General features: G+C 44.4%; 1 protein-coding gene across 1 annotated transcript; it reads right to left on the bottom strand.

Moving 5' to 3' along the window:
* Positions 1-243: 243 nt before the first annotated feature.
* Positions 244-95430, bottom strand: LOC142200948 (macrophage mannose receptor 1-like). Its single transcript, XM_075271701.1, has 26 exons — positions 95352-95430; positions 88037-88219; positions 86823-86971; positions 86661-86744; positions 85493-85608; positions 83899-84047; positions 81644-81837; positions 80873-81000; positions 75503-75574; positions 62637-62727; positions 61720-61858; positions 48210-48242; positions 43727-43890; positions 39666-39733; positions 38237-38340; positions 37476-37618; positions 36635-36749; positions 33506-33645; positions 25246-25348; positions 23645-23871; positions 18019-18184; positions 13890-14039; positions 13554-13670; positions 6469-6678; positions 4745-4779; positions 244-682 (listed from the first exon to the last, which is right to left on the bottom strand). The coding sequence occupies exons 1-26, from the start codon at positions 95407-95409 to the stop codon at positions 659-661; spliced, it is 3162 nt and encodes a 1053-aa protein (XP_075127802.1). The 5' UTR covers positions 95410-95430; the 3' UTR covers positions 244-658.
* Positions 95431-121896: the final 26466 nt, after the last annotated feature.

Genomic DNA, 121896 nt, shown 5'->3' with positions numbered 1-121896 from the left:
TACTATGTCACCGCAGGTGGATATATATTTTTAATAATTTCTCTTCATTAGGGTCAACGGAATGCTGGCGCCTGCACTGATCAGCTGTACATGGTGGCTTCCAGCAACTATACTATATACACAATGAGGCTGGAAGTGGCCGGGCGCCGTTACTGCTGCTCATCTCCCATTGAAGTCAATGGGTGCTGAGCTACAGTGATGACACCCAGTTATTGTACAGGGCACAGCCCCGTGTTGTGTATAGTAAGGGAGTCAGAAGCAGTCCTGTACAGCTGATCGGTGCGGGGGCCAGCTGTCAGAAAGGCCATAAAATCCAAAACCCTGTAGACTCCTTTTGACTCCGCTGTCTCATGTTTATTTAGTAACAGTGCACCGGTGTTATTTAACCCTTGCAGATGGAAATTGTCCATGAGCTTGTTACAGCCCAGACATTATTGTACAGATATGGTTGGTTTTATTATAAATCCATCATTTCAGAGATCATTTTGGCCAAAGTTTTCCACTAAGATGGCTTCATCATGTGTGATATCTGCATGGCTGCTCTCCATGTATATTCTAATGGTGACATCATTTTCTGGTTGCGACGTGTTCCGTTTTCTCTTATATATGAAGACGACTCCAGCAATAACCAGAATACTAAGAACAACTACGGCAGTGGTCAGGCCATGTGAGGACCTTTCTTCTGTAAAGACAAATATAGTTATTACAGTCACAGATCCTACAGACAGAGGTGACAGTAAATGAGTAATAAGCCATCACTGTCAGTAGTCGGTCACTTCTGGTCACTACTGTCACTACATCCCTCTATTACATCACACACTGAGGCTACAGTCAGACGACCGAGGTGAAAAACAACTGCAAAAAACCTCAATTTTAAAGACATTTTGTACACAAGGGGAACCCATTCTCATTGATCCCTTAAATTACAGTGGGGGGATGTGTGTAAATGGACAAAAATGGAACATGAACTATACTTTGATGGTCCGTGACAGTGTACCGTCAAAATTACAGTCATGTAAATAGCCCCCATTCAATTAATCTGAAGGTATAAAAATCCCACCGAAGCGCAGAAAACCCCTTATAATGTCCTTTATAATATCACAAATAATAAACTTCACTGATGGGTGCGAACTCACCACTTATTAGGGGCTAACTTCACTAAAGGTGAGAGTAACAAAACTAAAATATAACTTTTATTTCAACTATTAAAACACCCTAGGGGTGAAATAAATAAATAAATAAATACAAAATGGTGCCCTAAAAAAGAGAGAGCCCTGCAAAAATTACCTAGGGGCAGGATATGCCCAACTAATACACAATAGTTTGCAGGGCTATGTAACTGAATAGGTTTAATGTATAAATCCCACAATAACAATGTGATGTATACTAGGCACCAACTGGTTCCTGGTTCAGTCTTACATAGAGTACAGACCTGCAACCCCAACCCCTCCATGACAAAAACGACTCCTTCCCCGATCTACTGATGACATCACAGTTAGGGGCGAGTCAGATCATCAAGGAAACGATGACACTGCCCAGATAGACCAATCAGAGTACTACAGGTAACTAAACAAACAGCGATCATGGTATATTGACATAAATAAGTGGGCAAGAACAAGACGCCATATACACCATTCCTTTCTTTTTTTTTCTCTGACGGTTGATCAATTCACATAGGTCATAAAAGTAGAGACCCTCCTAAAATTTACTGCCTGTCAAGACGTATGAGCAGGCCTTACAGTACATTTTGCTTGCCTCTAAAACCAAGACGGAGTTCTCACAATGGGGCTAAGATGACTATGGACCAGTGCGTCACCTAAGTTTCTAGATCTCCTATATGTGACAGAAGGGTGACCATGTCCTTAAAGGGGTTGTTCCATCATGAGGATCCTATCTATACTGCTTGTTAATGTGGATTTAAGACTTTTCCTAAATACACTGCTTCAGCAAAACTGCTTTGTTTGTCCACTATCTTACTTTATTCAATTCTTTGTGGCCACAGCCCTGACTTAGCTGCTCATGAGTCAAGTGATGTGTCTGCTGCTCTCAGGGGGGAGGGAGGAGGGGCTAAGTGCACGGGAGCGAGCCTGTGTATCTAGCTATTCCTGTGTCTACACCACGTGACCTAGCTCCCTGCTCTCAGATAGGGGAGAGGAGCTGCTTTCATTTCTTCTGTTCTCCCAGTTATCAGGTTAGCTAATACAATTGTGTTCATTATGGCAGAGACAGGCAGTCTCTGTATGTAACACAGAATGGAGTTGCTGCTGCCCGTACTTCATAGTCCAATGTGGGTGGGCGGAGCTATACATGAATTTGGGGGCGGAGCTAAACGGCAGGTTGCCTGTGAAACCCCACCCACCAAATGATGCAAGAAACCAGGAAGAAAGAAGATTTTACAGCAGTAAAGACTGATGAGTATGTGAGGTGGGAATACCCCTTTAATATCTGGATCGAGATTGAGAATATTCCAATACGTCCCCAAAATCTCTTTAATGTCCCAAGATCTCGAATCAAAAGTACCAATTAACCATTTGGTGTTCTGGTTGGGGGGGGCCTTTGCCTTGGAATTAATAAATCAGCTCTATTTTGTAATGATGCATATTCATAGGCCTCGTTTTTGTCATGGATGGGATGATGGATTTGATGGGATGATGGGATGATGGATTTTACTACCATGATATTATTTTGTTTCTCTGGACATGTTCTCTACTAGGGGTATCAGCTTTATTGATCCTGAGCAGCTCAATATACAGTCCTATGAAAAAGTTTGGGCACCCCTATTAATCTTAATCATTTTTAGTTCTAAATATTTTGGTGTTTGCAGCAGCCATTTCAGTTTGATATATCTAATAACTGATGGACACAGTAATATTTCAGGATTGAAATGAGGTTTATTGTACTAACAGAAAATGTGCAATATGCATTAAACCAAAATTTGACCGGTGCAAAAGTATGGGCACCTCAACAGAAAAGTGACATTAATATTTAGTAGATCCTCCTTTTGCAAAGATAACAGCCTCTAGTCGCTTCCTGTAGCTTTTAATCAGTTCCTGAATCCTGGATGAAGGTATTTTGGACCATTTCTTTCTACAAAACAATTCAAGTTCAGTTAAGTTAGATGGTCGCCGAACATGGACAGCCCGCTCTCAAATGATCTGAAAACAAAGATTGTTCAACATAGTTGTTCAGGGGAAGGATACAAAACGTTGTCTCAGAGATTTAACCTGTCAGTTTCCACTGTGAGGAATATAGTAAGGAAATGGAAGACCACAGGGACAGTTCTTGTTAAGCCCAGAAGTGGCAGGCCAAGAAAAATATCAGAAAGGCAGAGAAGAAGAATGGTGAGAACAGTCAAGGACAATCCACAGACCACCTCCAAAGAGCTGCAGCATCATATTGCTGCAGATGGTGTCACTGTGCATCAGTCAGCAACACAGCGCACTTTACACAAGGAGAAGCTGTATGGGAGAGTGATGAGAAAGAAGCCGTTTCTGCACGTACGCCACAAATAGAGTTGCCTGAGGTATGAAAAAGCACATTTGGACAAGGCAGCTTCATTTTGGAAACAAAGATTGAGTTGTTTGGTTATAAAAAAAAAAGGCGTTATGCATGGCGTCCAAAAAGAAACAGCATTCCAAGAAAAACACATGCTACCCACTGTAAAATTTGGTGGAGGTTCCATCATGCTTTGGGGCTGTGTGGCCAATGCCGGCACTGAGAATCTTGGTAAAGTTGAGGGTCACATGGATTCCACTCAGTATCAGCAGATTCTTGAGAATAATGTTCAAGAATCAGTGACGAAGTTGAAGTTACGCCGGGGATGGATATTTCAGCAAGACAATGATCCAAAACACCGCTCCAAATCCTCAGGCATTCATGCAGAGGAACAATTACAATGTTCTGGAATGGCCATCCCAGTCCCCAGACCTGAATATCATTGAACATCTGTGGGATGATTTGAAGCGGGCTGTCCATGCTCGGCGACCATCTAACTTAACTGAACTTGAATTGTTTGTCCAAAATACCTTTATCCAGGATCCAGGAACTGATTAAAAGCTACAGGAAGCGACTAGAGGCTGTTATCTTTGCAAAAGGAGGATCTACTAAATATTAATGTCACTTTTCTGTTGAGGTGCCCATACTTTTGCACTGGTCAAATTTTGGTTTAATGCATATTGCACATTTTCTGTTAGTACAATAAACCTCATTTCAATCCTGAAATATTACTGTGTCCATCAGTTATTAGATATATCAAACTGAAATGGCTGTTATAAACACCAAAATATTTAGAACTAAAAATGATTAAGATTAATAGGGGTGCCCAAACTTTTTCATAGGACTGTATATGAGCGGAACGCAGCGTAGAGATACTATTTATTAGGAGCCATATCATTTTGGTGCAGACACGATCAGCAGCCATTGCTACAGCAATTATATTGGTGACTATTTACTCTCTCTTTTTTAGGGAACTATTTTATAGCATATTTATTTCAGTCCTAGGGTATCACGATAATAACGGTGGATCCTGCCAGGCACGACATCTGCAAGGAGTTTGTATGTTCTCCCCGTGTTTGCGTGGATTTCCTCCCATTCTACAAAGACATACTGATAGGGAAAAATGTACATTGTGATCCCTATATGGGGCTCACAATCTACATAAAAAAAAAATACAAAAAAAAAAAATACAAAAAATAAATAAATAAATAATAATAATAATAATAGCGGGGGATAAGTTATACTGTACCTGTGTCTCTAGTAGCTTTTCTGGGGGCAGCGGAGCTGAAAACACATCAGACAAGGTTAAAAATCAGATTTTTATGTATTTTATATGTAGAAATGAGATGGTTTTGTATTTCATTGTGTTTCATTATTTGTAAGATTGTATGGTAGTGACGGTATCATGGCTCTCTGTTATTTCATTGCTCTGCTGCAAGTACCAAAATATGACATTACTTCTGATCTGTGGGCTAGCTTGCACACTACATATACAATGCAGTCTTTTCAGATCCCCGAGTATAATGATCAGAGGGCTAGTAGAGGTGAGTGAACATAATAAACTGTTACTTACCTCTCCTGGCTCCGGAAGGCTTTGTGCCTACTTGGTGACTTCCCAGACGTCATTTGGGCCGGACTTGCGTTCTTATGTGTCGTGGCTCACACCCGGCTCAAGTGACAACCGGTCCATAATTGAAGATGGCCGACATCAGTGGGAAGTGCGCCGGAGCCAAGGAGAGGTAAGTAACACTATATTTTATATTTGTATCCTCCCCTGGGTTTCCGATTATTATATTTTGGGGTCTGAAAAGACCACAGAGTATAATAATTGTTCATACATGATCCACAATACTGTGTGAAGGGGCCACTATGAGGCATAATACTGTGTGCAGGGGCCACTATGGAGTATAATACTGTACTGTGTAATACTGTGGGGCTAATAAAATAGTGGAAAGAAAAGCTTTTAAAAAATATAATAAAAAAATATAATAAATAAAAGTTCTAAATGCCTCCTTTCCCTAGAATACATATAAAAGTATAAAATTACTGTGAAACACAAACACATTATGGCGGGTTCACACCAGCGCCCGATCTCCGTTTTGCAGGTTTCCGTTTCCTGCCTGAGAAACTGGACAGGAGACGGAAGCCAGCAGGCAGTTTTCAAACACATTCATATAAAAAACGGTTTTGCTGCAAAGAGCAAAGACGCTCACGGGCGCTCACCGGTGGTCTGAATGCCGGGTTTCCGTCTCCTGTCGGCAAAAGATGGAAACCTCAAAACGGAGATCGGGCGCTGGTGTGAACTCGCCCCTTAGGTATCCCTGTGTCTGACAGTGCCCGGTCTACTGAATATAGGGGATCTGCAGTGCTCCTGTTCTGTCAGGAAGGGGTTAATAGGAGCACTGCAGATCCCCTATATTCAGCCAGGCTGAATTCCAAGTGGGGGAAAAACCCCGATCCTCAAGCTCAGGGAAGGGGCAGACAACCAAAACACCCCCTCCCCATCACCCAGCAACTACTGCACCCAAAAACTCCGACCATTTTAATTTTTGAAATTTTCCAGTAGCTGCTGCATTTCCCCCCCTCGGCTTATACTCGAGTTAATAAGTTTTCCCAGTTTTTTGTGGTAAAATTAGAGGCCTCGGCTTATATTTGGGTCGGCTTATACTCGAGTATATACGGTAATTAACATATTGGGTTTACTCAGGAATGGTGGGAGCTAGAGATAAATTTCCAACTGAGCCAGAATCAGTGGAGCCTTGGAGATGGTGGATGAGGTGAGAAGTCCTCTAGAAATGACAGCGTCCACAGCTTTATAGGCTAAGATTAGATGGATATTCTATGCCATTCCAGCTAGGAACCTATTCCCATATCCTAAAATTACAATGATCCCAATGCCGGTGATAATCCTGTGTGATTTGTGCTTATTTTTACCTTAACAAATAATAGACGCAGGTTTATGATGTGACTTACTTTTTAAGGCCTTACATATGTACCCTCTGCTTACACTGCACATATCGATACACCATGTTCCTTTTTTGGCATCCATCTTCACACACTTTGGAGATTTTAAAATGTTTGGGTCTGTGCGCCTTTCCTTATCACTTATTCTTTTTTCATTGGATTCCTCACTGTCCCAGTCTACAAAGTCCACGGGGGTGTTGTCAGACCAAAGCCAATTGTCTACAAAACACAAAGATTTCCTTCATTTTAAAAAAAAATCACTTTATACAGTACGTTATAACATGCAATGTATTGTTAATCATCTGTGGCATTTTTTTAAATTTTTGATTTTTACTCCCCCCCTTACTCCTATAACTCTTCTATTATTCCATGCACAGAGCTATATGAGGGATTAATGTTTGCTGGACAAATTGTACTTTGTAATGGTGCCATTTAGTATTCTGTACTGGGAAGCTGGAAAGAAATTCCAAATGGGGGGGAATTGGAGAAAAACTGCAAATTTCGCATGGGCTTTGTTTTTACAGGGTTCACTGTGCAGCCAAAATGACTAGAGATGAGCGAGTAGTGTTCGATCGAGTAGGTGTTTGATCGAATACTACGGTATTCGATCGAACACTACTCGGTCGAACACTACTAGCTGTTCGAAGTTTAATGTTCGATGCAGAACCAGCGTTGATTGGCAGAATGCTATACATTCTGCCAATCAACGCTGGTTCTTCTCTTACCTTTAGATGTCTTCTCTGTGCGGCGTCCCCGCGGCGTCTTCCGTCTGTAATTCACTCTGCCTAGGCATCTGGCCTAGGCAGAGCCGACTGCGCATGCGCGATCATGCACGCGCATGCGCAGTCGGCTCTGCTCAGGTGTCGGACCTGAGCAGCATTGAGCGCAGTATACACAGCAATCGAGAAGGCAGGGAAGGGAATAAACCTTCCCTGCCATCTCTCTGGGAACTCCGGCTGAAGTTCCAGCCGGCTCCCAGTATCAGCAGCTGCACGATCTCCGTGCAGCTCTTGTGTTCTGACTGGACGTACCAGCATGTCCTGTCAGAAATAGGCAACCACTTCCCGGAGGTTTATAGTCTTTGGGTGGTCCAGAAGTGGTTAACCAGCAGTGACCAGCTAGGTGGCATTATTACACACATGTACAAAATGAGTCTAAAGCTGGGAGTGGTACCTCAACTGTGGAAAACATCTTGCGTGGTACCAGTCCCAAAGAAACCCAACCCGATGGGCTACAATGACTACCAAACTGTAGCACTGTCATCCTACCTGATGAAGGTCCTAGAGAGACTGGTCCTGACACACCTACGCCCCCTAGTGAGCTCCGCTCTGGACCCCCTCCAGTTTGCCTATTGGCCAGGCATTGGGGTGGATGACGCCATTATCCACCTTCTTCATAGAGCTCTTTCTCACCTGGAGAAACCCGGGAACACTGTGAGAATAATGTTCTTTGATTTCTCCAGTGGTTCAACACCATTCAGCAAGGGCTACTGAGGGAGAAGCTGAACCTTGGTGGTGTGGACCACCACCTGTCCAACTGGATACTAGACTACCTGACAAACCGCCCTCAGTATGTGAGCCCAAGACAGTGTGTCTGACACTGTAATCTGTAGTACGGGGGCACCACAAGGTCCAGTTCTTGCCCCATTTCTCTTCACACTGTACACTGCTGACTTTAAGCACAACTCATCCAGCTGTTACTTACAGAAGTCCTCCGATGACTCTGCTATAGTCGGCCTTATCACTTATGATGACGATAGGGAATACAGAGACTTAAACCGGGATTTTGTTGAATGGTGCCAGCAGAACCAGCTCAGGATTATTGCTGGGAAGACCAAGGAGATGGTGGTGGACTTTAGAAAATGGAGAGGTGCTCCGACCCCAGTGGAGATCCAAGGAACATGTATTGAGATAGTCAGGACCTATAAGTATCTAGGCGTGATCCTCAACAATAAACTAGACTGGGCTGATCACCTGGAGGCGCTGCACAAAAAGGGCCACAGCAGACTCTACCTGCTTAGGAGGCTGAGGGCCTTCGGAGTCCAGGGGACACTTCTTACGGCCTTCTTCAACTCTGTGGTTGCCTCAGCCATCTTTTTCGGTGTGTCCTGCTGGGGGAGCAGTATATCAACCAGGGACAGAAATAGACTTGACAGGCTGATCAGGAGGGCCAGCTCTGTCCTGGGGAGCCCCCTGGACCCAGTACAGGTGGTGGGTGACAGAAGGATACTGTCTGTGGTGACCTCCATGCGGGAGAACAAATCCCACCCCATGTATGGGACCCTGATGGGACTTGGCAGCACTGTAAGTAACCATCTGCTTCACCCCAAGTGTGAGAAGGAGCTATCGCAAGTCCTTCCTTCCAACCACGACCAGGCTGTATAATCTACATCAGACCAAACGAAGATCACTCCGCACAGAGAACTAATGATTATGACGATGACCTTGAGGTCTTCCTCTTTCTCTTCCGTTTTTCCTTAGCTGCTATGGACTCCTAGTATATCTTCTCTTCTCAGCTTGTGTGTGTCTACGTCTGTAATATACTACTGTGTATTATCCTGTATCTGTATTACTATGCTGCTGTAACATGCTGAAATTTCCCCAATGTGGGACTATTAAAGGATTATCTTATCTTATCTTAAGATATGTAAAATGAGTTGCAAACAGTCTATCCTGACATAATATATAGGTGATCAATATATAGTATAAAGTACTAAACCACTATTTATCCACGGTTCCAAATGGCTCAAATTTTAGATGGTATCCGTATCTAATGTAGTATGTATATCTGGGGACTATGTAAGGAAGCAAAATGTAACAAAATGAGGGGTATGTGTATTATTTAAGAGTAGAATGTCTGAGGATGAATACACTTAAAATGTAACTTTTATCAATTAATTTAAAACAAAAGTTGAAAACTCTCATTAAAACCAAGAGATAGCACACACAACTGAGCATTATTCAGTCTCAGCCCGGACAGCTGTAATGTGTAGCCAAAAAACTGGGCCTGCCGCTCGCACTGATAAAGGCTAAGCCGCGCCCATCACCCCCACGTCATCAGGAGAGCGTCCACTCATGGATCGCTACATCACCGATAGCGCGGAGCATAGCCACGACTAGTACCCACGTCTCCCAGCAACAGACAACGCTCACCGGCGTTGTAAACCGAATCGGGTAGATCATCGCGGCTAAGGTAAGTGTCATGCATAGGAGACAAATCATGATCACATGGAAGAGATAACGCCAATGAAAAGAAAGAACCCTAACCGGGCCTACAGGATACGGAGAGGTGTATTGTTGGAGTCAGATGCCGTAATAGACATACTAGCCTTATTAGGAGCACGTAAGTAACCAGAGGAGACCACCAATGTGGCGAAATACCCTGGGGGGCTATACACCTACATTTTGACAATCCCAAAAGGACAATATGAAGTTGAGAATTAAATCATTTCATAAAAAAGATGCAAATAAAATAAATTCATTAAGGCCTCATGGGTGTACAGTGTCCAAAATGAGGGTCCAGCCGGCTTCTTTTTGAAGCATCTTGTGTGCTTCTTGGACAGTGTCCTACACTAAGCTACAATTTCCAGAAGGGAGACATATAAGACATAGACAAACATATAACAGTGCTGGGCCACACACACAGCTGCAGCACATGTAACGATAGAGATTTGAGGCTATAGCACCCGACGGCCCAAACCAGCCTCCTTAAATGGAGGGAAGGTGGGACTGATCAGCCAGCCCAGGTGCTCAAGCCAGATGCCGATAGGCTGACACCAATGTCAGTCTGCAGGCTGACCACGCCATCGGCTATGCAAGGGGATTAATCCCATGCATGCTGGACTGAACAGTTACAGTGGAAGAGGCTGCGACCCTGATATCATGGCCACACCTGCTGCACAGTCCTAACACAGGGTGACATCACAAGAACCAGGGGTGTAAGTACCGTAGTAGCAGCTGCCACAGGGCCTGGGACATTAGGGGCCCAGCGACAGCCGCTACTGCTGCATTTTTTTTTCTTAATAGGCCGTTACCGTCTGAAGTTACTCCAGCCGGTATTGAGCCCTATTTACTTACCGATCCTGGCAGGAGATGGGATTGGTAAGTGACGCCTTGGGCCCCACACAAACACTATTATTGTACTCGGGAAGGAGGGGGGGGTTCTTTTCAGACCCCCAAGTATAATGATCGGAGGCCCGGTAGAGGTGAGGGAACATAAACAGAGTTGCTTACCTCTCCAGGTTCCAGACAGGCTTCGGGCCTACTTGTGTGACATCACATGATCGGGGCCTGTGTCCTAGGTCATGTGAAGTCCTGGACGTCATTGAAGATGGCCGACACCACCAAGAAGTGCAGCAGAGCAAGGTATAGGTAAGTAACAGTGGTTTTTTATGTTGGTATCCCCCCTCAGTCTCCAATTTATACTCTGGGGTCTGAAAAGACCCCAGAGTATAATAATTGTTTATGGGTGTTCACAGTGGGCATAATACTGTGTACAGGGGCCACTACAAGGCATAATACTATGTGCAGGGGCCACTATGGGGCATAATAGTGCGTGTAGGGGCCACTATGGAGCATAATAGTGTGTGCAGGGGCCACTATGGGGCATAATACTGTGTGCAGGGGCCACTATGGGGCATAATAGCGCGTGCAGGAATATAGGGGGGAGGAGGGGTCGGTCGAGGTCTTCGGTGTTGGTTGGGAGGGGGGGCCAATATCAAAAGTCTGCCACAGGACCCCGCCATTCCTAGTTATGCCACTGGCCCCAACATACTAAAAGCCCTGCCTGGGGTAGATCTAAGGCAAACTTTGGTGGTGGTGGCACTGGCTGACATGTTTCCACTGCTGCAGGCTTTAGCGGCAGCAGCTACATGTGGTAATCTCCCAGATGGGAAATTTTTTGTGCAATACCAAATGACAAATCGTTGGCAAGGTATAATAGGTGTTTATGCACTCACATGAAATAGGGTATGAGAAGGTGATAGGCAGAGTGCTGCAATCGTGTGATATCTCCCCCAGGTTTTTAAATTATATGTGGTCCAGTGCAGGTCTTGAATAGGCCTCAGCTCCAGGTGTGAGTCCTTGTCTCATTACTGGGCCAGAAAAAGGCTGCAGATTCTGTGCTCCAAGGCAGATCCAGGGAGTGAAAGGAGGTGAGTGGGTCTGTCCTGTAACCCTGAGACAAAGTTGTGCTTGTTTTGTTCGTGCGGCTGATAGTAAGCCACATGTATAGTTAGGTTAACATTTCTGTTCAGTTAGTTGCTCAGACAAGCAGAGATTTTTGTTTTTGCCTGAAGTTAAGGCTGTATTTTATTTTGCTCATTTTGTGCCTGAAGTCAAGGTTTATAAATTGTCCTGTATTTTTTTTTTCTAAATAAATCGGTTTGCTGCATATTTTGTGTCCCTGTCTTCGACTGTTCGGATCCGCACCACTACCTTCCCCACATGGGTTACCAGCTCATTTGATAAAATGGAATTGGTAGTGGCACCAAGTGAGCAAGTTCATTCTAATCCTTCTCTTCACAATTGTCTTTGTAGGCAAACCACATCCACAACAGATTGCTGTTTACTGGATACGCCTTCCTTTATTGATGGTTACCAAAGTTGGTGGGGAAGAGGAAGATGAGGAGAAACAGATGAAGATAATCTGTTTCTCCTCATCTTCCTCCTCCCCAAAAAATGTTAGTAACCATCAATAAAGGAAGGTGTATCCAGTAAACAGCAATCTGTCCCCAGTCATACGGCGTGTCTGCAACTTTAACTCCAACTCAAGTTACTGGCTGTCCAGTCGCTACCATGCCGCTTAGTGTGCCACAAATTTTTCATCAAATTAGAGCATAGTAAGGAGATAATAAAACAAACAACTCCCCCCCCCCATTACTTCTTCCAATACCAAAGCAATATTGGTGTGGCCATCTGCTGCCATAAAGGCAAAACACAAAAGCAAGAAGTTTTCCCCCCAAAAGGGTAATTTTTGGAGTGTATCAAATGTTTTATAGTCTGAGTTTGTATCCTCTGCTTACCATTTGTTTTCCCATAGACATACATGTCATATTCACTTTAACATAAGTTTTGCTATGTTTGCTTAGAGAGCTAGAAATTGTCAGGGCTCCTAGAACCAATCTAACCAGTGTTAAAGGGATTCTATCACTAAATTAAAATTTTTTCTAATGACCACGTCGGAATAGCTTTAAGAAAGCCTATTTGCCTCCTACTTTTAGACGTGGTCTCCAGCCCGCCGTTCCGTAGAAATGCCGGTTTTAACCGGTATGTAAATGAGTTCTCCGCAGCAATGAGGGCGGGCCCCAGCGCTGAAACGCCGATGAGCGCGTCCCCATTGCTGCCCGAGAGCTCTTTCCAGTGCCGCCTCCATCTTGAGCAGCAGCTCCGCCTCTTCTGTCTTCTGATGTGGTCCAACTTCCGACGCCTGCGCAGTAGGCTTCTGTATTGAACTACAATTCCCAATACAGGAGCGGCCGGCAACCATTTTTGGGTGGCCGCTTTTGCAGTTCAATACAGGGTCGGCCATTTTTGGGAGGCCGCTATATGCTCTTGTATTGAACTACAAGAGCTCTTGTAGTTCAATACAGGAGCCTACTGCGCAGGCGTCGGAAGTTGGACCGCATCAGAAGACAGAAGAGGCGGAGTTGCTGCTCAAGATGGAAGCGGTGCTGGAAAGAGCTCTCGGGCAGCAATGGGGACGCGCTCATCGGCGTTTCAGCACTGGGGCCCGCCCTCATTGCTGCGGATAACTCATTTGCATACCGGTTAAAACCGGTATTTCTACGGAACGGCGGGCCGGAGGCCACGTCTAAAGGTAGGAGACGAATAGCCTTTCTTAAGGCTATTCCGATGTGGTCATTAGAAAAAATGTTAGTTTAGCGGTAGAATCCCTTTGAGGTTTGTACTGAACTTGCTTGACCCGAAACGAATCTGGGATCTGAGCCACCCAAAACTAAATGAACCTTGAGAAGTTCTGTCATCTTTAACTATGGATGCAAAATGGCTGTGAAAATAATGAACTACTCATCAATTTTTCACGGCCATGTTTTTTCAGTGGTCATGTGAGTATAGCCTAGTTTTCTGATACTATACCATTCTCTTCCTTGTAAAGTCCGATCCAAAATGTTTCCTGCTGGCTGCTGAGTAGCTCAGTATGTCCGAGGAGGAAATCCAATTCAGTGGAATCTTCAACTGAGGTTAAACTGCCACCTAGAAAATTGTCATAGTGAATAATTCTGTTTGCTTGGAATCCATTCCTCTAGGTAATGGCACAACAACCTTTTAGAAAACCTTATTCTATGGTTGAATATGATTTTGGTTTGATTTTTAGTTAAATAATCTATTTTAATTCTCTCTTCGTCAATCAAAATGCCCACTATATAGTTATATTCGCGCAAGTTACAGATATAGAATATGTGTAGGACTTACCATAACGAACACATTTTAAGATTGCCCTGTACCACGATGTGGCGGATGATGATTCAAAAATATAACAATGGTTACGGAAGGAAATCCAGGCCTTTGAAGTTACGTTTGGGCAAGTTCCAGGTGTTTCAGGTGGGACAGTGGGAAGGAGAACTTTAAGACCAAAAGTTAGAAGACAAAATTGCTGTACAGTCAGATATAATAGATTAGGTATAATAGATATACATATATACATATACTTAATGGTCCCAATGCATTTAAAATTAATAAATAACCAACTGTGAAAATAATTGTCCTATTTTCTATAGATACTACTAATATTATAAATGGGAAAGTTTGTGTGTTTGGATGTTTGTTACTCTATCACGCAAAAACGGCTGAATAGATTTGGCTGAAATTTTGCACTTACATAGATAGGAACCCCAAATAAAATATAGGCTACTTTTTATCCCGGTAAATGACGTCACTACATGACACTTAAGCATGAGTCATCACAGGCCCTTCAGCCGTCCCATAGGATCACGCTGTGTGGTGGGCGGAGCTACATGCTAATTTGGGGCACAGCTAAACAGGAGGGAGCCAGACAGTGTGAAAACTTAAGAAAATGGAGTCTCATAGAAGATCAGGAGACTACAGAACATACAGGCTGTGTGTGGCCAAGAGGAGTATATCGGCTGTAGAGTTTCAGTGAGTACGACGGGGAATCTGTTGTTCTGCCTCGAATGGGGAAGAATTGTTGTACATTTCAGGAACATCCGTTCAGCCGTGTCTAACACATAAGCTTCTCAGACACTCCCACACAAGACAAGCCCTGTATTCAAAATTAGCAGATGTAACAGAGCTGAGACGGCGCGCTAGCAGTTTGTGTGCGTAACACAGGGGCATGTGGTCTTCGGACTGTGCTGGGGGATGGGGAAGGACGAACTGTGTCAAATTTCACCAGCAGCCATTTAGCCGTGTCTAACACAGACACTGCTAGGACACTCAAACAAGACAACCCCTGTGATCCAAATTGCCTGATGTAGCTGAGCTGAGGCAGCACAGTGCCACAGCTAACTCTGCACTCCATACGGATGTGCATACAGCACTGGGGCTGCTGCGCATATGCACAGATGTAGCAGAGCCGACACGTGGACGCAGGCGGATCACCGCCAACCACATTTGGCTAATTCTAAGCGGCTCATCACCAACAACAACCCGCAGACTAAGTCGCGGGCAGAAGTTACCGTAGTTGTTTATATACAGCTCCTATGCAGACCTGTGTCTCCATTGTAACGGACTACATGTAGCCGTGTAAAATCTAATTTTGCTATTATACTCTCTTTCTCCATCGTTTTTCTAATAATAATAAACTGAATAGATTTCGTCTTGTATCCTGTGCTGCAGAGTGTTTGTGGCGGAGAGGGATAGGACTGAGCCATGTGTTTCAGGCCTGTCTGATATCAAGGCTCCTTGATCCTTTTCTTCTGAAGTCTTGGCTAACACATCGCTATGTCCTCTGTAGGTGGAGTCTACAGATCTGGACACAGTGGTGGCGATTTATGAAATAAAATGCACCAGAACTCTGGTGTAGATTGTGCCAAAAAACTATCTAAAATCCCTTGGGCCACATTTATCAAGTGTTTTGACACTTTTTAAACCTTTTTACAAATCATATTCTCCGTGAAGAAGTGAGCATGACCTATTTTGCTACAGCATGCACCAAATATTTAGCGCATATTTCTGGCATACAATAAGCCAACTAATAAGAGGTGTACAGTTAGACAGTGTGAGAATGCCAGATTTATCAATTTACTTTTAAAAAATAGTATCCCCAGTATTCTAGCTGTGGTCTCAACAGCTCTATACAGCTGGTTCATAATCTATCTTTTCCTATTGGCTATACCTCTAGCTGTACAGCCGAGCATCCTACTTGTTTTCCCTGCTGCCTGTCTGTATTGTACAATACTATTGAATCTGTCTGATATCAGAACCCCTAGATCCTTCTCTTCTGAAGTCTTGGCTAACACATCTATGTTAGCTAACATATATTCATGTCTTTTGTAGGTAGCGTCTCCAGATCTGGACAAAATGTTTCAGATATGGTCTCACTAGTGCTCTATAGCAGGATTACGATCTCTCTCCCTTCTCGTTATACACTCACCGGCCACTTTATTAGGTACACCATGCTAGTAACGGGTTGGACCCCCTTTTGCCTTCAGAACTGCCTCAATTCTTCGTGGCATAGATACAACAAGGTGCTGGAAGCATTCCTCAGAGATTTTGGTCCATATTGACATGATGGCATCACACAGTTGCCGCAGATTTGTCGGCTGCACATCCATGATGCGAATCTCCCGTTCCACCACATCCCAAAGATGCTCTATTGGATTGAGATCTGGTGACTGTGGAGGCCATTGGAGTACAGTGAACTCATTGTCATGTTCAAGAAACCAGTCTGAGATGATTCCAGCTTTATGACATGGCATTGCATTATCCTGCTGAAAGTAGCCATCAGATGTTGGGTACATTGTGGTCATAAAGGGATGGACATGGTCAGCAACAATACTCAGGTAGGCTTTGGCGTTGCAACGATGCTCAATTGGTACCAAGGGGCCCAAAGAGTGCCAAGAAAATATTCCCCACACCATGACACCACCACCACCAGCCTGAACCGTTACCGATACAAGGCAGGATGGATCCATGCTTTCATGATGTTGACGCCAAATTCTGACCCTACCATCCGAATGTCGCAGCAGAAATCGAGACTCATCAGACCAGGCAACGTTTTTCCAATCTTCAATTGTCCAATTTCGATGAGCTTGTGCAAATTGTAACCTCAGTTTCCTGTTCTTAGCTGAAAGGAGTGGCACCCGGTGTGGTCTTCTGCTGCTGTAGCCCATCTGCCTCAAAGTTCGACGTACTGTGCGTTCAGAGATGCTCTTCTGGCTACCTTGGTTGTAACGGGTGGCTATTTGAGTCACTGTTGCCTTTCTATCAGCTCGAACCAGTCTGGCCATTCTCCTCTGACCTCAACAACGCATTTCCGCCCACAGAACTGCCGCTCACTGGATGTTTTTTCTTTTTCGGACCATTCTCTGTAAACCCTAGAGATGGTTGTGCGTGAAAATCCCAGTAGATCAGCAGTTTCTGAAATACTCAGACCAGCCCTTCTGGCACCAACAACCATGCCACGTTCAAAGGCACTCAAATCACCTTTCTTCCCCATACTGATGCTCGGTTTGAACTGCAGGAGATTGTCTTGACCATGTCTACATGCCTAAATGCACTGAGTTGCCGCCATGTGATTGGCTGATTAGAAATTAAGTGTTAACGAGCAGTTGGACAGGTGTACCTAATAAAGTGGCCGGTGAGTGTATCTCTATACAGCTGAACATACTACTGGTTATATCTCTAGCTATACAACTGAGAATCCTACTGCCTGGCTGTACTGTGCATTCAATTTGAGATTGTAAGATATCGGGACCCCTAGATCCTGGCTATCACAGAACTGATAAAATGATTTGGACACACTGAACTGCAGTTTCTATTGTTTGAACCATTCATCCAGTAAGGCTGTGAGCGCAATCTGCTCTAAGTATTACCGTATTGAAGTCCAAATTGTTAAAGACATATCATCATATACTAGGGATGGGCACAAATTACACTCATTGGATAAGAAACTGGAGAGAGGTCACACCCCCATGAGGGGGGGGGGGGTGTGAGTTCTCTGAACAAAAGGTGAGTTGTAAAAAGGCTGCAGGTAGGACCGCATGGTCTCAAAATCCAAAATGGAGTCTGTGAGCACATGGAGGTTGTGAGACGTGTCTGGAATCTCAAATGGAGGTTACACAAGCTGACATCCCCCACAAGGCTAAATATTTTTTTCTATGTTACAAACCCCTCCCGGAGTATTAAGCCTATTACCCACTTTTGTGTCATATGATTCTATGTTTCTATGATATACCATACATCTCCTATATGGAAAAATCCCTCTAAAGCAGCACTAGTGGTGGCCGCAGTGAACGAAAAGAAATAACATAGCTCCAACCTCTATGAAGATATATTGGGTAAATGATGAGGTCAGAATGTTTGACCTATATGTGATACATGAAATGATACATAGACTTCATTCAGACAGTGATCATCTTACCACTTGTATGTTTGCAGATGGAGGAATACCTCTCATTACAGGACGACGTCTTCCATTGTCCATCCGTATCCACATATACACAGAAAGTGCCCATTCTTGGCTCCCCAGCGGCCCATCTAGTGTAGAGTAGTCTCCGATTATCAACCCACTTGTATGCATTTACAGTCTGAAAGAATTAGAATTTTATACATCCTTTCGAGATCATTACAATGTGTAAAAATTATATCCAGAATACAAATCTCTGTAACGCATTGCAAATCTCAAACCTGGAAAATTAGTTCTATCATCTTGTATGTGGCTCAGTCATGAGAATGTGCTGCTTTATTTATAGGGAACCCATCACATTGACAATGTCATCTAATCTGCAGGCAGCATGTTATAGAACAGGAGGAGCTGAGCAGATTGATATATAGAGGGAAAAAACTAATCAGCATAGCCTTATATCACTGTAAATACAATTATATCTGACAATCACTGAGTAGGACCGTCCACTGGATGAGGAAGGGGCTTAATAATAAGTGACAAGTTATACTGAATCCTTTCTCACAAAACTACTCATTGATCTGCTCAGCTCTTCCTGCTCTATAACATGATGCCTGCCCACTGAGAAGCATTTTTAGCAAGATTCCCTATAAAGAACTTGTCCACCCATCAAAAACAAAACTAAACATGGCCAAGAGTGACATAAAATACTACCGTATTTTCCGGACTATAAGCCGCACATAAAAACCTACGATTTCCTCAGAAATCGTAAGTGCGGCTTATAGTCCGGTGCGGCTTATATATGGATGGAAGCGGCGGCAAAGACTGCGTGCCGCTTCCATACATACATAAAAGGCACCGTAAGGGTGCATTCACACTACCGAACGCCGGCGTGTATCACAGCCGTACACGCCGGCGTTACAGCAGGGCTGCCGGACACTTCCTATTCATTTCTATGGGAGCCGGCATGCGAGCGCTCCCTATAGAAATGAATGGAAAAAAGCAGTCCATTCATTTCTATAGGGAGCGCTCGCATGCCTGCTCCCATAGAAATGAATAGGAAGTGTCCGGCAGCCCTGCTGTGACACCGCCGTCCTGAAAGAGAACGTGAAACTTACCCAACGGTGCAGGGCGGGCGGGCGGGCATTCTGGCCTCCTCTGCCTCCGATGTTCCGTCCTTCTCCTCCGGCGCTCGCTGATAATGGCCGGGGCGCATGCGCATAATGCTTCTACTGCGCATGTGCCCTGGCCATTATCAGCTTGCGAGCGCCGGAGGAGGACAGAACATCGGAGGAAGAGGAGGCCTGAATGCCCGCCCACCCTGCACCGCTCGGTAAGTTTCACGTTCTCTTTCAGGACGGCGGTGTCACAGCAGGGCTGCCGGACACTTCCTATTCATTTCTATGGGAGCAGGCATGCGAGCGCTCCCCATAGAAATGAATGGACTGCTTTTTTCCATTCATTTCTATAGGGAGCGCTCGCATGCCGGCTCCCATAGAAATGAATAGGAAGTGTCCGGCAGCCCTGCTGTAACGGGGGGGTGGTGGTGGGGGGGGGTGTAGTAGTTTAACCTAACGTTTACGGTTGGGCTCTATCAGCATGATTTTGCTGATAGAGCCCCTCCTCGCCTGCCGAGCGCTTCCAATAGAAGCGGCTGGCACGCGGGGGGTTAAGCGGCCGCTGGCAAAGTCTGCCTGCCGCCGCTTTCAATAAGATATAATGCGCACCGGACTGCGGCTTATAGTCCGGTGCGCCTTATATATGAACCGAGACGGACTATAAGGCGCTCATGGGCAATGCGGCTTATAGTCCAGTGCGCCTTATAGTCCGTAAAATACGGTATAAAAAAAAATAAAATAATAGTAGTAAACCATGCAATAATCATCTTCCCGATCCTGCACAGCTGCTTTCGGGGCCACCCACCAGTCTCTTGATTTTTGCCTTCAGTGATCGTCCTATCACAGACATGCAGATCACGACTGTAGCCAATCACTGTCCCCTGAACTCAATGCTATAGAGAAAAATTCTCAAAGGAACAAGTGCGATGGGAGTAATAGTTAGGGTTGGGCGATCAGGTTCGGAAAAGATTGGTTTCCAATCGGCGATTGAGAAAATTTCACGATCGCGATCGGAATTCCGATCCCGATCTTTTCGGGCGGGATCGAGATCGGGGCTTAATTCCCACAATGCTTGGCTACTGGCCAATCATTGTAGTAAAAGCTTAGCACCCATAGAGATGAATGGAAGCGTCCGGCCGCTTACCCCCCTGTGTCCCGGTTGCGTGCATTCATTCCTATGGATTTACCGCAGCCTGCAACTCTTCTGCTTCGTCCCTGTTTTACTGTATACTCAGCTGAATATACGGTAAAACAGGGACGAAGCAGAAGAGTGGCAGGCTGCGGTAAATCACTGTGTGCTGCGCTGCTGTGGGGACGACGAGGCAAGTTCACTAGTAGATAGATACTACTGTACATTGACTTGTCTATCTACTAGTGAATCACTACACAGTGTGGGGTCCAAAAATTGAATCAATTTTTGGACTACATGCTGTGTAGTGAATAAGTTTGTTTTTAAAATCCAATCTCCGATTATTTAAAAAATCCCATTGATTTGCATTGGGATCGGAATTGGGATCGGGTTCGAATGGAAAACTATCCTGAAATTTCAAGATCGGCTCAATCCTAGTAATAGTTCTCTTCACTAAAGACCACTGTGGTCAGCCTGAAAAATGACCCTTACTGGATGAACCAGATAAAAGGAATTTAATTTATTGGTAAAAAATAAAGGATAATTATAATAAAAAGTACTGAGAACGTGTTTCGGGTTTAAACCCCTTTCTCAAATCAAGTGTACATACAAGCATAGAGACAGGCAGACATTTATAGATCCCTTCCCCAGGAATGGGAGGGAATATTATTTCCTTATTAAAACTTCATGTTGTTCATGAAGTACTAAAAAATAAAATATGAGAAATAAATATATAACCAAGTCTATAAAGCTACATAACTGTGGGATGTTACATATAATATATATACATATATATGCAATACACTCGTTGTCCTGGTGCATGCGTAATGTGTAAACCCAACCTAACACTGGGAATTGACTGAGAATGAGAAATCCTATGAATAATCATTCACCTTATAATTAGAACATTCAAAATTCCCTGATAACTGCAGCCTGGTGGGGGCCACAATCTTCATACAGGCGGGGGCCCATGGTGTTGACTGGTCACCACTACAGCTAGTGACTGACTGCAGAGGTCACACATTGAGCTGTCGGCACTGGAGGCCAGTATACAGAAATCGGTAAGGGCCCAGGAAGCAGAAGCTGAGGACCAATGGGGAGTCAGTACTTCTTTAATAATATTATACAATTCTAAGCTATTTTTACATGTTTGAGTGGCAATATATAGTAACAGTGTGCCTTATGTACGAGAGCCAAAATTACAATGGACTCCTGATTACGGGTTAGCTGTATGTATGAGCCTATCAGATGGGGTAGCCGGAGTCATCCAGAGCGGGAACCTTCTCTCATAGTTATTGTCCTTATGTATGGTCTGTAGACTTTAGCGTTGTTGCATCTTGCTTGTTTACACATCTCTAAATTTCTATTCTAATTTTAATAAAAATTAATCTCTCTATATTATAAAAATGAGTTTCTGTCTGTCTGTCTGTCTGTCTGTCTGTGCTCTATGCGCGACCAAACGACTGGACCGTTCTTCACCAAATTTGGTACAGAGATACTTCAGGTATCCGGGACTGTTTAAAATGAGACTCCAACTCGCTTGGACGTACCTTTCCAGAGATACAGCTTTCCCAACACCCTGACCTCTCCCCTTAGCCAATACAAACCTGCAAGTCTTTCACTCATATTCCAACTGCAATACACACGGTCACTCCACATGCACAACCCAACACTGATATCCAAACTGAGATACACGCATCAGAGGATTAGATACACAGATCAGCACACAGTATCATACGCCAAAGGATTAGATACACGCGTCTGCACACAGTCCCACACACCAGAGGATTAAATACGCGCTTCTGCACACAGTTCCACACACTGAAGGATTAGATAGGTGCGTCTGCACATGGTTCCACATGTCGTAGGATTAGATATTGCCAACTGCACACAGTACCACATGCCGTAGTATTAGATATGCGCATCTGCACACAGTTTCACACGCCGGAGGATTAGATACGCGCGTCTGCATACAGTACCATACGCCAGGGGATTGGATACATGCGTCTACACACAGTATCACATGCCAGAGGATTGGATACGTGCATCTGCACACAGTTCCACACATTAGAGGATTAGATAAGCACGTCTGAACACAGTACCACATGCCGTAGGATTAGATACACGCGTCTACACACAGTTCTACACGTCAGAGGATTAGATACACGCGTCTGCACACAGTTGTACATGCCATAGGATTAGATACACGCGTCTACACACAGTTCCACACACTATAGGATTAGATACACGCCTCTTCACACAGTACTACACGACCGAGGATTCGATATGCGCGTCAGCACAGTTCCACACGCTGAAGGATTAGATACGCGTGTTTGCACACGGGGTAAGATTAGATACGCACCTCTTCACAATACCACACAGGGGAGTATTAGCTACGCACATCTGTACACAGTTCAACACGCCAGAGGATTAGATACGCATGTCTTCACATAGTACCACCGCCAGAGGATTAGATACGCGCATCTACATACAGTACCACACGGGGAAGGATTAGATACACGCATCTGCACACATTACCACATGCCATAGGATTAGATACGCGCGTCTGCACACAGTTCCTTATGCCAGAGGATTAGAAACGCGCATCTGCACACAGTTGTACACGCCATAGGATTAGATACACGCATCTACACACAGTTCCACACACTGTAGGATTAGATACGCGCCTCTTAAAACAATACCACACAGGGGAGGATTAGATACGTGTGTCTGCACAAAGTACCACACGGGGGAGGATTAGATACACACATCTACACACAGTTCAACATGCCAGAGGATTAGATATGCATGTCTTCACATAGTACCATCGCCAGAGGATTAGATGCACGCGTCTACACACAGTATCACATGGGGGAGGATTAGATACGTGCATTTGCACACAGCACCACATGCCAGAGGATTGGATACACGCATCTGCACATAGTTCCACACGCCAGAGGATTAGATACACGCCTCTTCACACAATACCACACAGGGAGGATTAGACACGTGACTCTGCACACAGTACCACAAGCCGTAGGATTAGATACATGCATCAGCACACAGTACCATATGCTGGAGGATTAGATAGATGGCTCTGCACAGAATACCACACATTAGAGTTTTACTCCAGGTGTGCATAGCAACCCAGTCATTTTTCTTCACTGGTGTATGTCAGCTTTAAAGAAGCCGGGCACTGTGGATGACACTGTTACACAAGGTCACATACACACAGGTTTACTCCAGGTATCCATAACAACTGATCACAGGTTTTTCACTGACATCCAAAATGAGACACACATAATCACATGACGCTTATGGACATACACACAGACAACATACAAAATACACCAGTGCAAAATTGCCTACTGCTAGTAAAAAATAAAAATATTCCCACCTCATTCATATACAGGCCAATCCAAAAAGGCTCCTTATGTTTAGCCAAGGGGAGTTTTAGGAAAGACGTGGTGTACTCGTCTGAGATGCTGACTAGCTGTGAATTATCCTTCAGACACTCCTGACGGGCCTCATCCCAGGTCCTTTTGGTTGTGTCAAACTTGTAGGTGGCGTCTTCATATTTATAGTGGTCTGAGGGATCCGTGGGGTTAACTGGTAGACTCGGATCTAAAGAAGAAATGAAAATAAATGACTTACTGTACATGTAGTGGAAGACGACAGACTATTACTAGAGATGAGCGAACACTAAAATGTCTGAGGTTCGAAATCCGATTCGAACAGCCGCACACTGTTCGACTGTTCGAACGGATTTCGAACCCCATTATAGTCTATGGGGGGAAATGCTTGTTTCAGGGGTAGGCAAAATTCGATAAAATTATACTTACCTAGTCCAACGCTGGTTCTGCATCGAACCTTAAACTTCGAACAGTAGTGTTCGATCGAATACCGTAGTATTCAATTGAACACCTACTCGATCGAACACTACTCGCTCATCTCTAACTACTACCTTGAGGGTAGATTCTCAAATGGAATTTTTTAGAAAAAAAGCACTGCAGTTTTTCATTCAGTTTTTTGAACCCAAGGCAGAGAGAGATACCGAAGGAAGGAGAAATATAAGATGTTCCTCTGTATTTTCCATTTCTTGTGAAGTCTCTTCTGGCTTTGGCTCAAAAACAGTGATATGATTTTCCAAAAATTTCAGTGTGTGAATAAGGTGAGGTTCACATCTGCGTTAGAGACTTCACAGATTCCACCTAAAACCGGCTAAGAGAAAAGTCCTGCACGGAGCATCAGTAAATTTCAATATAAAACCAGCAGAAACCTGATGGACACCCGGCGATCCACATTATAATCTACAGTCTGGGGTCTACAGGTAACCAATTTTTAGGAGACAGTTTGGAGAGATCAATGCGAGTGTGAACCTAACATAATCCTTAGACTAACACTAAAATCCCATCCACTTTGCAGGGACTGTAAAATATTGCGTTTTTTTTGCAGCGGTGTTTCCGCTGTGGCCAAACCATGGTGTTAACGCCACATGGTGCCCCGGCTAAAAAGTGCTTGTGTTTACATTGCTTTTCACTGCAATTTTCATTTTTCTAAATCTCATTCATTTTGCTGGGACTGTAAATGACAACATGTTTTTCTGCTGTACTGATAAGTCAAAAAAGCTGCATTTACGTAAAGTTTGGCGGCAGTTATGAAGTGACGGGGGCCACAGTTGGTCTATAACTGTTTTGTGTAGCTTCTGATTTACCAATTCCATAGCCAAGTTTAGAAAATTCTATCAGCCAGTCCTGTACTCTCATAAACACATTTGCTACAATAGAAGGTATCCATAAGAGTAGGCCACAGGGGGCAGCAGCGAGGTGATACCTGCAAAAGCACCAATGTACTTGCATTGTGTTCCCCAGTGTGACCTGCCCTAATAGATGACGTCTCTCTGATGGAATTCATCACTGCTGATCTCTGACTATGGAGAAAAGTCTCCCCAATTAGAGCCCCAGATAAAAGAAATGTCTCCGCCATAACTGATCTTACCCTTAGATTTCTGGCAGATGTATCCTCTCTCCAGACTACAATCCTGCACAATCCAGGTACCGGCACTCAGTAAATTTCCACGTTGCAAAGCCACACAATAATGCTTAAAAAGATGAAATTAGTAAAATAAATAAATACAAAGATGACTTTAGAAAGATGATACAATCTCATGAACAGTGCTGTGTTAAAGTTTTTCAGGTTTAGAAAAATACTGCAGAGTAAGAATGCTTACAGAAATAGAAGGGTTAATAGTATGGACTAGATTAACTCCTATGGCAATATATTTGCTGTGAAATTCACATTAAAAATCCATTGAAAAACTCAGGACAATGCATATGATTTAGAAAACTGTAGGTGAACATGGTGGGTGCCCAGGTAACCCCTCCCCTGCCTCCTGCTTGTAAGATCAAACAGGAAGAAAACGATCACAACCAGTGGCGTAACTAGGAATGGCGGGGCCCCGTGGCGAACTTTTGACATGCCCCCCCCCCCCCCCCCGTCGTACCACCCGCACTCCACAGTCCACCCTACACCTCACATTACCCCCTTTCACCCAGTACCTTATACCTCTCCATCTTCCTGCACTGCACGGGATACAAAGACACGCCTACTTAGTCACGTGACCGTCTGATGTCAGACAGGTCCTTCTGAGCATATTAGTCAGCCTTTAACTAGGATAAGAGCCAGTGGTGATTGGGGGAAAATTTAACAAACAAAACACTTCAGGGGCATAGCAGGACATACGGCAAGCCGTCCGGGACCGTAGAACGGCAGACTAAAATTGGGACTATCCCACGGAATCCAGTACTGTTGGGAGCTATGCTGATGTGACATGGGATGAAGTAGATGACTGAGTCAACCATTCTATACCCGCTGGGCTAGTGTTCAAGACACAACTGCTAGCTGACACTGGGAGTTCAGGCCTCTGTAAGTGATCCCTGCAGCCACGCCTCCCTACTCTGCTGCGACCCGTGCCAGAAACATTTAGGCTTCGGCCACTTCCCGGTGCAGGGTCTGTCACTTGTCTGCCTGACATACTGTTAGATCAATGAGTTAAATGAAAAGGAAATTAATACAGGGCAAAACGGCCTGTAATTTTCTCCCTAAAACCCACAATGGCGAATAAGTCACTTACTTCACTTATTCTCTACTACTTTCCTTAGCGCTTGTTGACGCCTCTCCCTGCACTAAGTAAAATGGAAAAAGCCTGAATGAAAGATTGCGGAGGGCTATGACATCACAGGGCTGACTGGCTGCTGATTGGCTGCACGCATGGCATTGTGGGTGATCCCACATTCCCAGAGTTCCTTGCCCATGTCCTAACATGTACATAAGCCATTTTAGGAAAAAATGGGATTCATTACCACAAAGCATGAGGAAATTTGGATTCAATGCGAATTGAATATTTCCTGAAATTTGGATTGAATTCCAGTTTGTTAGTTTTGATTCGCTCATCTGTAGTTGCTGCTGCAGTTTTTCACACAGTACTTTTTTGCTGCTGCCCACTATGTGGGGCTTTAGCCTGAAGGTTTCTATTACACAGATTCCCTTCCTCCAGTATGAAGGATCTCGCCTCGCCAAAGCCACTTTGACCCAGCCTCTGGCCTACCTGGCCTTGCCACAGGCAAAACTGTGATCACCTTCTTACCTTTACCATCCTCTCTCACCCTGGGAGAGGGACCGGGTCTTATAGGATAATATGAGACAAGCTTTCTAAAGTTTTAGATTTTTATTAACCCAAGGGGGTCGATACTAGGCAACCAACATACATAGAGATATATGCTAGCGGATACAAGCTTATGTGGTTACAGAAAGGTATGTTACAGTGCAGTAAGATAAAAAGAATAAAAGATTAGAAACAGAATTATAATACCCAGTTGGGTCTCCAGAGTTCACCTCATGAAATCCAGGGCACAGTCCTTTATAGTCCATAAGTAGTTAGAGTCCATAAGTAATCCTTAGGTGGTAAGAGTTTGACTCCCCATTAGCAGAACAGTCCATGGTGCATGGTATCTCCATAGGCAATAGAGTCCTTAGTCCAAGGGATTAGCTTCCACAGCATCACAGCACTTCGTGACACATCCCAGCAGTCCAGGAAGAACAACAAGAACCTCGGGTCTTGTCATGTGTGATAATATCTCTCCACTCAGCCCCCTCCCACGATGAGGTCAGCAAGGTGGGCAGCTTCCCCCCCCCCACCTTGTACCAGTATCACCATATACGGTCATAACTCTTTGAAAGTCTCCTATGGAGTCAGCTTGTCTGCTAAAAGGTGATAGCTGATCCCAGACACCCCCTGCTAAGACTAACGAAGTTAGTAATCATGACAATGCTGTGCCCAGGTTGAGACAATAGGATGAGCCAAGCCACCTCCAGGGAGGAATTAGGCTTGGAAAATTGGACACTATCTCTGTCATCTTGCTAATCAGGTCGAGTAAATTAACAGGGCAAAAGGGAAAATATATCTGAGAAGGCAGTGAAAAAAAACATAACTCTGGGCCATTCATCACACCTCCCCCTTTTAGAGCGTGCTGGGAGGAAGGAGGACCCTACATTCCTCCTCCTCACACACCTCCGCAGCCTCACCGCAACGAGACAGACCTTCGGCATTGCCATGGGCCTGGCCGGGCTTGTGGCGGCTGTCATAGTTATATTGCTGGACCTCTGCTAGCAGGAGGTTCACCTGGGCCTCCCGGGGGACTCCCCTCCCCTACAATGAGCAAGTAAGTCAACACGGCCGTCCTCCTCCCCCTCCTCTAGCAGACTGCACACCGGAAAGGCACTGGCTTCACAGTCATGATGATCTGTCATCATGTTGACATGGAAGACCTGGCGCCTGTTCCGGTCCAGATCAATCGTGACCAGATAGCTGATGCTGTTGACTTGTTGGTGCACGACCTATGGACCAGCCCACTTTGCCTGAAGCTTGTCAGGGGGCTCTGGGGCTAGCAGCCATGTCTTCTGCCCCGGCTGGTAAGTTTTCTCGTGGGCATTCTGATCATACCAGCGCTTCTGGTCGGCCTGGGCCTGGACCATGTTGTCATGCACCAGCTGCGCCATAGTCTGCATTTGGTCGCGGAATCGCAGGACGTACTCCATGACTGGCACACCTGGGATGACTGAGTCTCCTTCCCACGACTCTAGCAGACTGCACACAGGAAAGGCACTGGCTTCCTGGAACAACTTCCCTTGCTCCCAGAACACGTGTTCCTTGTCCGTTTTCACGGGTGGTCGAGCGGCACGCTCCTTCTATGCATCCAGACTGGGGTCAGCCTCGATCACGTCCCTGACCTCCTGATTGGAGCTAGACAGAAGTGACAAGTATGTTTCATACCTGCCGGACTCATACGGCCCTAGGGTGGTAGGGCTAGCCACAGCGGTCTCAGTACCATCTTCGGGTGGTGGAAGGAGTGGCCCTGGACCTGGGGTACCTTCCACCTCTTTAGTCCGCTGGCTGCGGGTGACCACCACAACGTCTGCAGTCGGTCCCAGAACCGGAGTGTCCCTGAGACCTCCATGACTCGCCCAGCCATCTGGTACATCAACAACTGTTACAGGACACACATCAAGAATGACTTTGGCATTGACAGCATTATCATTAGCATTGAAAGTCTCCTATGGAGTCAGCTTGTCTGCTAAAAGGTGCTAGCAAGGCTCTCAGTCCACGGATCCCAGACACCCCCTGCTAAAACTAACGAAGTTAGCACAATCATGACAATGCTGTGCCCAGATTGAGACAAAGGGATGAGCCAATCCACCTCCAGGGAGGAATTAGACTTGGACAATTGGACACTAGCTCTGGCATCTTGCTAATCGGGTCGAGTAAATTAACAGGGCAAAAGGGAAAATATATCTGAGAAGGCAGTGAAAAAAAACATAACTCTGGGCCATTCATCACATCCAGTTTATAGGCACAGGCTTACTCTGCCCACAGGTATATTCCACCTATTCAGCCAGAAATAGTCCCCTCCATTGTTAATTAATATTGATGTGTGTGTGTGTGTATATATATATATATATATATATATATATATATATATATATATATATATATATATATATATACACATACACACACATCAATATTATATATATATATATATATATATATATATATATATATATATATATATATATATATATATATATATATTAGAGGGAGGACCCGGCTTCGCATGGGTACAGTCCTATGAAAAAGTTTGGACACCCCTATTAATCTTAATCATTTTTTATTCTAAATATTTTGGTGTTTATAACAGCCATTTCAGTTTGATATATCTAATAACTGATGGACACAGTAATATTTCAGGATTGAAATGAGGTTTATTGTACTAACAGAAAATGTGCAATATGCATTAAACCAAAATTTGACCGGTGCAAAAGTATGGGCACCCTTATCATTTTATTGATTTGAATTCCCCTAACTACTTTTTACTGACTTACTGAAGCATAAAATTGGTTTTGTAACCTCAGTGAGCTTTGAACTTCATAGCCAGATGTATCCAATCATAAGAAAAGGTATTTAAGGTGGCCAATTGCAAGTTGATCTCCTATTTGAATCTCCTCTGAAGAGTGGCATCATGGGCTACTCAAAACAACTCTCAAATGATCTGAAAACAAAGATTGTTCAACATAGTTGTTCAGGGGAAGGATACAAAAAGTTGTCTCAGAGATTTAACCTGTCAGTTTCCACTGTGAGGAACATAGTAAGGAAATGGAAGACCACAGGGACAGTTCTTGTTAAGCCTAGAAGTGGCAGGCCAAGAAAAATATCAGAAAGGCAGAGAAGAATGGTGAGAACAGTCAAGGACAATCCACAGACCACCTCCAAAGAGCTGCAGCATCATCTTGCTGCAGATGGTGTCACTGTGCATCAGTCAACTATACAGCGCACTTTGCACAAATAGAAGCTGTATGGGAGAGTGATGAGAAAGAAGCCGTTTCTGCACGTACGCCACAAATAGAGTTGCCTGAGGTATGAAAAAGCACATTTGGACAAGGCAGCTTCATTTTGGAAACAAAAATTGAGTTGTTTGGTTATAAAAAAAAGGCGTTATGCATGGCGTCCAAAAAGAAACAGCATTCCAAGAAAAACACATGCTACCCACTGTAAAATTTGGTGGAGGTTCCATCATGCTTTGGGGCTGTGTGACCAATGCCGGCATTGGGAATCTTGTTAAAGTTGAGAGTCGCATGGATTCCACTCAGTATCAGCAGATTCTTGAGAATAATGTTCAAGAATCAGTGACGAAGTTGAAGTTACGCCGGGGATGGATATTTCAGCAAGACAATGATCCAAAACACCGCTCCAAATCCTCAGGCATTCATGCAGAGGAACAATTACAATGTTCTGGAATGGCCATCCCAGTCCCCAGACCTGAATATCATTGAACATCTGTGGGATGATTTGAAGCGGGCTGTCCATGCTCGGCGACCATCTAACTTAACTGAACTTGAATTGTTTGTCCAAAATACCTTTATCCAGGATCCAGGAACTGATTAAAAGCTACAGGAAGCGACTAGAGGCTGTTATCTTTGCAAAAGGAGGATCTACTAAATATTAATGTCACTTTTCTGTTGAGGTGCCCATACTTTTGCACCGGTCAAATTTTGGTTTAATGCATATTGCACATTTTCTGTTAGTACAATAAACCTCATTTCAATCCTGAAATATTACTGTGTCCATCAGTTATTAGATATATCAAACTGAAATGGCTGTTATAAACACCAAAATATTTAGAACTAAAAATGATTAAGATTAATAGGGGTGCCCAAACTTTTTCATAGGACTGTATATTACATTTTATGTTTGTGTAGTGGCCCCATAAGAATTGTCTAATTTTGCACTGGTGTATTTTGTTTGTGTGTATGTCCATGAGCGTCATGTGATTATGTGTATCTCATTTTGGATATCAGTGAAAAACCTGTGATCAGTTTTTATGGATACCTGGAGTAAAGCTGTATCTAATCCTTCCCCGTGTAGTACTGTGTTTAGACGCAAGTATCTAATTCTTGTTGGTGTGGTACTGTGTGCAGATGCACGTATCTAATCCTCTGGCATGTGGTACTGTGTGCAGATGTGTGCATCTAATCCTCCCCCGTGTGGTATTGTGTGAAGAGGCACGTATCTAATCCTCCGGTAAGTGAAACTGTGTGCAGACGTGCATATATAATCTTACAGCATGTGGTACTGTGTGCAGACGCGCGTATCTAATCCTCTGGCGTGTGGTACTGTGTGCTGACGCGCATATCTAATCCTCCCCCGTGTGGTACTGTGTGCTGAGATGCGTATCTAATTCTCTGGCATGTGGTACTGTGTGCAGAGGCATGTATCTAATCCTCCCCTGTGTGGTATTGTGTGAAGAGGTGCGTATCTAATCCTACGGCGTGTGGAACTGTGTGTAGACGTGCTTATTTAATCCTCTGGTGTGTGGAACTGTGTGCAGAAGCGCGTATCCAATCCTCTGGCATGTGGTACTGTGTGTAGACATGCGTTTCTAATCCTCTGGCGTGTGGTACTGTGTGCAGCTTTGCGTATCTAATCCTCCCCGTGTGGTACTGTGTGTAGATGTGCGTATCTAATCCTCTGGCGGTGATACTATGTGAAGACATGCGTATCTAATCCTCCAGCGTGTTGAACTGTGTGCAGACAAGCATATCTAATCCTCTGGTGTGAGTAGATCGGAGAAAAAAAACACAGATATGTTTGCGCTCCTGTTGGGTCACTAGTAAATTATTCAAAACAGTAGCTCCGTCCAACCCTCCCAGTTAGACTGGAAGATAACTGTCGTCCCAATTCTGGGGAGTCCACAGTCCAATAATGAGACGTATTAGTCTGAAATGAGGGTCGCAAACACCCCTGGTGAACCGACTGGCAAACTGAGGCTGTGGGTAGTCGGTGGTGCAGAGCTGAAGAATACACTGGGACACAGTGAAGAACAAACCGGGTGGCGCTTTCCTCAATGGCATAAACACAGATGATAGATGCAAGACACTTTATTGGATAACGTGTTTCGGGGTTTGGTGTCATAAGAACGCACCCCTTCGTCAGATCTCCGGATATGTGGTGCAGCAGAGTCCTATGTAGAAAGCACAATATACTTTTGGCGCCAAGAAAAGCAGCCTATATAGCGTTGGTATTGTGCACCGCTATACAGGCTGCTTTTCTTGGCGCCAAAAGTATATTGTGCTTTCTACATAGGACTCTGCTGCACCACATATCCGGAGATCTGACGAAGGGGTGCGTTCTTATTACGCCCAACCCTGAAACACATTATCCAATACAGTGTCTTGCATCTATCATCTGTGTTTGTGCCATTGAGGAGAGTGCCACCCAGTTTTTTCTTCACTGTGCCCCAGTGTATTCTTCAGCTCTAATCCTCTGGTGTGTGATACTGTGTGCAGATGCGCGTATCTAATCCTCCCCCGTGTGGTACTGTGTGCTGAGATGTGTATCTAATTCTCTGGCATGTGGTACTGTGTGCAGAGGCATGTATCTAATCCTCCAAAGTGTGGTACTGTATGCAGACAAATGTATCTAATCCTCCCCTGTGTAGTATTGTGTGAAGAGGCGCGTATCTAATCCTACAGCGTGTGGAACTGTGTTTAGATGCATGTATCTAATCCTACAGTATGTGGTACTGTGTGCAGACGTGCATATCTTATGCTCTGGTGTGTGGAACTGTGTGCAGACGCATGTATCCAATCCATTGGCATGTGGTACTGTGTGCAGACGCATGTATCCAATCCCCCGGCGTGTGGTACTTTGTGCAGACGCGTGTATCTAATCCTTCGGCATGTGGAACTGTGCGCAGCAGCGCGTATTTAATCCTCTGGTTTGTGGGACTGTGTGCAGACGTGTGTATCTAATCCTCTGGCGTGTGATACTGTGTGCTGATCTGTGTATCTAATCCTCTGATGCATGTATCTCAGTTTGGATATCAGTGTTGGGTTGTGTATGTGGAGTGACCGTGTGTATTGCAGTTGGAATATGAGTGAAAGACTTGCAGGTTTGTATTGGCTAAGGGGGGGGGGCATTGTGTTTGGAATGCTGTATCTCAGCAACGGTACGTCCAAGCGAGTTGGAGTCTCGTCTTAAACCTTCCCGGATACCTGCAGTATCTCTGTACCAAATTTGGTGAAGATCCGTCCAGTCGTTTGGTTCGCATTAGAGAACAGACAGACAGACAGACAGAAATTCATTTTTATAATATAGAGAGATAGAGAGATAATTACTTACACGTAAATATGTAGTCTTCACCTTCTCTGGATACCCTTTGGCCCAGTTTGTATAATACAATACACTCTGATCTGTCCAGAGATACTTGTATTGTTCATACTTGTCGTATAATCCAATCCAGACATCGACCGTAATGTTTATTAAATGAGACATCAGAAAAGCTGTAATAGAACATATGATATGTATGTATTATATATGTATCACCACGTAGGGAAATACATTGCAGTCGATCCAATGCAGAGGGGCAGAAGGGGAAGGAGGTTGTAATTCACAGTAAATGAAACCCAAATAAAAGGAATCCAGATAGTGAAATCTATAACTTTTATTCTAATTTCTTTTTATTTGCTGATTGCTTATTATTTTTATTCTGTTTCTGGTTCATGACTACGGGGGCGGCCATCTTGCCTGAGCTTCCTTCTCCTCTGCTTACAGCATTTAGTGATATGCTTTATGGCACTCTCATGGCCATAGGCAGAAATGGACTCGAGCCGACTCCTTAAGGTCTATGGGAGAGTTTTCTAGTTTTCATGTTCTGTGCAGGGAGAAGGAGGAGATAAGATGTGACATCATCTATTGTCAGCAATGGATGTAAAGAATAAAGATGGCTCTGTGATCTTATCTATAGAGGTGATGTCTTCTATTGTAATACTGTTGTAATTGTAATGTAAATGAAGTGACTGCTGCAAAGAATTGGCTGTGTCATCTATTATTAGGCTAAAGTGAAAATTGAAAGAAAATAGTGACATAAAAAATGTAAAAAAATAAATAAATATAAAATTACAAATTTGTTCAAACTAAAATTGACATATGTCCTTAAAGGATTAAGTGGAGACAAAAAATATACGAGTATATTCCCTGTACTGGATAAGCTTACAAATAATATATAGGCCGGTGCCATGACACTGACATTCTTAGTTTGTAGAATGGGCGCTGCAAGTCTTCAGGCTCCGCCTCTTTCGTACTCTCTGTGATGTCACTGACTCTGCTCTACTCCTGCTGCAGGTACATGGAATAGAGTTGGGCTGGTCACATGACCTAGAATCAGCACATCAGTAGGTAAAGCAGAGCTCTACTTCTGAGCGCTAATGCACATGCCCGAGCGCCATTTTCTTGTGGACAGTGGAAGAAAGAGCACAAGAAAATGGCGCTCGGGCATGCGCAGTAGCCTTTTTAAAGGTTATTTAGGCACATGAATATCAAAAAACACGTTATTCAAATGATAGAGCCCCTTTAAGAGTAATTGTGCCTATACTCAGCTTTGGGAGTATATAGTGCCTAGTGTGTTACTGTAGGAGGAATAGATGTAACTTCCTAATAATAAAAATAATCGGGCACTGGGGATCGTTGATCTATTGTCACGACCTGATTGTTTGTATGTGTTTCTGTTGGGGATTTGATCCGGGCGTCTGTGATCTGCTGGTGGTTTCCTTACCATTGAGCCATCTCTGTATACATAGCTTTGCGGCCTGCAGTGTATACTTGAGGTTCTTGGGATCGAACCTCAGGTGTTGGTCATTTCCATCAACCTATCGGACGGGTCTGGGGCCTGTATAAGGAAGAGGGCTGGCTCCACTAGTTGCTGGTTTTTGTGGTTCCAACCTAAAATTTGTGGCCCTGGGAGGAGGAGTGTTTTGCTTGTACTTCAACTGACTAGGAAGTGGTGTGAGTGTGGCCTTGTGTGTGAGTCTGACTTGTCCCTCCACACTTCTACTCTACCCTGTCCTTCAGTTCTGTTTGCCTGGCACTATCTGGTTGAGGTTTGGGTTCCAGTTTATTTTGCCCCAGTCCTGTGTTAACCCTTTCCACTGTTCCTCTCCTCATTCTCTTGTTTTGTATTGTGTTGTGCTGCGTGTCTGTTGTCCTGCACATCCCATCCGGTTTGTTTTGTCTGCAGCTGCACCTTGGTTTCTGTAGGGGTCACCACCTTAGAATCCCCAGTCCCTAGCTCTCTTGTAGCTCTTGCCCTATCTGTCGGCTAGGCCGTCGTGTTAGAGAGCCAGGAGTTTTCGGGGGCCAAGGTTAGCTTGTGTACAGCTGACCACCACCCGCAGGCAGGGCCTAGCTAGCTGCTGTAGCGTTAGGGAAAGTCTCCTTCCCCTGTTTCCTTAGCGGTGCAGTCTGCAGTCGGGATTCTGGGTCTGAACTTAGACACGAACGTGACATCTATAGAGTAACATGTTTATCCAGTCCAGTGAATGCGCTGCTAAGCTTTATATTTCCCCACATCATCTCTTTAAAGGGATCCTATCATTAAAACTCTTTTTTTCTGCCTACCACGTAGGAATAGCCTTAAAGGCTATTCCTCTCCTACCTTTAGATGTCTTCTTCGCGCTGCCATTCGGTATATAATCCGGTTTTCGTCGGTATGCAAATGAGTTCTTTTGCAGCACTGGGGGCGGGCCCCAGCGCACAAACAGCACTGGGGGCGTCCCCAATGCTGCCAGAGAACTTTCCAGTGCCACCTCCATCTTCTACAGGAATGGGTGTTCTTCGTGTCTTCTTCCAGCGGTGGCTTCAAACTTCTAGGCATAGGGCAAAGCCAACTGCGCACGCCTGCTAGCTACAAGAAAATGGCCACTTACACAGAACTAAGCTGTCACTATACAAAACTGAAGACAACTGTTGTGTATAGTATGCGTGTCGAAAATGGCCCCAAATACCTGATGGGTGCAGACATTAGCTATCGACCCCCACTGATATTTATGGCCCTTGTACATGAACTAAGGCCTCCATCCCCCATTGACTTTAACCACTTCCAGACCGCCCATAGACTATAAACGTCCGGAAGGTGGTTGCCTAGTTCTGACCGGATGTACTGGTACGTCCAGTCAGAACACAGCAGCTGCATGGAGATTGTGCAGCTACTGAAGCTGGGAGCCGGCTGTAACTTCAGCCGGAGCTCCCAGAGAGATGGCAGGGAAGGTTTTATTTCCTTCCCTGCCATCTCAATCGCTGTGTATACAGCGCTCAATGAGCGACAGAGCAATGGAGACAGAGATTCACAAGGGGACAAACACCATTTGATTAAGGTGACCCTCACCCATCTCTCTGTGAAGCTGTGGTGATAAGCTGGGTCTGGTGATGTTCCCTTTCAAAAAAACAAAACAAACTGTACAAAATACAGTAAATAGAAGTCTATCCATTACTTACATTGTACCAAATCATCATTTATAGTCACCAGATTTCCTCCCAAGTACTGACACGCATGTTTGGCGTTATTCCAGCGAACCCCTTCATCTTTTCCTGTTCTAAATATCCTGTAACACTTAAATAGAGAATATTAGAATACGATTATGACATAAAGACGATAATACAAATAAATATCACAATAAATCCATTAAGTAACATTTCAGAAATAAGGCTTTGGTTACATTGTATGACATATACAAAAAGTCCCCAGTATACCCATCATCTATTATCGGACATTTGGAATCGTCCTCTTTATAGGGTTTTCCCATTGTGAACATAAATGTCTGATAGTTGGGGATCCTATTTCTGAGACCTTCACCTAAGACCATGACCTGGTGTATCCTGATGTCTCCCGCTTGTTGTGACTGGAGAGGGGGGCACATACTTCTATGGGAATTTAGTAAAATAATTGAGCAAACATGTTTGGAGGTGCCCGTGTGGTTTATAGGAAGGGTCACATGACTGTAGGTGGGCGAATGAAGAGAGGTGAAGTTAGAGGACATGTAAGGTTTCCTGGGAAGTGTCAAGAGTTAAGAGTCACCAATACCACCTAGTTATAGGGACTTTGTTATAGAGGGTGCAATGGCTGCGGGCTCACCTGTGCCCCGGCTGCTAAGGAGGATAAAAGGTGAGAGGCTTTCCCTTAGGGCTCAGTATTTCGCCTCTGCCAACAGAACAGAGTCCGACCGCACATCACTACTCACTGTAGCTTATATTTAGGGCTGGATATACAAGTTACTATTGTAGTCCTGTATGTTCTATATTCTATATCCTGCAGTAATATTAACATTGATGAAATTACCTTTGGTCCAAATGGCATCCAGTCTTCTGGACATCCACCTTCTGGGGCAGGAAGAGTTGGGGCAAATGTGGCATTAATGGTACTGTTTGATCTTTCACAGATAAATGCATTATGAACGCCACAATGTCTGTAAATCCATAATCCTATAGAAACAGAACAATGGAAAGTAACAGCATGTCAGTGATGGGCAGGAAAGAGGAACCCTGACTGCTGGGGGTGGTGGGAGAACAACAACTAAGAGATTCAGACACCTCTGCTGGTCTTGGGGGCTTATTGTCAAGCCTTTTTGGTAACTGCAGTGCAAAAGTTTTAGGCAGGTGTTGGGAAAGTCAGGTCCTAATGCTTTTGGCTAGCACCCTGGCCCATTCATTTCTATGGCCTCAAACATACATCCATGTGTTATCCACATCCATGTATTATCTCAGCCCATGTATGTGGCAAAACTTAAGACAGGTCCTAAACCAGTCTGTGTTTGTGGGCTGGGCTCACTGACGAGAGAAGTGAATGGGGTCATAGAGAACAGGCAGCCAACAGATGTCATCCATGTTCCCTCTATGTAGTTCAACCATGAACGTTCATGTACATGTAGTCTCAGGAGTCAGTTTTGTTACTTTTTATTTTGGAACAATTTTAATATAAAATCTGCCCCCCTAGTGTGCAGGAAGTGAGGGATAAACCAACTCCCCTTTCTCTCATACCAAGCAAATCTGTACTCCTGATATAATTTCATACAGAAATGTCATTATAAACTTAATCCATACCCAATGGTAGTCGCATCTCCGTGCAAGACTCATCATCATAATAGTGATAGTCCGGCTGATTTGGCTCCCAGGCAACAAAGTCAACTGGAGAACCGTCCATCCATCTAATAATAAAGAAATGGCGTCATCAAGATTATAGTGTAGTGAAGAGCTATCGGTGCCGGTACGGCTTTCTAGTGGTGTATTACACCACATGTGTCCCAGATGGTGAAAGGTCCCCTTTAAGAGAATGATCAGACGAAATACTTAAAAAGGGTGTATGACATCACTAGGCCAAACGCTACGAGGAGGCTCAATAGAGGTGAGGGAAGGTGAGTAGAAAAGGTTTTTATTTTTTTTTCACCTCCCCTGGGCCACTACCTATGATATGGGGACTGAAGAGACCTCAGAGTATAATAATTTACCATAATGAATCCCCAATTGTTCGGTTTAGTTAAAAAACAAACAATTTTGGATATTAGGGTCGAACCCGGCTTGTGAGAGCGTCTCGCTCATCTCTAGCACTGATATGTCAGTATGTACTGGCCAGGCTGGTAGTTTACCAGTCAGATGTGGCCTATTGTGCTTTTGTTTTTAAAGGGATTCTACCATTAAAACTTTTTTATGGGCGATCACATGTCGGAATAGCTTTTAGAAAGGCTATTCGTCTCTTACTTTTAGACGTGGTCTCCGCCGCGCCGTTCCTCAGAAATACAGTTTTTTACCGATCTGCAAATGAGTTCTCTGGCAGCGATGGGGGCGGGCTCCAGTGCTCAAACAGCGATGAGGGCGTCCCCACCGCTGCCAGAGAAGTGTCTCCAAGCGCCGCTTCCTTCGTCCGCCGCGTCATCTTCAATGTCTTCTTCCGGTGCAGGCTCGTAACCGAGCAGAGCAGACTGCACAGGCCACGGGAAAATGGCCACTAATAATATTGTACAAGCGGCCATTTTCCCGTGACCTGTGCACCTGCGCACTCTGCTCGACGTTACAAGCCTGCGCCAGAAGACATTGAAGATGACACGGCGGATGAAGGAGGCGGCGCTTGGAGACACTTCTCTGGCAGCAGTGGGGACGCCCTCATCGCTGTTTGAGCACTGGAGCCCGCCCCCATCGCTGCCATAGAAATCAATTGCATACCGGTAAAAACCGGTATTTCTAAGGAACGGCGTAGCGGAGACCACGTCTAAAGGTAAGAGACGAATAGTCTTTCTAAAGGCTATTCCGACGTGTGATCGCCAAAAAAAAAAGTTTTAATGGTAGAATCCCTTTAAGTACTTGCAGCCATGATCATATGGGGCTGTAATGTATGGCAAAACATTGCAGCACCAAAAAAATTGCTCCACCATCAGATTGGATGTCACTTTGGTCCTCACACTTTCCAACGTACGTCAAGTATACAAAAAAAAAATCTATAATCAGTTTACTGTCACTTTCTCCATCAAGCACCTACTTTAATTTTTTATCCGGTCTGAAACGTTGTAGGCCGATGAAATAATATTTCCATTTTCTTTTTGAAACCTAAAAATGGAAAATAAAAAATCAAAGGGATTAAGGCTCTGTTCACATTAGAATCATATCTGTTTTTAATTCATCTTTTAAAGACTGGCCTATTTTGGACCATGTGGACCATGGAATTATTTTTCTCATTTTCAAAAAACACATTCTAAGAGTAACAACTTTTTTTTACTGTTACATTTAGTGAGGTGTAGTTTTTTTTTTCGTATCATTTTAGGGTACATCAGAGGCGCAGCTAGCAGGGGGACACCGGCCCCAGGCCCAGTGATTTTGTAGGGCCCACTCGGGGGCCACTGCTAGTGCGCACAAAAATTTCAACTGTATCGACATCTACAGGAAACCGATGCACTTGAAATACATGGTAGAACAGAAACCTATTAGCTTCCTGTTCCGCCATCTTTTAACCTGTACTTACAGAGCAGTGATGGGGTGAGCAGGATCTCCTCCTGCACAGCCTGTGCACAGGGCCGCCATCAGGAATTTTGGGGCCCCATACAGCCTAAGTGTCCGCCATTTTTAAACTACTGATGAGCCGGTCCCGATGAGCTGAAATCGGGACTGGCAAGTGCTGGGGCGGGCAAGTGCCGGGGGGCCCCCAGAGGCTCTGTGGACCCCGGCACTTGCCCGACTATGCCCTGCGCTGACGCCGGCCCTGAATGACTGCTGAGGGCGCAAGGGGGCCGGCACACGGTGGCGGGCCAAAACCGGGCCCCCTCCATTTTTCAATTTTGCCGGGCCCCTGACGCCAGTACCAGTAATACTGGCCTATCGGCGGCCCTGCCTGTGCACATCTATTTACTTGCAGGTAGTACCATAGAATAGGGAATTGAGGTTCCAGTAGGAAAGTAGAAGATGCGCAGAGGCTGTGGAGGCCCCGATCACCCCATCACTGCTGTGTAAATACAGTATAACTATATAGGGCAAGAGAATATGGAATGGTATGTGGGGAAGGGGGACTATTGCTGTAATAGTGACCTAATTACCCCCCCCCCCAGGATATAGTCCCCCTCCCCCACATACCATTCCATATTCTCTAGCATTATTTATGTGGGGAAAGGAAATATTACCTGTGGGGGCAACTACATTAACTACCAATAAGTAGAAAAACAACATTTATTTATATTCAATAGTTGGTAGAACCTCCACGAGCGGCAATTACAGCCTCAAACCTTCGGGGCTTTCCAGAAGTCCTTGTATGACGGATAGTGGTATTTTATTCCATTCGGCTTGGAAGACAAGTACATTCTTTCACCAATTTTGGACGACTGCAGTTTCGGGGGTCTGCCGACTCGGGGCACATTCCACTTCTTAATCACATAGGCCACTATCGATTTTGGGTAATTCAGTTCACTTGCCATGTCCCTTAAGGATGGACCATTTCTGTGGTACCCGACAATTACCCTTTTCTTGAAATCTGACAACTCTGCACTTCATGGCATCTTGCATGCGACTAATGCCAATGATGTTTCCTACACAATATTTTACGGTGGAAGGCGTGACGTACATCACAACCGCAGATATCTTCATTTGCATTTGCATGGGTGTCCAAATACTTATTGGTAAACAGTGTATTACAAACCCTATTACAAAAAAGGACCTGAGACTTCACCAGTGACATATGCGAGTGATGTCTCGGGTCCTTTCTCTTTTTTTTTTTTTTGCAGATTGAGAGCCCCATATAGGGATCACAATGTACTTTTTTTTTTTTCCCTATCAGTATGTCTTTGTAGAATGGGAGGAAATCCACGCAAACACGGGGAAAACATACAAACTCCTTGCAGATGTTGTTCCTGGGGGGATTTGAACCCAGGACTCCAGCACTGAAAGGCTGCAGTGCTAACCACTGAGCCACCATGTTGCCCCCTTCTCGGGTCCTTTCTTGTGACCGCTGAGGCATTATTGATTTAAAGGGTTTGCCCAGGTAAAATTGGACATCCCCTTTAACTTTTAAATCAGCAGGTGGCAGTGAAAAAAAAGCATACTCACCTGTCCCTGGTGTTCCGGGGTCCTCCTGCGCTTCCCGATTCCTCTGCGCCAGTGGCTTCTCTCGGTCTTCTTCAGGCGTTCTGCTGAAGCTGCTGATTGGCCTCAGCAGTAACATGACCGTTGAGGCCAATCAGCAGGCTTCTGAAATATACACATGATGTCATATCGCATGCCATTCGCTAATTGGCCTCAGTGGTCAACAGCGTCAGCGGAACTCCAGAAGAGACCCGTTCAGCAGAAGGACCGGAATGCGCCAGAAGGACACCGGAGCATTGGGGACTGGTGAGTATGAATTTTAAAAAAAATTTCAATGCCTATGGCTGATTTAAAAGTTAAAAGGGTTGTCCATTCTTGTCTGAACAATATAGGGGCGTATAGGAATATTATTGGGGGGGACACACAGGGGGAATTATTTATTGAGGGGCATTATTCATTTAAAGGGTTGTACTGTCATAAATTGTAAAGCAGGGAGCGTTATAATGTACAATCACCCCTTTACCTGCACTGGGCTGTCTGTCACCTTTGCTTATATGCAGAGCGGCTGCAGAAAGATATCACAACAGCAGAACCATGGCAGCCCAACACCATACTGTATACTGTAGAGAGTGGTGATTGGCTGCACCAGCTCCGTATAGAAAGAATGATGGTAGACCCAGGGATAGAGGGGAGGGTGCAGGTAAGTGTCAGGGCATTTTTATTTATATCCCTGGCCGGATGCCTGCATTAATATTTCTGATCCTGAACAATCCCACAGGAGGTATTAATTAAGGGGCATAAAGGGGCATTGTTAGTTTAAAGGGGTTGTCCCATCACAAGGATCCTATCTATACTGCTTGTTAATGTGGATTTAAGACTTTTCCTAAATACACTGCTTCAGCAAAACTGCTTTGTTTGTCCACTATCTTAATTTATTCAATTCATTCTTGACACAGCCCTTGGCTTATCTGCTCAAAAGTCCAGTGATGTAGCTGCCTGCTCTCCGGGGGGAGGAGGGGCTAAGTGCACGGGAGCGAGCCTGTGTTTCTAGCTATTCCTGTGTCTTTGTCCTGTGACCTAGCTTCCTGCTCTCAGATAAAGGAGGGGGGAAATGAGTGCTGCTTTCTTATATAGAACAGTCTAAATCCTAGTGGGCTAAAGGACCTGGTGCCTCTGCTCACTAGGATTTAGCCGACTCTATATAGAACAAGCTAAATCCAAGTGTTATAGGACCTTTGATGACATCACACGTCCTTCAGTCGTCCCATAGGATCACGCTATGTGGTGGGCAGAGCTACACACTAATTTGGGGGGCGGAGCTAAACTGGAGGTAGTCGAACAGTATGGCTTTGCATATGAAACCCTGCCCACCAATGACGCAAGAAACCAGGAAGAAAGAAGGTTTTACAGCAACAAAGACTGGTGAGTATGCGACGTGGGAATACCCCTTTAAGATATATTTGGGGGTATCATTCGTTGTCGGGATTTTTATATAATGTATTTTATAATTGGGGGTTTCAGCAGGATGGGGACTTTGTATAAGCAAGGAAAATGTGGGTCAGGTGTCTGGAAAGTGATGAGGAGCCAAAGATGTCTGTGCTGCAAACTTTAGTGTATGTTCACACGGTGGAAACCTTTTCCATCGTGTGAACTCTCCGCGCGGCTAGCCATGACGGGATGCTGATGCAGTGCACCGGCATCCCATCGAGGCATCCTGCTCCTGATTAGGCCCGAATGAAGGGGCTTAATCGGGAGTGAGTCTCGAGATATCCAAGGTGTTACCACTTAACTCTTTGGAGCAAGGCCAATGCCCTAGTTACTCATTTGCAAATAGACAAACACAGCAATATCTCAATGGAGGCAGCAATTCACAAGAGGGAAACATTGTCTGATTCAGGTGACCCTAACCTATCTATCGGCGGTCCTGAGGCGATGTGTTGGGTTTTTCTGACAGACTCTCTTTAAAATATTATACAATTAAAAATGACTGTGGACCCCGTAGCATAAAATAAGAATATTTGTATTCACACTTACGTATCTCCAGAGGAATCTCCGCTCAGAGTCACTGTTAATGGTGACAAGATGAGAAGATTTGTGTTTGCAAAATTCTTGAGCTTTCTCCATCGGCATTTCATCTTCGCTAACATAGTATTGGCTGTCATTGTAGATCAGCCAACCATCACTTGTAAATTCATATTCTATGATATAAAGGAGATACAAATATATTATTAGAATATGTAAGTGGGAAGGAATGACACAAATACCTCTTATATATGTAACAGGGATCATGGCGGCACAGGGAGCAATGTATTGTGGTACGTGTTGTGTATTCTACCATTTTTCAATGCATCTTTTTCTTACTAGCCATGGGCAAAGGCCAAAGTGTCAGCCGTAGACAGAAGGACTGATTAAGGGTATAAGGGTATTTGCCCCTCAAACATATTGCCCTAGAAAGAAAAACATGCATTGTGGAATTTCCATTTTATTTTTCTTCCCATGGTCTTGTAGATACGTCCCCACTGCACACACCTACCTCTCCTTCTTTTTACAGGGTATTTGGGCTGGGGTCTGCAATTATCTAGGGGGTCAACTATGAGCACTGATATGTATCATTGGTTCTGTGCAGGGTTTGCACTTACTTAAAAGTTCTGTTTAAGTTTATCTGTTACTAGCAGGAGGACCCGGCTTCGCATGGGTATATTTAATTTTTTATTTGTGTAGTGGCCCCATAAGAATTGTCCAGTTTTGCACTAGTGTATTTTGTATATTGTTTGTGTGTGTCCATAAGCGTCATGTGATCATGTGTATCTCATTTCGGATATCGGTGAAAAACCTGCAATCAGTTGTTATGGAGACCTGGAGTAAAGCTGTGTGTATGTGACCTTGTGTAACAGTGTCATCCACAGCACCCTGCCCCTTTAAGGCTGACAAAGTAGTGAAGAAAAATGGCTGGGTTGCTATGAAAACCTGGAGTAAAACTCTAATATGTGGTACTCTCTGCAGAGCCGTGTATCTAATCCTCCAGCGTGTGGTACTGTGTGCTGATACACATATCTATTCCACTGGCATGTGGTACTGTGTGGAGTGGTGATATCTAATCCTCACCTGTGTGGTATTGTGTGCATTGGTGCATATCTAATCCTCTAGCATGTGGTACTGTGTGCAGTTGCGCATATCTAATCCTGTAGCGTGTGAATTTGTGTGAAGACGCATGTATCTAATCCTCTGGCGCTTGGTACTGTGTGAATACGTGCGTATCTAATCCTCTGGCTTGTGGTACTGTGTGCAGACATGCGTATTTAATCCTCCGGCGTGTGGTACTGTGTGCAGACGCATGTATCTAATCCTCAGGCGTGTGCTGACATGCGTATCTAATCCACTGGCATGTGTTACTGTGTGCAGACGCGTATATCTAAACCTCCCCGTTTGGTATTGTGTGCAGTAGTGTGTATCTAAACCTCTGCCATCTGGTATTGTGTGCAATAGCGCGTATCTAATCCTTCATTGTGTGGTATTGTGTAAAGACGTTCATATCTAATCCTCCAGCATGTGGAACTGTGCGCAGACGCGCGTATCTAATCCTGCGGCATGTGGAACTGTCTATAGACGCACATATCTAATCCTCTGGTGTGTGGCACCGTGTGAAGACTCGCGTAGCTAATCCTCTGGCATGTGGAATTGTGCGTAGATGCGCATATCTAGTCCTGTGGTGTGTGTAACTGTGTGCATTGGCGTGTATCCAATCCTCCGGTGTGTGGTATTGTGTGCTGTGCAGCGTATCTAATCCTGCGGTGTGTGGAACTGTGGGCAGACTTGTGTATCTAATCCTCTGGCATGTGGTACTGTGTGCAGACATGCGCATCTAATACCTTGGAGTGTGGTACTGTGTGAAGACGCGCATATCTAATCCTCTGGCATGTGATACTGTGTGCTGACCTGTGTATCTAATCCTCTGGCGTGTGGAACTGTGTGAATACGTGCATATCTAATCCTTTGGCATGTGGAACTGTGTGCAGATGCGTGTATCTAATCCTCTGGCGTGTGATACTGTGTGCTGACCTGTGTATCTAATTCTCCAGCATGTGGTACTTTGTGCAAAAACGCACATCTAATCCTATGCATGTGGAACTGTGTGTAGATGTGTGTATCTAATCCTTTGGCATGTGGAACTGTGTGCAGACGTGCATATCTAATCCTCTTGCATGTGGAACTGTGTGTAGACACGCGTATCTAATCCTTTCGCATGTGGAACTTTGTGCAGATGCATGTATCTAATCCTCTGGCGTGTGATACTATGCGCTGAGCTGTGTTTCTAATCCTCCAGCGTGTTGTACTTTGTGAAGATGCGCATATCTAATCCTCTGGCATGCGGAATTATGTGCAGACGTGCATATCTAATCCTCTGGCATGTGGAACTGTGTGCAAACACGTGTATCTAATCCTTTGGCATGTGGAACTGTGTGCAGACGTGCATATCTAATCCTCTGGCATGTGATACTGTGTGTTGACACATGTATCTAATCCTTCAGCATGTGGTACTTTGAGCAGACGTGCTTAGCTAATCCTCTGGCACGTGGAACTGTGTGCAGACGCGCATATCTAATCCTCTGGCATGTGGAACTGTGTGCAGACACGTGTATCTAATCCTTCGGTTTGTGGAACTGAGTGCAGACGCGCATATTTAATCCTCTGGTGTGTGGAACTGTGTGCAGACATGCGTATCTAATCCTCTGGCATGTGATACTAGGTGCTTACCGGTGTATCTAATCCTCTGGCATTTGGTACTGTGTGCTGAGCCGCGTATCTAATCCTCTGATGTGTGTATCTCAGTTAGGATATCAGTGCGGGATTGTACATGTGGAGTGATCGTGTGTATTGCAGTTGGAATATAAGTGAAAGAATTGCAGGTTTGTATTGACTAATGGGGCTAGTGTTCTGAGAATACTGTATCTCAGGAACGGTAATTCCGAGAGAGTTGATGCCTCATCTTAAACCTTACCAAACACCTGAAGTAGCTGTGTGCCAAATTTGGGGAAGATTGGTCCAGTTGTTTGGTCGCACATAAAGAACAGACTGACACAGGCAGAAACTCATTTTTATATTATAGAAAGATTATATATGAACCATTGGGGGCACTGGTGAGTGGGTATAAGGATGGTCTGTAACACATGAGAACAGCAGTATTATAAATGGCACATGGTAGGTGATAGTCCTGTTATAGAATTAACATTAGGGATCTAGAGTCTTTGAAGGAGCCCATGTGTGTAATTGTACAGACTGTAAAAAGACAATGAGACATTTTATATTTCTATAAAGAATGGGTTTAGATAATCTAGGACTCAATTTGGATATCAGTGTTGGATTGTACATGTGGAGTGGCTGTGTGTATTGCAGTTGGAATATGAGTGAAAGATTTGCAGGTTTGTATTGGCTAATGGTGGGGTCAGGGTGTTGGGAAAGCTGTATCTCTGGAACGGTACGCCCATGTGAGTTGGGGCCTCTTCTTAAACCTTTCTGGACACCTGAAGTATCTGTGTGCCAAATTTGCTGAAGATTGGTCCAGTCGTTTGGTCACGCATAGAGAACAGACAGACAGACAAGAATTCATTTTTATAATATAGAGAGATAAATTTAGAGATCTGGGGTTATTAGTTTAGAGGATCTGGTCTGGGGTCTGTACTAATTTAGGGGTCTGGGCTGTTTTTGTGTTTTACATATTGCTGCAGTGATTCGTTGACCAAGTTACAGATCCTTCATACATTACAATGTTTGGAGGGATCCAGGAAAATAGAACAACAGACAATAGGACAAAAATAGAACATGGCCTATATTTTGATAGTTCATTACAATGGCCTGTCAAATAATGGTCATGTGAATAACCCCCAGTCACTGACATTGAATTTAATGCTGCTGTATGACATCCATTAAAAAAAATGGACACCACCCGGGCTTTAATCACTGTGTGAATGTCACCTTGGTCTAAAGAAACAAAACACAGAAAATAAATGCTGCATTTTAAAATACAAGCAAAGTGAATAAGATTTTATTGTGGGGAAAAAAGAGCTTCCGAAAACCTGCATTTTCAAAATGCTTGTGTTTTTGAAAAATGCATCTTATTAATTTTAGCTGTGGAATTGTGAGTGTTTTCCCTAAGAAATTTATATTTTCCACATATATTGCAAGAAAAGTAGCAGAGAAAAATTTAGCAAAAACTCAATGAAAAATACTGCGGAAAATTGGAATGTTATTTTTGTGCTGTTTTTTTTTTTTTTTTTTGCTTTGTTTTGTTTTTAGCTATGCAGGGATTTAGTCTTATGGTTTGTTTCACTCAATGGCTTTTTTTGTGGAAGTTTTCCATTTGGGATGGGAACTTTAGATGAAGAACATACTTTTATCCTTCCTACTGCATCTACTGCTGGCTTGGTTCAAAAAACCTGAATCAAAAACTGAAGTTTTTTTTTTTTTTTTTTTAATTGCTGTGTGTGAATCTACCCTTACAGAATGAGAAATAACTTACCAAAGGGTTTTGGTTCTTCCTTTAATTCTGCTCCTAAAAATAACAAGAAAGACAAAATTAGATTCACTGTAACATCCTTGCCCGTCCGAGACATATCCAGCTGTGATTTCTTCTTTTGGGTTCTTCATGGTCTATCTGAACACTATCCTATTCCCTCACCTTGGTAATTGATTTTCTACCACACCCATCTCCATCACCTTGGTTTCCATCTGCTCCTCAAATAGTTATTTTAGCCTTGCCTATGTGATTGACAGTCTATCTTCCTATCAAGTCTGGGGTAGGTTCTTCCTCCCTATTTATTCTTGACTTACATTCACATTGGTGCTAGCTAATGCCTCATGCTTGCTGGCTTTACAATTGCTGATTTGTCACCTGTATTCTTATTTTTGTCCTCTGGCTTTACCTTGGACTATTCTCTTAGATTACGATTCTGTACTGTGTTTGCTCAACTGTTTCTGAACCCTTGGCTAGCTGACCTCCCTTTGTTGTGGTTTGTCTTGTCTGCGTTCTAGGTAAGGTTTTGCTGCCCAGTTGTCTCCAGTCACTTAGGACGGGACAGGGAAGCAGGAAGGGACTGAGTGGAGGGGTTCAAAATAGGGCTCACTGTCTTGTCATGCCCCTCCCCCCCCAGGGTTCACCAACACCTACTGGATAATTGCTCCTCTAGCAATTACCTTATATTTACCTGTAATTTTACTTTCTTTGAATTGGAAGGCAGCACAAAAGGGTTTTTATCACCACCTTCAACTTCTCCTAGGACCGGCCCGCCATGGTAGCAATGAGACAGTTAATTATTGTAACTAATGTCATAAGAACCCCCACTTTCTACTAAGTTTTTGTGTTTTAATGAATGAGTCCTTTTAGTTGAGTTATATTGGGTGGGTATGCTGTGCTGCCTTCAGACTGAAGGAAAATAAAATTCCAGGTAAACACAATTTTCTTATTCATCCTGTGGCACAGAAGGGGCCTAACTAGCTACCTAAGAGGGGGAGATCATCACTTGGAAACCGTATTCAGTAATGCTGTTCAAAAGGCTGGACCTTCAGAGTGAATGTCCAGGCCATAATACTTGATGAAGGTAGAGGAAGAACTCGAAGAAGCAGCATTACAAATATCCAGAATAGATACTTGTGCGCTTTCAGCCCATGAAGTTGCTGTGGAACGTATAGAATGTGTCCTTGGTGAGGCAGGCAAAGAGAGATCTGCTAATCTATAAGCCTTCAGGATAATAAATTTGATCCATTTGGCCAGTGTGCCTTTAGAGAATTTTATCTCCTTCTGAGCGCCTGAATAGAGTACAAATAAGTTTTCCTATTTTCTTTGGTTCTATACAGATAGGTCAGAATAGCTTTTAAACATCTTGGTTGTGAAAACGTATCTGTCCTTCTGTCTCAGGATGAGGATAGAAAACTGGTAAAAAGGATTCTTCATTAAAATTTTGAAAAGTAAGAATGTCAGGTATGAAACCTGGCAGAATTCTCCGGAGGACCCATTCGGCAAAAATCTCAAATATGGGTTTCTAGAGAATAAGGCCTATAATTCTCTATAAGCCTGTAATGGCTACTAGGAAAACCACTTTACAGGCTAATGGGAGTAGAGAAAACAAAAAACTGGGATGGAATGGGAGCGCCACTGGATGGAATCCAAGGAAACCAAAACTTAAATAAATTAATATTCGTTTATTGGTTCCAAAAAGACAGGCTATGCGTTTTGACCAGCGTCTTCTTCAGACCACTATATAACAAGAACAATAAAACTCACTGCTTACAATTGCAATAAAAACATAAAATACACAACAAGAATAAAATGATTTAAAAAAAAAAGTACAAATGAATCCAAAATTAAAAGGATAGGACTGATAGGTAACCTAAGTTACATACTGACATAAGTGTTTCATAATCATATAAAATCAATGTCAGTGACAAGAGTTGGTTTGATTTCATAGCCACAATTGTAGTAAACATGGTATATACAGTATTGGCACCCCTGCAATTCTGTCAGATAATACTCATTTTCTTCCAGAAAATGATTGCAATCAGAAATTCTTTGGTATTATTATCTTCATTTAATTTGTCTTCAATGGAAAACCACAAAAAGAATTGTCAAAAAGCCAAATTGGATATAATTTCACACCAAACATAAAAAGGGGGTGGACAAAAGTATTGGTACTGTTTGAAAAATCTCTAATTTGTGTAATTAACAGCACCTGTTACTTACCTGAGGCACCTAACAGGTGGTGGCAATAACTAAATCACACTTGCAGCCAGTTGAAATGGATTAAAGTTGACTCAACCTCTGTCCTGTGTCCTTGTGTGACCACATTGAGCATGGAGAAAAGAAAGAAGACCAAAGAACTGTCTGAGGACTTGAGAAGCAAAATTGTGAGGAAGCATGAGCAATCTCAAGGCTACAAGTCCATCTCCAAAAACCTGAATGTTCCTGTGCCTACCGTGCGCAGTGTCATCAAGAAGTTTAAAGCCCATGGCACTGTGGCTAACCTCCCTAAATGTGGATGCAAAAGAAAAATTGACAAGAGAGTGTGATGGTTGCAGAAATGCACTTTCTTTTGCAGGCTGCTCTATGCAGTCTGCAAAAGAAATGATGATTTTTTTGCAATGCATTAGCATTGTAATGCATTGCATTAGTGATCAGACCCCCTGGGGTTCAAGACCCATAGGGGGTCTAATAAATGCAAAAAATAAAATAAAATAAAAAAATATAAAGAATAAAAAATTCAAATCTCCCCCTTTCCCTAGAACACAAATAAAAGTAGTTAAATACTGTGAAACACATACATATTAGGTATCCTTTGTCCGAAAACGCCCGCTCTACAAATCTATAAAAATATTTTTCCTGTATGGTAAACACTAGAGATGAGCGAACACTAAAATGTTCGAGGTTCGAAATTCGATTCGAACAGCCGCTCAATGTTCGTGTGTTCGAACGGGTTTCGAACCCCATTATAGTCTATGGGGAACAGATACTCGTTAAGGGGGAAACCCAAATCCGTGTCTGGAGGGTCACCAAGTCCACTATGACACCCCAGGAAATGATGCCAACACCTCTGGAATGACACTGGGACAGCAGGGGAAGCATGTCTGGGGGCATCTAACACACCAAAGACCCTCTATTACCCCAACATCACAGCCTAACAACTACACACTTTACACACTCAATACCACCTCTCTGACAGTAGGAAAACACCTTGAAACATGTGTATTTGGCACTTGCAGTGAGGAGAGCTTGTCACCAGCAGTGAATTTGGCCCTTGTAGTAAGTTGAGGTTGGCACCAACATTTGTTTTGAAAATCAGGGTGGATTGAGCCTCTAACCAGCAGAGTTTGGGCAAATTCATGGTGGAGGGAGCCTCTAAAAACCCCAGTTTGGACCAATTCATGGTGGAGGGAGACTCTAAAAACCCCAGTTTGGACCAATTCATGGTGGAGGGAGCCTCTAAAAACCCCAGTTTGGACCAATTCATGGTGGAGGGAGCCTCTAACCAGCCCAGTTTGGGCAAATTCATGGTGGAGGGAGCCTCTAACCAGCCCAGTTTGGACCAATTAATGGTGGAGGGAGCCTCTAACCAGCCCAGTTTGGACCAATTAATGGTGGAGGGAGCCTCTAACCACCCCAGTTTGGACCAATTCATGGTGGAGGGAGCCTCTAACCAGCCCAGTTTGGACCAATTCATGGTGGAGGGAGCCTCTAAAAAACCCAGTTTGGACCAATTCATGGTGGAGGGAGCCTCTAAACAGCCCAGTTTGGGCAAATTCATGGTGGAGGGAGCCTCTAACCACCCCAGTTTGGACCAATTCATGGTGGAGGGAGCCTCTAAACAGCCAAGTTTGGACCAATTCATGGTGAAGGGAGCCTCTAAAAACCCGTTTGGACCAATTCATGGTGGAGGGAGCCTCTAACCAGCCCAGTTTGGGCAAATTCATGGTGGAGGGAGCCTCTAAACAGCCCAGTTTGGGCAAATTCATGGTGGAGGGAGCCTCTAACCAGCCCAGTTTGGACCAATTTATGGTGGAGGGAGCCTCTAACCAGCCCAGTTTGGGCAAATTCATGGTGGAGGGAGCCTCTAAACAGCCCAGTTTGGGCAAATTCATGGTGGAGGGAGCCTCTAACCAGCCCAGTTTGGACCAATTAATGGTGGAGGGAGCCTCTAAACAGCCAAGTTTTGGGAAATTCATGGTGGAGGGAGCCTCTAACCAGCCCAGTTTGGACCAATTAATGGTGGAGGGAGCCTCTAAACAGCCAAGTTTGGACCAATTCATGGTGGAGGGAGCCTCTAACCAGCCCAATTTGGACCAATTAATGGTGGAGGGAGCCTCTAAACAGCCAAGTTTTGGGAAATTCATGGTGGAGGGAGCCTCTAACCAGCCCAGTGTGGGCAAATTCATGGTGGAGGGAGCCTCTAACCAGCCCAGTTTGGGCAAATTCATGGTGGAGGGAGCCTCTAAACAGCCCAGTTTGGGCAAATTCATGGTGGAGGGAGCCTCTAACCAGCCCAGTTTGGACCAATTCATGGTGGAGGGAGCCTCTAACCAGCCCAGTTTGGACCAATTCATGGTGGAGGGAGCCTCTAACCAGCCCAGTTTGGACCAATTCATGGTGGAGGGAGCCTCTAACCAGCCCAGTTTGGACCAATTCATGGTGGAGGGAGCCTCTAACCAGCCCAGTTTGGACCAATTCATGGTGGAGGGAGCCTCTAAACAGCCCAGTTTGGGCAAATTCATGGTGGAGGGAGCCTCTAAAAAACCCAGTTTGGACCAATTCATGGTGGAGGGAACCTCTAATTAGCCCAGTTTGGACCAATTAATTGTGGAGGGAGCCTCTAACCAGCCCAGTTTGGACCAATTAATGGTGGAGGGAGCCTCTAACCACCCCAGTTTGGACCAATTAATGGTGGAGGGAGCCTCTAACCACCCCAGTTTGGGCAAATTCATGGTGGAGGGAGCCTCTAACCAGCCCAGTTTGGACCAATTAATGGTGGAGGGAGCCTCTAAACAGCCAAGTTTTGGGAAATTCATGGTGGAGGGAGCCTCTAACCAGCCCAGTTTGGACCAATTCATGGTGGAGGGAGCCTCTAAACAGCCAAGTTTTGGGAAATTCATGGTGGAGGGAGCCTCTAACCAGCCCAGTTTGGACCAATTCATGGTGGAGGGAGCCTCTAAACAGCCCAGTTTGGGCAAATTCATGGTGGAGGGAGCCTCTAAACAGCCCAGTTTGGGCAAATTCATGGTGGAGGGAGCCTCTAACCAGCCCAGTTTGGACCAATTAATGGTGGAGGGAGCCTCTAAACAGCCAAGTTTTGGGAAATTCATGGTGGAGGGAGCCTCTAACCAGCCCAGTTTGGACCAATTAATGGTGGAGGGAGCCTCTAACCACCCCAGTTTGGACCAATTCATGGTGGAGGGAGCCTCTAAACAGCCAAGTTTGGACCAATTCATGGTGGAGGGAGCCTCTAAAAACCCCAGTTTGGACCAATTCATGGTGGAGGGAGCCTCTAACCAGCCCAGTTTGGGCAAATTCATGGTGGAGGGAGCCTCTAAAAAACCCAGTTTGGACCAATTCATGGTGGAGGGAGCCTCTAATTAGCCCAGTTTGGACCAATTAATTGTGGAGGGAGCCTCTAACCAGCCCAGTTTGGACCAATTAATGGTGGAGGGAGCCTCTAACCACCCCAGTTTGGACCAATTAATGGTGGAGGGAGCCTCTAACCTGCCCAGTTTGGACCAATTAATGGTGGAGGGAGCCTCTAACCACCCCAGTTTGGACCAATTCATGGTGGAGGGAGCCTCTAACCAGCCCAGTTTGGACCAATTCATGGTGGAGGGAGCCTCTAATTAGCCCAGTTTGGACCAATTAATTGTGGAGGGAGCCTCTAACCAGCCCAGTTTGGACCAATTAATGGTGGAGGGAGCCTCTAACCACCCCAGTTTGGGCAAATTCATGGTGGAGGGAGCCTCTAACCAGCCCAGTTTGGACCAATTAATGGTGGAGGGAGCCTCTAAACAGCCAAGTTTTGGGAAATTCATGGTGGAGGGAGCCTCTAACCAGCCCAGTTTGGACCAATTCATGGTGGAGGGAGCCTCTAAACAGCCCAGTTTGGGCAAATTCATGGTGGAGGGAGCCTCTAACCAGCAGAGTTGGTGGAAATCAGGGTGGAGGGAGCCTCTAACCAGCAGAGTTGGGGGAAATCAGGGTGGAGGGAGCCTAGTATTAGCAGAATTGTGCAACGCTTATGGTGGATGAGTATGAGGATGCGGAGGAATTGGAGAGGTTGAGTACAGACATGGAGTTTCATGTTGGGGTGCTTTACACAGGTGGGCACAAAAATGACGGCTCTACTCAGTGGTGGTTCATTTTTATCAAAGTGAGCCGGTCGGCACTCTCAGCTGACAGACGGGTGCGCTTGTCAGTGATGATGCCACCGGCTGCACTGAACACCCTCTCAGATAGGACGCTGGCGGCAGGACAGGACAGCACCTCCAAGGCATATAGGGCAAGTTCAAGCCACAGGTCCAACTTCGACACCCAATACGTGTAGGGCGCAGAGGGGTCGGAGAGGACAGGGCTGTGGTCGGAAAGGTATTCCCGCAACATGCGCCTATACTTCTCACGCCTGGTGACACTAGGACCCTCCGTGGCGGCACTTTGGCGAGGGGGTGCCATCAAGGTGTCCCAGACCTTAGACAGTGTGCCCCTCGTTTGTGTGGACCGGTGAGAACTTGGTTGCCTACTGGAGGAACTGCCCTCCCTGCCGCCAACGTCACATGCTGGAAACATCTCCATCATATTCTGCACCAATTGCCTGTGGCAAGCATTGATGCGATTGGCCCTCCCCTCTACCGGAATAAAAGACGAGATGTTGTTTTTATACCGGGGGTCAAGGATAGCAAAGATCCAGTACTGGTTGTCCTCCATGATTTTGACAATACGCTTGTCGGTTGTAAAGCACCCCAACATGAACTCAGCCATGTCTGCCACAGTGTTAGTTGGCATGACTCCTCTGGCCCCACCGGAAAGTTCAATCTCCATTTCCTCCTCATCCTCCATGTCTACCCATCCGCGCTGCAACAATGGGACGATTCGAAGTTGCCCGGAAGCCTCCTGTATCACCATAACATCATCGGACAACTCTTCTTCCTCCTCCTCCTCCTCCTCCATTAAACGCAGTGAAGCGGACAGATGTGTGGACCTACTCTCCAGCTGTGACGGATCGGATGCTATCCCTAACTCCTCTGTGTGATCTGAGTTATCCCTGATGTCAATCAGGGATTCTCTCAGAACACACAAGAGCGGGATTGTAAGGCTCACCATCGCATCCTCAGAGCTCACCCTCCTTGTGGACTCCTCAAAGACCCGTAGGATGTCACAAAGGTCTCTCATCCATGGCCACTCATGGATGTGAAACTGAGGCAGCTGACTTTGTGGCACCCTAGGGTTTTGTAGCTGGTATTCCATCAAAGGTCTCTGCTGCTCAACCACTCTATTCAACATCTGAAACGTTGAGTTCCAGCGTGTGGGGACGTCGCACAAAAGCCGGTGTTGTGGCACATGCAGGCGTTGCTGGAGAGATTTTAAGCTAGCAGCGGCTACTGTCGACTTGCGAAAGTGGGCGCACATGCGCCGCACTTTCACCAGTAGCTCTGGAACATTGGGGTAGCTCTTTAGGAAACGTTGCACCACTAGGTTGAAGACGTGGGCCAGGCATGGAACATGTTGGAGTCCGGCAAGCTCCAGAGCTGCTACCAGGTTCCGGCCGTTATCACAAACGACCATGCCTGGGCCCAGGTGCAGCGGCTCAAACCATATTGCCGTCTCATCGAGGAGGGCATCCCTCACCTCGGAGGCAGTGTGCTGTCTGTCCCCCAAGCTGATCAGCTTCAGCACAGCCTGCTGACGTCTACCAACGCCAGTGCTGCAACGTTTCCAACTCGTAGCTGGGGTCAATCTAACAGCGGAGGAGGAGGCGGTGGCGGAGGAGGAGGCGGTGGCGGAGGAGGAGGCGGTAGAGGAGGAGGAGGAGGGGGGTGTTCTTCTCGTGTCCCTGCCAGGAATGTTAGGCGGGGAGACGAGGTACACCGGGCCAGTTTGGGAAGCAGTCCCAGCCTCAACTACATTCACCCAGTGTGCCGTCAGTGAAATGTAGCGTCCCTGTCCGCATGCACTTGTCCACGCGTCGGTGGTCAAGTGGACCTTTGTGCAAAGCGCGGAACTAAGGGCCCGCCTGATGTTGAGTGACACGTGCTGGTGCAAGGCGGGGACGGCACACCGGGAGAAGTAGTGACGGCTAGGGACGGCATAGCGAGGTGCCGCAGTTGCCATCAGGTCCAGGAAGGCGGGAGTTTCAACAAGCCGGAACGCCAACATCTCCTGGGCCAGCAGTTTAGCGATGTTGGCGTTCAAGGCTTGCGCGTGTGGGTGGTTAGCAGTGTATTTCTGCCGCCGCTCCAATGTCTGAGAGATGGTGGGTTGTTGTAAAGAAACGCCTGATGGTGCCTTTGATGGTGCAGGAGAAGGAGATAAGACAGGACCAGGGGAGGATGAGGTAGAAGTCAACAAAGTGGCGGAGGCAGATGAAGTGGTGTCCTGGCTCGTCCTCTGGAGTGCATCGCCAGCACAGTCAGCAGTGGCAGTGGCAGAGGCAGAGGCAGAGGCAGTGGCAGTGGCGTGAACGGCAGGCGGCCTTTGTCCTGCCGTTGCTGCCTGCCACTGATTCCAGTGCTTGGATTCCAAATGACGGCGCATTGAAGTGGTGGACAGGTTGCTCTTCTCAGAGCCCCTAATCAATTTCGAGAGGCAAATTGTGCAGACAACACTATATCTGTCCTCGGCGCATTCCTTGAAAAAACTCCACACCTTCGAGAAACGTGCCCTCGAGGTGGGAGTTTTTCGGGGCTGGGTACGAACTGAAACATCTTGGGAGATTCCGGGTGTGGCCTGGCTTCGCCTAAGCTGCTGACCTCTGCCTCTGCCTCTAGCTACCCTTTTTGGTGCTGCACCTGCCTCAACATCCACACTACTTTCCCCGCTTGACATCCCCCCTGTCCAGGTCGGGTCAGTGTCCTCATCATCCACCACTTCCTCTTCCAACTCCTGTCTCATCTCCTCCTCCCGCACAATGCGCCGGTCAACTGGATGCCCTGACGGCAACTGCGTCACATCATCGTCGATGAGGGTGGGTTGCTGGTCATCCACCACCAAATCGAACGGAGATGGAGGAGACTCTAGTGTTTGAGCATCTGGACACAGATGCTCCTCTGTTAGGTTCGTGGAATCGTGACGTGGAGAGGCAGGTTGAGGGACAATGAAAGGAGCGGAGAACAGCTCTGGGGAGCAGGGACAGTTTGGGTTATTGTTCTGTAAAGCTTCGGAATTTTGGGAGGAAGGAAGACAAGACTGTTGGGTAATAGGAGGAGAGGAGGCAGAGTCTGACTGGCTGCTGGACAATGTGCTGTAAGCGTTCTCTGACAGCCATTGCAAGACCTGTTCCTGGTTCTCGGGCCTACTAAGGTTTGTACCCTGCAGTTTAGTTAATGTGGCAAGCAACCCTGGCACTGTGGAGTGGCGCAATGCTTGCTGCCCCACAGGAGTAGGCACGGGACGCCCTGTGGCTTCACTGCTACCTTGCTCCCCAGAACCATTCCCCCGACCTCGCCCACGGCCTCGTCCACGTCCCTTTCCGGGAGCCTTGCGCATTTTGAATTCCTAGTTAGAAATTGGCACTGTATACCAGTAGTAAAAATTGTGGGTGCACGTAACCCCAATATATTCTTTGAATTCCCAGTCAGAAACTGGCACTATATGGCAGTAGCAAGAAATGAGGGTATTTGTATTCCCAATATACTCTTTGAATTCCCAGTCAGACAATGGCACTGTATACCAGTAGTAAAAATTGTGGGTGCACGTAACCCCAATATATTCTTTGAATTACCAGTCAGAAACTGGCACTATATGGCAGTAGCAAGAAATGAGGGTATTTATAACCCCAATATATTCTTTGAATTCCCAGTCAGACAATGGCACTGTATACCAGTAGTAAAAATTGTGGGTGCACGTAACCCCAATATATTCTTTGAATTCCCAGTCAGAAACTGGCACTATATGGCAGTAGCAAGAAATGAGGGTATTTGTATTCCCAATATACTCTTTGAATTCCCAGTCAGACAATGGCACTGTATACCAGTAGTAAAAATTGTGGGTGCACGTAACCCCAATATATTCTTTGAATTACCAGTCAGAAACTGGCACTATATGGCAGTAGCAAGAAATGAGGGTATTTGTATTCCCAATATATTCTTTGAATTCCCAGTCAGACAATGGCACTGTATACCAGTAGTAAAAATTGTGGGTGCACGTAACCCCAATATATTCTTTGAATTCCCAGTCAGAAACTGGCACTATATGGCAGTAGCAAGAAATGAGGGTATTTGTATTCCCAATATACTCTTTGAATTCCCAGTCAGACAATGGCACTGTATACCAGTAGTAAAAATTGTGGGTGCACGTAACCCCAATATATTCTTTGAATTACCAGTCAGAAACTGGCACTATATGGCAGTAGCAAGAAATGAGGGTATTTATAACCCCAATATATTCTTTGAATTCCCAGTCAGACAATGGCACTGTATACCAGTAGTAAAAATTGTGGGTGCACGTAACCCCAATATATTCTTTGAATTCCCAGTCAGAAACTGGCACTATATGGCAGTAGCAAGAAATGAGGGTATTTGTATTCCCAATATACTCTTTGAATTCCCAGTCAGACAATGGCACTGTATACCAGTAGTAAAAATTGTGGGTGCACGTAACCCCAATATATTCTTTGAATTACCAGTCAGAAACTGGCACTATATGGCAGTAGCAAGAAATGAGGGTATTTATAACCCCAATATATTCTTTGAATTCCCAGTCAGACAATGGCACTGTATACCAGTAGTAAAAATTGTGGGTGCACGTAACCCCAATATATTCTTTGAATTCCCAGTCAGAAACTGGCACTATATGGCAGTAGCAAGAAATGAGGGTATTTGTATTCCCAATATACTCTTTGAATTCCCAGTCAGACAATGGCACTGTATACCAGTAGTAAAAATTGTGGGTGCACGTAACCCCAATATATTCTTTGAATTACCAGTCAGAAACTGGCACTATAAGGCAGTAGCAAGAAATGAGGGTATTTATAACCCCAATATATTCTTTGAATTCCCAGTCAGACAATGGCACTGTATACCAGTAGTAAAAATTGTGGGTGCACGTAACCCCAATATATTCTTTGAATTCCCAGTCAGAAACTGGCACTATATGGCAGTAGCAAGAAATGAGGGTATTTGTATTCCCAATATACTCTTTGAATTCCCAGTCAGACAATGGCACTGTATACCAGTAGTAAAAATTGTGGGTGCACGTAACCCCAATATATTCTTTGAATTCCCAGTCAGAAACTGGCACTATATGGCAGTAGCAAGAAATGAGGGTATTTGTATTCCCAATATATTCTTTGAATTCCCAGTCAGACAATGGCACTGTATACCAGTAGTAAAAATTGTGGGTGCACGTAACCCCAATATATTCTTTGAATTACCAGTCAGAAACTGGCACTATATGGCAGTAGCAAGAAATGAGGGTATTTGTATTCCCAATATACTCTTTGAATTCCCAGTCAGACAATGGCACTGTATACCAGTAGTAAAAATTGTGGGTGCACGTAACCCCAATATATTCTTTGAATTACCAGTCAGAAACTGGCACTATATGGCAGTAGCAAGAAATGAGGGTATTTATAACCCCAATATATTCTTTGAATTCCCAGTCAGACAATGGCACTGTATACCAGTAGTAAAAATTGTGGGTGCACGTAACCCCAATATATTCTTTGAATTCCCAGTCAGAAACTGGCACTATATGGCAGTAGCAAGAAATGAGGGTATTTGTATTCCCAATATACTCTTTGAATTCCCAGTCAGACAATGGCACTGTATACCAGTAGTAAAAATTGTGGGTGCACGTAACCCCAATATATTCTTTGAATTACCAGTCAGAAACTGGCACTATATGGCAGTAGCAAGAAATGAGGGTATTTGTATTCCCAATATATTCTTTGAATTCCCAGTCAGACAATGGCACTGTATACCAGTAGTAAAAATTGTGGGTGTATATAGCCCCAATTCTATTGCTAGGGGACTTGCAGGGTATTTCTGGGGTGAAGGTGGGGGGGCACACCGTTGGAACGGGTATCGGGGTATATATCGGGTATACGGGAATACACTGACAGTGTATTCCATTCAGGATCCTGGGAAAGCTGGGTTGCGGCGATTGAGCCCGTCAGTGCCACGTTACACTGACAAGCTTCTCCCTGGAATTTAGCTCTTACAAGAGCTGTTGGTTGTCTTCTCCTTCCTATCCTAGCCTGTCCCTGCCTACCCAGAATCTAAGCCCTAGCTAGCTGGACGGAAACCTCCGTCCTCGGTGAATTGCAAGCTCAGAATGACGCGAAGCTGGGCGGCGCTGTTCTTTTAAATTAGAGGTCACATGTTTTCGGCAGCCAATGGGTTTTGCCTACTTTTTTCAACGTCACCGGTGTCGTAGTTCCTGTCCCACCTACCCAGCGCTGTTATTGGAGCAAAAAAGGCGCCAGGGAAGGTGGGAGGGGAATCGAGTAATGGCGCACTTTACCACGCGGTGTTCGATTCGATTCGAACATGCCGAACAGCCTAATATCCGATCGAACATGAGTTCGATAGAACACTGTTCGCTCATCTCTAGTAAACACCGTAGCAGGAAAAAGAGTTGAAAGTGCCAAAACGCCATTTTTTTTCAGTGTATTCTTTCTGATAAAAATTGGAATAAAAAGTGATCAAAGCAATAGCATTTCCCCAAAATGGTAGAACTGAAAAGTACACCCGCCCCCACAAAAAAGACGCCTTATGCATCCCCGTACACGGACGTATAAAAACAAAAAGTTATGGCTGTCAGAATATGGCGACTTTTAGAAAAAATATTTTTTTTAACAGTTTTGGATTAAAATGGGGTTAAAATGTAAAAAAACCCCATAAATTAGGTATCCCGGGAATCGTACCAAAACATAGAATAAAGGCCATTTTGGTTGCACAGTGAACGCCGTAAAACCGAAGCCCGTAAGAAAGACGCAGACATCCATTTTTTTTTTCAAATCCACCCCATTCTGAATTTTTTTCCATCTTCCCAGTACATTGAACAGAATAATTAATTGCGGAATCATGAACAAAAATTTGTCCCGCAAAGATTAAAACCTCATATGGCTGTGGGAGCGGAGAAATAAAAAAAAGTTATGGGATTTGGAAGGGGGAGAGTCAAAAACGAAAATCAAAAAATGCCTTCGACGGGAAGGGGTTAGACAAGAGTATTGGTATAATGTACTATAGGTGTCAATCATGAGTATGGGGGTTTCAGTATGCCATGTGATTACACTAGGGCTTGTATCTATAAGAGGAAATTCTCTTTACTTTTGATATGTTTGTACCTTTTTTTAGTTTGCAAAACCATTCTTTAAAATAATCACAGGGCCAATTACTCCACATCAATGTATAACCATTCGCTGACCCACAAAACTGTGTGTTGTCGTAGCGAGGTTTCCAAAATTGCCAGTTTTCATAATTCATCTAAATAAAAAAAGGAAAATATCAGCACAATTACCACACAATCACATTAGTTTTTATACTTCACTACATGGTTAATGCATTGACATTGTGTTGACATATTCTGTAGTTTTAATTGGTCCCATATTGGGCTACATACAATGTTGTGTTCCAATTATTTGAACATTGACAATAAACAAATTTCAAATTATCATATGTGAAAATGCCCAAACTGTTAAAATATGGAAATAATTATCCCTAAGGTAAATTCCATAGTCGGAACAATAATCAAAATAGCCAAATCAGTTTTTTCACTGTTAGGCTCAGGATGCTCAGTTCCACTTACAACGTCACAAGCGTACTGCGCATTGCTAAAAATAGCGCTGAAGCCTGCGCAGGAGGGAAGAACTACTATGCAGGCGCGGGATTTGAAGCCATCACACCGGAAGAAGAGGACGCTATAGGCGTGGAAGAGCCAGGACCAGAGGGTGTTGCTGCAAGAAGAAAGAAGAGGTAGGCGTGCCAGAAGATGACGTCGGATCGTGCATGACCGCCCACCGTGCACGTTCAGGTATGATTTACCTATATGTTTTTATAGTTTTATTTTAAAACGGGACGGGGGGTTAAAATAAAACTAGCGGTGCCTGAATAGCCTTTTTAAAGGCTATTTAAAGGCTATTTAAGGCTATTTAAAGGCCTTTTTAAAGGCTATTCACGCATATGTTGGGCTCATACAGCAAAATTTTGTTGATCGAGCCCCTTTAATAAAAATGAGAATTAAAAAAAAAAAGACATTACTTACAGGTGAGCCATCTGACCATACAAAGCCTTCATCCTCACTATTCGCCACTAGGCCAACCCAGATTTGTTGATAATAAGACGACCTATATTGACTATAAAAAAAAGGAGATATACAGATGAATATACTGCAATGCACTTAGATATATCCTGCATGTGTTTCTAAATTAAAAACTTTTATGCAACATTTTTGCATGTATAACGGTATATTTACATAGATTTGTGGATTTTTTTTTCCTGTTTGGCTGTACAATCCTCTGATTGCTCACATAATATAATGCGTTACTGATGCAGTGTATTACCCGCAGTCAGCGTTTTATTGACAGGCAACCTATGAGGTCCTGCCTATGAGGTCCTGGGCTAGTTCACACGGGGACATGGACGCTGATTTTGACAGTGGATTTCACGGCCAAATCAGCGTCCATACAATGTATCCCTATGTGAACTCCTCGCTTTTTTTTTTCTGCTAGCTCGCTAGCAGAAAAAGAAGCGACATGACCTATCTTTCGGGCGGAAGCCGCTCGCGATGAGCCGTGGCTTCCGCCCAGCCGCAGCGCCCTCCATGTCGGCTCATTCATTTGAGCCAACAGCGGAGGTAAAAGCCGCGACCGTGATGGTCGCGGCGGGAGCAGTTCACATAGTGTGGACATTGTATGGACGCTGATTTGGCCGCGAAATCCGCTGTCAAAATCAGCGTCCATGTCCCCGTGTGAACTAGCCCTAAGGCTCCTGCTGCCATAACAACCTATCAATCATATACAGGACTAGGGTTGAGCGATCGTGTTTGGAAAAGATCGGATTCCGATCGGCGATCGAGAAAATTTCACGATCGCGATCGGAATTCCGAACACAATCTTTTTAGGTGGGATCGAGATTGGTGACGATTTCCCACAATGCTTTGCTTAGCCTTCACACTGAGTATACGCTCCGCTCATTCTGAGCAGAGTGTATACTCAGTGTGAAGGCTTCGCTGTGGTTCCATAGGAATGAATGGAAGCAGCCGGCACACAGCCTTAACCCCCTGCAACACCGGCTGAATCCATTGATTCTAATGGGAGACTAAACTAACATCTCTAGTAGCTACTTACCTGCAGAGATGGCTGCTCCGGTGCCGGTGTTCTCGCCTCGCTGCCCCTTGCCTTCCAGGTTAGTGTTTAAAGAGCTAGGAAGGCAGAGCTTGAGGCTTAGAGTGTGGGCGGGTACAGAGCGGGGAGACGTGACGTCTGCCCTCCCAGTACCCGCCCACACTCTCCTAGCCTGGGAGGCAGGGGGAAGCGAGGTGAAGAAGAACACCGGGCACCGGAGCAGCCATCTCTGCAGGTAAGTGGACACCATGGGGGACTAAGTAGCCAGAAGATTAAAAAATAATCCTCTGGCTACTTAGTGATTCACTACACAGCGTGGATTCTAACAATTAAAGCCTTCAATTGTTAGATTCCATGCTGTATAGTGAATAGGATTGTTTTTAAAATCCAATCTCCGATTAATAAAAAAAAATTCCATTGACTTGCATTGGGATAGAGATCGGGTTCGAATGAAAAATGATCAGAAATTGGGTTTAAAAATCGATCCTGAAAAGTCAAGATCAGCTCAACCCTATACAGGACCTATTAGTCAAATAGACGTGGTAAACACAACATATGCTGGGATGCTGGAAAAAATTCAAGATGAGGTGGAATTGGAGAAAAACTGTGCTTGTGTGAGTTTCTTAGTCTTTGTTTTTACAGGGTTCACTGTGCAGCCAAACTCCTGTCACCTGTATTCTATGCATTGGTGCAATTTCGGGGTAACCAAATTTTTATAGTTTTATTTACATTTTAACCCCTTTTCATAGATCTAAAACTTTGACAAAAAATTTTTTTCTTACAGTCCCCATATTCTGACACTCATAACTTTTTATATGTCTGTGTATGGAGATACATAGGGTTCCTTTTTTGCAGGGTCGGGTGTACTTTTTAGCTATAACATTTTGGGGAATTGCTATTGCTTTGATCACTTTTTATTCAAATTTTTATCAGTGGCAAAACAGCAAAGTAAGCAGTGTTTCGGCACTTCTGATTTTTTTTTTCTCTTCGGCGTTCACTATATGGGAAAAATATTTTATATATTGGTAGACCGGATGTTTTCAGACACAGGAATACCTAATGTGTATGTGTTTCAAGTACTTTTACATATAGGCAAATACACATTGAAAAAATGTAAGAATAGGCTAAAGGTCTAAGATAGACCTGAAATGTGTCAGTTTTCTACTGCGGTTTTTAGTTCACTTTTTGCCTTTTCTTCACCTTTTTGGCTGTTTTTAAATGCTTCTGAATTAAAGGTTAAATTTTAACAAGATGCCTGAGTGATGCGGGTCTTCCTACATTTTCAAGTGTGAACTACTTTTATATATGAGTAGAAAGGAGAAAAAAAACAGATATGTTTGCGCTCCTGTTGGGTCACTAGTAAATTATTCAAAATGGTAGCTCCGTCCAACCCTCCCAGTTAGAATGGAAGATAACCGTCGTCCAAATTCTGGGGAGTCCACAGTCCAATGATGAGAAGTATTAGTCTGAAATGAGGGTCGCAAACACCCCTGGTGAACCGACTGGCAAACTGAGGCCGTGGGTAGTCGGTGGTGCAGAGCTGAAGAATACACTGGGACACAGTGAAGAAAAAAACGGGGTGGCGCTCTCCTCAATGGCACAAACAGAGATGATAGATGCAAGACACTTTATTGGATAACGCGTTTCGGGGTTTGGCGTAATAAGAAAGCACCCCTATGTTAAAAAAACATTAAAAAAGAAAAAAACACTCATATATGCATCAGAATAAAAGATAAAAAAAAGTAGTACATGAAGAATCATTAGCATAAATACAATTCTGAAGGAGTTATAAAGATTTAAAATGAACAAGTGATACAATTAAATATATATATATATATATATATATATATATATATATATATATATATACAGTCCTATGAAAAAGTTTGGGCACCCCTATTAATCTTAATCATTTTTAGTTCTAAATATTTTGGTGTTTGCAACAGCCATTTCAGTTTGATATATCTAATAACTGATGGACACAGTAATATTTCAGGATTGAAATGAGGTTTATTGTACTAACAGAAAATGTGCAATATGCATTAAACCAAAATTTGACCGGTGCAAAAGTATGGGCACCCTTATCATTTTATTGATTTGAATTCCCCTAACTACTTTTTACTGACTTACTGAAGCACAAAATTGGTTTTGTAACCTCAGTGAGCTTTGAACTTCATAGCCAGATGTATCCAATCATAAGAAAAGGTATTTAAGGTGGCCAATTGCAAGTTGATCTCCTATTTGAATCTCCTCTGAAGAGTGGCATCATGGGCTACTCAAAACAACTCTCAAATGATCTGAAAACAAAGATTGTTCAACATAGTTGTTCAGGGGAAGGATACAAAAAGTTGTCTCAGAGATTTAACCTGTCAGTTTCCACTGTGAGGAACATAGTAAGGAAATGGAAGACCACAGGGACAGTTCTTGTTAAGCCCAGAAGTGGCAGGCCAAGAAAAATATCAGAAAGGCAGAGAAGAAGAATGGTGAGAACAGTCAAGGACAATCCACAGACCACCTCCAAAGAGCTGCAGCATCATCTTGCTGCAGATGGTGTCACTGTGCATCGGTCAACTATACAGCGCACTTTGCACAAATAGAAGCTGTATGGGAGAGTGATGAGAAAGAAGCCGTTTCTGCACGTACGCCACAAATAGAGTTGCCTGAGGTATGAAAAAGCACATTTGGACAAGGCAGCTTCATTTTGGAAACAAAAATTGAGTTGTTTGGTTATAAAAAAAAGGCGTTATGCATGGCGTCCAAAAAGAAACAGCATTCCAAGAAAAACACATGCTACCCACTGTAAAATTTGGTGCTCTGGGGCTGTGTGACCAATGCCGGCATCGGGAATCTTGTTAAAGTTGAGGGTCGCATGGATTCCACTCAGTATCAGCAGATTCTTGAGAATAATGTTCAAGAATCAGTGACGAAGTTGAAGTTACGCCGGGGATGGATATTTCAGCAAGACAATGATCCAAAACACCGCTCCAAATCCTCAGGCATTCATGCAGAGGAACAATTACAATGTTCTGGAATGGCCATCCCAGTCCCCAGACCTGAATATCATTGAACATCTGTGGGATGATTTCAAGCGGGCTGTCCATGCTCGGTGACCATCTAACTTAACTGAACTTGAATTGTTTGTCCAAAATACCTTTATCCAGGATCCAGGAACTGATTAAAAGCTACAGGAAGCGACTAGAGGCTGTTATCTTTGCAAAAGGAGGATCTACTAAATATTAATGTCACTTTTCTGTTGAGGTGCCCATACTTTTGCACCGGTCAAATTTTGGTTTAATACATATTGCACATTTTCTGTTAGTACAATAAACCTCATTTCAATCCTGAAATATTACTGTGTCCATCAGTTATTAGATATATCAAACTGAAATGGCTGTTATAAACACCAAAATATTTAGAACTAAAAATGATTAAGATTAATAGGGGTGCCAAAACTTTTTCATAGGACTGTATATTTACACAAGTCAATAAATAGTATAAAAAGTACATAAGTGAATGTCCAAAAAAAAAAAAAAAACAAAAGATTATTAGTAAACCATCTCAAATCTCATAATCTATATTCTGGATATGTATAGTCTCAAAGTAGATGCAAAGACAAACATATCAACAGTCTCTCACAATTTTTTTGTATATATCAGAGAGTTAGTTGTTGAATGATAAGTAATTAGATGTAATAAAATAAGATAATTAAACATGATAAATACAGCTATGTGATGTAGTCAATGAGTCATAATTAGAGATGAGCGAACAGTGTTCTATCGAACACATGTTCGATCGGATATCAGGGTGTTCGCCATGTTCGAATCGAATCGAACACCGCGTGGTAAAGTGCGCCAAAATTCGATTCCCCTCCCACCTTCCCTGGCGCCTTTTTTGCACCAATAACAGCGCAGGGGAGGTGGGACAGGAACTACGACACCGGGGGCATTGAAAAAAATTGGAAAAAGTCATTGGCTGCCGAAATCAGGTGACCTTCATTTTAGACGAATAGTGGATTTCAAATCCGGGTCATATGAGAATGTGAACTTTGTGACTATGAGACAGGGATAGCTGTACAGGCAGGGATAGCTAGGGATAACCTTTATTTAGGGGGGAATGTTATTAAAAATAACTTTTTGGGGCTCTATCGGGTGTGTAATTGTGATTTTTGTGAGATAAACTTTTTCCCATAGGGATGCATTGGCCAGCGCTGATTGGCCGAATTCCGTACTCTGGCCAATCAGTGCTGGCCAATGCATTCTATTAGCTTGATGAAGCAGAGTGTGCACAAGGGTTCAAGCGCACCCTCGGCTCTGATGTAGCAGAGCCGAGGCTGCACAAGGGTTCAAGCGCACCCTCGGCTCTGCTACATCAGAGCCGAGGGTGCGCTTGAACCCTTGTGCACACTCTGCTTCATCAAGCTAATAGAATGCATTGGCCAGCGCTGATTGCCCAATGCATTCTATTAGCCCGATGAAGTAGAGCTGAATGTGTGTGCTAAGCACACACATTCAGCACTGCTTCATCACGCCAATACAATGCATTAGCCAGTGCTGATTGACCAGAGTACGGAATTCGGCCAATCAGCGCTGGCTCTGCTGGAGGAGGCGGAGTCTAAGGTCGGACCTGAATGGAGACTGGTGTGGAGCGATCTTAGACTCCGCCTCCTCCAGCAGAGCCAGCGCTGATTGGCCGAATTCCGTACTCTGGCCAATCAGCACTGGCTAATGCATTGTATTGGCGTGATGAAGCAGTGCTGAATGTGTGTGCTTAGCACTGGCCAATGCATTCTATTAGCGTGAACTGAGTTTGCACAGGGGTTCTAGTGCACCCTCGGCTCTGCTACATCAGATTGCTACATCTGATGTAGCAGTGCCGAGTGTGCATCAGATGTGTAGTTGAGCAAAACTGACTCAGCACTGCTAAGTCTCTGCATTCGCATAGGAATGCATTGGCCAGCCTTCGGCCAATCAGCGCTGGCTCTGCCGGAGGAGGTGGAGTCTAAGGTCGGACCTGAATGGAGACTGGTGTGGAGCGATCTTAGACTCCGCCTCCTCCAGCAGAGCCAGCGCTGATTGGTCGAGTTCCGTACTCTGGCCAATCAGCACTGGCCAATGCATTTCTATGGGGAAAAGTTAGCTTGCGAAAATCGCAAACTGACAGGGATTTCCATTAAATAAAGTGACTTTTATGCCCCCAGACATGCTTCCCCTGCTGTCCCAGTGTCATTCCAGGGTGTTGGTATCATTTCCTGGGGTGTCATAGTGGACTTGGTGACACTCCAGACACGAATTTGGGTTTCCCCCTTAACGAGTTTATGTTCCCCATAGACTATAATGGGGTTCGAAACCCATTCGAACACACGAACAGTGAGCGGCTGTTCGAATCGAATTTCGAACCTCGAACATTTTAGTGTTCGCTCATCTCTAGTCATAATAACTCATATATTCCTGTTGGAACAATAACAGTGATGCTGGACCATATAATGTAACAAATCATAATCAGACTCCTATAATGTTCCCAGTGGAACAATTATAAATAGAGATGAGCGAACAGCGTTCTATCGAACACATGTTCAATCGGATATCACGCTGTACGCCATGTTCGAATCTAACACCGCGTGGTAAAGTGCGCCAAAACTCGATGCATTCTATTGGCGTGATGAAGCAGTGCTGAATGTGTGTGCTTAGCTCAACTACGACGGAGCAGAGTGTGCACAAGGGTTCAAGCGCACCCTTGGCTCTGATGTAGCAGAGCCGAGGGTGCACAAGGGTTCAAGTGCACCCTCTGCTCTGCTACATCAGAGCCGAGGGTGCGCTTGAACCCTTGTGCACCCTCGCCTCTGCTACATCAGAGCCGAGTGTGCGCTTGAACCCTTGTGCACACTCTGCTTCATCACGCTAATAGAATGCATTGGCCAGCGCTGATTGAAGCAGAGCTGAATGTGTGCGCTTAGCACTACTCCACCAGCGTAGTTGAGCTAAGCACACACATTCAGCACTGCTTCATCACGCCAATAGAATGCATTGGCCAGCGCTGATTGGCCAGAGTACGGAATTCGGCCAATCAGCGCTGGCTCCGCTGGAGGAGGCGGAGTCTAAGTTCGGACCAGAATGGAGACTGGTGTGGAGCGATCTTAGACTCCGCCTCCTCCAGCAGAGCCAGTGCTGATTGGCCAGAGTACAGAATTCGGCCAATCAGCGCTGGCCAATGCATTCCTATGGGAAAAAGTTAGCTTGCGACAATCGCAAGCTGACAGGGATTTTCATGTAATAAAGTGATTTATATGCCCCCAGACATGCTTCCCCTGCTGTCCCAGTGTCATTCCAGGGTGTTGGCATCATTTCCTGGGGTGTCATAGTGGACTTGGTGACCCTCCAGAGACGGATTTGGGATTCCCCCTTAACAAGTATATGTTCCCCATAGACTATAATGGGGTTCGAAACCCATTCGAACACTCGAACAGTGAGCGGCTGTTCGAATCGGATTTCGAACCTCGAACATTTTGGTGTTCACTCATCTCTAATTATAAATAGTGGTGGCAAACAAAACACAACACACAAATTGCTATAGTGTTGTCAGTGTAACATATGTACAAAAACAAAAAAACAAAAAAAAAAACTTATTACAATAGCTAGTAAATGAAGAGTGGCGAATAGTATGTGAATGCAAGTGGTATAAATATCTGGGCTCATTGAGACCAAGGTTAAGTGGCTGACATTATTAATTTGCAGAGACAAAGGAATGAAGTGTCTATTGAAAGATAAAAGTATTTTATAAACATGGGGTCTTACCTCCGGATATGTGGTGCAGCAGAGTCCTTTGTAGAAAGCACAATATGCTTTTGGCGCCAAGAGAAGCAGCCTATATAGCCTTGGTATTGTGCATTGATGTCAGGGGAATAAAAGAAACGAGACCCTGCTCGTTTGGCATAAATTGAGGAACGCGCATGCGCATGAGTGTAAAAGCGCATCGCTCTGGATTAATTATATAAATGTTTCCTGCATCTAAAGAGTAGGTAAAGGACACTATTGCGATAGAATAAGCAAGTATGCAAGTGAGAATATAAAAGGATATATACATTACTAGGATCCATGCAAGGGAGACAAGAAACATAAAAATGGACTTAGAGGTGCTATAGCAGAGTACTAATCGCAGCGTTAAAGCACCTAATACATTTTTGTTAAAAATGAAAAACTCTATGGAAGATTAAGGGATATTTACTTTTGCCCTTAAGTAATTGTTTAATGGACAATGGTAAATAAATGATGGTGCATATTAAGAAGTGGTGGTGGAATAAACTAAAAATCATAAAAGGAGTAAATTTAAAAAAAAAAAAAAATGTGATAAATACTACAGTACCCTCTTTGTCCGCATTACAAATAACAATGGTGGTGTTAGAGGAAAGTTTCTTGAGGGACCTATATTCAGCTGGCGTTAAATTCTTCTTTTGGTCTAAGTGACGCTAGGTTCACACCTGCATTCAGGGTCTCCGTTCTGTGGGTCCGTCTGTGAGCGGCGGTGAGCGTTTTATGCTCTTCGCTGCGAAACCGTTTTTTTTTTTATCCGGACACAGAGTACTGCATGTCCGACTCTGTGTCCGGATTATAAAACCCGGTTTCACGGTGGAGAGCATAAAACGCTCACCGCCGCTCATGGCCGGACATCTCTCTCACCCATTCAAATAAATGGGTGAGAGACTCCTGCAGGTTTCCGTCTATGCTCTGTTTTATACAGGAAACAGAAACCTGCAGAACGGAGAACGGGCGCAGATGTGAACGAGCCCTTAGGCTAGATAGTGATATTATTGATATTGCGAAAAGATTCGGCCACTATAGTAAAAAACGTATCTAGATGATTACCTTTGTGTTCAATGGGATAAAAAATATTGATTTGGGTTTGAGGCTGGTAGCCTTAGGTGGAGGAGAGTTGGGGTGTAATTGTTTGAAAATCTCAATTTGAGAAAGAGAAGAAGCTATTTTTTCACTGGAAGTGGTAATGGGGAGTCTGTTATTGATAATTTCAAAATGCCTTTTGAGCGTCAGTTTTCGTATGAAGTTATTAAGGTCCAGAAATAATCTGAATTCATCGATCCTATCAGTGGGGCAAAAAGACAAACCCTTCATGAGCAATTTGGTTTTTATATCATTGAGTTTGTAATTTGATAGGTTGAATATTTTTATTGTAGATTTATCTTGGACTTTTTGTGATTGGAACTTTTCATCTGTGACTGGTGGTTTAGAGGGTCGTTTATTACCTCTCCCTCTACAGCCTCTTCTGGTTTTCTTTTTAAGGCTTTCTTTAGGGGGAGCTGAATAGGCCAAAAATACTGGGTAATTTTTATGGGCGATTCCTTTAGGATGCGAGGTTGTAAGATGACAGTGTCTATAGGTGGATGAATGGTTTCTTTCGTTTGAAACGTGACTTGTGGAGAGGTTTTCGGGAAGGGCTAAAAAAAAGGAACCTTGGCGGTCAAATCAGCAGCAGTAAAAAATTCTTTATTGGTGGGTGGGTGAACATGACTTATGGGCATATTCGCAGCTGGGGTTTGGTATCCTGTAATGAGAGAGTCATCTGAGAGAGATGAGGTGATATAGACACTAATTTCTAGTGTAGATGAATCATCTTCTCTATTCCCAAAAGAGGTAGAGGGAAAGGATAAGGCTGAAACTGTATGTATATTTAAACCTTCTATGGAGTCTATAATTTTGGCAACTACTGGGTTAGAACAAGTGGTATCTTATATGGTGTTAGGTGAAGAAGCTATGTCTGTAACTTCTTTGATATTAGTGTCCCTAGATTTGGTAATAACCCTGGATTCAGTAATATCCATTGGTTCAGCATCCTTGCGATTGCTGTGGGATTGTAATGTTGCGTTGGAGTGACTCGAAGGAGCCGAATGAATGGTAGGGGTAACCTTGGATGTTTCTGAGGGGGCAGATAGAGTGGAGATGGTATGTATGGTTCTGGAGGCCGAAGTAATATTTGAAGTGACCTTGGGTTCTTCTAAAGGAGCAATCGTGGTGGAAGATGTACGGATGGTTCTGGAGGCCACAAATGTGTGATGCTTAGATCTATTGGAAATATCACAGGGACGAGGGGTGATAAGCTTTCAATGCTGACGAGACATAAGACCTCTATAAGAGACTCACCTCTATGACCCGCCTGGAAATTAGAGGTTGAAGATCTATTACTAGGCATTGATCTCTGTGACCTTCCTGTATTCAGTAATACTGAATTGTAACTTCAATTGTTACACTGACAACACTATAGCAATTTGTGTGTTGTGTTTTGTTTGCCACCACTGTTTATAATTGTTCCACTGGGAACATTATAGGAGTCTGATTATGATTGGGGTATTCAGATGCCAAAAAAAAAACAGGTGCAAAGGTTGCTTTTCCATATCCCATGAAACTAACCAATTCAAAAGTAATTGCACCAACGAAACGTTTAATATCAAACAACATCTTAATTGTCAATCAGACTCTATCTTTTAGAATGCAATTGCAACCTACAGTACGTTGGACGCACCACACTTCTGTTCCATATACGTATAAACAACCATAGATCCAATGTCCAGCGTGGCTACCTCAAGCATAGCATCTCTCGCCATGCAAAAATCTGCCATAATAGTTCTTTCCTCATTTAGAGCCACAATCCTGGAACAAATTTCAGCTTTCAAACACGACAGGTTCACGGTTCTTAGGAACCGCAAAATATGTGCAGAGCTAACTGCAATTGTTACACTGACAACACTATAGCAATTTGTGTGTTGTGTTTTGTTTGCCACCACTGTTTATAATTGTTCCACTGGGAACATTATAGGAGTCTGATTATGATTTGTTACATTATATGGTCCAGCATCACTGTTATTGTTCCAACAGGAATATATGAGTTATTATGACTCATTGACTACATCACATAGCTGTATTTATCATGTTTAATTATCGTATTTTATTACATCTAATTACTTATCATTCAACAACTAACTCTCTGATATATACAAAAAAATTGTGAGAGACTGTTGATATGTTTGTCTTTGCATCTACTTTGAGACTATACATATCCAGAATATAGATCATGAGATTTGAGATGGTTTACTAATAATCTTTTTTTTTTTTTTTTTTTTGGACATTCACTTATGTACTTTTTATACTATTTATTGACTTGTGTAAATATATATATATATATATATATATATATATATATATATATATTTACACAAGTCAATAAATAGTATAAAAAGTACATAAGTGAATGTCCAAAAAAAAAAAAAAAAAACAAAAGATTATTAGTAAACCATATCAAATCTCATGATCTATATTCTGGACATGTATAGTATATAGTATACTCTGGATATGTATAAAAAAAATATATATATATATATATATATATATATATATATATATTATATAATATATATATATAATTTTTTTTAATTGTATCACTTGTTCATTTTGAATCTTTATAACTCCTTCAGAATTGTATTTATGCTAATGATTCTTCATGTACTACTTTTTTTTATCTTTTATTCGGATGCATATACGAGTGTTTTTTTCTTTTTTAATGTTTATTAACATAGATCTGACGAAGGGGTGCTTTCTTATTACGCCAAACCCCGAAACGCGTTATCCAATAAAGTGTCTTGCATCTATCATCTGTGTTTATGCCATTGAGGAGAGCGCCACCCCATTTTTTTCTTCACTGTGCCCCAGTGTATTCTTCAGTTCTACTTTTATATATGTTATAGGGAGAGGAGGGTGATTTGAATTTTTAATATCATTTATATTTTTATTTACTTTATTTTATTTATTGCATGCAGGGTTCCTCTGTCCGCTTGAGAAGTCGGACATCTTCTCTTGCGGACAGGAAAGGACGGGCACGGAGTGCAAAAGAATGCACCCGATGCCCATTCAAGTGAATGACAGGTGTCACGGACACAGCCAGTGTCCGCTCCTAGTGTCCGTGACAGATTTTGAGTGGACACTAGGAGTGGACACTGCATGTCGGACACCGACGGTAGTGTGAACGCCCCCTTATATTGTTTTTCATACTTTGCCTAACTAGCATTTGTCATTCTATAGAATGCCTAGGTATAATATACAAAGCCTAGGGAAAGTATGTCATGATTCTCACATTTCATACATTGCCTAAAAATGCCAGGCATCATATACAATGCCTAGGTATTCTATAGAACGGCGGCTTTTCATACATTGCCGGTAACATATACACACTGACACACATAATGAGATGCTGCAGTAATATTGTATATACACTGACAGACTTGATGAGATGATGCTATAGTAATTCTGTACATATACTGATATGATGAGATACTGTAGTAATACTGTATATACACTGACAGACATGGTGAGATGATGCTATAGTAATACTGTATATACACTGACAGATACAGTATAATAAGATGATGCTATAGTAATACTGTATATATGCTGACACATTACGGGATGATGCTATTGTCTGACCTGATGAGATGCTTCAGTAATACTGTATATACAGACATAATGAGATGATCCTGTAGTAATACTGTACATACACTGACACACATGAGCTACTGTAGTAATACTGTATATATACCGATATACCTGATGAAGTGCTGCAGTCAGTGGTGAACCTAGCCTCTCTGCTGCCTGAGGTGGACAATCAAAAGAGGAACCCCTCGGACGTGACTTAATCCCAGGGGTAGGGTTGGGGTGCTCATATTTTGGGGGGAGTGGTAACATTACAGTGAATTCAATGCAGTAATATTTTGTGCAGTAATACTTACATGATACGTTTTAACACAATTCCCGTCTCTTCCAGGACCTCCTCGACCACTTCTTCCTCCTGTGGCATGGCTCTGTAAAGATTGCAACACAGACATCTTTGACTCCTAACTTCTTCATGCACCCAACTCCTATCTATCTATCTATCTATCTACATATTGCACACATACATATTCTGTCACAGTAGGCACAATAGACTGTGGGGCATAATAGAGGTTGCAGGGGGGACACTGTGGGGCATAATAGAGGTTTCAAGGGGCCGCTGTGGGGCATAATAGAGGTTACAGGGGCTACAGTGGACCCTGCAACCTTTATTATGCCCCACAGTGGCCCACCCATGAACCCACCTCCGAGCCCCAGGGGAGGTGTCACGACCTGAATGCTTTTATAAAATTTGTGTGTTTTTCTGGTGGGGTTTGGTTGGGGATTTGTGTTCTGTGGTCTTCTGGTGGTTTCCTTGCCAGTGGGCCATTGGTTTGGATATTTAGCATCAGCCTTCAGAGTACACTAAAGGTTTCTTTGGATTGAACCTCAGGTGTTGGTCATTACTAGAGATGAGCGAGTAGTGTTCGATTGAACACTACTCGATCGAACACTACTAGGTTGAAGGTTCGATGCAGAACCAGCGTTGATTGGCAGAATGCTATACATTCTGCCAATCAACTCTGGTTCTTCTCTTACCTTTAGATGTCCTCTCCGTGTGGCGTACACCAAACTAAACAATAGGCCGCATAGACAAAATTACACAGTCCATATATATATAAAAAATATTATAATTTTTATTATTCAAAATTCATAAAAATTCATGATCAGCAAGACAGATGGAAAAGTAGTGAATACACGGATGTAAACCAATGTAACAGCTGACAAAACAACCAAAATCATGCTACTGAATAACAATCTAAAACACACACAATGACCATAAATATGCATTCATACACCTCATGAATATAATAAAGTAACAAATATACAGTATGTAGAAAATGGGTATTGGACCTCAATACTAGCAATTATAGATGGTGTGTAAGAATACACGGTATCAAAAACTGATTACAGGTGAGTAAAATGACTAATACTGCAATGAAGATAAGTGTCCATAGAAGCAGAGTGCAAACACATCAAATGTATATTAGTACCTACAGGATATATAACACAATCCGCAATAATGGAATCTGCAGAGACTATAAATGGCAACCCCACAAATCACCATAAATCAATAAGAGTTAAAGAGTACAGACATGGAACACCTGTTATACGGAATAATTGTATATAGGTGTCTAAATACACTATATCACATAGCCAATATCCCCACCTGAACTAAATATATGCTGTAGACATTAGATACCTGTAGACATGATGATGTGTCTCGTACGGCTGTTACACTGAAGACCCCTTGGTTAGAATGCCTCGACGCGTTTCGCCTGACAACAGGCTTCCTCAGGAGGCAGATAGTGTGTGTATACCTCAGGTAGCCCATATTAATGCTTGTATACTGATATCTCATTGGTGATGCAGCGTATGAAACACACCTGTGCCGCAAAGGCCTTTAGATGTCTTCTCCGTGCGGCGTCCCTGCGGTGTCTTCCGCCTGTAATTCACTGGGCAGAGCCGACTGCGCGTGCGTGCGTGCCCGCGCATGCGCAGTCGGCTCTGCCTAGGCCCGAGGCCTAGGCAGAGTGAATTCCAGGCGGAAAAAGACGCGGGGACCCTGCGCCGGGGAGAAGACATCTCCGAGGATCCAGCCCAGCGCCGCACCTCCCATGATGCGACCTGAAGCGAGCGCTTCAGGCGGCGCTATGCCAGGGCCTCAGGGAGGGCGGCATTTTTGCTAACCTAAGCCAGTCCAGGACAAGCTGTCCTGGACTGGCTTAGCACCGAGCGGTGGTTTGGGGAGGCCACTGGAGCAGCGCTGCTCCAGCAGCGTCCCCTCACGCTCGGGCAGAGCGCAGGCAGTCTCCGGGCCTGCTCTCTGCCGGCGAACGGCGCAAAACCCCGCCCCCTTAGATTTGACACGCCCCCTCCGCTAAGCCACACAACCCACCCCGCCCCCTCCCCCGGCACGGGGGGGGGGCGGCTTTCTGTAGTTCGCTTCAGGCGGCGAAAGGGGAAGGACCCCTGATCCAGCCCGACCTTCACTCGTGGACTTGGTAAGTATAATTGTATCGAATTTTGCGTACACCAGAAACGAGCATTTTCCCCCATAGACTATAATGGGGTTCGAAATCCGTTCGAACAGTCGAACAGTGTGCGGCTGTTTGAATCGGATTTCGAACCTCGGACATTTTAGTGTTTGCTCATCTCTAGTTGTTACCATCATCCTATCAGATGGTTCTGGGGCCTGTATAAGGAAGAGGGCTGGCTTCAGTTGTTGCCGGTTTTCGTTGTAACCAACTTGAATTCGTGGCTCAGGGAGGAGGATTGTTTGTGGAAATTACAATTGATTTGGAAGTGGTGTGAGTGTTGCCTTGTGTGTGAGTCTGGTTTACCCCTCCACACTTCTACTCTACCCTGTCCTTCAGTTCTGGTTGCCTGACACTGTCTTGTTTGTTTTGCCCCAGTGCTGTGTAACACTTTCCTCACCTTTCCACTGTCCCTCTCTGTTAGGATTGTGCAGTAACTGCAGCCATGATATGGGCGCTGCTGCCTGTTACTCTGCACAATCCAGGGTTGCAGGGGTTAATCTGCCTTGCAGCAGCCGGGCATGGTCGACTGGGTGATCGACATAGGAGTCAACCAATAGACGCTCGGATTGGGCAGCTGGGCTATTTGCTGGTGACCGCCCCTTGCCTATATAAGGGGGCTGGTCTGGAAGCCCGGCGCTCTATGATTACATTCCAAACCCTGAAATGTGTGTATGTATGTATGGGTTCCAGCCTGTAAACTAGAATTGCCCTAGTTAGCAAATGACCCCTGAGCTAGCAATGCCACAGTTAGTCAGGCAGCATGCTGCCTTGTATGTGTGGTACAAACTCTGTAGGGGCAGCTAGCAATACTTCCCAGACAGGGTGACTGGGAGTGGGCTTGGCAGTAGTTGCCTGGGTGGTTGGGTGGAACTACCACACACAGGGTTTACTTGGTCTCTGGCTAGTCCTGGAGTTCAGGCTAGCCAGTTTGTTTATTTGTGCGGCTGCTCTGACTGCATGCCTCTGATTGGTAACAGAGCGCACCTGGTCCATTATTTTAGTTGGCAGTGACAGGAACTGTTAGTCTGTATTCACACCAGGTTTTTAGTAGTCAGTGGCCCAGAGGGCTCTGTAGGGTTTCATTTGTTTGTTTGTTTTTTTAATAAACCCTGCTGACCATAAAACTCTCCTCATTCTCTTGTTGTGTATTGTGTTGTGCTGCGTGTCTGTTGTCCAGCACATCCCATCCTGTTTGTTTTGTCTGCAGCTGCACCTTGGTTTCTTTAGGGGTGACCACCTTAGTATCCCCAGTCCTTAACTCTTTTAGCTCTCTCACTATCTATCGGCTAGGTCTCCGTGTTTAGAGAGACAGGAGTTGACAGGGCCAAGACTAGCTTGGGGACAGCCGACCAGCACCCGCAGGCAGGGCCTAGCCAGCCGCTGTAGCGTTTGGGAAAGTTCCCCACCCCTGTTCCCTTAGCGGTGCATTCTGCAGTCCGTTTCCTGTGTCTGAGCATAAACACGAACGTAACAGAAGGTGAGGGAACATAATAAACGGTTTTACTCAGTTCTCCGAGATCCGATGTTAATCCTAGCAGGTTTCGGGCCTGTCATTTCTGGGAGATTACCATACAGGCCTGAAGACTGTGCTAACAGTAACAGGTTTGGGCCTGTATGGTAATATCCCAGACCACGTGATGTCTCAGACATTACCATACAGAACCGAAGCCGGATCCCGGAGAGGAGAATAACACTGTTTATTATGTTCTCACCTCCCCTGGGGCTCCTATTATTATACTTTGGGTCTGTAAAGACCCCTGAGTATAATAGCGATAGTGGGTTCACGGTCTGGGCCCAGGTCTGCTCACAGCCACCCTCCGAGGCCTATAGTAGAAGGGTAAGCGGGGGGCCGCTACTAGCAGGCCCCGGGAGGTAGGTAAATAGGCCGCTACCTGCTGGGGATACTCCAGCAGGTGGCCGCCTATTATAAAACAACAAAAAAAGTACCATTACTTACCAAACTCGCTGCTGCTCCCGCCGCTTCCTCTGCACCCGGCAATAAGATGTTTGCGTCTCAGCGCAGGCGGTGTGATGACACCACCTGTGCTGAGACGCATAGGTCTAAACCAGCGCAGGACAGCTCTGGTTGTTTTCAGAGTGACCTCTCCTGCGCTAGTTTAGAAAAAAAAAGTAAGAAAAATAAAATCTAAATGCCGCAGCTGCTGCCTCCTCCAAAGTGCCGCCTGAGGCCGCCGCCTCACTTTGCCTCATTAGAGGTGTGGCCCTGGCTACAGTAATACTGTATATACACTGACAGACATGATGAGCTGAAGCTATAGTAATACTGTATATACACAGATATACAGGATGCTTTAGTATATCTGTATACACTGACAGACAGGATGAGATGATCCATGATCCATAACACTTCCAGGCCTCGATGGCGAGACATTTAACTGATGTCTCCAAGCTTCACCCCCGTTTGGCGGCTGCCACTAACATGACTAGGCATATTTAGGGCAGACCTAGGAGCACCTCTTACTTCAATTTGCTGGTATCATAGACAGCTATGCCCCCAGGGTCTTGGGCTATAAATTTTAGAATTGTGGGGGCCGCTGTTGTGGTCAGTTTAATATTGACTTGAGGTGTGGTGGTAGTGCCACTGGACGGTGGATATCTCAATATCCTTCCTAAGCTCTCTTTTTGTTTTCTCTCTGTCTTACCAGATGGTCCCTTGATAAAGCGTTTAATTCAGTGCAGGAACACATGGGGACAGTTACTGATCATCAGATTGGGTCATCATTACCTACTTCTTTTAGGCAGAATGGTTGAGATTTATTGAGAGTAATAGTCTGCATAGTGTTGAGCGCTACAGCTGGTCAGTGAAGATAGAATGTAACTAACACACAGCAAACATAGGGTGGTGATAACTTTTGTCACACTCCTAGGTTCGCTTCACAGACTGACCTGGGTAGATATTATAGTTGACTCCAGATTCCTCAGACCATGACATGTCTTTAGAAGTTATTTTATAGCAGCTCACTGAATTAATTTGGCTTTCAGGTTTATCACAACCACAATCCATTCATCAAAATATATTTTTATCATCATAACCGTTATAGTATTACTATTTAGTAAAAGTTAAGTTTTAGTTGATCTTCATTTTATTATTTTGTCTCAAACTTTTTGGAACAACCAACCTTCTATTGTTTCACAATTTTTTGATGTCTTACTCTTCAGACTACTTACCTATACGCTATTTCCACTGCCTCCTCTTCCTCCTTGCTGGTGATACTGGCTAAGTCACCCCCTATAGCTCTGCAAAAATCTCTTGCTTCAAACCAGGTCTTTTCATCAGACCTTTTTGCAGGGTACATCTGTTGAAAAGCCAAATAAAGCTTGTAAAATATTTATGGATTATCATATGGATTTGCTGCAGAAATATATAATAGCCTTAGTTTATGAAACTTTTCCTTCTGGGTAAAAGCTCACTTTCACTCTACATAGCTCTGCATGTCCTGCTCCTTCCTGGGCAGGGTGAAATACAATATTTTCATTGGTACTAATTACCACTAGAGGGAGCAAGCTGTATCACAGTCCCAATGAGCTACCTGATTACTGAAAGGAAAAGGGATTATGGGATGTACAGTACTTGATCTGCATCAAATTGCATAATTAAAGGAGTTGTCCAGGAATTGCAGTTTTGGGCTAGTAGGCTGAAGGTGAAACATAAAACCTCCCATAATCACCTGTCTCCGGCACTCATATATGGGCTTGTTTATGCAACAGTCCTTGCCGCACATGACTGCTGACGCCAATCAGTGGCCTCTACGGTCACAGAAAAGGACCCAGGACATCACTCACATATGCCCAAAATACTCTTTTGATATACAAGGTGGGTATGAAAGTCTACTGTATGAGCACATTGTCATGTATGTTCACAAGTCAAATTTTTATCTCCAACTAAAACTACAACATACGGTTTTATATTGTAATTGTCACATGGAGAGACTTCTTTACCTTGAAACATGAATGGGCTGATGGAGTCCAACCACTTGGACATGTTGGTTCTGGTGTTGTTGGGATGGGTGGTGGTGTTGTCACTCCATGAGCCCACTTCTTGCACACATACTTAGCTTTCTCTTCACAGTTTATAACATCCCATAATCCAGCTTTGTTTCCAGTTGCCATAGCAACACAGCCCTGTCTTCTGCCTTTAAAATGTAATTAAAGGGATTGTCCAGAGGAATAATTTTGTCTTTAATACTGAGCAGCATGGCATAAGAAAATAAATAATACCGATTCCTACCTCACCAATACCCTGGCGCTCCAGTTCCAATGATGTCTGATCCCCGCTGGTCTCTACTTCCTGGTCCAGTCTTTACACACAGGAAATGTCCTCTCAGCCAATCAGTGGTCACAGCAGTGAGGAGCATTTTCTGTGTCTCCAGATGGGAACAGGAAGTAGAGACCAGCCGGGAAAATGTGATCCTGTATGCTAAAAATGTAACTAATTCACATAGAAGGTTCCAAGATTAAGTAATATCTATGATAAGTTTGGATATACCAAAAGTATATGTCCAGATGCAGCATCCCAGAGTGTCACTGCTTAAACTGTCTTGAGTTTTGTGTTCTCTGTGTGTGTGAGTCTAGCAGTGAGTATTGGCGCTGTGACACTTTGCCCTTCAGTTCTAGTCAGCCACTGAGGGAGAGAAGTCTATAGCCAAAGACCTTGCAGAGACAGCCCTGAGACAGGGAAGATGCTGCGGAATTCCATCTGTTTTAAAACTAGAACTCCCAACATGTTCCATTCATTTCCATAAGAGTACCAAGAACAGCAGAGCAAGTATGCATGCTGGGAGATATAGTTTTACAGAAGCTGGAGTGCCGAAGGTTGCCTATCCCTGCACTAGAATTTAGTCGACTGAAATGGCTATTTCGTCCATTTTGCCTGGAGATTGTTTAAGAAACTACCTTGACTGCTGATAGCAAACTTTTGTATACCATGTTAGAGTTAAGTCCTCCATCTTTGTATTTTGTGAGCCATCTTGATACTCTTTCACATATAAACTGTATAAGTATGTATTTTTCTGCTTAAGTCAAGGAGGCCCCTTGTTAGACTTTAAGGAATGTGATAATGAACGTTAATGCATAGGTTGCTAATCCTTATCTCTCAAGGGCCTCATTTTGAGAAGATGCAGCTGACTTTGTATATCTCTTATCTCCTTTACATGATGTATGGACACATAACCAACAAAAGTATTAATCTTATGGTATCTGGGCACTCTGTCATATTTTATGGTATATGAAGGTCACTTAGAGTGTGTATAGACACTGAGTCTACGTAGCTTATTGTTAATGAGGTTGAAGCATGTCATCTTATCTCTTTTGCCATGATATATACTGGGATGTTAGCTCACACATGAGTATTTTGAATCCTTCTTTGTTTCATGGGAAAGTCCATCCCAGTGTGGAAAGCTATAATGAGATGCAGATTATAATGAGCCTCAGCCAATAGTCATGTGCCAGGCTTGTCTTATATCTCTATAACCAATCATGTTGTACTGATTAGAATAGCCAAGCCAGCTCTTTGTCTGTAATGTATTTAAACTACCTTTTTCTTACAATAAAATTAGAACTCTTTTGATACACCACCATCTTGTGTCTTAATCAGTTCTCCAGGCCTAAAGAAGATGGCTGCAGTCCATCTAGGCCTGTTAATTAATTATCTAATTAGGACTTCTACAACATACGGAGGGATCCATATGTCCCTATCAACCAAAAACATTTAATAAATTTTAGGCCATGGGCCAGCCAAAGTAAGGTGTTGGCAATTTGCACATACAATTTATTTATTTTTTTTAACTGCCCCTCTGATCTAGTAATTTAGTTGTTTGTGAACAATCTCACTATGGAACCATTGGTTGCACCACGGACAGTTTTATCTAATGCATATGACTTGCTAGTTGGAGTCTCAGCAATCAAACTTAGGTGGGCATCTATCTCTACAGACTGCAGGTTACACAGACACATGTTTTATTTGACTTTAATTTCACTGAAATCTATTTTTCTAATCTAATTACATCCCAAAATTAATTCCGACCAATTAACCCAAAATCCAGAAGTAGTAGAAACACATGTTTGAGAGTTTAACATAAATAAAAGTATTTTGGTTAACAGCCCTTTGGTTGTCAAAACAGTTATAAAAGTGTCACGCTACATGTGTGTGAAAACTGCCCAACATAATGGAGATAAAGTCTGGAGAATGGACTTACCTGGCATGTCTTCATTCCAGTTAGTGTACAATACTTGCTGCCCATTGGCCCACGTAAAAGTGTTCCTGTCCCTGGTATCTGAGAGCCCTGTCCAGAAATATTTCTCGCGTCTAAACCCGATCAAACTTGTTAGATAGGCCTGTTCAGACCTGCATCAAGAAGATAACATTACATATGTCACATTTACATTTAGCCCCAAGGACTTATTTATTACAGGATGAGTTGCATTTCCAATGGCACTATTTGAGACACTAAATTCCAGCAAAATGTGGTGTAAGTGCCCTTTGGAGAAGGAGTCCTGGAAGTGATGGTATGGACCCCACAGATTTAGCCCTGATCTCAACATCATCTAGTCTGTCTGGGGTTACATGAAAAGACAGAGGGAATAGATCAAGTTTACATCCAAGATCTGTGCATCTCCAAGATAGTGGGAACAACCTCCCTGCTGAGTTCTGCCAAAAACTGGAAGTGTACCGAGAAGTAGTAATTGAAGGCAATATTAATGGGATTTAGACTTATATTTAGTTCATTATTTTCATTTTATTATAATATACTAGCAGGAGGACTCAGCTTTGCATGGGTATATGTAATTTTTTATTTGCATAAGCATCATGTGATCATGTGTATCTCAGTATGGATATAATTGAAAAACCTGCCATCAGTTGTTACCTGGAGTAAAGCTCTGCTACATCTCTATATATGTACAGCATACCCTGCTCTGCTACATCTCTGGATATGCACAGCATACCCAGCTCTGCTACATTTCTGCATACACATGGCATACATAGCTCTTCTATATCTCTGCATACCCATATGGCCCTGCTACGGGTGTAGTATATAAAAATGGCGGGGTTGTTATGGAAACCTGGAGTATAGCTGTTTGTAACAGTTGGTGCGCTGTGCCTGTGATTGTTCCGGGAATCTCAGCAGCTCGCTGGGATGTCATATAATGAGCATGTTGTTGGCGTCGTTTATCTGCCTGCTCTGGCTTTTCGTCAGCTCTAAGACCTGCTTGACACCTAGTTTGCTTAATCCTCTTCAGCTCCGCTTGATTGTCTGCTCCTCAATTCCTTTATTTCCCTCCCCCCTCCCTCTGGCGGAACAGGACACAGAAGACTTCTGCAGATCAGAGAATGAGCAGTGTTATCTTTGTGTTTACACTGAGAGATAACAGAGCAAAGTGCAAACAGCTGAAGTCTCCTGCAGTGTAACATAGTATATGAACATAAATTCATAACAGTCGTGAAGCCATGTCATTTACCAGGATAAAAAAGCAGACTTTTTTTTTCTTTTTTCTTTCTTTCTTTTTTTTTTTTTTTTTTTTTTTTTTGGGGGGGGGGGGGGGGTTATTACTATGAATGTCTTAGGGGAGTGAACATTTGTATTTTCAAACTTTTACATAGCATCACAAAGCAGTATTACACTGACAGGCAATCTAAATTCATGACCTAATAAGCGATAGTGGAATACCGCACCTCCTTATTCCACCTCCTCAAACTAGGAATAATCATCTTATAGCAATATAACTGCCATAACAAGCCCCTGCTAACCACATGACCATAACTCGCCTGTACTATGTATAAGTAATAATCACCTGTCTTCTACAGTCAGCAGGAAGGCTCCATTATTATTACATGTGCTGCTCGCTTCTGTAAATGTACCAGGAGATTCCCTTATTGAATAGCAGTAGATGCCGTGTCTCTTCCAGCCCTGGTTACAGAGAGATCAATAATAAATCCATTTAATGCAATTGGATGACATCATTATTTATTTCTATTGACTCCCCATGAAATATTCAACAAACTTAGAACAGGCAATTATAAGAAACTTTTTAATATATTTTAGCATAGAAAAATACTTCATTCTGTTATGATCAGCCAGATTCCCTGCTCCCCTCCTCTGCAAAATGGAGTTTCACTCTGAAAATCTCTGCTATATCAGTCATATGAAGGACTGCACATACATGATTCAGATTACATATGTCTATAGAAGTCTATGGAGAGGAAAGGAGATAAGAGAGAAAGAAGAGAGGTTTAGTCTGATGCTGAGGCGAAATAGGAGCTTTCTATCCCAACCAAAACACTTTACTCATATCAGTACAGTCAGTATTCTCTATATATGTCCAGGATAATTTTTGGACTGTTTCTGAGTGAGAGAGTTGGTTATGGAGCAGATTCTCCTTTACTAACTGTGTGCAGTATATGGCAGCCAGTCTTCCCCCACCAGCTCAAGGACAAGTGCAAGTTACAGATTTGTTTTAACTTCTGCACATTCTTATATTAATAGTCCAGTGGGCGGTCCTACTCTGCAAGCAACAGCTATGTCTCTATGCACTTAAACAAGGACGTGTATCAGTCACTAAGTAAGATTACCCATTGCGCTCCTAAACCCAAAACGAGAAGGAATTAATCTATAAAGTACAGGATAGATTGACCATTTTCCTCACATCATTATGTATCAATCTGCTCAGCTCCTCCTGTTCTGTAGCATGCTGCCTACATGTTCAATAAGACCCTTTAAGTATTTAAGAATTTTTTTAACCCCTTCAAGACTGCTGAAACCCATTATTATCAGTTAAAAATTCTGGTTAACATTTTTGCTCAGGTCATATATATTTAAAATGAATGAGTGTTGTTTATATAATAAATGACTGGGCCAAGTCTACCAAGGACAGACATGATCTCTTATGATCCCCCTATACTCTAATAGGTATATGGACAGGGGTGTCCTCATTATATTACTCCACATATAATGATCTTTACCTTATCACATCCATTTGGCAATGAGTTTCTTTTGCAAATATATGGAAACTTTTTCTCACATGTCTGGTCTGACCATTGTCCGTCCTGTGTAAGAATGTATTACAAGGTGAGAACGTTCCCATCATCTTCATCTTCATGGTCTCCAGGTGCACAATGTCCTACCTTAGTGGATAAGGCCACACAACTCTCTTGTCTATTATTGCGGTGAGATGGTTCTCCTCTCTGCCATGTTGTATATGTCACCGGGGATCCATCACTCCACTCAAAATATAGCTGTGTCTTCAACCCAAGCCAAACATACTCCGCATCACCTAGAAGAAATATCATATATGTGTAATAGTTACATGTGGTCATGTGACCTCCACCAGATGGCCATACTAGTATACAAGGCTGCACTTATAGGGAGTCTGTCACCAGAACCCAACACATCAACCCAACCCTGCAGATAGATAGGATAAGGACACTGATACAGGTAATCCTAACATATCCGCGGGGCTGGGTTGATATGTTGGTCTCTGGTGACAGACTCTTTTTAAGGCAAATCCATGGGTTAGACCTGTAATATGTTTTTTTTCGGGGACTGTAATTGTATTAGGACTGGGACACATTAGTGAAAGTTACTATTCTAGTTTTGGGTGCTAATGGGTGGGATGTCAGCCATATTGTGGTGAACATTAACTGAAGTTAATTCATAGCCCGCCCTCCCCAATTTCTTTCACTTGTGATCATTAACAGGTGAATGTAATGGAATAGATTTGGTTAGTTGTGCCGGGCTTAATTTTGTCACCCCAGCATTGATGGGGGTGGGTATTGTTCCTGGAGAACAAAATCTATAGTTGTGGAGGTTGGCAGGGGATAATGATGTAAATGCTATTGATGTTCGGAGCTGCAATCTGCTGCATTTCTTAACTAGCCAAGTCTTGGTCACCAGAATGGGGTTGAAAGGACAAGTTTGACAATTGGAGTCAGTGCAAATTGACCTGAGCTCAGATCTTGCAGCGCTCCCTGCTGGCTCAATGTCTTCTTGCTCTAGAGTTTGCATTCTGGGAAATACAGTCTTTACACCAGAGACTGTACAGTAATGTGATGTGTTCATAGACTAAACCTTTCCATTCATCGGAGCCAAAAGAACAGAGTAAGGGAACCTCTAGTCTCCAGATATGTGTGATCTACAGAGATAGGGTATGCTATAAATATATGGGATTGACCATATAATGTGTATGGTGATGTTGGGTAGATAACCCCCCGGTAGAGGTGTCCGGCAGTAGCTTATTCCTCTATCCCTATTGATAATACATGTACAGCCAAGTTGAATATGTATGGAGGGTTCGGGAGGAATAGCTGTCAGCCAAACATTGCCACCTTTAGATACTCACCAAATGTAAGCTGTGAGGTAATAGCACTCGCTTCTTCAATATTATGCAAACTTGCAAGATCTCCCTCCTCGCTTCTACAAGATAACATGGCCTCCTTCCAAGTCCTAGCGTCCCTATCCAAGTAATAGCAGTGTCCATTATAAGGAATCCATGATGAAGGACAAAAGATGGGGTCACTGGTGCCTGTAACGGGACAGAAGAACTTCCTGAGCATCACATGTAAGTGACATGTTTATTGGATTTCTAGGGTTATTCTGGTCATTACAATTAATCACCTACCTGCACCGATCACAAGATTGGCAGTCCCCGGTGCCCCCATATAAATAAAGCAGCAGGTTGTACATGGGGGTGCATTTAATTCTATGGGATTGTCTAAGATAGCACTTGGCTTCTCTTCAGCAATCCCATAGAGATGAATGAAGCAGCAGTGTGTATGGGCCCCATTCTTATAGGCTACACAGGACCCCCATTCTCATCACAGGTAGGAGCCCATTCTAGATCATAGAGGAAAGTGCAGATGTGAACAAGTCCTTTGTGTTTATTCAAGATTTACCCCATTCAATAAGACTGAAAGATAAATCCAAAATTATGCTGAGGCCCCACATTGTGGAAACACAGTATTTTGTTGCAGATTTTGCTGCTTTTTTGAGACAAAGCCAAGACTGGCTATAAATGGAATAGGAAATATATAGGAAGTTCTTATACTTCACCTTACTGCTCAATAATCCCCTGACTTTGGCTCAAAAACTGCAGCAAAATCTGCCACAAAAAAGCTGCATTTACACAACATGGGTCCTCAACCTAAAAGTATATTGTACAAAAGTTTTAGGCAGGTGACCTTTGCCCTTTGGAGGAGGAGTTCTGGACATCATTATATTAATTCCATGATGCTAGAGAGATGGTGGTGTGGTGTCAGTAGGATTATTGAAGGTTGTAGGTCTTCCTGAGTCTTCAAGATCTTCCTAAAGATTGTGATTGTGGGTGACAGTCTTATGTGTCGTGGTAGTGAGTTTGAGTATGGAGGATGTACAGGAGAAGTCTTAGAGACGACTGTGTGAAGAATGGATAGAAGCAGAGGAGAGTAGGAGATCTTGAGAGGATCAGAGGTTATGTGTGGGCAGGTTGCAGGAGATTAGGTCGGAGATGTATAGAGGGGACAGGTTGTGGATGGCTTTGTATGTCAGTGGTAACATTTTAAATTATTCGCTGGGTGATGGGTAGGCGGTGAAAGGATTGGCAGAAGGTAGAGGTGATGAAATATGGGAGGAGAGGTGGATTAAACAGCAGCAGAGTTAAGGGTGGACGAAGGAGGCGAAAGCACTTGCTGGGAAGCTGTGGAGAAGGATGTTAAGGTCCCCACAGATATAAGGACCTCTGATATAAACATTATACAGTCTGTCTGGGATTTTATGAAGAGACAAAAGGATTGGAGCAACCCTACATCCGCAGAAGATCTGTGTCCAGTTTTCTAAGATGGTGAGAATAACCTCCTTGCCGAGTTGTTTCAAAAACTGTCGGCCAGTACCTAGAAGTATTGATGCTAGTTTTCAGCATTTCTTCCACACCTGCCAAAAAAAATTTCACAGAGCTATACAGTACAGACCAAAAGTTTGGACACAACTTCTCATTCAAAGAGTTTTCTGTACTTTCATGACGTTCGCATGTTCATGTCACCTCCACCTCAAAAACATCTCCAGAATACGCCCTTTCCTTACCAGAGATACACTAAAGACACTTATTGTCTCTCTGATTCATTCTCGCCTTGACTACTGTAACTCCTTACTAATCGGTCTTCCCCTCACTAAACTCTCTCCTCTACAATCTATTCTGAATGCAGCGGCCAGGCTCATCTATCAGGCTAGACGCTACAGCGATGTCTCCGGTCTGTGCCAGTCGCTACATTGGCTGCCTATTCATTATAGAATAAAATATAAAGTTATTACTCTCATCCACAAGGCTCTCCATAATGCTGCACCTCCATACATTTCCTCCCTCATCTCTGTCTACCGCCCAACCTGTGTTCTCCGCTCACTCAATGACCTAACACTTACATCCTCTATTATCAGAACCTCCCCCGCTCGTATACAAGACTTCTCCCTAGCTGCACCACTTCTCTGGAATGCTCTACCCTGGACAATAAGATTAACTCCCAACTTCTACAGTTTCAAACGCAAACTAAAGACACATCTTATCAGACAGGCCTATCACAATTTCTAATGTAACCCCTTCCGCACTATAATTAGAATCCCCAAAATTTAACCCTCCTCTGTCCCCGCTCCCACATTACCCCACATGATATGATGCCATTTCAGGATAACTTTATAGGTCCAAGCTCCATCCACATGTTAAAGGACACGACTAGTGACGGCTCATTCAGTTTTATGTTTGTGTAATGACAGTCACCTCTATTACAGAAGTGTCTGACCTCTGTATAAGCAATGCCGCCCCTGCTACCTCTTGTGTCACCCCCTCTACCTCATAGATTGTAAGCTCTTGCGAGCAGGGCCCTCAGTCCCATTGTGTGAAATGAGTTTCTTTGTAATGTATCTTTCTGTCTGTATTTGAACCCAACAAATTGTACAGCTCTGCAGAATATGTTGGCGCTATATAAATAACATTTATTATTATTATTATTATTATTATTATTATTATTATTATTATTATGACTATTAGAGATGAGCGAACAGTAAAATATTCGATGTTCGTTATTCATTTCGAATAGGCGCTCAATATTCGACTATTCGAACCATTATAGTCTATGGGGGAAAATGCTTTGTTTCAGGGGATCCCACTATTCGACTCAGGAGGGTCACCAAGTCCACTATGGCACCTCAGGAAATGATGCCAACACCTCTGAAATGCAACTGGGACAGCAGGGGAAGCATGTCTGGGGGCATCTAACACACCAAAGTCCCTGTATTACCCCACTATCACAGCCTAACAACTACATACTTTCCACATTCAAAAAAACCTCTATCAAAGTAGGAAAATACCTGGAAACCTTCTTTACTCCCCAAATGGATAGACAAACCCAAATTTAAGCTCAACAAACATTAACAAGCACCCCATAAATCACGTTCCACATGACAACCACAGATGGAATAGGCAATGGGAAATCCAACAGTCCCCACCCTGAACTGTCATTGTGGATGTGTGTGTGTGTGTGTGTGTGATGTGGTAAGACCTTCCAAAATTCACTTTTATGGCCCTTAACATGAGCCCTTCCAAACAAAGTTACAGGCCCTTAAGCTGAGCTACCAGCAGAGATTGAGGCCCTTCAGGTGACTTCAGCCTCTACCTGCAGAGTTTTAGGCCCTTTAACTTAGTTCAGCCTTGCACCAGCAGAGATTTCTTGGTTCTTTGGGTGAGTTGAGCCTTTAAACAGCAGAGATTTAGTTTTTGGCCCTAGGAGTGAGTGGAGCCTTTAAAATACAGTGCTTTTGGCCCTTGGCATGAGTAGAGCCTTGCACCTGCAGTGTTTTTGGCCCTAGGAGTGAGTGGAGCCTTTAAAATACAGTGCTTTTGGCCCTGGGCGTGAGTAGAGCCTTGCACCTGCAGTGCTTTTGGCCCTTGGCATGAGTAGAGCCTTTAAAAAGCAGTGTTTTTGGCCCTTGGCGTGAGTAGAGACTCTAACCAGCAGAGTTGGGGGGAATCAGGGTGGATTGAGACTCTAACGGAACGGGAGTGCCGAAAACTGGAAGTGGCACAGAGTTTCATTCATAAATACAGCTAATCGTAAAAATGGCCTGTGGAGAGGAAATATTGGAACGTGAAGATAGGCGTCTCTTAGATCTAAGGTGACAAACACTAGCCGACCTACAAAAAGGAAGGTACTAACCTTCCAGTGCGGCCTTGTCCAGGTACTCCTGAACGGACCTTCCAAAGATGTTTGGAGGAAGGGAAACAACATTTAATTTGTAACCTGTCTGAATGAGATAAAGGACCCAAGGACCATGAATAGCACCTCAGTGCAACTCTCCATGGCATCTTGCTTTCTCAGACAAGTGTCTCTCTTCTGCCACCTGCTATTTGTCAATGGAGGGAACGCCTATCCAACCACAGAATTTTTGGAGAGCTTTGACATGGAGACTCAGATGTCCTTGAGAGAACTCTCCATAAACTCTTTAACCCAGATTACAAAATCACGTGTAGAAGACTCCTTATAGGAGGCCCACGGCAGGAGTGGTAGCGAGCCCATTCATAGCCAACAGGTAAGAGGCAGGTAGCCACCCAAGTGGCAGGTAGCCAACAGTCAGGCTGACACCATAGGTGGCAGCAGCCAGTAGCCGACAATCAAGTAAAAGGCCAGTAGTCAACTCTGGTAGATTGCAAACTGACTTGAACTCTAGACCTGGTGCATTTAAACATAAAGATCTGTTTTCCAACAGACTGAGCCACGAAATTTTTTGCCATTTTAAGGAAACTTGCTCACTATTAGGAGTGGACTTGGTGCCCCCCAACTTATCTCACCTGGATATATGTGAGTTGCAGGGAATCCAGTGATCCTCAAACTCACTGTATATGACAGGCTGCTGTTCACATTAGCTATGATTTTAAGGAGTCTGAAACGGGAAGAGAAAACTCCCGGACAGCAGGCTGGAAGATGGGCACCAATAACTATAACTTAAAGCATACACCATCATGTGAGCAATAAACAAATATGCACCTATTGAACAATGATAATACACAGGTATATATGTACTAAATGCACCTTGAAAAACCGCAAGACATATCAAAAGTTTGGCTGGAGCTTACCATAATGGCGGTGAATCGACTTCCACGGATGTGATTGCAGAACAGATGAGCGCGCACAGGCGCTGACAAAAAAAAAACAGAGTGCCCATAGTAATAGAAAATAGTGCTTTACAGTAGTTTCTGCACTGGACACAGAGGAAAAGCTGAAAGAGGACTCGGCTTACCTTACTGCAACACAGCTGAATAATGTCAGTTACAACTAGGAAAAGCAGGAAAGACGAACGACTGCAAAATAAACCTAGAACTTCCTCTTAGAAAGAAAAAAGGAAAGGAACAGAGGGAGAAGAAGAAGACTTGAAAACACCTTCCAAAACAGACAGAGCCTTCACCACCTGTCCAGTCACACAGGACAGAAAAAACAAAAAGGGGGGGGTCTCTCTGATCTCTTATGGGGGGAGGGATTTGACTGATTAACCCCTTCCCGCCGATGGCATTTATTGATTTTCGTTTTTCGTTTTTGACTCCCCTCCTTCTAAACCCCATAACTTTTTTATTTCTCCGCTCCCAGAGCCATGTGAGGACAAATTTTTCTTCATGATGCTACCATTAATTATTCTATATAATGTACTGGGAAGCAGGAAAAAAATTCAGAATGGGGTGGATTTGAAGAAAAAATGCATTTCTGCGACTTTCTTACGGGCTTTGGTTTTATGGCGTTCACTGTGCAGCCAAAATGACATGTCCGCTGTATTCTGTGTTTCGGTACGGTTCCAGGGATACTAAATTGATATGGTTTTATTTACATTTTGACCCCTAAAAAAAATTCCAAAACTGTGTTAAAAAATTTTTTTTCTAAAAGTCGCCATATTCCGACGGCCGTAACCTTTTTATACGTAAGTGTACGGGGATGCATAGGGCGTCTTTTTTTGCGGGACCGGGTGTACTTTTTAGTTCTACCATTTTCGGGAAATGTTATTGCTTTGATCACTTTTTATTCAAATTTTTATCAGAATCAAAACAGTGAAAAAACGGCAGTTTGGCACTTTCGACTATTTTTCCCGCTACGGAGTTTACCGAACAGGAAAAATATTTTTATAGATTTATAGTGTGGGCGATTTTGGATGCAGGGATACCTAACATGTATGTGTTTCACAGTTTTTAACTACTTTTATATGTGTTCTAGGGAAAGGGGGGTGATTTGAACTTTTAATACTTTTTTATATATTTTTTATATTTTTTTTTACTTTTTTTAAAAATTTTTTTTTTTTTTTTGCATTTATTAGACCCCCTAGGGGTGTTGAACCCCAGGGGGTCTGATCACTAATGCAATGCATTACAATGTTAATGCATTGCAATGCATTGCAAAAAATTATCCTTTCTTTTGCAGGCTGCATAGACCAGCCTGCAAAAGAGAGGATTTGCAGACAAGCCTGGGAGCCTTGTACAGGCTCCCGGCTGTCATGGCAATGGGACATCGGCCCTGGAGCATGCTCCAGGAGCCGGCGATCCCGGGAAAATGGCGCCTCCGGCGCCTTTGACCGCGGCGCCAGAGGGGTTAATGCCTCAGATCGGTCCGGGGACCGATCGGAGGCATTAGAGCCAGTTGTCTACTGCTTAAAGCAGTAGACACCGGCGGCTATGGCGGCCGCCCGGCTCCCGGGCGGTCGCCATAGTTACAGACCCGACATGCGCCGTACTATTACGGCACATGTCGGGAAGGGGTTAAAAGTTCCACCTGTCCTAACAGCACGCATGGACAGGAATACCCCATCCGTTGTGCTGCTGTTGGACGTAGGGGGAATGTGCAGTGTTTGATACAAACCTATTTATTTCGTTAGATTGTCTCAGAATAGACATTGGGCATTTCCTAGAGATACCGTATGTCACCAATGCCCCAATAACGGGGTCTTACTACTGAGAACTACTCCGAATACTAGATCAAAGTATGTAAGTGTGATTGGACCTCAGCGGTATTTGATATCATTCAGTAGGCCCAGAAGACGCACGCTGGAGCCCAGGAGAGGTTTTAGTTATGTTTCCTCCCCTCATCTGGGCCTCTGCTCATTAGACTTTTATGTGATGACTTTTATGTGACATTGTTATCAATTCCTATGTGCTGCAAACTTGAGTCAGGTCAGGAGTGGATTAAGCAGAAGGTAGAGGTATAAGAGCTTTCTAGATATTTCCCGTTCCTCATGTAGACATTCATAGCTTTAGCTCAAAAAATGCCGCAAAATCTGCAACAACAAACATTGTGTTTCCGTAACGTGGCACCTCAGCCTTATACTACATATTGTCAGGTGCAACATCGTATTCCTCTAATTTCCTGTATTAGATTGTATCAGGATAGATATTGGTGACTCAGACTCATCTCTAGGAAATGCCCCAATGTCCCTACAATAGAGACAATACTGTGAAATATCCAAATATTAGAGCAAAGTAGCCACGAAACAGCAGTTGGTCACCTACCTATCAGACATTGGAGCTATACCCAAGTTACCTATACCCCCAATCACCCCCATAATGATTATATATATATATATATATACAGTATATAGCCTATATGTCCAGACATAGCTATAACCCGCACCCTAGGACATGTAAGTACAGTGTAACTTACCCAGCAGACCAGGCGGCCACATAAGGTATAGAAGTGTGAGGAATATGGAGGCAGTCATTGTATATATCGCATTATTCTGTCCCGGTCCCACTTGAATATCTCTGCACCAAGCAAGTTACAGTTCCCAGTAGGAAGATTGTGACATCCAGAAATGTGATCTTTATATAATAAAGGACTATATGGTCACATGGGACCTAACAGGACCTCCCAGAGCTAAGACAACACATGATCTACAGTAACTTCTCTTCACTATTATTACAGCTGTTATAGACATGAAATAATCCGACATCCTGTCCTGTTGATATCACGTTCCTGTTATTTGGTTGGCGTAAGCGATTTCTTTCTTGCTACGTCTTCAATTTTCTGCACGTGTAGAAGAAATTTAGTATTATATTGTCATTCTTATGTCGGTCAAGAGAATAACAAGATATATATTGTCAAGTGCAACAGTATATTCATCTAATTTCATGTATTAGATTATATCAGAATAGATATTGGTGACATACTCATCTCTAGGAAATGCCCCAATATGCCTACAATAGGGACAATAATGTGAAATATCCAAACACTAGAGCAACGTAGCTCTGCATGGGGGGTCCACCAAACAGCAGTTGGTCACCTACCTGTCAGACATTGGAGCTATACCCTAGTGACCTACACCCCCAATCACCCCATAATGATCATATATAGACATATCTATACCTATGGCCCCCTCCATGTCCCCTGGTTTACTGGCCTGTATCTTGGTAGCGCCTCCAGCCTTTGGACTCTAGACATATCTATAACCACCACCCTAGGACATGTAAGTATAGTGTAACTTACCCAGCAGACCAGGCGGCCACATAAGGTATAGAAGTGTGAGGAATATGGAGGCAGTCATTGTATATATCGCATTATTCTGCCCCAGTCCCACATGAATATCTCTGCACCAAGCAAGTCCTGTTACAGTTCCCATTAGGAAGATTGTGACATCCAGAAATGTGATCTGTATATAATAAAGGACTACAGTGTTGGCCAAAAGTATTGGCACCCCTGCAATTCTGTCAGATAATACTCATTTTCTTCCAGAAAATGATTACAAGCACAAATTCTTTGGTATTATCTTCATTTAATTTGTCTTCAATGGAAAACCACAAAAAGAATTGTCAAAAAGCCAAATTGGATATAATTCAACACCAAACATAAAAGGGGGTGGACAAAAGTATTGGCACTGTTTGAAAAATCATGTGACGCTACTCTTTTGAGTAATTATCAGCACCTGTTACTTACCTGAGGCACCTAACAGGTGCTGGCAATAACTAAATCACACTTGCAGCCAGTTGAAATGGATTAAAGTTGACTCAACCTCTGTCCTGAGTCCTTGTGTGTACCACATTGAGTATGGAGAAAAGAAAGAGGACTTGAGAAGCAAAATTGTGAGGAAGCATGAGCAATCTCAAGGCTACAAGTCCATCTCCAAAGACCTGAATGTTCCTGTGTCTACAGTGCGCAGTGTCATCAAGAAGTGTAAAGCCCATGGCACTGTGGCTAACCTCCCTAGATGTGGACGGAAAAGAAAAATTGACAAGAGATTTCAATGCAAGATTGTTCGGATGGTGGATAAAGAACCTCGACTAACATCCAAACAAGTTCAAGCTGCCCTGCAGTCCAAGGGTACAACAGTGTCAACCCCGTACTATCCGTCAGCGTCTGAATGAGAAGGGACTGTATGGTAGGAGACCCAGGAAGATCCCACTTCTTACCCAGAGACATAAGCCAGGCTGGAGTTTGCCAAAACTTACCTGAGAAAGCCAAAACCGTTCTGGAAGAATGTTCTCTGGTCAGATGAGACAAAGTAGGAAAAAGCCTCAACATAGAGTTTACAGGAAAAAAAGAGGCCTTCAAAGAAAAGAACGCGGTCCCTACAGTCAGACATGGCGGAGGGTCCCTGATGTTTTGGGGTTGCTTTGCTCCCTCTGGACTGCTTGACCGTGTGCATGGCATTATGAAGTCTGAAGACGACCAACACATTGTGCAGCATAATGTAGGGCCCAGTGTGAGAAAGCTGGGTCTCCCTCAGAGGTCAGGGCTCTTCCAGCAGGACAAGGACCCAAAACACACTTCAGGTCAGCACTAGAAAATGGTGGTGAGAGAAAGCCCTGGAGACTTGTAAAGTGGCAGCAATGAGTCCAGCCCTGAATCCCATAGAACACCTGTGGGGGAGGGGGAGAGATCTCTTGGTGGCAGTTTGGAGAAGGCCCCCTTCACATCTCAGGGGGGACCGCGAGCAGTTTGCCAAAGAAGAAGGGTCTAAGATTCCAGCAGAGCCTTGTAAGAAACTCATTGCTGGTTACCGGAAGCGGTTGTGCGCAGTTATTGTGTCTAAAGGTTGTGCTACCAAGTATTAGGCTGAGGGCGCCAATACTTCTGTCCGGCCCATTTTTGGAGTTTTCTGTAAAATGATCAATGATTTGACTTTTTTTTCATTCTCTTTTGTGTTTTTTCATTGCAAGCAAAATAAATGAAGATATTACCACAGAGTTTGTGCTTGTAATCATTTTCTGGAAGACACTGAGTATTATCTGACAGAACTGCAGGGGGCCAATACTTTTGGCCAACACTGTATATGGTCACATGAGATCTAACCAGATCTCCCAGAGCTAAGACAACACATAATCTTCAGTAACTTCCCTTCACTATTATTACATCTGTTATAGAAATTAAATAAATCCGATATCCTGTCCCGCTGATATCACGTTCCTGTTATTTGGTTGGAATAATCTATTTCATTCTTGCTGAGTCTTCAATTTTCTGCAAGTGTAGAAGAAATTTAGTATTATATTGTCATTCTTGTGTCGGTGAAGAGAATAACAAGATATATATTGTCAGTTGCAATAGTATATTCCTCTAATTTCCTGTATTAGATTGTATCAGGATAGATATTGCTGACATACTCATCTCTAGGAAATGCCCCAATGTCCCAACACTAGGGACAATAATATGAAATAACCAAATACTAGAGCAAAGTAGCTCTGCATGGGGTGGGGGGTCCACTAAACAGAAGTTGTTCTCCTAACTACGTGCCTTGTACCTCAGTGAGATGATCACGAGCCACATTGTTGTAGATATTGATGTGCCTGAAGCCATTTCTGATCATTCATGAGAATATACATCTGAAATACATATTGATGGCTTAAAAATAAATCAATTGTACTTCACACAGAAACCGTACTATCTCTAAATTTCCCATATGTTATATAAAAACAGAATTTGGGAGGTATAGCAACCATTCGAATATAAATGAAGCCTCTGAATCTGTCTGATGTATAGATTTATTAGAGAGGTTACATAAAATAAAAAATAGGTCCAATACAAAAAGTCCAACACATGCTCATGGACTGTTTCTGGTATTGCAGCTCAAACTTGAACATGAACACTGCGAGAATCCATCATTCCTTCTATGCCAGAAAACTAACGCCAAATGTGCAGCACAATCCACAATTTGTCCCTCACCATTTTTTACCTCGTTGTGTGAATAAGATAAGATAAGATATTCCTTTAATAGTCCCACAATGGGGAAATTTCAGTGATACAGTTTCATAGATGGTACAGTAGTATATAACAAGAGGGAAACACATACAAGCTCATGGCAGATAGAGAAATCCTAGGAATCATAGCAACTAAAAAGGAAAGAAACACAGACACACTGCAGGATCATTTAGTTCTCTGTGCAGATTGATGTTAATAATAATACAGCCGACTGTGGTTGTAGGACACGAGGAGGGGTCACAGCATGTAGATATAACAAGCAGAAATTTTTGCAGAGGTGGGGGACATAGTCAGCTATCATGATAACATGTGGTAGTTCTTGGAAGGTAGTGAGATCTCCTGCTCACCGCTGATAGTTCGGTATCTTACATCAGCACTATTGTCCATTAACCACAAAAAATGCCCCAAATGTCCTTCATCACAAGTCCACCTCCTTTCTTCTTACCACTGTGTTCTACTGCCCCAAAGAAGTCAGAAACCATCCAGGTATACATGGTGCTGCTCTCTTGCCATGCTTCCATAACTCCTGGGGTAGGTGGGTGATGGTAGGTTCCCAGGCTGTAGCAGAGTCCCACGTGTCCACAGTAGAAGAAAGAAATACCAGTCAGCTGTAGGAATCTTCACGCATCAGCAATAGATGCCAAAAAATCATCTCCTTGAAGAAGTCCACACTTCCATGTAGGTTTTCCTCCATGCCGCATGGTGTCCATGCTGTCCTGGGGGGATGGTAACAGGCACATGTGTGCACACAGGAAACCAGCTGAACCAGGTCTTGTCATTGTCCATGCTTTACAATAGAAACAAAAGGAACAAAATACTCCACAGGGTAGACAATATTAAAGTGCTCCAGATTTATCGAAGTGTCTGATGTAGAGATGAGTGAACACTAAAATGTTCGAGGTTCGAAATCCGATTCAAACAGCCGCTCACTGTTCGAGTGTTCGAACGGGTTTCGAACCCCATTATAGTCTATGGGGAACATATACTCGTTAAGGGGGAAACCCAAATTCGTCTCTGGAGGGTCACCAAGTCCACTATGACACCACAGGAAATGATGCCAACACCTCTGTAATGACACTGGGACAGCAGGGGAAGCATGTCTGGGGGCATGTAACACACGCAAGTCCCTGTATTACCCCAACATCACAGCCTAACAACTACACATTTTACACACTCAATACCACATCTCTGACAGTAGGAAAACACCTTGAAACATGTGTATTTGGCCCTTGGAGTAAGGAGAGCCTGTCACCAGCATTGTATTGGGTACTTGGAGTGAGGAGAGCCTTGCACCAGCAGTGAATTTGGCCCTTGTAGTGAGTCAAGGTTGGCACCAGCATTGATTTTGAAAATCAGGGTGGATTGAGCCTCTAACCAGCAGAGTTGTGGGAAATTCATGGTGGAGGGAGCCTCTAACCAGCAGAGTTTGGGGAAATCAGGCTGGAGGGAGCCTCTAACCAGCAGAGTTGTGGGAAATCAGGGTGGAGGGAGCCTCTAACCAGCAGAGTTTTGGGAAATTCATGGTGGAGGGGGCCTCTAACCAGCCAAGTTGTGGGAAATCAGGGTGGAGGGAGCCTCTAACCAGCAGAGTTTTGGGAAATTCATGGTGGAGGTAGCCTCCAACCAGCAGAGTTTTGGGAAATTCATGGTGGAGGGAGCCTAGAAGGAGCATAATTGTGCAACACTTAGGCAGAGTTCACACGGAGTAAACGCGCCGCGCATTGTGGCGCGTTTACGGCGCGTGTACGCCGCGTTTTTTTACGGTGCGCGATTACGGCGCGTTAGCGCCGCGTAAACACGGCGTTAACGCGGCGTAATCGCGCACCGTAAAAAAACGCGGCGTACACGCGCCGTAAACGCGCCACAATGCGCGGCGCGTTTACTCCGTGTGAACTCAGCCTTATGGTGGATGAGTATGAGGATGCGGAGGAGGAATTGGAGAGGTTGAGCACAGACATCGACTTTCATGTTGGGGTGCTTTACACAGGTGGGCATGAAAGTGAAGGCTCTATCCAGTGGTGGTTCATTTTTTTTATTTTTTTTTGAAAAGTTTTTTATTAGTAAACAAAAAAAACAAGCGTACAAAAAGACAATGCAAAGTGAAGAGACAGGGGTACAATGAGTGGGAAAATACAAAATGCGACATAGTATAACTAGGGATCTAAACATTGTTGCATAATTGTGTCAGGCGGAGAGCAATAGGCCCAGCAAATACCTCCAGCGGTGATATCTAGAGAGAATGGGCCCTAAACAAAGGATGAGTGCTAGCTCAAAAGAAAAAGGAAGTATTAGAGACGAGGCGGTCAGACGGGAGAGCAGAGAAGAAGCAAGTGCCGGGGAGAATAGGGGAAGGCTGAAAGGGGAAAGGCTCTCGGGTAGGGAGTCAGTAGTGGTAAACAAAGGGAAGGGAGCAAGTTCGAAGGAAGGGTGCGGAAGCAGAATTTCTGGCAGCAAGTGAGGGACAAAGAGAAAAAGGGCAACACATCAAGGAAGCGGGAGGGGCAGGCTCCTCCAGGGGGACCAAACTTTTAAAAAGCGAGAATGGGTTCTAGCTTTCCAACTGGATAACTCTTCAAAACGACAGATCTGATTAACCTTGCCGTACCATTCCCACTTCGTAGGAGGGTCCGGGCTAAGCCATTTCTTGGGTATGAGAGAGTTAGCAGCTTCCAGTAGGTATGCGATCAGATTTTTCTTTGAAGGCTTGTAATGAGAGGAGGGTAGCGAGATCAGTGCCATAGGGGCTGTAATCTCAAAGTCCTGGGACGTCAGGGAACGAACGGTCAATTCCACCTCGTGCCAAAATTTACGGATAACCGGACAGTCTCACCATATGTGGAGAAGAGAGCCCGTGTGAGATTTGCACCTCCAACAGACATCAGAGTCCACCAGACCATGTTTGTGGAGACGTTGAGGCGTTTGATACCATCGGGAAAGAAGCTTGAAATGCGTCTCTTGGAGATGCACACAAGGGGAGAAGCCATGGGAGAACTTAAGAACCGTTGCCACTTGTTCCTCTGAGAGAGACAAGCTCAGGTCTTTTTCCCAGGCTGCCAGGTACGGGGGTGTCTCCTGTTGGGGCGGTTGGATATAAGAAGCACGTACAAAGGAAGTTTTCTTGAGGACGCTGCGTTTTGCCAGGACCGCCCTCTCAAAGGGGGTGAAATTCGTACGCAGAGTGTGTTTCGAGGACCAATTCCTAACCACTGTGCGGACATGGTATTTGTGTAAGAAGGATAAGGGCCTAGAGGAGAGCAGTTCCTCCAATTTAGCATAGTCAACTGAGTACGAAAGGTCGAGAATGTCAACTAGCCGATGTTGAAGGAGACCCTACCATACATCAAACGGGGGAGTCCCCACACCACCCAGCCACTCCGGTAGGACGCCCAAAGGTGTTATCAAAGAAGGGGAGGGTGCCAACACATCTCTCAGCTCCCTCCAGGTTTCGCAAGCACCTAGTATCAGTTGATCAAGGGTCTTACTCTTAAATCCAGGTAAAGCGTAAAGCCAAAGATGCGCTACTGAGGATAAGTGAAAAGTTTCAAGTGAGAGATCCGCTATAAGGGAACCCTGGCCGAAAGAGGTGAGCTCAATCCAGCGTTTCAGCTGGATAGCCTTGTAGTATTCTCTAACATTAGGAAGACCTATTCCACCTTCAGATTTTCCTTTCATGAGCAGTGTGTAGGCCACCCTCGCCCTCTTCCCATTCCACAAAAAGGAGGAGAAGACATGTTGTAGCGATTTGAAGAACAAGGTAGGTAGCCGAATCGGGAGCATGTGCAGGCGATAAAGAACCTTGGGCAGAATGTAGACCTGTAAAAGATTTCGCCGCCCGAACCACAAGAAAGGAATCGCACGGTAAGAATGAAGTAAGTCTCTAATTTCAGAAAGAATAGGAGGGAAGTTAGCGCCATAAAGAGAGGAAGGATCCGCGGTTATATTCACGCCCAGATATTTGATTGATGTGGACGTCCACTTGAAGGGGGAAGATGCACGCAGGTGAGTAGCCAAGTCAGAGTGTAGAGAAACGTTCAGTACCTCGGACTTGTCCAAGTTGGCTTTGTAGCCAGAAAACACTCCAAAATCAGTGAGCGCCTGAGCAACGGCTGCGAGCCCCTTCTCGGGATTCGAGATCAGGAACAAAATATCGTCTGCAAACGCCGCGGCTTGTAGAGCATGCCTGCCAATTCTGTAGCCAGAGATATCTGGGTGGAGGCGCACAGCCTGAAGAAGAGGTTCGAGGGAGAGGATGAAGAGGGTAGGGGAGAGGGGGCACCCTTGACGCGTACCGTTCGATATGCGAAAAGTGGGTGAGAGGGTGTCGTTGATCTTAATGCGAGCATGTGGGGAATGGTAGAGAGAAAAAATGGCAGCTATGAATGCGGGAGGGAAGTTGAATTTGGCAATGGTGGCCCTCATGTACTGCCAGTTTACCCTATCAAAAGCTTTCTATGAGTCCACCCCCAAGAGAACCAGCTTCGATTTGGTCTTTCTGGCATGCGTTATAGCATGGACAATGCGATGGGCGTTATCCTTCCCCTCCCTGCCATGGACAAAGCCAGTCTGATCAGAGTGAAGTAAAGAAGGTATCAAAGACTTCAATCTACGGGCCAAGATTTTAGCCCAAAGCTTTAAGTCCATGTTAAGGAGGGAAATGGGTCTGTAGCTACCACAATCTAGAGGGTCTTTTCCGTCTTTAGGGAGCAAAGTTTTGTCAGCTTCTTGTGCCTGGGAGGGAAGAGACTTGCCTTGCAGAAGGGTGTTACAAGCGCGTGTCAAGTGCGGGAGAAGTTCGCTTTGAAAAAGTTTGAAATATTGCAGAGGGAAGCCATCTGGGCCAGGGCTCTTTCCCGTCGGGAAGCTGTTAAGCACCTGTCGTACCTCGTCTATTGAGATAGGATCTAGAAGTGCCGAGGCATCCTCCGTGGAGAGGGATGGGAGTGCGAGGGAGCTAAGAAAACCGTCCATCTTCACGCGTCTAGAGTCACGGGAGGAGGCTGAGAGGTCGGAGTCGAGGTTATACAGATTGGAGTAAAACTCTAGGAAAGCAGAGGTTATCTGTTTGGTAGAGATGTGTACTACTCTATTCCTATCTCTGACAGCAGTGATAAAACATTTCGCTTTCCTCTTCTTAATTAAAGAGGACATAAGCTTACCCCCTTTGTCTCCATGGGCATATAACCTATGCTGGAAATGAAGGTATTGTTTAGCCGTACGCGCGTTGATTAAGTCCTTCAGTTGTTCCCGGAGTCGCGTTAACTCAGCATCTTTTTGCAACCGCGCCGTCGTTTTCCGGAGACGTTCAATCGCGGCTATGTCTGTGAGCAGCTTATCTAGAGCTTTTTGCGAGTCTTTCCTCACCCGTGAAGCCAAAGAAATGAAGACACCCCGCATCACGGACTTGTGTGCTTCCCAGGTAATAGTGGGGCCACGTCTCATCGTTCGCATTAATGCTGAAATAAGAAGCAAGTTGTTGTTTAATAGTAGAGACAAGATCAGAGCGATCCAGTAGGGATTCGTTGAGCCTCCAGCAAAAGTCCTTGGGAGGAATCTGTCGGAGGGTCAAGGATGCCCAAATCGGGGCGTGATCTGAAATCGAAATCGCTTCTATTTTGGCTCTCACAAATGAGGGAAGAAGGGACTTTGAGGCAAAAATATAGTCGAGCCGCTGGTAAGACTGTCTCGGATTAGAAAAGAAAGTATAGTCCTTTACCGTCGGGTTACGAGAACGCCAAACATCAGTCAGGCCCATGTCACTAAGCGCTTGGTGTAATCTGCCCAAGGCTCTCTGAGGGACAGAGGAGGAGCCAGTGGAGGTGTCTAAGGATGGGTTAAGAGTGGGATTAAAGTCTCCTGCAAGCAGGACGGGTCCTTCAGCAAACAATTCCAGGACACGCAGCATCTCTAACAGCCAAGGTACCTGTCCAGTGTTAGGCGCATACACATTAGCTAGAGTATATTTATGCGACGCGATGGAACCCTTAACAAAAAGAATCTGACCGTCTGCATCCATATAACTTTGAGAGAGCTGAAAAGGGATAGAGTGGTGGATCAGGATGGAGACACCACATGAGGAGGCGTTATGACTAGTGGAGTGGAAGTTAAGTGGGAAGTCCTTAAGGGGCATGCGGGGGATCTTGCCTGTTTTAAAGTGGGTCTCCTGCAAAAAGATCAGGTGAGATCGAAGCCTGCGCAAGAGGGTGCAAATCTGTGACCGCTTATTAGGAGAGTTAAGTCCATGGACATTAAAGGAGGTCAGAGTAAGATCAGTCATGATGAGGCCTGGAGGAGCCTGCCCCGAGAGGTAGAGTGACAAGGAGTATGCGAAAAACACCAGAGAAGGGGAGGATAGAAAGAGACGTATACAAACAAAAAAAAAAGTAGGGGGGGGGGGGGAGACACAAGCTAGTAGGAGCGGGTGGCACAGCACCAGAAAAGAAGGGGAAGGAGTGTATGGAAAGAAAGGGAAGAAAAGAGGGGGAGAAAAGAAGGGGGGAGTGGAGAGAAAGACAGAGGAAGGGGGCAGGAGGGGCAAGAAGAGAGGGGGCAAGGAAGCAAGCACTCAGGGGATAATAAGGTGACACAAATGCACTTGAGAAAAGATGTAGATAATGAGATGTAAACAATAAATTTTGTAGGCCGGCAGAGGCGCCTGATAACTGCCAGCCAGAGAGAGACCTATTGGTACCAATAGGTACAGGAATCCAGAAGGAGCAGAGGGATTCCTAATCGTACAAACCAAATACCCAACACCAAACTTCCTAAAATTGCACAAAATCATGAAAAAGGTATCATAGCTGAAAAGAGAGAGAGAGGTGAGGCAGAGTTGGGGAGAGGGGGGGGGGGGGGGTTAGGGAGGGAAAGAAAAAAGGGGGGGGGTTGGGTGAGGGGGGAGGCTGAAGAAAACAAAAAAGGGGAAAGGAAAAGGAAAAAAGGTAGCATGGGTAGGAGGGGAAGGAGTGGGAAGGGGCAGGGAGGGGGAGGTTGGATGGGACAAGGGCTAGAGCTAAAGAGGAGGGAGCCGAAAAGATAACACCAATGGAAGAACAAGGTGAGAGGCCACCAGGTCCTGAGTTCTTTTCATAAACACCAGATAATTAATCTATATATTTATAATAGACCATCTACACTAAAAGTGTGCTCGGTGTCTCTCTATTCCCGAAAAGATAATAGACGCACAACCAGAAAAGGGAAAACAATCGAACTATAATCTTAAATCCGTCACAGAACTAATTGAGGAGGTAAGGGATGGGAGGCAGGCCATCCCGTCACCCCACGCCATGCACCCGCCTATAATCGACAAGGGGCCCAAGGCGCCGGGCTAGGGGATAGGCCGTAGCCAACATAACTTGCTGTACGGAGTGAGATAAGATCTAAAAACACTAGGGCCAAAAAAACATCAAAAGGCCAAAAACTGCATGGCAGGGTGCCACATTCATGTCGAGTGCAAAGCATTAAACAAAATAGCATAAAATCAGGTCCTCATGCCCAACACATAACTAAGAAAGGGAGAGGAAGGGATGGGGAAGGGAGGGGCAGGAAGGGAGAGGGAGTAGGATTCCCCGTCACCCTATGCCATGCGCCCCCCGCAGACTGCCGGGGGGCCCAGAGCACAGGGCAAAGGGGCAGACCAGTAGCAAAAACAACATCTAGGTACATGTGAGGCAAAAACATAAAACATAAGATATAAGCGGCCCAGCTCAGAACTAAAGCTGGCCCAAGCGTGTCCCAGGAAATGTGGCAGGATAGACACATGACAGAGCAATATGTAATATGTCCAGCCATGAAAGGGGACAAACCTTTCAACAGTCACGGTCAGTCATATTGGGAAAAAAAAACTCACAAATACCCAGTGGGAAAAAGAGTAACTGTAGCGGCAATAACATCAGCACGTCACTCCCCGGATTCGGAGACTTGAAGACGCTTGCGGGCAGAGTTTTTTCTGGCTCTGGGCGATTTTAGCTGTGATGCCCAGGGGTTATCCTCGATGAAAGGGAGAGACGGCTAGGCCTCAATGTCCTCCGGGACAGAGAGCCAGGAGGGAATCTGTATCGGCGGAATACCTAGTGCCGGCCATGCCGCCTCCAGATCTTCTGGTGTACGGATGATGATACGGCGACCGTTGGTCAGGACAGAAAGGCCGAAGGGAAAAAGCCATGCGTACTGGAGGCCTTTATCCCGCAGTGCTTCCAGCAATGGACGTAGAGCTCACCGTTTTGCGAGTGTAGATGGCGCCAAATCCTGATAAAGTTGAATGTCATGGTTGTCATATAAAAGCGGTCTTTTGTCCCTGGCTGCTAATAAAACCGCCGTAGTGTCCACAGAGGAGAGTAGGCCACATACTACATCCCGAGGGGGTCAGATTGAGCAGGCTTGGGGCGAACTGACCTGTGCACTCTCTCTATTTGAATGCGCTCTGCCCGTTCAGGGCCCAGCAAGGAAGAGAAAATGGCCGCCATCACTTCCCTCAGGGAGTCTGTGCCATACTGTTCAGGTAAACCTTTGAGACGAATGTTCCGCCGTCTATTGCGGTTCTCTAGGTCCTCCAGAGAGTCGTACATTCTATTCAGGTGGGAGTGATGGTTCCCTAGATGTTTTGCCGCCAGTGAGGAGTGTTGTATAATGGCGGAGGTTGTATCCTCCAGCGAGTCTACGCGGCTGCCCATGCTGTTTAAATCTGCTCTTATGGCCGACAGTTCTGCAAGGACCGGGGCTAAGGCTTGGGAGAGGGATTGAGCCAGCGTCTTACGGAGATATGCCCTGGAAATAGCCGGGGGAGCGGCGTCTGAGCGCTCAGCTCCCGACACACTATCCAGGTCTGAGTCTTCTGCAGCTTCACACGCCGGGTTCTCCTTCGGCGCCATCTTGCGCGCCTGAAGCGGGGACTTTTTCCGCAGGAATTTTTCGAGACCCAGAGCTCCGGGCTTAGTCAGCGGGGTACCCGGTAGGTCCCCCCCTCTGTCACGTCCTACCTTGCCCATTTTCGAGTCGAATATCGCAGGGAAGCTGGTGTTAGATCGGTGGTTTGATGGAGCGGCAGGCTCACGCGTCCATCAGAGTCAACGGATAGGCTCCGCCCCCAGTGGTGGTTCATTTTTATCAAAGTGAGCCAGTCGTCACTCTCAGCTGACAGGCAGGTGCGCTTGTCAGCGATGATGCCACCGGCTGCACTGAAGGGAATAAACCTTCCCTGCCATCTCTCTGGGAGCTCCGGCTGAAGTTACAGCCGGCTCCCAGCTTCAGTAGCTGCAGGATTTCCATGCAGCTACTGTGTTCTGACTGGACGTATTGATACGTCCCGTCAGAAATAGTCAACCACCTTCTGGACGTTTTTACTCTATGGGCGGTCCGGAAGTGGTTAATGTGTATGGTAGTGTCCTGACCTGACGTGTAAGTTGAGGCTCCTGGACCCCAATGCAAAATCTAAAATGGGCCCACAATTAGCATATATTGTCATACAAGTGTATTCTTATATTGTGGAGAGGACTTTGGGCCCCTTCAGGCTCTAGGGCCTAGATGCGATCGCTACCTCTACACACCGTATAGCTACACCCCTGGTTCTGACTCCATTAAATGTTGGGGAAAAAAGTCAAGCCTGTTCAATTTCGATATGGCTGATCCTTTGTTGTTAGGGTAGATAAGGGGTCTGACTGTACTTTTGTCTCCCTCTAATTCAGGACATTCATGCTCAGCCAAATCCAGAATGCTTGTGTATGGAGGAGGTCAGGAGGAATAACTCTTAGATAAATATTCAGTAATCTGAAGCATAATGAAATTTTTTTCTGATTACCAGACAAAACCATGGACAACAGTGGCGCTGTAACTAAGGAAAAAGCCAGAACCTTTGTTCTAATGTCCTACAACCCCTGTGAGAAGAAATATGGATACTTTTAAGCAGCAATATATTATGGTAGAGGTAAAGAATGACATATACTTTGTTGTTGACTGCAATCGATACAGGACAGGACCATATATTGAGATTCACTTCTGTGAGGGTTCGTTCTACTGGCAGAAGTCATATTTACATAGTTACATAGTTACATAGTAGATGAGGTTGGATAAAGACATGAGTCCATCAAGTCCAACCTATAACCCTACAATTCCCTACAGTGTTGATCCAGGGGAAGGCAAAAAACCCCATGAGGCTCATGCCAATTGCCCTATTTCAGGGGAAAAAATTCCTTCCCGACTCCAAATATGGCAGTCAGTATAAAACCCTGTCCTTAAAATCTAGAGACCATAACCCATTATATTTTTCTCTTCAAGAAAGGCATCGAGGCCCACTTTGAACTTGGTCAGTGAATCCGCCATCACCACTTCCTGGGGCAGAGAGTTCCAGAGCCTCGCTGTTCTTACTGTGAAGAATCCCCTTCTATGTTTCTGGTGAAACCTTCTCTCCTCCAGACGTAGAGGATGTCCTCTTGTCACTGTCACTGGCCTAGGAGTAAAAATATCCATAGAAAGTTCTTTGTATTGTCCCTTCATGTATTTGTACATTTGTAACCCCCTCACAGGAGTTACTAATGGGTATTTGGCCATATAAGTGCCTTACATGTTATGATAGTTTGTATATGTTGCCATGTGTATTCTGTATTCATTTGTGTAATGTTGTTAAGCTGTTGTTCTCTGGTTTCACTTGTCCTAGTGAGCTGTGGTCTCCATAGCAACACACACTATAGTGAGTGGATCTGTAGCTGGAACAGGAAATAGTCATAGCAGGGAGAGGAAGTAGTATTCTGTAAGCAGCCAGGGAAGAAGAAGCAGGTAGTGGTGTGGCAGTAGCCATTTTGTGTTTCAGACACTGTGCTGTGAGGATTGTCACAGCAGTAGCAGGACAGAGTAGCTGTGTGACAGCGCCCCCATCACCATCAGTAAGAGGACAGGATTACATCAGGCTAAGCAGAGCTATAACCCTGGCAGCCTGCACCGACCTCTACAAGGTAACTGAGCTCCTGCAGTAAACCATAATCTGGACCTGCAGACATCTTAGACTCTCTGCTAATACATGGGAAGGTGTCAGCCAGCTACAAGCCACTGTGCCACAGCTCACTGCTACAGGACAAGTGACCAGCAGGTGCCTGTTACAATAAAGCAGTGAGTACTTCTACTGATCCTGGCCTGGACATTGCCTTCCTTGCAGCTAAGCCCTGGGCAAATGCTCTTTGTTGGAGTAGAGCACTGGCACCCACATCACCATCTCAGCCCAGGGACCAGCGGGTGTCCCAATACTCCAACTGGCGTCACATCTAACTGACTCTGCCTATTTCCCTGTGCACCTCTCCTGGGAGTTCTGGTGCCAATAAGGTCACCGTGACAGTCCAGCCTCCTGCACGGTTCTCCCGGGGTGGTCGCAGTTGGCGTCACGAACAGGATGCTGTGCCATTGAAAAAGAAGGGAGGCACTTGAGCTGCTGGCAGGAAAAAGGATCTGTGACTGCGACACTGTGCAATATCGCCATCTTGGCCCTGCATCGCACGCTATACCTGAATCTACAGCACAGGCAACATCAGGTGAGCCACGTACCTCCAGTATGTTTAGGAACAAAGAAAAAAGGGATTTTGTCAGTTTTAAACACCAAGGGTTCAGTAGTGAAGATGAGGAAGAGGGGTGTAGTGTTTCAACCCCCACAGCTGCAGTAATGCCAATCACAATGCCTTATTACCCAGGCGTGCCATGGCTGCCACTCTATGTAGGCGAGCCAAATACCCTAAAGGACTTTAAAGAAAAGATGCAAGCGACTTTCAAAGTTTATCCCCTCACTGCTGAGCAGAAGGTTGCTATGTTAATGGGTCAGATGGGAGGAGCAGCCCTCCGTGAAGTTAAGTCCTGGGATGTTAAGGAGAAACAAACTGTTAAGCAAATTTTTGATAAACTGCGCGCCATATTTGAAACTAAGACTCTGTCAGAACTAAAAGCTCGGTTCTTTAGCCGCAAGCAGAACGCAGGTGAAAGTCTTAGAGACTATGCTCTGAGCTTGGATGAAGCTCTCCGCCAGGTTGCGCAACTAGATCCTCATGAGCTTCACAATTATGATTGCACGCTGAAGGAGCAATTCATCGAGGGTGCTACACCTGATGCAGTTAAAATGCAACTACGTATGCTTAACTCTCAAGACCCCGACCGACCCTTCAACCTATTTAAAGAGACAGCCATCCAAATCCTTAAAGTGGACACAATGCCAGAGGAGCAGCATAATGTGCCCTCAGCTTCTACAGCACCTCCGCCCTGTGTAATCCAACAACCCATTTCTCAGTGCACACAGATCCAACCTTCTGACTCCAACCTTGAACTCCAAGGACAAATCGCTGAACTTTCAAAGAATCTAATTAAGCTTTGCAAAAAAGTGGATGACCTTCAGCTGACACCACCGAGGTCTCCCTCATCCCGGCACTGGCAGCGACCTTCGCCACGTCAGTATTCACGCAGACCGTTATTCCGACCCGGTCGCAGGGTCACGGACCAGTTTGATTCATCCGGAAGGCCCATCTGTCGAAGTTGTCATTTACCAGGACATGTTGAACGAGAATGCCAGCCTTTAAACTAGGCCGTCCTGGGGCAGAGGACCTACCCCCAGGAGACAACCACCACCATGGTCCACTATCACCTGAATGGGGCCGACATTTCATTGGAGACCGTCCTATCCTTTCCATCAATATGAACAACATCCCACTGACTGCTCTCTTGGATACGGGATCACAGACGACCACCATGCCCCTTGCCCAGTTTGAAAAATATTGGTTTCAAGATCAGCTACAACCATGCAATCCTCATGAGCAGGTGACTCTAATTGCCAGCAATGGACAAGAACTTAAACAGGTAGGATACTTCCTAGCCACCCTTAAGATTGGCAAAACCGAACTGAAGGATCAAGGGATTGTCATTGTGGACGTTGCCAAAGACAGAGACACTTCCTCCATCATTATTGGGACCAATGTCCTAGTTAATTGTTTTGATGAAGCCATTGCTGCCTTGTCTGACACTCTTCAAATAGCCGCTCCAAAAGAGAGACACATCTACCATAAGGCCATTAAGGTTTTGGTCCAACAACAACAGGTCCAACTTTCCCAAGGTGAGATCGGAAAAGCTAGGGTGACTGACGCTAGACCCATCATCTTACCACCTGGTCATGTGATGATGGTCTGGTGCCGGGCCAGGTTTGGTGTCAAAGGCAGGGATTACTCCGTGCTCATCGAGTCAATGCCTACGGATCGTACAGTTATTGCTGCCCGTAGTTTGGCTAAGGTGACCCATGGACGAGTCCCTGTACAATTGTTGAATTTTGGGGATTCTGAAGTTACACTACCACGGTATACAGTGGTTGCCAAATTATCCAGAGTTCAGGATGCTGATTGCCTCCAGAGAGTCCATTGTGGAGCTCAGACCACCAATTCACAACCCACATGTAACCCCACTGGGGAGCAAAAAGAATGGTGGCAAGAGATTCACCTTGGAACCCCTGAGACGCCTTCATCTCAGCTGGAAGGGGTATTGCGGGTAGTTCATGAATTCGAACACATTTTCAGCAAGTCCCCTATGGACTTTGGGCATGTCACTGCAGTAGAACACACAATTCAAACTGGTGATCATCCTCCCATCAAGGAAAGACATAGGCCCATTCCCCCAGCACAATACCAACAAGTAAAAGGCTTACTCCAAAACATGAAAGATTCCGGTGTCATAAGGGACAGCCGAAGCCCTTGGGCTGCTCCCTTAGTACTTGTCAAAAAGAAGGACGGTACCATTCGCCTTTGCGTGGATTACCGCAAATTGAATGATATCACCCACAAGGATGCATATCCGCTGCCCCGGATAGAGGAGTCCCTTGCAGCCCTTCAGTCTGCAGCCTACTTCTCTGTCCTGGACCTTACCAGTGGATACTGGCAGGTCCCTATGTCCCCAGCTGATGCTGAAAAAACTGCCTTCACAACACCAATGGGTCTGTTTGAATTTGACCGGATGCCATTTGGGTTGTGCAATGCGCCTGCCACATTCCAACGGCTCATGGAGTTCTGTTTAGGTCATCTAAACTTTGAGTCTGTCTTGTTATATCTGGATGATATAATTGTTTACTCCAGAACATATGCAGAGCATTTGGATCACCTTGCGAGAGTGTTTGAGTCTTTGGATCTCTATGGTCTGAAACTCAAGCCTTCCAAATGCCATCTCCTAAAATCTGAAATCCAGTACCTGGGACACATTGTGAGCGCTGATGGGGTGTCGCCAGATCCTCAGTACACTGAACGGATACGCGACTGGCCAACTCCTGAAACGGTAAAAGACATCCGTAGATTCCTTGGGTTCGCCGGTTATTACCGCCGATTTGTAAAAAACTTTGCCCGGATTGCTGCACCCTTACAGGCTGTACTGGTAGGTCAGTCTACCACCCGATCTGGTAAGAGTCCAACTATCCAATGGACCCCTGAAATGCAAAAAGCATTTGATGAGTTAAAAGCAGCCTTAGTCGGTCCAAATGTCCTTGCTTACCCTGATTACAGTAAACCGTTCATTCTGCAAACAGACGCAAGTAAAACTGGACTTGGTGCTGTCCTTTCCCAGAAACAAGAAGGTTTGATTAGACCCATTGCATTTGCCAGTCGTTCGCTTCGGGCGACTGAACGTAATGACTCTAACTATAGCTCCTTTAAGTTGGAGTTTCTGGCCTTGGTTTGGGCGGTTACTGAAAAATTCCATCATTATCTCACCGCCACTCCTTTTGTTGCATACACAGATAATAATCCTCTGACCCATCTTAGCACTGCCAAATTGGGAGCAATTGAGCAGCGTTGGGCTTCACGTCTTGCCAATTATCAGTTTACCTTAAAATTCCGGGCAGGGAGAGAGAATGTTAATGCTGACATTTTATCTCGGTTACCCCAAGAGTCAATTAATGACCTAGATGACCCTGACATATGGGAAGAAATTGAACTCCCTGACTTCTATGACAAAGTCACTCAACGTGTTAACCAAAATGTCCGGACCAAATATTGTAACCTTCAGACCATGCGGGTTGAGTCCCTCCATCATATGGATTGGGAACAAGTCCAAAAACAAGATCCAACATTGCAAAGATTAAAAGACCTTTTAAAAGATTCAAATTCAATAGGTCCAGATAACAATGCAAGCCCTGAACTTCAAAATCTCTGGCGAGAGCGCGGTCGTTTAACTTATCTGCAGGGAAAACTGGTCCGCCGTTATGTAAATCCTCGTACCCATGAGCGAGTGTTTCAGATTGTGATACCAAGACATGACGCTCCTTTGATCTTGGATGCGTATCATAATCAGTCAGGACATTTCAATGCCCAAAAGACAGAACGAACCATTAAGGATCGTTTCTACTGGGTGGGAATGCGCCCTCAAATTGAACAGTGGTGCCGGGACTGTGCACAATGTGCTTTGCGGAGAGGATCTAACCAACGGGCCCCTCTACAGGGCATTGTCACAGTCAGACCACTAGAGTTGGTAGCGCTTGACCACGTCAAGTTGACTCCAAGTCGGTCAGGTTACACTTATGCACTAACAATGATTGATCATTTTTCAAAATTCATGGTTGTAGTCCCAGTAAAAGATCTCACTGGTAAAACAGCAGCTCGGGAATTCCAAAGACATTTTGGGCGACCCTACGGTTATCCTGAAAAGATCCTTACTGATCAAGGTCCTGCATTTGAGTCAGAGCTTTTTCAAGAGTTCTGCAATCTCTATGGGTGTCAAAAGATCCGCACTACAGCCTACCATCCCCAGGGTAATGGTCTTTGTGAAAAAGCCAATCAAATCATTATCAACATGCTGAGAACAGTTGCCCGTGAAAAACGATCTGAGTGGCCAGAGCTATTGCCAGAGATCACTGAGATCTATAATAACACCAGACAGGATTCCACAGGGTACACTCCTGCATACCTCCTTAGAGGACAGATAGGACAGCTCCCCGCTGATCACCAAATGGGAGTGATTACAGAGGTTAGGTCCCCACCTTTACCAAATGACACTTGGGTAGCAGAAAGACTAAGGGTTAATAGAGAACTTCAGGAACTTGTGTGTAAATCTCTGGACCAGGCTAGACACAAACAGGCTCTCCAGTATGACAAAGGAGCAAATGCTCAACCCTTGCAACCTGGAGATAAGGTCCTAAAAAGGCGACATGTTAGGCATCATAAGTTAGAGGATCGTTGGGAAGACAAAGCCTATGTTGTCCAAGAGGCACCACATGATAACCCTAAAGTGTGTAAAATTGTTCCAGAGGATGGAGAAGGTCCATCCCAGCTAGTGTCTCGAGATGATCTCAAAGTCTGTCCCTCCTCTTATACAAGTCCTAGAGTGACCCGTCGGCTACCGGCTACTCCACACGCTCTGTCACAACCAAGACGGACATTACCCTGTATACCCATTCCTGGCCAATATGGTAAAGAATTAGGACTTGCTCTGGCTTCCCCTAACTTATACTTCTTTGTGAGACCTACGGTTACACCGTTGCAAAGAGAGACTCCTTCTGTGTCAAGGGAAACAAGTGACTCCATTTCCTTAGAGGACTTTGTATCAGAGACTCCGGATACTCAGGTACTCCCTGTTGACAGAGAGGAGGCCTCAGAGCCTGAAACAATTTCTCAAAGGAGATCCCAAAGGGTAAACAAGGGTAAACCCTCAGTTCGCTACAGCCCTTAAAGGAGCATGCCAAGATCAGCCATAGTAGACTGTGCATTTCAGCTGATCATCTGCCTTGGAAACTTTTGTTTGTCTTCAGTTCAACAAATAAGCCATATACCTGGTGCCATAGTGGCGACACCATGCTTGGACTGCCCAAAGTTCTACCTCTATGTTTATTATTTGTTCCTAACCCATTTAACGTTTATTCCATTTACTTTGGACTATGGGATATTTAAGCCATTGACTGTTTTCTGTGTTATTGGTAGCCCGAGGACGTGCTACATTCAAGAAGGGAGGGATGTAACCCCCTCACAGGAGTTACTAATGGGTATTTGGCCATATAAGTGCCTTACATGTTATGATAGTTTGTATATGTTGTCATGTTTATTCTGTATTCATTTGTGTAATGTTGTTAAGCTGTTGTTCTCTGGTTTCACTTGTCCTAGTGAGCTGTGGTCTCCATAGCAACACACACTATAGTGAGTGGATCTGTAGCTGGAACAGGAAATAGTCATAGCAGAGAGAGGAAGTAGTATTCTGTAAGCAGCCAGGGAAGAAGAAGCAGGTAGTGGTGTGGCAGTAGCCATTTTGTGTTTCAGACACTGTGCTGTGAGGATTGTCACAGCAGTAGCAGGACAGAGTAGCTGTGTGACAGCGCCCCCATCACCATCAGTAAGAGGACAGGATTACATCAGGCTAAGCAGAGCTATAACCCTGGCAGCCTGCACCGACCTCTACAAGGTAACTGAGCTCCTGCAGTAAACCATAATCTGGACCTGCAGACATCTTAGACTCTCTGCTAATACATGGGAAGGTGTCAGCCAGCTACAAGCCACTGTGCCACAGCTCACTGCTACAGGACAAGTGACCAGCAGGTGCCTGTTACAATAAAGCAGTGAGTACTTCTACTGATCCTGGCCTGGACATTGCCTTCCTTGCAGCTAAGCCCTGGGCAAATGCTCTTTGTTGGAGTAGAGCACTGGCACCCACATCACCATCTCAGCCCAGGGACCAGCGGGTGTCCCAATACTCCAACTGGCGTCACATCTAACTGACTCTGCCTATTTCCCTGTGCACCTCTCCTGGGAGTTCTGGTGCCAATAAGGTCACCGTGACAGTCCAGCCTCCTGCACGGTTCTCCCGGGGTGGTCGCACATTGTTATTAGATCTCCCCGTAGACGTCTTTTCTCTAAACTGAATAACCCCAAGTTTGTTAATCTATCGTTGTACTCCAGTCCACCCATTCCCCTAATCATTTTGGTTGCCCGTCTTTGCACTTTTTCAAGTTCACTTATGTCTTTCTTGTATATCGGGGCCCAAAATTGCGCACAATATTCTAAGTGTGGCCGTACCAGTGATTTGTATAGAGGCAGAACTATGTCCTTGTCATGAGAATCTAGACCTCTTTTGATGCATCCCATAACTTTATTTGCCTTGGCAGCAGCCGCCTGGCACTGGTCATTAAAGGTAAGCTTACTGTCCACCAAAATCCCTAAGTCTTTTTCATTGACAGTCTTACCCAGTAATTTACTATTTAGTACATAGTCATACATTTTATTACGTCACCCAAAGTGCATTACTTTACATTTGTCAACATTAAACTTCATTTGCCAAGTCTCCGCCCATGCTTCCAGTTTCCTTAGATCCCCCTGTAATATTCTACTATCCTCCTCATTATTGATTACCCTACAAAGTTTAGTATCATCTGCAAATATAGACACCCTGCTTTGTAAACCCTCTACCAGGTCATTAATAAAGATATTAAACAAGAGAGGACCTAATACTGACCCTTGTGGCACCCCACTGGTGACTTTGGCCCAGTCTGAATATTTACCATTAACAAGTACCCTCTGTTTCCTATCAGTGAGCCAGTTGCTAACCCAAATGCATATGTTTTCCCCCAGTCCCAACTTTCTCATTTTACAGACCAACCGTTTATGTGGAACAGTATCAAAAGCCTTTGAAAAGTCCAGGTACACCACGTCTACTGCATTACCCATGTCCAGTCTTGAACTTACCTCCTCATAGAAGCTGATCAGATTAGTCTGACAGGACCGATTCCTCATAAACCCATGCTGATTGGGTGTTATAAGATTATTTACATTGAGATACTCCAGGATAGCATCTCTTAGAAAGCCCTCAAATATCTTTCCCACCACAGAAGTTAAACTTACTGGCCTATAGTTTCCAGGTTCCCTTTTACACCCCTTTTTGAAAATTGGCACCACATTTGCTATTCGCCAATCCTGTGGAACAGACCCAGTCATTACTGAATCCTTAAATATTAGATACAAGGGTCTATCTATGACCATGCTTAATTCCCTCAGAACTCGGGGGTGTATACCATCTGGATCGGGCGATTTCTCTATTTTAGTGTTTTGCAGGCGGCGCTGCACTTCTTCCTGGGTTAAGCAGGTGACATTTAATTGAGAGTTTACATTACCCCTAATCATGTTGTTGGCCAATGGATTTTCTTGTGTAAACACTGTAGAGAAGAAGGCATTTAATACTTGTGCTTTTTCCTCATCCTCCTCCACCATTACACCCAGATTATTTTTGAGTGCCCACATTGTCAGTTTTTATTCTCTTATTATTTATGTAATTGAAGAATAATTTTGGATTACTTTTACTTTCCTTGGCAATTTTTCTCTCAGCCTCAATCTTCGCCTCCTTCATTTGTTTTTTGCACAATTTATTTTTCTCCTTATAGTTTTTTAATGCTGTGTCGCTACTTTCTTGTTTTAGTACTTTAAATGCTTCCTTTTTATCCCTCATTGCATTCTGTACTGTTTTAGTTAGCCATATTGGTTTTCTATGATTTCTGGCCCGCTTATTCCCATAGGGTATGTGTTTTCTAGTGGTCTTATTTAGTATATTTTTGAAGATGTCCCATTTAGTTTGTGTTCCCGTCACGTTGAGGACATTGTCCCAGTTTATGCTGCTAAGCTCCTCTCTCAGCTGGTTAAAATTTGCCTTCCTGAAGTTTAGTGTTTTTGTACCCCCTCTAATGAACGTCTTCTTAATGTGTACAAGAAAACTTATTATGTTATGGTCACTATTACCCAGATGTCCCCCAACCTCCACTTTTGATAATGTGTCAGGTTCATTTGTTAAAATTAGGTCTAGTCGTGCCTCGCCTCTTGTTGGGTCCTGCACTAGTTGTGATAGGTAATTGTCTTTTATTACTGACAAGAACCTGTTCTCTTTGTTGGATCTGCAGGTTTCTGCCTCCCAGTTGATATCAGGGTAGTTGAAATCCCCCATAATAATGACTTTATTATGCTTTGCGGCCTATTTGTTTTATTAGTATATTTTCAGCTTCTTCCGTTATATTTGGAGATTTATAACAAACCCCTATCAGTATTTTATTATTTTTTGTTCCTCCCGTAATCTCCACCCATAAGGACTCCACATAATCATTTTCCTCCCAGATGTCCTCACGCAGGACTGGCTTAAGGCCGGTTTTTATGTATAAGCAAACCCCTCCCCCTTTCTTATTTGTACGCTCCTTTCTAAACATACTGTACCCTTGTATATTTATAGCCCGGTCATAGCTAGAGTCCAGCCATGTCTCACTTACCCCCACCATGTCATAATTGTCTTCCAACATCATCACTTCTAGTTCCTCCATCTTGTTAGTAAGACTTCGGGCATTTGTATACATACATTTCATAGATTTATCTTCCCTACTCTTCCACTGCCTACTGACTGCTCTAACCCGACCCCCTGCTCCACCCCCAGTTACAGTATCTAGCCCTCTATCCATTTCTACACTATCTTGCCCTCTACATCTGTTACCCTCCCCTCCCCCCAGTACCTAGTTTAAACACTCCTCCAACCGTCTAGCCATCTTCTCCCCCAGCACAGCTGCACCCTCCCCATTGAGATGCAGCCCATCCCTAGCATAGAACCTGTAGCCCACAGCAAAGTCGGCCCAGTTCTCCAGGTACCCAAACCCCTCCTTCCTACACCAACTCTTGAGCCACTTGTTTACCTCCCTAATCTCCCGCTGTCTTTCCTGTGTGGCTCGTGGAACAGGCAGTATTTCTGAGAATACTACCCTGGAGGTCCTTGCCTTCAACTTGCTCCCTAAATCCCTGAAATCATTTTTAAGGACCTTCCACCTACCGCTAACTTTGTCATTTGTGCCAACGTGCACCATGACCGCTGGATCCACACCAGCCCCACCCAGTAATCTGTCAACCCGATCCGCGATATGTCGAACTCGAGCACCAGGAAGGCAACACACCGTACGACGATCCCGGTCTTTGTGACAGATTGCCCTATCTGTTCCCCTAATAATTGAATCTCCCACTACCAGCACCTGTCTAGTCTTCTCTGCGCTCCTATCCCCCTTCTTACTGGAGCAGACATTCCCCTGGCTTTCAGAGGAAGTATCGTGCTGCAGCAATGTTACCCCTGTACTAACATCCCGCTCATCTGCCAATTTAGCAAACTTGTTGGGGTGTGCCAGTTCAGGACTAACCTCCCTGGCACTCTTCCCTCTACCCCGCTGGTTTCTAACTGTCACCCAGCTAGCTGCCTCAAGTATTTAACAGCCAGAATAACGAAGCATCTTACAATGGAACCTTAAAGGGTTTGTTCCATTATGGACTTATGCACTTATCCACAGGACAGCGGATAAGTGTCTGATCACTGGGCCATGTCCCAAACCATCTTGAGGAGGAGGAGGAAGGAATAAGAAAGAAGAAATGTTAGCCCAGCCAAAGGACTATAAAACTACTGAACTGAACCATGTACAATATTACTAGTGGTCTCACATTATTCTGTACTTTTCATCTACAAACTGGAAAAGTAAAGCCATTGCACATATGTAGGGTTGCAATAAACTGCAGTCACTTACATTCTTATTTGGCAACATCACCCTTATGTGGCTGTGCAAGAGAGACAGTTTAGTATTTGGGCTTGATGCACCTTTTTTAGAGGATATATCTATATGTATTTTTATAGCATACTTGCACTTGAGAAAGGGCCTCAGTTGGCCCGAAACGCGTTGTGCTGTTTCAGTCTTCCTCAATAAACATATTCCACATTGAACATTTCGGTCTCCACATCATTCCTTCAACAGTGAGCGGAGACTTCCATTCCAACACAAACTTCTGGTTCTTGGTGTTCGCTCTGGAGAGGGTTGGAAACCCTGTTGACTGGGGTGTGCAGAGATCTGCACATGTGGGGCAGAGTTGGACATATTAGTCAAGCATCAGTGCACATCAACGAGAGATGTCTTTTCCTCTGCGCTCAAGTTTCTCCTTAGAGAGTGTTTTCCTCTGAATACCCAAGTCTGCAAGTACTAAAGTATACTGACCTGTTATCCACACATCTGGGAACTCCGCACGTATCTCTCTATAACTAAGTCTTTGGGACAAATATATATTTGAGTCTATACCTAGTTTGACAGAACTTGAGAGTCTCCCGCTGTCAACACACCTACTGTATTTCCTCTTCCACATACGTGTACCCTGTTTGTTGAGGACTAACCCCCTGTATACAGGCCTTCCTTACAAGTATATCCAAGTTAACTACCCAAGCAACTACTAGTTAATCAAGCCCAAAGTACTTTTGCTTCAACTTCTATCACCTGTTTAACTGGACACTACTTGCAGGAATCACAGTATTGCATGTGAAGAATTACTCCATCATCTGTACATTTGTATCACCTTGTCCTGCTAGTAAAAGAGCAATGACCACCCCCGAGACCTGGTTGTCTATCGTCATTGTCAGGTACCACATGGGGGTGGGTAGTCGGGGACATCAAAAGGCTTTGTGCACATTTGGGATCAAGGGTCATTCTACAAGCCCTAAAGTAATTGAAACGCCAGTCTTTATCACCTGAGTCCTCTTTATCTAGTACACTGCCTGCAGAGCCTCACTCTAGCCGCCCAAGTCCTGATATGCCTCCTCCTGAAAGGTCTTCACAACATGAACGTCCTTATTGTACTTACTATGAGCTCGTTGGGCATTACAAATTCCAGTGCTTTAAGTTAAACAGGACTCTGCCGAGACCAAGGGCCACCCCTCGGGAGGTAAATCCAAGGGCTCAGAGGGACAATCGCTGTGAATATCCTGATTCATCTCAAAATGCCCATACATAACTATTTGGATTGAAGGTGTACCATTAGACGCCTTAGTAGATACTGGGTCACAAGTAACATCTATTGAACAAGAAGGCTTTGAGAAATATTGGGACTCTGACATATTGACTGACCTTCTGGTATAGAAAAACTATTTTCTAATATTGTAATACAAAATATTATGTTTATAGAGGAAGGTATTCTCCATGATAAGACCCCCTATTTACTAACCTAAGCTTAGAGCAGCTACAAAGAGTTGCTCTGGAGGACGTATGACTTCTGTGCAA

This window comes from Leptodactylus fuscus, chromosome 4 (assembly GCF_031893055.1).
Source record: "Leptodactylus fuscus isolate aLepFus1 chromosome 4, aLepFus1.hap2, whole genome shotgun sequence".
NCBI classification, from domain to species: Eukaryota; Metazoa; Chordata; class Amphibia; order Anura; family Leptodactylidae; genus Leptodactylus; species Leptodactylus fuscus.
The sequence above is the reverse complement of the archived record's forward strand: the minus strand, read 5'-3'. Positions and strand labels throughout refer to the sequence as shown.

Coding starts and splice junctions, on each gene's coding strand:
- LOC142200948 (XM_075271701.1), bottom strand. CDS start 95,409: ATGACTGCCTCCATATTCCTCACACTTCTATACCTTATGTGGCCGCCT. Junction 37,619..38,236: donor GGAGATGCGACTACCATTGG/GTATGGATTAAG, acceptor CTGTTTCTATAG/GATTATGGATTTACAGACAT. Junction 18,185..23,644: donor TTGGCCTGTATATGAATGAG/GTGGGAATATTT, acceptor TAATTCTTTCAG/ACTGTAAATGCATACAAGTG.